General features: G+C 42.6%; 1 protein-coding gene and 1 long non-coding RNA gene across 7 annotated transcripts; one reads left to right on the top strand and one right to left on the bottom strand.

Moving 5' to 3' along the window:
* Nucleotides 1-2,095: 2,095 nt before the first annotated feature.
* Nucleotides 2,096-91,410, bottom strand: LOC133505172 (T-box transcription factor TBX2b-like). Of its 5 annotated transcripts, XM_061828171.1 has the most exons (11): nucleotides 89,978-90,565; nucleotides 88,653-88,920; nucleotides 87,551-87,697; nucleotides 86,518-86,594; nucleotides 85,220-85,374; nucleotides 82,496-82,816; nucleotides 82,236-82,400; nucleotides 65,313-65,465; nucleotides 63,468-63,537; nucleotides 4,708-4,825; nucleotides 2,096-3,635 (listed from the first exon to the last, which is right to left on the bottom strand). In XM_061828171.1, exons 1-10 carry the CDS (start codon nucleotides 90,328-90,330, stop codon nucleotides 4,723-4,725), a joined length of 1,812 nt encoding a protein of 603 aa, XP_061684155.1. In that variant the 5' UTR covers nucleotides 90,331-90,565; the 3' UTR covers nucleotides 2,096-3,635; nucleotides 4,708-4,722. The 5 variants fall into 5 exon arrangements, with proteins under 5 accessions (XP_061684155.1, XP_061684156.1, XP_061684157.1 ...); XM_061828172.1 differs by lacking the exons at nucleotides 2,096-3,635; nucleotides 4,708-4,825 and adding an exon at nucleotides 46,098-46,540; XM_061828174.1 differs by lacking the exons at nucleotides 2,096-3,635; nucleotides 4,708-4,825; nucleotides 63,468-63,537; nucleotides 65,313-65,465 and adding an exon at nucleotides 79,673-79,919.
* Nucleotides 91,411-109,501: 18,091 nt separating this feature from the next.
* On the top strand, nucleotides 109,502-111,100 carry LOC133505140 (uncharacterized). 2 transcript variants are annotated; one of them, XR_009796156.1, is made up of 3 exons: nucleotides 109,502-109,569; nucleotides 109,670-109,859; nucleotides 110,908-111,100. It is a non-coding gene; the product is annotated as an uncharacterized LOC133505140 (long non-coding RNA). The 2 variants fall into 2 exon arrangements; XR_009796155.1 differs by having other exon boundaries at nucleotides 109,508-109,692; nucleotides 109,756-109,859.
* Nucleotides 111,101-121,896: the final 10,796 nt, after the last annotated feature.

The raw sequence follows: 121,896 nt of genomic DNA, 5'->3' as shown, positions 1-121,896 counted from the left end.
ATGTATGCAAGCTACCATATGATTGCACTCATGAGGCATTGATGAACAATTTCAATTTAATAGTTGTAAGCAGTGAAAGCTTTCATTGTTTTACAAGCTGGCAGAGGAGGCAAAGATCACACCACAACAAAAATAATAAGTAGCAATTGATAAATAATTATACAATTGAAGAAATAGTTGACACAAAGCATGCGCATTAAACACAATTTCCATCCTCTCAGCATGCTTTGTGGCGCTCCCAGTATAGTTTGCAGAACTCCTGAGTTTAGCATAGTTCAAGAGAGGATGGAAATCGCGTTTATAGAGTGCATGTTTTTTCCAATTATTTCTTTAGGTTTTTTTTCATGTGCTAGTTGTACTATTGTCTTTGCTGTGGTGTGATAATTGTACTTTTGTACTTTTAGTGGAAGGGGAGAGTGTAGCTCCACAGCATTGGATGGTGGTGTGTAGGATGACTCCGGTGGTGGGGAGGAAGATTAAGAACACAAAGGTACAGCAGAGAACCATGTGGTGGAAGCTGAAAAAGGAACAAGGTTGTGTGACCTTTTGGAAAGAGGCGAGACAGGCTCTTGATGGATAGGAGGAGCTCCTAGAAGACTGGACCACTACAGCAAAGGTGATCAGAGAGACTGGCAGGAGAGTACTTGGTGTGTCTTCTGGTAGAAAATATAAGATGGAGACTTAGTGGTGGAACCCCAAAATACAGGAAGTCATACAAAGAAGGACATTAGCAAAGAAGGTGTGACACTGAGAGGACTGAGGAGAGCTGAAAGGAATACATTGAGATGCAACATAGGGCGAAGGTAGAGGTGGCGAAGGCTAAATAACAGGTATATGAAGACATGTACACCAGGTTAGACACGAAAGAAGGAGAAAAGGATTTTTACAGGTTGGTCAGACGGAGGGATAGAGATGGGAAGGATGTGGAGTAGGTAAGGGTGATTAAGGATAGAGATGGAAATGTGTTGACCGGTGTCAGTAGTGTGCTAAATACGTGGAAAGAATACTTTGAGAAGTCATGAATGAAAAAAATGAGAGAGAAGGAAGAGTAGAATTTGGCAAGTGTGAAGGACCAGGAAGTGGCAATAATGATGAAGAGGGAAGTTAGAAAGGCACTCAAGAGGATGAAAAACGGAAAGGCAGTTGGTCCTGATGACATACTGGTGGAGGTATGGAAGCAATTTGGAGAGATGGGTGTAGACTTTTGAACCAACTTATTCAACAAAAGTGTGCTTGTTCCCATCTATCTATCTACGAGCAACAGCATGGTTTCATGCCGAGAAAGAGAACCACTGATGCATTATTTGCTTTGAGGATCTTCTTCCTCTTCTTTTCCTTTCGACTTGTCCCAATTAGGGGTCGTCACAGCGTGTCTCAGTCTTCATGTCCTCCCTCACCACATCCATCAACCTTTTCTTTGGTCTTCCTCTCGCTCTTTTGCCTGGCAGCTCCAACCTCAGCACCCTACTCCCAATATACTACAATATACTCACTCTCTCGCCTCTGGACATGTCCAAACCATCAAGGTCTGCTCTCTCGAATCTTGTCTCCAAAACATCCAACTTTGGCTATCCCTCTCATAAGCTCATTTCTAATCCTATCCAACCTGCTCACACCGAGCGAGAACCTCAACATCTTCATTTCTGCTACCTTAAGTTGTGCTTCCTGTTGTTTCTTCAGTACCACCGTCTCTAGTCCGTACATCATGACTGCCTCACCACTGTTTTATAGACTTTGCCCTTCATCCAAGCGGAGACTCTTCTGTCACATAACACACCAGACACCTTCCGCCAACTATTCCACCCCGCTTGGACCCCGTTTCTTCACTTCCTCACCACACTCTCCATTGCTCTGTGTTGTTGACCCCAAGAATTTTAAGTCGTCCACCCTTGCTATCTCTTCTCCCTGGAACTTCACTCTTCCCCCACCGCCCATCTCATTCGTGCACATATACTCTGTTTTACTTCAGCTAATCTTCATTCCTCTCATTTCCAGTGCGTGCCACCATCTTTCTAATTGTTCCTCCACCTGCTCCCTGGTTTCACTGCAGATCACAATATCATCTGCGAACATCATGGTCCAAGGGGAATCCAGTCTAACCTCATCTGTCAGCCTATCCATTACTACCGCAAATAGGAAGGGGCTCAGGGCGGATCCCTGATGCAGTACAACCTTGACCTTAAATTCTTCTGACACACCTACGACACATCTCACCGCTGTTCTGGTGTCTTCATACACCTCCTGTGCTATTGTAATGTATTTCTCCGCCACACCGAACTAGTGCATGCAGTCCCACAGTTCCTCTCTTGGTACTCTGACATAGGCTTTCTCTAGGTCTACAAAGACACAATGTACCTTTCCACGAGCATCCTCAAGGCCAATAATGCATCTGTGGAAGTCCTGCTCGGCATGAAATCATACTGTAGGTCGCATATACTTACTTCTGACCTGAGTCTAGCCACCACTACTCTTTGCCATAACTTCATTGTGTGGGTCATCATATTTATTCCTCTGTAGTTTCCACAGTTCTGAACATCACCTTTGTTCTTAAAAATGGGAACTAGTACGCTTTTCCTCCATTTTTCTGGGATCTTCTCTCGCGCTAGTATTCTATTGAATAAGTTGATCAAAAACTCCACAGCCACCTCTCCAAATTGCTTCCATACCTCCACTGGTATGTCATCAAGACCAACTGTCTTTCTATTTTTTATCCTGTTCAGTGCCTTTCTAACTTCCCCCTTATTAATCATTGCCACTTTCTGGCCATTCACACTTGCCTCTTCTACTCTTTCTTCTCTCCAATTTTCTTCATTCATTAAATTCTCAAAGTACTCTTTCCATCTACTTTGCACACTGCTCGCGTCACTCAACATATTTCCACTGCTATCCTGAATAACTTTCACTAGCTCCACATCCTTCCCATCTCTATCCCTCTGTCTGGCCAACCTGTAGAGATCCTTTTCTCCTTCTTTCGTATCCAATCTGGTGTACATGTTGTCATATGCCTCATGTTTAGCCTTCGCCACCTCTACTTTTGCCCTATGACACATCTCAATGTATTCCTTTCGGCTCTCCTCAGTCCTCTCAGTGTCCCACTTCTTCTTGGCTAATCTCTTTCCTTGTATGACTTCCTGTATTTTGGTGTTCCACCACCAAATTTCCTTCTCCCCTTTCGTACCAGAAGACACCCCAAGTACTCTTCTGCCTGCCCCTCAGAAAACCTTGGCTGTAGTATTCCAGTATTCTGGGAGATCTTCTTGTTCGTCTAGGGTCTGTTTCACCTATTTCCGAAAAGCCACACAACATTCTTCCTTTCTAAACTTCCACCACCTGATTCTTTGTTCTACCTTTGCCTTCTTAATCTTCCTACCCACTACCAGAGTCATCCTACACACCACCATCCTCTGCTAGCGAGCTACACTCTCCTCCACCACTACCATACAGTCATTAACCACCTGCAAATTACATTATCTGCACAAAATATAATCCACCTGCGTGCTTCTACCTCCGCTCTTGTAGGTCACGCCATCTTCCTGTCTCTTCTGGAAACAAGTGTCACCACTGGCAATTCCATCATTTTTGCGAAGTCCACCACCATCTGACCCTCAAAGTTCCTTTGCTGGATGTCGTACTTCCTTTAGAATAACAATAATAATAATCACTCGATCTGATACTCTTTTCACATCCAAGACATTCTTAGCCAGCTCTTCTTTTAAAATAACCCCTACTCCATTTCTCTTTCCATCTACTCCATGGTAAAATAATTTAAACCCAGCTCCTAAACTTCGAGACTTACTCCCTTTCCACTGGCTCTCTTTGATGCACAATATATCAACCTTTCTCCCAATCATCATGTTAACTAACTCCTGAGCTTTTCCTGTCATAGTCCCAACATTCAACGTCCCTACACACAGCTGTAGGGTCTGTGCATTTCTTTTCTTCTGCTGACTCAGTCACTTTCCTCTTTTTTTTTTTTTTCATTTGACCTACATTATTTGAATTTCTACCTGCGCCTTGCAGAGTAACAGTGGCGGGGGCAGGATTACTTAGCCTGTGCCACGACCTATCCGTTCGGGAATTCCTTTGAATGCTCATATATGTTTGGCACAGTTTTACACCAGATGCACTTCCTGACGCAACCCTCAGCATTTATCCGGGCTTTGGACTGGACTACAGGTCCACATTATTGTGTTTCCCAAAGGGCTGCAGATAGTCAAAAAACAATCAAATAAACAAAGTCAACACATAAGGTACACAAATAGAAGCAGTCAAAAAGGATGCTTGTCGAAAAGTACAGAGAAGGTCAGAAGGAGCTACAGTAAGTCTTTGTGGATCTAGAGAAAGCCTATGACGGAGTGCCAAGAGAGGAACTGTGGTACTGCATGCGTAAGTCTGGTGTGGCGGAGAAATATGTTAGAGTAGTACAGGCCATGTTTGAGGGCAGCAGAACAGTGGTGAGGTGTGCCGTAGGTGTGACAGAAGAATTTAAAGGTCCACTGTCATGAAATTCATGATTTTTAGCATGTCATGAAAAAACGGCAGCTGGTATGGACCCATCCGTTTTTTCACCACAAAACATGATTTTGATGTATATGGCGTTTTGTAACTGGAAATCCCCTCGAGGAATTTGTTTCCGAGAAGAAGCAGGAAGTAATGTACAGGGTAGCAGCGCACTCAAGTGGTGTCGTCTGTTTATAGTAGTTTTACCTGCTCGAAGGTAGCTCATTGTTCCTTTGTGTTAGCCAAAACGCCGACTCCTTTTATTGCCGGATATTGTTCGGGAGGATGGATTCGCTCTTCATACTTTTCCAAAAGATCCGGTTCGCTGTGAAAAATGGATTGCAAGAACTTAGACAAGAACTTTGTGGGTTCTAAATGACAGGTAGGTGTGTATACAGCAACTAAAAAAAAAATAACAATAGTTGCGGGGGGGACGTAATCCATCAGGGGTGCTAAATGTGTCGATGTGCACATCGGAAGGCTTCCGTGCAGCAGCCGTTTAAGGACAGCCTCCGCTGAAATTGTGGATTGCCACCGGCCTTGTCGACATGGCCGAGACAGCCTTGTTGATCGTCACAGGACTTGTCAACACGGCTTTGGCCGGGATGGCTCATCACCGCACCGTGGCCAGTGGCTCATCGCCACCGCGGAGGTGGATACGATGGGAGGCGGTCTGGCTGTGATCCGTATATCCTCTAAATATGGGTTGAAACGCTAGGCTAATATTGCCCCGGTCACTTCACTTGGTTGGGACATGTTCTCTTCGAAAAGAGCTTCCGTGTCAGAAGGGGCGTGTTCGTCTCCCATAGTAGGGGCCACAGCATGTTTTCAATGGCGAATGTCCCAGTGTGACGTCAGGGACAGGAGATGCAGCCAATATGGCAACCACTTGAATGTCAAATGAGACTTCCCCAACTTTGTGCATGGTTGACTCGCTTTCCACTCATATTTATTTTTTCGTACAGACATTGAAGTGTATAATGTGTATTTTTCACGACAATATCTATTTTAGAATGTTTATAGGCATGACACTTGGGCTTTCAGGTGGAGGGGGGACTGCATCAGGGATCAGCTCTGAGCCCCTTCCTGTTTGCTGTGGTAATGGATAGGCTGACAGATGAGGTTAGAATGAAATTCCCTTGGACCATGATGTACACGGATGACATTGTGATCTGTTATGAAAGAAGGGAGCAGGTGAAGGAACAATTAGAAAGATGGAGGCATGCACTGGAAAGGTGGTGCTGAGGAGACGATAGGAAGCAGAACTGGAGGTGGCAGAAAATATGTTGAGGTTGTCACTAGGAGTGAGCCGGTTGGATAGAATTAGAAATGAGCTCATTAGAGGAACAGCCAAAGTTGGATGTTTTGGAGACAAGGTTCGATGGTTTGGATATGTCCAGAGGCGCGAGAGTTAGTATATTGGTGTCACGTCCCATCGGAAACGAGAGTAGGACCCAAATACAGGAACTCGGAAGACGCAAGGTAGTTCAAGAAGAGACACGTTTATTGTATGCAGAGGTCGGGGATCGAGCAGGCAGTCCGGTGCAGCAGCGGTAGTTGTGACGTCGGGCGAAGAGAACAGATGAGCGGACAGGCAGGAGTCGGTACACGGGGAAACAATCAGCGCAGGCAGAAGTATCGAAGGAGTCAGGCTTACAGGGGTTGGTCAGAGAACGGACGAAGGTCGGTACACACAGGTTCAATCAGGGAAACGAGAGTGCTGGAACGGGGCATGAAGCTCAACGAACTGGCGGAGGACCAGTCGTCACCGGGTCCTATATATACGGGGGATGATCAGCCCGCATGAGGCACAGGTGTGTGCCTCCCAATTAGCGCAGCCGCGCGGGCACCCACACAGCTCGTGTTGAAGCGGCAGGATCATGACAGTACCCCCCCCCCCAAAGGCACGGCTCCCAGACGTGCCTAAAGAAAAAAACAGACAAAAATAACACAGGCAGGGGTGGGTGGAAGGGGGTCCGGAGGAGGGCACGCCCCCCCCCCCCCTGAACCCCAGACTGGTGGCCATCCAGGCCACCAAACACGAGGCGTCCGGGCGGACAGGTCAGGAGGACGACCCGGACGCCAAGCACCAGGGTCCCCACGGGGCGATTCGGGCGGACGACCTCTGTGAGGAACCAAACAGCGAGGCAGGAACCAGAACGAGGCAGGCCACTGCTCCAGACGAGAACCTCCCACGCCGTCGTTGCAAGACGACCAGGGATTGGCCAGGTCCTGAAGCGGCTGGGCGAACTCAGGAGTGAAGTAGATGATGGAGAGCAGGACCAGAGCCATGACCGCCACCCCGAAGTCTCTCCAGCTCCTGGGTGGCTCCACAGAACTCCCCAGCTCCTGCTGGACAGGGACGTGAGAAGGTGGCGCCAGTACCGCCCCCTCCTGGACAGCAACGTGAGAAGGCGGCGCCAGTACCGCCCCCTCCTGGACAGCAACTTAAGAAGGCGGCGCCAGTACCGCCCCCTCCTGGACAGCAACGTGAGAAGGCGGCACCAGTACCGCCCCCTCCTGGACAGCAACGTGAGAAGGCGGCGCCAGTACCGCCCCCTCCTGGACAGCAACTTGAGAAGGCGGCGCCAGTACCGCCCCCGTCGCCGCCGCCTCCTGGACAGGAACGAGAGAAGGCAGCGACCCCGTCGCCGCCGCCTCCTGGACAGGAACGAGAGAAGGCAGCGACCCCGTCGCCGCCGCCTCCTGGACAGGAACGAGAGAAGGCAGCGACCCCGTCGCCGCCGCCTCCTGGACAGGAACGAGAGAAGGCAGCGACCCCGTCGCCGCCGCCTCCTGGACAGGAACGAGAGAAGGCGGCGCCAGTACCGCCCCCTCCTGGACAGCAACTTGAGAAGGCGACCCCGTCGCCGCCTCCTCCTGGACAGCAACTTGAGAAGGCGGCGCCAGTACCGCCCCCTCCTGGACAGCAACGTCAGAAGGCGGCGCCAGTAGCGCCCCCTCCTGGACAGCAACGTGAGAAGGCGGCGCCAGTAGCGCCCCCTCCTGGACAGCAACGTGAGAAGGCGGTGCCAGTACCGCCCCCACCTGGACAGCAACGTGAGAAGGCGGCGCCAGTACCGCCCCCTCCTGGACAGCAACTTGAGAAGGCGGCGCCAGTACCGCCCCCTCCTGGGCAGCAACTTGAGAAGGCAGCGACCCCGTCGCCGCCGCCTCCTGGACAGGAACGTTAGAAGGCGGCAGCAGCATCACCAACTCCACCTCCTCCTGGACGGGAGCGTGAGGCGGCTGGGCAACTGTCGCCACCTCCTGGACAGGAACGTAAGGGCGTGCCCGTCGCCGACAGAGCAGGAACGGGGAACGTCCGCGGGCCGGTCGCCACTGCCGGTCCAGAGCACGGACGAGAAGCGGCTGTGGAGACGTCGCCACCTCCTGGACAGCAACGTTAGGCGGCATCGGGTCGGTCCCCACTGCCACGTGAGCTTGCAGTGCATCCGTTGAAACAGCAACGTGGGCGTGGCGCGGTGGCGAATCTTTTTCCAGGGCCACGTGAACCTGAGTAGGCGGAGAGTCAGTCGAAACTGACACGTGGGCGTGTCTCGGGAGCGGGTCAGTTCCGACTGCCGCGTGAGCCTGCCTCAGCAGCGAGTCCGTCGCCGTTGCGACGTCAGCGTAGCTCGGCTGGTTCGGTAATCCTTGCCGGACCTGGGCCGTGAGAGCCGCCAATTCGGCGCTCTGCCTCTCTATCTGCGCCCGCATTTCGCGACAGAACGCCTCCTGGTTTGGCGGCTCCTCCTCCCTCTGGGCTGGAAGCTTTGCCACGAGCTGCGGGTCTGCCGGTCTCGCCGTTGCCGGCGAGGAGTGGGAGGACTGTGTCTTCGTTGCCGCGCAGCGAGAGACACCAGGGAGCGCCCGGCCGGCGCGTCTCCTCTGGCCGCCACGCGGAGATCCCGGGTTGATGGCCAAGCGGGTTCCCTCGTACCGATAGGTGCACTTGGATCTACTGGGCGAAGTCGCTCGGGTGCTGGAAACGCGGGAAGGCGGGGCAAACTGACTGGGATCAAAAGCTGGGCAAAGAGACTCAAAATCAAAGTCGTCGGAGTTGTACTCAGGCAGCCCGGCATACAATTCACGGTCCTCCTCATATCCCGAAAAGTCAGAGTCCAGAAGAATATGAGGAGCCGGACGGGTTGTGTTCGGGACGTATTCATACCTCGCTGGCGGAGCGTAAGACACAGAATCGGAGGACATCAGGGAGCCTACCCGGATCCGACAGGCTTGGTCCTTCGGCAGACGGTCTACTTTGCGTCGGTCCCGGCGACGCCGGGTCTTTCCTGCTGGGTCCTGTACGGGGCAGTTTGTTCTGTCACGTCCCATCGGAAACGAGAGTAGGACCCAAATGCAGGAACTCATAAGACGCAAGGTAGTTCAAGAAGAGACACGTTTATTGTATGCAGAGGTCGGGGATCGAGCAGGCAGTCCGGTGCAGCAGCGGTAGTTGTGACGTCGGGCGAAGAGAACAGATGAGCGGACAGGCAGGAGTCGGTACACGGGGAAACAATCAGCGCAGGCAGAAGTATCGAAGGAGTCAGGCTTACAGGGGTTGGTCAGAGAACGGACGAAGGTCGGTACACACAGGTTCAATCAGGGAAACGAGAGTGCTGGAACGGGGCATGAAGCTCAACGAACTGGCGGAGGACCAGTCGTCACCGGGTCCTATATATACGGGGGATGATCAGCCCGCATGAGGCACAGTGTGTGCCTCCCAATTAGCGCAGCCGCGCGGGCACCCACACAGCTCGTGTTGAAGCGGCAGGATCATGACAGTACCCCCCCCCCCCCCCAAAGGCACGGCTCCCAGACGTGCCTTTGGGGGGGGGACCAGTCGTCACCGGGTCCTATATATACGGGGGATGATCAGCCCGCATGAGGCACAGGTGTGTGCCTCCCAATTAGCGCAGCCGCACGGGCACCCGCACAGCTCGTGTTGAAGCGGCAGGATCATGACAATTGGTAGAAGGGTGCTGAGGATGGAGCTGCTCCGCAAAAGAGTGAGAGGAAGACCAAAGAGAAAGTTGATGGATGCTGTGAGGGAAGACATGAGGGCAGTTGGTGTTCGAGAGGAAGATGCAGGAGATAGGCTTAGATGGAAAAAGATGACACGCTGTGGCAACCCCTAACGGGACAAGCCGAAAGGAAAGAAAGAAGAAGGTCCATGTCGTCATGCTGAGGTGGCCCCATTATACCCTATCAATGCGGCTTCCTGCTACAGTACTGCTCTAATGTATGCTGGTGGTTTTTTTTTTTTTTTTTTTTTTTTTAAATCCATGTTTTTGCTTCATTGGTCCATGTCGTCGCACCAGGAATATGGCGCATTAATACGCACGTATGTTTTTTTTTTGTTTGTTTTATGGGGGGCGTAAATCCTCGATGCACCTAATTGTCTGTAGAGTTCATCCACGTGACGTCACAGTTTGCACGACGACATATTGCCGGTCAAACCTAGCTCCTCTGCAGTGCGGACTCGTTCAACCGGAGCAGATTTCTAAAGTTGCCCGAGACCTGTTGTGTTGTTGAGCAGCTGAAAAAATGAGAAAAGTTCAATGGATTTCAGCAATTTTCGGCAATTAAATGGGATGGAGGGTGCCAAATGAAATACACACACCTGTGTAGCGATCATTTCATTTCAGGAAGGAATTATTCATCTCAATCTGAAATTACCAAGTACTTATAATGGAAAGTTAACTCAATGTGCTTTACATGATTCAAGGCATTTGAAAACAAAGAGATAAAACATTTAAAACGGCATAAAAACTATGAAAATGACAAACAAAATATATTTAAAAAAAAGACAAAACCATTCATTCTTTATTTTTCATTATTTGTGCTGACATTTGATCTGATGGATTCTATTTTTTCACATAACAGGCAAACTCATTGCATTTGTCAGATGTTACAAGTTCTGTATCTATCTGATTCGGGGTGTGGATGGGCTGTAAGCTTGTTAGCCACAGCAAATAGAGCACGAGTATTGTTGAGGTTCTTACTGATGATTTCAGAAAAGTGTTGCCATCTAGCTCTAACTAACTTGATTAAAATTACAAAGACACTGTCTGTCGAGGTCATAGTCAATTTGGAGTTTAGTTTTTCTCCACTTGTGTTCCGCTTTCCTACACTCCAACTTAGATCTCTTCGCCTCAGGATGGTCTTAGTTTTACCACGAGTGACAGCATTTCATGGCATTTGTGATTTTCAAGGTGAAATTGTTCATCATATACACATGTATATTAAGTTCATCATATATACATGTATCTGATGAATAAATCAAGATTTACACAGAACAGTTTGAAAGCGTATAAAAATCTGGATGCATACAAATACATCGTTGTTGGATCTGTTCTCAATCAAGAATAAATCCCACATAGTGATGGACCCAGGCAGATTTGTTAAATATAAATACCAATATTTAAATAAATGACCCCTGGTTTCACACAAACTCGCATTCATTAACTATGATTGGAAAAAAATTATGACGGGAGTTGTCTCCTCCGTACACGGAAGCACCATATTACTGCCACACGCTTACTTTACGAAAGCCCCCTCCTCCATCCATGAAGGTTATCTGTAAATCTGACTGATATTTACCAGGTCTATTCCAGAATAACACAGACCCCTATGGAAATCAGGCATTTTTCATCCCTGTAATTACAAGGGACAGAAAGTTGGTCAAAAAGATATGGCACCAAAAAAGTAGAACTTCCAACTTAGTGAGGATAAAATGTGAGTCTATCAAATCACTCTCTCCAGCCATCTCTGCAAGACTAGCTCTTTTTAGTATCAGGTCACTGGGTAACAAATCAATTTTGCTGAATGACATCATAACAACCTATGGTCTCGACTTTTTGTTATTAAATGAAACGTGGTGAACAGAAAGTAGCTGTAATGGCATTTTAAATACGGCAACACCAGTGTCGAAGTGTCTAACAGTGAAAAAAGGTGGTGCTATTGCTATTTTTAAATCATGATTTCAACGTAAAGAAATTATACTGAGTGATTTTAGCTCTTTTGAATATCTGTGATTTTTAGTTAAGGGTGGCAAAAAGTTATCATTTTAACAGTTTATGGACCTCCAAGATACAATGGAAAATTTATGGAGGATTTTTCAGAACTGCTGTCAGTTATTTGTACAGAGTACAAATATTTTATCATAACGGGGGACTTTAACATTCATGTTGACAATAAAATGGAAAAAACATCCAAAGAACATTCTGGAATACTTTGACCTCTCTCACCATATTAAAAGTCCAACTCACACTCAAGATGACATTAAGGATATGGCTATTTATTTATTTGCGCTTTCCTACACTCCAATTTAGATCTCTTGACCATCATTGTGCTCCTCCACGGTGTTCTAGGTCGCCAGTGAAGACTATTTTACTTTTATTGCTCTTTCATTGTTTGCTTAAATATGACCTTTTCCATTTAATCAACAGATAAAGTGTTGCCCATTTGCTAATCAGACAAGGATGTGTTGTGGAGCTGGTGGTTGTCCTTGATCTTTGTACGCAGAAAACCGGCTGGCGCCATCCTCCTCTCCCAGGCGTTGCCGTGGAGACGAACGACACCAGATAAGAAGCGGAAAGTTACAATCCCGGCCCAGGTCCAGACTGTGGGTGGTGGTGGGGGGTGGGGCAGTCACATTTTACCATGGACCCATACATAAAAACCTTGTGTTGTCGGGCAGCTCTTGTCTTCTTCTTTGGCTATCCTGCCAGAAGACACACGTCTCGTGTGCGGAAGATACCTCAATAAGACCCGGACGTCTGTATTACACATTCCTTTGTAATAAATCCATTTCTATTAACTTTTTCTAATCATTGGTCGTATCTTCCTCGACTTGAGGGTCCAAACTCCCAAATCCCTACAACAGTTTAGGTCCACTTGCATTCCGCTTTCCTACACTCCAATTTAGATCTCTTGACCATCATTGTGCTCATCCACAGTGTTCTAGGTCACCTCAGGATGGTCTTAGTTTTAACAGGAGCGACAGCATTCGTGGCATTTGTGATTTTCTAGGTGAAATTGTCAAAGTTCATCAACTGAATTTCTTATTGCCGAAAACATCGACTTTGGCATTAAATATGGATCCTCTATGCCAATTGTCTCTAATTTTTCCACGTACCTTGCTTTATTATCACCTTCTAAATGTTTAACGTTATCGGACAAAACTCTGGGTGTTGTGCTCTAAGACATATTTTTGTTTCGGCTCAACGGTATTAACTTGCAACAATGCTTTGTTTGACCGGCAATATGGCGACATAAACAAAAATCACGTTATTTTATGATGTAGGTGCACAAGCTGTATTGGTGATCCAGGAAGTAAGGAGGGATATGCATGGAGCAGCTTACATACACGCTGAAACACATGCTAGCATTCATGCTAACAATGTAACCAGTCTGTTCAGGTGTACTCCATTGGACTAGTCTTAGAAGAACACTTAGGGATTTTGGAACTCAGCGTGCACACAAGGCGTGCCCCATGATCAGATGTCCATCTATTTAGGAGAGAATTTACACAGTTTAAGTCCACCTTATGGTCGTAAAAATACACTATATTATGAAAAAAAAATCTTTGAGGGGAAAATCTGCAAATAGGTGGGGCCACGAATGGGCAAGGGCAGACTGTATTTTGATGTAAAAGTTGAGAGCCATTAGTCGGAAGAGATTTGTTTAAATGTGTCGTGTTCCCCATTTTCCTATTACAGTAGTTGTATTATTTGGTATCAATTACCCCTTTTCTCCTTTTGTTATTTACATAGTCAAACATATTAAAACCACAGTGGCAAAATTAACTCAATTGAACAGATGTATCCAAGATTAAAGCATGCCTTCCAAATGTTAATTAAAAAAAAACAAAAAAAAACTTACATCTCTAACATTTGCCTGGCGGGTCTTTTGTTGATAGTTGTAATAGTTTGTGCCATCACAAATACTTAACTATATTTGGATATAATCATAGAGTTTAGTTCATGGAATTGTTTAGTAGTAGCCTCAATGTAATGACCATCTGGATCACAGTATGAATTTTACTAAGCCTTCCAGCGACACACACATCTCCGATCAATTTAGCTGGAAAGGTTTTAAGACAGACTTTAGGTAAGACTGCATTGTTGTTGTTGCTGATACTGTTCCATGATCGCTTTGGAATTGTTATTGGTACAATTTCCATACACCCATACCAGTGTCTGCATGGACTTACTGGAGTCAGCATTGTTGTGGAACCTGGCAAACCTTCAATTATGTGTAATGTTAAACAGGTAATCTCAATGTACCACTAATGTTATCATGCCCCCACCCTGATCTAAAACTTTATTCTCCTAAAGCATTTTTCTGTGTTCAAGTTCGAATTTGACAATGTAATACAAACATACATACACAATCATTTAATAGTCAGTAAATTGAATTCCACACATACAATACATAGGCACTGTTATAGTATTAAAAAAATTGGGAGTGGAAAACCTTAAAGTTAAAGCCAATTTCCATTAGTGAGTGGGGTTTTTAAATTGATTGTTTTCGTCAATTGTTTCTGAAACAATAATAATTATCATTGAGTGAGGTGAATAGATGCACTCAATAGTTCAGTAAAATGAGCAATTGTGTAGATTTTTTTTATTTTTCAACTGTAATAACTTTAAATGATTCATTCAATCCACCTCAGTTATCGTGTTACTCTACCCGTGTTGTAAATTAAAATTACTTGAATAATCCGTGAATTTTCAATAGATTAAAAGGATAAATGATAAATGACCACTGCATTGAGTTGGCAGTTGTTCTTGATTCAACATAATTGTGTTTGATGTCTGTAGCATCACACCTAATCAAAACTGAGTAAGATCTTCAAATTTAAAAAAAACATATATATATGTTTATATATTATGTTTATATATATATATATATATATATATATATATATATATATATATAAAATCCTGGCTGCATGGTGACCTTCGTTTGATTGAAAATGTGCAGAATTATTGAGTTTCTGAAGAAAGTAACTTTAACTTTTACATTGGTGTTTATCCTTGAGAGGAACAAAATGAAATATAAGTGTAGTCTATGGTAAAGTTGAGATAGAAATCCCATCTTCAACCTCCAAACCTCATAGTCCCAAACCCCGTTCATATGCACACACACAAACAAATGCTGCCCTTGTTGTTTCTTGTAAATTTGCAGGGGTTGTTTAACATAGAAATTAATGGGTTTTGGATAGTTCTTGTTAAGGGCAGTATTTTATCACCAAACTTGTGTTCAGATTTTGAAAGATGCATAAAGCACGGCATGCATATTAAATGTGAAGCTTTTTATTGTGATTGAGGAGAAACATCTTTTGCATGTAGTTTTTTTGCCACAGTTCCAAAGCTCATGAAATTGATTTCTTTAAGCGTATTTAACCTGTTAAGTATTGCATGATCGGATCATCTGCTCCCAAGCAATCTGTCTACCTTCACAGCTGTTAGAACTTGGCTTGAGGTATCATTTTGGAGCTTCTTGAAACAAAAACCCAGATTTATTTCAGAGGGTTAGTAGAATTAGACACTTAATCTGCCTGTGTGGTTTTATAAGTAAACTAATCTTGACATGGACATACCTTGTTTGGGCTTATCTTCTTGTGGTTACAGCCTGAGCCAGTTAATACAATACATTATTGTGACATTTGTCATCTGACAACCATTGGGTTTATACTGTTATAGGGGATTATTAAATGACCATTCAGCAGTGAACAATCATTTCAACACCAATTTTTAAAATTATATATTAAAAGATTGAAATTGAAATTTTCATGCCACAAATGTCATTCTTTTGGTACTTACAAATTTATTAGTCAATTGCATTCCAATTAGATCAAATAAATTAATTCGCTTTTGTATTATATCCTTACATTACTTGGTGCAGAATATACTACACTTTTGTGTTAAATATATATAGTCATTCCACTTAAATGTAATGGAATCCGGGAAAGAAGCCCGATTGTATCAAATAAGGTATAAGTGAAATTATACATTTATAAATGATGGCTTTACATAACATTCTCTAAAACTGTAAGGGAAAATAGGGTTAGTTTATTTTATATATATATATAAGACTTTCAAGTGGGTCTTAGGGTCACAAAAATATGGTACATATCATGCACAGGTGTTTTAATTTGTCCATTATTGATATATTTTCGGGATTCGTGGGGGGTAAGGAACATTACCCTGCGAATACTGAGGAAACCCTGTATGTATTGCCATCCATCCATTTTTTTGAGCTGCTTAGCCTCACGAAGGCCGTGGATTGCCCGGGAACGTTCACTTTTTGTTTGTTCAGTTTGACATGTTGATACAGTTTTCGTTCCTATCTGCACGGTTACACATTTTTTTCAAGCCATACCTGTCTGACACAGTTTTTTTACCCCGAGGTTTTTATCAATTTCCCTGGCACGATCATCTTTTCGCTCCAAGACTTTCACCATACTGGCAAACGTGCAGACTGCTCGAAAAACAAATGCATACGTACAGTGAAGAAAATAAGTATATGAACACCCTGCTATATTGCAAGTTCTCCCACTTAGAAATCATGGAGGGGTCTGAAATTTTCATTGTACGTGCATGTCCACTGTGAGAGAGATAATCTAAAAAGAAAAATCCAGAAATCACAGTGTGATTTTTTTTTTTTTTAATGATTTGTGTGATACAGCTGCAAATAAGTATTTGAACACCTATCAGTTAGAATTCTGACCCTCAAAGACCTGTTAGTCCATCTTTAAATGTCCACCTCCACTCCATGAATTATCCTGAATCCGATGCACCTGTGTGAGGTCTTAGCAGCATAAAGACACCTGTCAACCAAACTTGTAACATGGCCAAGAACAAAGAGCTGTCCTAAGACACCAGAGACAAAATTGGACAACTCCACACAGCTAGAAAGGGCTACAGAGAAATTGCCAAGCAGCTTGGTGAAAAAAGGTCCACTATTGGAGCAATCATTACAAAATGGAAGAAGCTAAACATGCAGTCAATCTCAATCGGAGTTGAGCTCCATGCAAAATATCACCTCGTGGGGTTTCAATGATCCTTAGAAAAGTGAGGAATCAGCCCAGGACTACACGACAGGACTTGGTCAATGACCTGAAAAGAGCTGGGTCCACCGTTTCCAAGGTTGGTAAAACACTAAGACTTCATGGTTTGAAATCATAAGTTTTCCAATGACCATTTGGATGATACAGAGCAGTCATGGGAAAAGGTTTTGTGGTCAGATGAGACCAAAATGGAACTTTTTGGTCATAATTCCACTCACCGTGTTTGGAGGAAGACGAATGATGAGCTCCATCCCAAGAACACCGTCCCTACTGTGAAGCATGGGTGTGGTCGCATCATGTTTTGGGGGTCTTTTTCTGCACATGGGATAGGACGACTGTACTGTATTAAGGAGAGGATGATTATGTCATGTCTTGTGAGATTTTGGGAACAACCTCTTTCCCTCAGTCACAGCATTGAAGATGGGTCGTGGCTAGGTCTTTCAACATGACAATGACCCGAAGCCCACTGCTAGGAAAAAGAAGGCGTGGCTCCGTAAGAAGCATATCAAAATTCTGGCATGGTCTAGCCAGTCTCCAGACCTAAACCGAATAGAAAATATTTGGAGGGAGCTGAAACTCCGTGTATCTCAGCGACAGCCCAGAAACCTGTCTGATCTAGAGAAGATCTGTGTGGAGGAGTCGGGCAAAATCTCTCTTGCAGTGTGTGCAAACCTGGTGGGAAAACTACAGGAAATATTTGACCTCTGTAATTGCAAACAAAGGCTACTTTATCAAATATTACCTTTTTTTTCAGGTGTTCAAATGCTTATTTGCAGCTTTATCACACAAATAAATCGTTTAAAAATTATACATTGAGATTTCTAGACTTTTTTTTGTAGATTAACTCTCTCACAGTGGACATCCACCTAGGATAAAAATTTCAGACCCCTCCATGATTTTTAAGTGGGAGAACTTGCAATATAGCAGTGTTCAAATACTTATTTTCACCATTGTATATATATATATATATATATATAAACGCACACACACACACTGTGATATTCAAGAATTGTGATAAGGCTGTGATATGTCTGTGATACTGAAATATCGGTGACTGATACAAAATAATTGTGATGAAGCTGTAATTCACGCCTGTGATACTGAAATATATTATCAATCATAGAAGCCTCTTATACACCTCGATTGAATACTCCAAAGAGAATAATCTGCACTGTAATGATCTATTTTCCACATTCATAATTATATTAATTAATTATGAATGTTAAATTTAGATGGAAAAAGATGACACACCATGGCGACCTCTCATGGGACAAGCCAGAAGGAAAAGAAGAATTATGAAGGTTAAACTGAAACACACTTACCCGTGAAAAGTAACTTCTTTGCAACCGCCTGCACGGTTTTGACAGCTCACAGCGCAACAAGAATTAACCATATTGACACCAAACGTCTTACAATTAAATTTGTTTCATTATGTACAATTGTAAGGATGTCAACTTTCACGTGAAATAGTACCAAAGCAATGTTTTGCCCTGACCAGAAGTTGAAGCTGAATTACCTCGTGAAAGGGGTCTTTGAGCAGTCTAGTTTTCATTCTACATAATTGGTTGGTATGCATGTCAGCATGTGTTTTAGTGTGTGTGTAAACTACCATGTGATGGCGCTCATGAGGCAGTAAAGAAAAATTGCATTTCACATCTGTAAGCAAAGAAAGCTTACATTGCCCCACCTACTTCTTGTGTAGGTAGGTCATTACTGACATGTTGTATGCACTCACGTTGTCACATAGAAACAAATTATCATTCCACAGAAAACAGAATAGCATAAATCACAAATAACAAAACAAATAAAAGAATGACACTTGAATTAATTGACACAAAACATGACCTTTAAATGCATTGCAGTATGCTTGTATGGCAATGATGATCTCCATAGTAATGTAAGTTTCTTCTGCTCACAGATGTGAAATGTAATTGTTCCTCACCTACTGCCTTATTTTGAGTGCCAAGCAATACAATGAAGTCTCTCCATCCATCCATCCATCCATCCATCCATCCATCCATCCATCCATCCATTTTATTTGCTGCTTATCCTCACAAGGGTCGCGGAGAGTGCTGGAGGCTATCCCAGCTGTCAACGGGCAGGAGGCGGGGTACACCCTGAACTGGTTGCCAGCCAATCGCAGGGCACATAGAGACAAACATTCGCACTCACAATCACACCGATGAGTAAGGGCAATTTAGAGTGTCCAATTAATGTTGCATGTTTTTGTAATGTGGGAGGAAACCAGAGTGCCTGAAGAAAACCCACACAGGCACAGGGAGAACATGCAAACTCCACACAGGGAGGGCTGGGATTGAACCCGTGACCTCAGATCTGTGAGGCCAATGCTTTACCAGCTATACCACTGTGCCGCTCTACAATAAAGTCATCAAATAAATAATGTATACAGTATGTATACAAGAAAAGAACATGATAATCTGATGTAAATTGAGGATATAAGATTAAGTTAACAAAGTTTCCAAATGCTGTTTTATTGTTAGGAGGTGATTTCAACATGATTCTTGATAGCATCATGGATGAATGGTTTCCTAGTCCATCAAAATAGAATAAACACTTACTAACTAACTGTAAGATAAGCTTAAACATTTCTCAGAGGCCTGTGAAATGTATCACCTCATGTGTCATAAATCTCTTTTAATGACTCTGTTGCTGTGCAGGGATGCGTGTGTGTGCTGTTTGTCTATGGGAAGTTTAAGAGCTCAAGGTGACTGCAAATTTATTATAGCTGCATTCTTGTGGGTTTTTGTAACAGGAAGAACTGTGTCTAATCAGAGGACACCCGGCCTTGAGAAGATTAACTGTCTCTGCAAAACAACCTTACTTGTCTTGTGAAACCTGCTCTCCCCCACCCTATGTGTGAAGCTCAATAAAATGTGTGGTTTTGGGGCGACTCGGAGAGAGTCTTATGTGCGGGCTGAAGAATATGTTCTTCTTCCCCGAGTTCTCCCCAAACTGCAGTTTGTTAAAAAATAACTCTGCCTCTGTCTCAATCATTCTATCCTGGTGCCGGAGCCTCTGGGTCTACATTGAGTGAGAAGTCCGTGCTTTGGACCTAACATTTCTCTGGTGCCGAAACGCGGGAACCCAACAGCTTGACGCCTGGAACGACGCGGGATCAACGAGACCAAGAATCTGGTACCAGTGTCCTCCATTGAAGGATCGGTCGCATCGCTGATCCAGCGCCGGACCGGACCGTCGGGTGACGGGTCCCAATGGACCAGGGCCACGGCACTGAGGTAGGATAAAACTTATTTGGTCTCATAGGATGGTTATATGGTATAACTTAACATCTAAAAATAAAATAGAGCGGAAATAAACCCAGATATAACAAGTAGTAAAATTACGTTAAAATAGGAGACTAAAAGTGGCGTGTGAGGAGCGCTCCGATACTTCCTGCCTTTTAAGACTTGTCTCTAGGTGAGACACAGACCGAATAGGTTTCTGTAAAGAGTAAAGTACGTGTAGGTCTCTAGGTGAGCCCAAGCAGAATAGGTTTCTGCATACGCGAAGTTTCTAGGTGAAACTAAAATAGAGTAAACGCTGCAGGACGCTGCACAAGTGAGCAGAGGAGGAGGAGGTTCGTGAGCCCCAACCACACCCGTCAAAATTCAGAATTTTCTAAAAAAAAAAAAAAATCTCGCCTTAGGAGCAACAAAAAAAATTTTAAAAAAATGGGACAAGCAGAGACAAAAGAGGTGGCTGAACCTCCTGATGTGAAATTTATGCAGAGACATCATCCGGGTAGTTGTGAGTATTTGAGAAAATGAGTCAATAAATATGATTTCCGACCCGATCTTAAAGATCCGGAGGAAATTAAGAGATTAAAAGCATGCATGAAAACTCGATTGGAAGACAAGGTGAGAAAGGGAAAGAAGACAGGGAAAGTTGAGATGGAATTAAGTAAGTTGAAAATTTGGGAAGACCAGTGTGTTAAAAGGCAGAGATATATATAAAAAAAAAAGAACAGAGAAAAAGAGAGACGAGAAAGACAAACAGGGGGGTTGATTGCTGCCCTTGGCATCAAGCCAGATGAAGAAACAACCGCGCCACAGAGAAGATCAGCAACAGGAAACGCACACCAGCAAGCTGCGAGCACAAGAGGAAGTGAAACCACCCGAGCAGTGGGCCAGAGCCCAGCAGAAGGCGGGGCTGAAGAGGAAGAAGAAGATTGGAGAGAGGCAACGGATCCTGCAGCCCCTGCATTCTCGACGATCACCACCAGAGGGGGACGCCGGAGGGCTGATGAGACAAAAGTGAAGATCTACCCCAGCTTATCTGATTGGCAGGAGCAGACCCCAGCAAGGAAACAACGCCACGCAGCGGGGCCAAGTGGAACTACAAGTGGAGCTGCAGAGATGTACCCACTGTATGCTGTTGCCAATCCTCATTATGGGATGGATGGAGATAACGAACCCACCATCCTAGTGCCAAGACCATGGACAGCAACTGAATGTTCTGAAGCTTGTACAGGCCTGGGGGATCCAGAGACAGACCCAGCTTTTTGGTGTTCTAATTTCTGTGAACTAAAAAGCTCTTTTCACCTTAATGGGACTGAAGTGCAGACAGCATTCAAGACAGCGCTGAAACATCGTTGGGGAAGAGTGAGAGGAAATTTTAACCCCCGTGGAGGAAACAATGGACCAATCCTATGCCCAGATGACCCCCTCCTGACTACCAGGATGGATGAAGTACTGGAGCGTGTAATGACAGCTTACCAGAAGCCACCAGATTACAGCAAAATCAGACAGTGCCGCCAGAAACCAGAAGAATCAGTCCATGATTTCAAGATCAGACTGGAAGGAATATTCAAAACCAACAGTGGGCTGCCTGAAGATGCTAACGACAATGGTCCCTACCACAGCCAGCTAAGACAATGCCTTATGGACGGTTTCCAACCACACATCAGCGGGTTCATCCAAAAACACTCTGTGACTCACAGAACTTTGAACACCAACCAATTGATGGACTGGGCCAGTCATGCAGAGGAGAACCATAGAAGAAAGAAGGGAATGGACAGCACAACAGCCATGGCAGCGCTGACTGCAGCCATAAGAGGAATGGCGACGTCTACTGAGACACACGAGTCCTCTGAGGTGTACGCTATGCAAAGAGGAGGAGAAAGGAGAGGTCAAAGAAGAGGTCAAGGTCAACAAAAAGGGGGACCAAGCCTGAAGTGCTACAACTGTGGGAAACCAGGACACCTGACTAGAGAATGCAAGAGTCCCAAGAAGTGTTTCAACTGCCAGAAAGAGGGACACATGGCACGTGAATGCCCCCTCCCGGACAGCCGGAAGGGAGGGAGCAACCGAGAACCACCAAGACACCCCCCATTCAATCCACAATATGATCAATGACTATTAGAGGGAGAAGAAGATGAGGGTGATGAGCCAGAAGAACCATGAGACCCGGAGGAAGCATCATCAATCCAAGTTTTCGACCTCTCCATCTTAAATCTGGAAGACCGCTTAAGACCCAAACCATTTCGGTGGCTCAAGTTGGGCCATTTAAAAAACCAACAAAATTTTTATGTGACACTGGAGCAGACCATTCAGTCCTGATAGATCCAGTTAAGGGAGTAAAAGCTTCCAGAAGACAAATCATAGTGATAGGAGCTGGAGGCCTAGCACAACGCGAACTATGGTCTCACCCGGTGTTGGTAGAGGATGAAGATGGCCAACAAATTGAAACCAAGTTTGTTATGAGCAACACCTGCCCTGTGAATCTAATGGGCAGAGTCCTATTGACAGCACTGAGAATAAACCTGATTGCCACGGAAGATGGGATCAAACCAATCAAATCTATGGAACAGATGGACGCCTGTGTCAGCCAAGGTAACGGACCACCGGATGAATTTTATTCAATGGACATTGACAACGTTGGTCCAACCTCAGTTGTCCGTGACCTAGAAAGAACTGCAACACAGATGCTCACGTCAAAACTGTGAATTCCACAAGTGAAATGGCCACTCCATGTTACTCTCAAGTATTTCAAGAGAAAAAAACCAAGTGCAGATTGGGTCAAGAGGTTCAACCAACTTGGACCCACCAAGATCATCATAAATCACATAGTAGCCACGGATGAAGGACAAGCATGGGCAGTAGTCTCAATTCCTCCAAAAGCTAAAAGCCTGAATCCCAGAAAGTTGTACCATGTCTCCCTATCTCGGAGTCCAGGAATGAGCTGGAAAAGCATGGCGGGACTGGCCCTCACGTTCCAATACCCAGGCCTTCAGAATTGGAAGGATCATGGAGGAGGGTATTTCACTTGCACGACCTATCCCATGGGAGAAGTGAGACTAAGAAAGCTCTACTGGCAAACCACGGCCACTCCAACCAAACATCTCAATGCATGACAGGAGGCAGTGATGGCTAATTATGCCGCAACGGACTTCCCAAGAGTGCCATCCCAATTGTGGGCCTCATCCAAAACTGATGTTGGTTTGATGACAACTGCCATACCAGCAAAGATAGAACCAAAAACGACCTACAGACCACGGGTGAGACAATATCCATTGAAACCAGATGCTAAAGAAGGAATCAGACCAGTCATTCAGAATATGCTGACAGCAGGGATCTTGATTGAAGACGACACAGCAGAGTGCAACACACCAATATTCCCTGTGAAAAAGGCTGACTCACAAACATGGAGACTGGTCCAAGATCTAAGACAAGTGAATGCGGCTGTCAAATCAAGGGCTCCTTGTGTGCCGGATCCACACAGCCTGTTAAACGAACTAAAGCCAAATCAAGAGTTCTTCACAGTTATTGACCTCAGCAATGCATTCTTCTCAATCCCACTGCATCCATCTGCTAGAGGCTGGTTTGGCTTCACTTTTGATGGGGTGAAGTACACTTACACCAGGTTGCCACAAGGATTTTGTGACAGCCCCACGATCTTCTCCACCGAAATCACCAGATGTGTCAATTTGCATCCACACGCACCAACTACTCAAATCCTTATTTATGTGGATGACATCCTCATTGCTAGCCCCACAGCGGAAGAGAACCAGCAGCAATCACTGGTATTGTTCAAACATTTAGCAACTACTGGAAACAAAGCATCGCTCCCAAAACTCCAATTCTGTCTCAAGGAAGTCACATTCCTGGGACACAGACTTTCTAAACATGGCAAGAGACTCACAGATGACAAACGAAGAACAGTTCAAGAGGCTCCAAAACCAACCACAAAGAGACAAATGATGATGTTCCTCGGTTTGACCAATTACTGTCGAAGTTGGATTCCAAACTATGCATCAATGACTCAACCACTTCAGGACCTCATCTATGCTCACGAGATGGAACTCAAAGCTCCAATAACGTGGACACCACAAGCAGAAGAAGCTTTCAGTGAACTCAAACAGCACATCACCAGTTCTGGGGTGTTAGCCCTCCCGAACTATGACAAACCACTTATCCAAACCGCAGACTGCAGAGAAGGATTCATGACCTCCGTGCTGCTACAAGATCATGGTGGGAAAACACGCCCTGTGGGATTCTATTCCAAGAGACTAGACTCCGTCGCTTCTGCACTGCCACCATGTGTTCAAGCAGTTTGTGCAGCAGCAATGGCAGTACAAGCTTCAGCGGAAATAGTCCTGTTTCATCCACTCACTTTGAAAGTCAGCCACGCGGTGGACATCCTGCTCACTCAGTCCAAGATGTCATTTCTGTCACCAGCTAGACACCTCAGCATTACTGCTACATTACTCTCACAACCACATCTGACCATACAGCGATGCAACACTCTCAACCCTGCAACCCTGTTGCCAACTCCAGAAGATGGAGACCCGCACAGCTGCACAGACAAAACTGAAGTCTGCTGCAAGCCACGCCCAGATCTCAGAGACACTGCATTGGGAGTAGGTCACGTCGTCTATGTTGATGGGTCCTCATCCAGGACACCTGATGGAAAGAACAATACAGGCTATGCAGTGGTAACAGAAGAGGCAATACTCAAAGCGGGAAAGCTCCCTGGCAACTGGTCAGCGCAGGCAGCATAAATCGTGGCACTCACAGAAGCATGCAAACTCTTCCAAGGTCAAGAGGTCACGATATATACGGACAGCCAATATGCCTATTCAACGCTCCACGTCTTTGCTGCACAATGGGCCACGAGAGGCATGCAAACATCAAGTGGAAAACCAGTCCAGCATGCTGACCTGCTCAAAGCCTTACTCCAAGCAGTTCTACTCTCAAGGAGAATTGCTGTCTGTAAGTGCAAAGCCCACACGAAAGCCACAGATCCAGTCTCCCAAGGGAATGCTAAAGCTGACCAAGCAGCAAAACAAGCAGCGATGGGAACCAGCCACACCCATGTTCAAGAAGAAGCAGACAGCACAGATGAAGATAAGTGTGAACGAATGACACATCCTTCGCAGAAGCAAGACATCATCCCTCTCCAAGTTCTGAAGGACATGCAGGACAATGCCCCGCCGAATGAAAAGCAACAGTGGACTGCAGCAGGAGCAAAAATGGACGGCCTGGGCATTTACAGAGTTTTGGACAAACCCTGCCTCCCTCGGAGTCTTTTTCAAGCAGTGGTTAAATTGAGTCATGGGCCAAGCCATGTCTCAACAGGAGGGATGGTGGGGATAGTAGAAAATAACTTCTACTGTACTAAAGGCCTCATTACCTATTTTAAATTTTTTTTGCAGATCGTGCCTCACATGCTGCAAACACAATGCTCAGGGAAATGTCAGACCTACAAGAGGGAAGTGCCCACAAGGGTCTTACCCATTTGAAATCATCCACATGGATTTCATAGAACTGAACAGATCCGGTCCACACAAATACTGCTTAGTAATAGTGGACTCATTCTCAAAATGGGTAGAAATCTTCCCAGCAAAAAAGCCAGATGCACTGACAGTAGCAAAAGCTATATGTAAAAACATCATCCCAGATCACGGTATTCCAAGAGTTATTTGGAGTGACAATGGGTCACATTTTGTTCACCAAATTATTTGAGAAATGGCCCAACATCTAGGGATCAGCCTAAAACATCACTGTGCTTATCATCCACAGAGTGCAGGACTAGTGGAGAGAACTAATGGCACTATCAAACTTAGACTCAAAAAGACCATGGAAGAAACAGGGAAACCATGGCCAGAGTGTTTGCCCTTAGTCAAAACATACATGAGAATAGTTCCAACAGTAACAGGCATCACACCTTTTGAAGCAGTAAAAGGAAGACCTTTTCATCTTCCATTATGGGAAGCGTGAGGAGTACAGGAGGAAAAAGGGGAACTTGACCCCATGACAGACTGGCTGCTTAGACTTTTCCAAAATGACAATGTGAAAAGAGCAAATGATCTACCAGGTCCTTCTCTCCCTTCCACACAGGAACCGCTGACTCCAGGAGACCAGGTCCTGATAAAGGTCATCAAGAGGAAGTGCTGGTCCAGCCTGAGGTGGGAAGGCCCATTCACAGTGCTCCTGACCACACCCACAGCTGTCAAAATCGCAGAGAGAGAGACGTGGATTCACCAGTCCCACACCAAAAAGGTCCATCCTGTCACTTAAAGCAGCTACTATGGGTTCCAGTGTGAGAGTTACAGTTGCAGCTGTAGCAACCGTCCTCCTGATCAGTGTAGGGACACTGATCTGGTTTAGTGGGGAAGGCCCCGAAGCATCGCATGACGAGACGGCCCTGGAGAAGAGGGCTCTCCACGAACCTGACGACCCAATTCACATGTTCCAACAGAACTCATGGTGGAGGTACAGTAACTTCACAGCACATGAGAAGAACATGACTAACTGCTATGTGTGTGCGCATATGCCAATGTCAACCACACACCATGGAGGCCGAGCCCACGCCCTCCACATCAATCTCACTCGCTGCCTTTTGTCAATGTCCACCCACCCAGGAATGGGTACAAAGTGTCACGTCCCATCGGAACGGGAGTAGGACCCAAATGCAGGAACTCGGAAGACGCAAGGTAGTTCAAGAAGAGACACGTTTATTGTATGCAGGGGTCGGGGATCGAGCAGGCAGTCCGGTGCAGCAGCGGTAGTTGGGACGTCGAGCAACGAGAACAGATGAGTGGGCAGGCAGTAGTCGGTGCACGGGGAAACAATCAACGCAGGCAGAAGGATCAAGGAGTCAGGCTTGCAAGGTTGGTCGGAGAACGGATGAAGGTCGGTACACACAGGATCAATCAGGAGTACGAGAGTGCTGGAACGGGACATAAAGCTCAACGAACTGGCAGCGGACCAGTCGTCACCGGGTCCTATATATACGGGGGATGATCAGTCCGCATGAGGCACAGGTGTGTGCCTCCCAATTAGCGCAGCCGCGCGGGCACCCGCACAGCTCGTGTTGAAGCGGCAGGATCATGACACAAAGATGTTAGATGCCAACTTCACCATCCCCTATAACAGGCCAGAATCCCCTCTCGTGGGGTCTAACTGTAGCCAAGTGCGTGATGTTTTACCTTGGCCCCAGGTCAAAGAACCATTGGTGATAAAGGATGTTGCACACCCCCACAACTTCTCTTACTGTTTCATGGGTAATGGTTCCACGAAAGTAGGACAATTGGATTCTCATTCTTGCTTACAGAGTCGTATCTTTTGCAGATACAAAAATGAAACTGCCTTTTTGGCCTGCTCCGCTAATATAACCTGCCAACGAAATTCCACTCTCCTCTCTGCAGCCAGGACAAAACATTTAGAGGATGAAACCTGGTGTAACGCAACGCATAGCTGCAAATGTTCTGGTATAGCTCCCACTAAATTGGGAACACGAGTTCTGGCTAACTATTATTACCTGTGTTGAGATAACATCTATACCAACCTTCCTCCCAACTGGGGCGGTTTATGTACGGTAGTTGCCTATACCGAGCCAATCATGATTATTCCTGATCTTTTCCCTGACCCGGACTATGGTGACGACCCGGTATAAATACTGACTGATTTCCTACTGTCTACGGGTGCGGTACTGAGAACCAAACCCCACCGGTGAGGACATGTGCTAGTAACCTCTGTCCTCCGCTTTCTTTCCCTCTTTATTTAGGTTTACTGTGTTCCCTGCCATTTTTTATTTGATTCCCTTCTCAGCCAGGCCATGAGGCTGTCGCTCCAAGCGGAGGGCAGGGCAGGAATTTTTCCCTATTAAGAGGGTTTTCGCCTCCCCCTGACTGGGTACCTATGTTGTGCATTATTATGATGTTGTGCTCTAAAACCTGTTATAGGACTGAGCTCAATTGATGTTCCAAAAATCCACAACAGGGGGGAAATGTAAGATAAGCTTAAACATTTCTCAGAGGCCTGTGAAATGTATCACCTCATGTGTCATAAATCTCTTTTAATGACTCTGTTGCTGTGCAGGGATGCGTGTGTGTGCTGTTTGTCTATGGGAAGTTTAAGAGCTCAAGGTGACTGCAAATTTATTATAGCTGCATTCTTGTGGGTTTTTGTAACAGGAAGAACTGTGTCTAATCAGAGGACACCCGGCCTTGAGAAGATTAACTGTCTCTGCAAAACAACCTTACTTGTCTTGTGAAACCTGCTCTCCCCCACCCTATGTGTGAAGCTCAATAAAATGTGTGGTTTTGGGGCGACTCGGAGAGAGTCTTACGTGCGGGCTGAAGAATATGTTCTTCTTCCCCGAGTTCTCCCCAAACTGCAGTTTGGTAAAAAATAACTCTGCCTCTGTCTCAATCATTCTGTCCTGGTGCTGGAGCCTCTGGGTCCACATTGAGTGAGAAGTCCGTGCTTTGGACCTAACACTAACTAACTAGCTCGCTTTAATTTACCTGGCTAATTTCCAAAAATGTCAATGACAACAATGAATTCAATATACAATAGACCCTACTCCATAGTTACATCCATTCATCCATCCATCCATCCATTTCCTGAGCCTCTTATCCTCACGAGGGTAACGGTGGTGCTGGAGCCTATCCCAGCTGTTATTGGGCAAGAGACAGGGTACACCCTGAAGTGGTTGCCTGCCATTCACAGGACACACAAACAACCAGTCACACTCACAATCATACCTCAGTGAAATTTAGTCTTCACTAAATCAAGGCCAATCAGACTCCACACAAAACGTTCACTAGCCAGTGGGATGGGCGAGTCGACAAGATAGATGTGAAAATATTTCATAAAGGAGAACACGGGCATTACCTGTGGCCTTTTAGGGAGGTAGTTATTGGTGTCTTGAGATTTTTGTGTTTTTCCTGACAATCTTAAAAGTTAGGTGTTTGAGAAATTAAATTGAAGACATCTTGCAAATGTCAGTCAGGGAATGTTCTGCCCGTTGTTTATGAGTGAAGTAAATTGACTGTAATGCAAAGTTTTCTTTTGTGAAAACTTGCTTTTTTCTTTGTGTCAGTAAATATCATTCTTGCCATTAGCGTACCTGTTTTTGTGCATGTGTTTGTGAAAAACTGTGGCTAATGATTATAAGCAGCAGCTAAGTAATTGCATCTTACACACCACAACACGGGATCTTTAAGCACAATAATTTACCACACCCCCGTGTATCATTTGGGAGCCTTGAACAATCATAATCTGTGTAACATACCCGTCAAAATGCAATGTCATTGTGTTTTGTTTTTGGCGTACAGTACTCACAAAATGTCTTTTCGTGTGAATTATATATATATATATATATATATATATATATATATATATATATGCTTGAATGGAATATGCAGACTTAAGTTGGGTAGTGACAACAATGGGTGGCAGCACCGACTGGAGACGCCACTGGGGAGCATAAAAAGGGGAATCAACCTGGCTCATAACCGAGACACTGGTTATGAGGAGCAGGTGTGCTTTTGTAAGGTCTTCTGACTTATTCCTTTTTTTCCTTTCAAGGGTTAGTGTCTCTGTTTTATTCAGTTTGCGTGAAAAGAGTGAGCATGGGTTGGCGAGGTCTGTGGTTGAGTCTAAGACGAGTGACAGCGAGAGAAAGAGTGCGGCAGAGAAAATGGTGTCGGTAGCTAGTATGACCATTGAATGGAATATGCAGACTTAAGTTGGGTAGTGAAAAAATATGGGTGGCAGCACCGACTGGAGAAAGCTAGCTAGTATGACTTATTTATTTATTTTTTTTACCTTTTTGGGCTCCTGGGCATTGAACAGTTGTATATTTTCAAAAATTAAACTGTTATGTTATTATTCGGTGTGAGCGCAAGTTTAAGCCAAAGTTGTAGCAATGGGTGAGTTGAGGGCGGCCACAATACGTCAGAACAGTGTTGGAGCACGGTGGCCATCAAATGTAACTTTTATTTGTTTGTTATCAAAGCAACTCATTGTAATCCCGTTTTGGTAAGTTATTACTGAAATATTTGTTTAAATAACAAATATAACGTGGGCTAGAGTGAGTACTGTCATTACCATGAGGCAAAAATCAATTTGATGAGGTTTATGGTTTTTGTGCTTTTGGCAAAATGGGTAATGTAAAGTGGGAAAAAAGAAAATATTTGTCAGGTTGGAACCCTAAATATATCCTTGAATGTGGGCAATGATACTGTATTTTGACAAAAAAAGAAACGAGAGAAAATACCAAATTCCATCTTTTTCTTTTCCTTTCTGATTGTCCCATTAGGGGTCACCATAGTGTGTTATCTTTTTCCATCTAAGTCTATCTCGTGCATCTTCTTCTCTAACCCCCGCAGTCCTCATGGCTTCCCTCACAACACCCATCAACTTTTCTTTGGATGATTGTAAATAAAGAGACACTGGTTATGAGCAGCAAGTGTGCTTTTGTGTAGTCTTTTTTTTTTCTTTCAAAGGCCATTACAATTAAATAAAAATTAATCTGGATGCGGGGATCAGCTGGGACCTGTTACACTTTATTTTAGGGTTGTCAGTGACACAAATTCTTTCTATTGTCTTTATAGAAGTAGACCAATATGGTGAGCTCTTATGCTGTAACCAATGTTAGCCGAGGTGTTTTACACAGGTGGTAAGTGATGTTCCACACCAGAAAATAGTTATGTTTATGCAGGAGCACTTATGCCCTTTGTCAGTATATTGTAGTTTTACATGAAAAAAGATATGATACAAATGGTGTTCAGTAAAAATAAAGGCTACAAAATCAACATTTCCCATTATTCCATCCATCCATTTTCTTCTGCTCATCCTAGGTCAGGTCAGAGGCACAATAACTCCTTCACCACAACGGACCGATACAAAGTTCACATTACTGCAGACGTTGCAGCGATCCAGTTGTCGATCTCTGGTTATATTCTACCTTCACTCCTGAACAAGACCCCAAGATATTTGAACTCGTCCACTTGGGGAATGATCTAATTCAGGACCTGAAGTGTGCAAGCCACCCTTTTCTGACTAGAAGACTATGGTGTCAGATTTAGAGGTTCTGATTCTCATCTCAGCTGCTTCACACTCAGATGCGAACCGTTCCAGTAAGAACTTTAGATTACAGCTTGATGAAGCCAAAAGAGCCACATAATCAGCTAAAAGCTGAGCTGCAATACTGAGTCCACCAAACTGGAACCCCTCTAAACCTTGGTTGCACCTACAAATTCTATCTGAGTCATGAACACAATAGTTGACAAAGGGCAGCGTTGCTGGAGTCCAACCCACACCGGAAACGAATGCGATTTACTGCCGACGATGCCGACTAAACTCTTGACACCGGTCGTACAGGTTCCAAACAGCCCGTATCAAGCGGTTTGGTTACTCATATTCCTGAAATACCCCCAACAGGACTCATCAAGGACATGGTCAAAGGCCTTCTACAAGTCCACAAAGCACATGTAGACTGCCTGGGTGAACCCCCACCTTCCCCATGAACCCCATCGAGGACCCTGTTGAGGGTGAAGAGTTGGTCTACTGTTGCATGGCCAGGACAAAAATCACAATGCTCCTCCTGAATTTGAGATTTGACTTCCCAATGGATCCTCCTCTTTTGCACCCCCAAATTAACCTTACTAGGGAGTATGAGGAGTGTGATCCCCTTGTATTTGGAACACACCATCTGGTCCCCTTTCTTAAAAAAGGGGGATCATCATCCCAGTCTGCCATTCCAGAGGCACTGTTCTGCGATGTTGCATAGGCGTGTCAACCAGGATGGCCCTACATCATCCAGAGGCTTTTGGAACTCCAGGCAAATCTCATCCAGCCCCGGGGCCTCTTTAACCACCTCAGTGACCTCAACCCTTTACATAGGAGAGCCTGCTTCAGAGACCTCAGACTCTCCTTCCTCATGGGAAGGCGTGTTGGTGGAATTGAGGTGATTTTCGAAGTATTCTCCCAAACCACTCATGACATCCAGAGTCAAATTCAGAAGCGCCCATCCTCACTATATACATTTTTCCATGTCCTGGGACTAGGGATGGTGGTCCAGAATTTCCACGTCTCACTATAATTGCCCACATAAGCATTGAATCCCCCCAGCAGAACGAAGGAATCCATATCAGGAGGGCTCTTCAGGACTCCCTCCAACCACTCCAGAAAAAGGGTGGGTGGAGAGGGGTACCCTGAATTAATATTTGGTGCATAGGCACAAACAACAATCAGTACATATTCCCCAGCCCAAAGGCATCGTGGCATTGTGACACACAGACCCCTCCAATACAATGAGGTGAGGGCTCAAGAAGGGGATATTTCCCTTTTATTGCTTGAACCATTGAGAATAGATGTTTAGCTTGCTGTGGAGGTAATACTTTACACAAAGCCAGGGGAGAGTAGATTCTCATCTCTTTATGCCAAGAAGTGTATGAGGGAGATGTTTATAATGTTTTTGTATTAAGAAATCAAAAAGAAAATCTAGGAATGAATAGGGGAGACAGAGAGAGGAACAGACAAAACTGTTTAGATTTTCATGAGAGTAGGTGAGTAAAGGCCACTTTGTATTTCTGTGGTCGTGCAGTCGATAACGCCCCCATTGTATCACGTGACCTATCCATTGCCTCGGCAGCACTTCTGTGTAGCTTGCCACACACTTCAGGAAAGTTGCTGTGTGGGTAAAGCTGTGGAGCTCCTCTCTTGTGATTGACCCGTTTTAGTGACATGCTGTGACAATATACTCACTGTTCCTCCTTGCTCCACTTACCACTTGCAGTGCCGTCTTCTCGATCAATTTTGCAGCAGAATTAAACATTTTATCTGATCATTTAGGTCCAGTTGATCAAGCAGACACTCTTCCATGGTTGCCATTTTTGTTGTCTTGTTTGTTGTTATGGAAAAGAAAGTTAGACTGGTGGAAATGACCAAAATGTGCTGAGGAAACTCCATGCTGTGCCAATACCAGCTGTAGCGACACCTCTGACTTTGCAGAACTGCAGCACATTTTCAAAGCTACGCGTGTGGGTTGCGCTGGAGTATAAAGGCAAGCGACATGTGGGAGAGCAGCAGTGATGTCAGCGCGGTCGCCAAATATGCAAATATAAAGAGGCCTTAAGGATGTGGACTTTAATGATGTCACCCTCAATTCTGTAAAACCAAACAAAATCATCACTTTGAAGTTAGGCAGTTAACTACCCCCACATTTAATTTGTAAATCCGTTTTCTTTATTCTATAGTCTACTAGTATATTTTATGACCAACCTTTGGGGGGAAAAAAACAAAGCTCCTGCCATTCCAACTCATTCTGCAGTCTGCATATTTCAGGGTGCATCTGTGTGTAGCATACAGTATATTGGTTTTGGATAAAAATGTGATTAATTTAGGAAAAGAATACATTGGGAAGTAAATGCCTGTGTTTACTTCTAGTGTAGTTAGACGTGGTGGTCACCTCTGTCAGTCATTACGTCACACACCCGTGGAACCTTTTTCCTGGGTGTGGCACTGTCACGTCCCATCGGAACGAGAGTAGGACCCAAATGCAGGACTCAGAAGATGCCAGGTAGTTCAAGGAGAAACGTTTATTATATCCAGAGGTAGGGGATCGAGCAGGCAGTCAGGTGCAGCAGCAGTAGTTGGGACGTCGGGCGAAGAGAGCAGGTGAGCGGACAGGCAGGAGTCGGTACACAGGAGAACAATCAAAGCAGGCAGAAGTAATGAAGGAGTCAGGCTTACAAGGTTGGTCGGAGAACAGGCGAAGGTCGGTACACACAGGTTCGATCAGGGATACCGGAGCACATGAACGGGACATGAAGATCAACGAACTGGCGCCGGCCAGTTGTGATCGCGGTCATATAAATCCACAGCATAATCAGGCTGCATGAGGCGCAGGTGTGCACCTCCCAGTCACCGCACCTGCGCGGGCACCCGCACAGCTCGTGCTGGAGCGCCAGGATCATGACAGGCACCACTCACATTTTGTGATAAATAACTCATGTCTATGCAAACTGCTTGGGTAACCCCTCACTCACATTCGTGTGTTTTGGGCATCCTCTCACTCACACTCTTATCCTATTGTTTATAATTTACTCAGCCACTTCCACCAGACTTCAGTTGTACAGTCGAGTTCATGACCTTTGTCCTAGATGCTTTTTCTCCTGTCCCTGTTAGGCCCTACCTTGTCCTGGGCTATCCTCACAAGGTGTAGCAAGGTGTCGTCCAACTGCTCCATACAACACTCATATCTGTCATTGTTTTTTATATATCTTGATTTACTTTCAGCATCTTATTTATAATTAGAGCTTTGTCCTTTGTCTTTGTTTCTCAAAGAAACTAAAAACTCTTCTCTTTGACTGTTCAACTATGATTCTCAATAAGTACCTAAGCAGCGGCATCTTAAAAACTCTACTGTGACACAATAAAACCAAATCCAATGACATCCCTTCCCATGAGGAAGCAGAGTCTGGGTTCTATGTGGCGGGCTGTCCAATCTCTGGGTATGGGGTCACTGAGGTGGTTAAAAGGATTCTCGGTGACGAGGTCCCAAGGGTGGATGAGATTCACCCAGAGTTCCTAAAGGCTCTGGCTGTTGTGGGGCTGTCCTGGTTGACACTCCTCTGCAACATTGCATGGAAATCAGGGACAGTGCCTCTGGATTGGAAACCTGGAGTGGTGGTCCCCCTTTTTAAGAAGGGGGAAAGGATGGTGCGTTCCAACTACAGGGGGATCACACTCCTCAGCTTCCCCAGTTGGGTGCTAGAGGGTTAGGGTTAGGTAACCAAAACCCCCTTGTTGCAATGTACGTACATATTAAGCACACACAAGATCTGCATGAATTGAAGTTGATTGTTTACAACACAATATACACCCAATCACAAATTCAACAACTGCAGTAATGTTTCAACAATCACAGTCACCTGCTCACATTGTTATTCACTCACACTCAAACACGCATGCACACAATTACACACTCAGCACTGACTACCCCCGCCCCCCCACACACACACACCAAGACACAAACAATTGTTTCCTGGGGATGGACAATCATTTTCGGGCCTGGTCAGATAGGATATTGGTAAAAAATAAAAAATGCATCACATTTAGCGGTCTAAAACTGGACCAATAGAGCTCGTGCACGTGACGTCACCATTTTCACGCCGCCATATTGCCGGTCAAAAAGAGCTGTTCAAGAGTGTGGGTGACATTGAACCGGAGAAGAATATTCACGATGCCCAAGACTTGTTGTGCTGTTGGTTGTTACGACAGACGAGACAGATATTCAAAGAGATCATTCCATGGAATACTATCTGACAAGACGAGAAAAAGATCAATGGATTTTGGCAATTAAACATGACGGATGGTTCCCATCCAAATACACGACTGTGTAGCGATCACTTCACTTAAGGGAGGAATTATTCATCTCAATCTCCAATTCCCAAGAAGTATTTATAACGCCAAGTTGGCACATTTGAGAACAATGTGTTCTCCAACGTACACAAAGCGTGTTGCGGCCACACGTTAATCTTCGGTAAACCTCTCCCTGCAGGGTTCATACTCAGTCTGACCAAAAAAAATTTAAGGGCTTTTTAGGGGCATTCTTAGGGGCTGACATGGAAAAAAATTAGGGCCGACACAAAAAATTTAGGGCCATCGTGGGAAATCAAGAGTAAGGAAAAAAGACTCACCCAGTGGTGCCATCAACCGTTCTTGGTTCATCAAATGTTCCAGTATCTCAGTACCTGTGACAGTGATCACCTGTCGCCCCTTCTGGTAGTTCTCATTGATATGACCATTGTCAACGTCTTCACATAGCAGTCTACAGAAAAACAGATTCTAACTACGATTGCAACTATATACACAAATGTCTTCTACTGAAGTCTGTCTCAGCACCCCTACTCTAGCTCCTTGAGCCTACCCAGTGCCTCCTCTATTTGTTTCTGCAGAGGTGCCAAAGTGGCTCTCTTGTCCTTTGCTCTGCCTCTGAGTGCATTGGCCTCGGTGATAAACCTCAGATTCCTCTTTTCTTCTGCCTCCTCATACAGCATGTCAGCCTTCTCAATAAGCGTTGAACTGTCAGTCTCTATTCTGGCTTTTTTGGCTTTGAGGCAGTAGAGAAGAAAAGTGGGCAGCGATGGCAAATGTAGCCAAGTACGAAGTCTTCCTTTCCCCACAGTGGTAGTTTTTAGCAATGTCACTGTCTGGGAACATGACAGCAAACACTTTCGAATTATTTTCACAAGATTTGTAACTGTAATGGCTGCAGATCACTTTTAAAGTCCACACGATCTCTGCCCTTAACGAGTCCGTCTTCGTGTATTGAGCTACGTTCATAAAGCCTGACTTCTGGCTGGTTGAAGTGGATGGCTGGACAACTGTAGGTGCGCATTAGGGATCGCAACCGGTTACAAATAACCGGTTAGAACCGGTTTTCGTTTTTTTTTTTAAAACCGAAACTGTAATCAGACTTTCGAAATCGGTTAAAATTTCCAATCATTTCTTCCGGTTCCGGTACTCCACATGGCGCTATTTTTTCAACATCATTTCCACTTTTTTCAAGTTTCGCTGTTCGAGTAAAGTTGGACTCAAAAGAACATTCAGTTAAATCAAAGAAACATCAAACGTGGCATCGAGGAAACGCTCGGTATACTTTCATGCTCTTTCTGGAAGTCCGAAAGAAGAATGTCAACATTAAAACATTTTTACAAAAAAAAATAACAAAAATCTAACTTACACGTGTGCGATGTTGAAAGCCACATTCAACAAGCTTGTTTGTCAATATTGTATGCAAACTACCCCATTACTGCGGAGTAAATTAACGATCGATGGTGTAGCGCCGGAGAAAAGGAGTGGGAGGCGGAGTGTCGGACACATGAACAAAACTTGTTTTATTGGCAGACATCAAAACACTACTCGCATAACGGGGAACTCTGTGAACTCGTCACTCCGGAAGAGCAACAACAAAAACACTCCGTGCGGAACCCCGCACCCCAACTCAAGGTCCCGCGGGTGAATTATGTAAACACCACGATGGTACCGGTTTATCGTTTTTTTGCTACAAATGTTCGGTTAAAACCGGTTATGAAAGTAAGCGTTTTTTTTTTGGGATCCCTGGTGCGCATGCACTGCTAGTACCGCTGCCTGAAGTTGATGCTTCACTATCTTGATATTTTAGGAACCGATTCATACCAACTGAAGATGAGAGAGTCTTCACCGAATCAGTGTGTCCCCTGTTTTTCCGGTGCGACTCCAGCGCTTTGACGCCTATCTTTTCAAGCTGGTAACTCTGCTTGCACAGATGGCAGTAAAACATGTGCCGATCTTTTGGATCTCGACGAACCCAGCTCCCAAACTCCTTACTTTCAACCCAACCTTCTTGAAAAATGCACTTCCCTGTGATACAAGTTGGATCGATGAAAGAACTACGCTACGTTGTAACGAAGACGAAGTGAAATGCCTACTCACGGAAATAAACAATGGAATATCGACAAGATGGCGACTAGTTGTCAACACGGTGACTTCCGTTGACAATTTCTGCCTGATTTGGACGCCAGACGGATTGCTATTTTTTTTTTTTTACATAAAAGATTAATTTATTTTTAGGGAGAATTTTGGCGGTAGAGGTCCTCCCTTTGATATTTTTTTAATTTAAGGCCTTTTTAGGGGCTTGACTGGTTTTCGCGGATTTTAAGGACTTTTAGGAGCCCCCAAATGCACCTTTGAAAATGTAGGGGTTTTTAGGGACTTTTAGGGCCGCGTGCGAACCCTCCCCTGACAGACTTTTGTTTTTTTCTAATATGCCTTGTTCTCAAATGAGTCCAATGCGGATTTAAAAAAATAAAATTAACCATCGGTCACACAGAGGTTTACTGAAGTTCGCGTGGCTGCAAAGCATTTCCGTGTACAGGGGCTTTTTCATTTTTTTAAATACGCATTGGACTCATTTGAGAACAATGCATATTAAAAAAAAAACATCTGTCATATCACTGTTGAAAACCCCACTTCAAAGCATAATCATTGAACATCTTGTTTGCAACACATTTTGCAGATTTCGTTGTTGTGCCATATGCTTGAGCAAAGCGAGTGTAGTGATCAAGTATCACCAATATGTACTCATAGCCACCTGCACACTTATCAAGAAGCAGGAAGTAAATGGAGACTACTTCAAATGGTTGTGTCGTGACAATGGGAGTGAGGGGAGCTCTTGAGAAGAAGAAACGATCATAAATGAGTGATGTTGTGTGGTCCACACCCTGATGGCCCATGTCATCATGAAGTTGTCTCAATATTATTATTTTATATTTTTCTGCACAAGGACAAGTTAAGTTCTGGTTACAGTCTTTCAGTACAGGACGCCTTCTACATCCAAACTGAGTTTATCCCACCCTATGAATAGACGTTTGCCCTTTGCACTGAGTGACTTGAGCTGCTGTCCAGCAGGTCTTTGATCTGACTGTCTGTGGTTTAATCCATGGCCAATATCTGAATTCTCCCTTTGTGCCTGGGAGATCTTCGTTCTTGAAAATGGCGTAGGTGGTTCTTCATCTGTTCTCGCACATTCAGCAGCCATGATGCACCATATTGTTTCAGAGTCTTTTGTTTCTACAGCTTGCACAGTAGCCCGAGAAGAACATGAGGAAGAAGACACAACTTTGGGGTGCCCCGATGCTAATAGTGTGCGTGGATGAGGTGGTGTCCCCCAGCCTCACCTGCTGTGTCCTGCCTGTCAGGAAGTTGTATATCCACCGGAAGAAGGGAGGCGAGACGCTGAGCTGGAGAAGTTTGGAGGAGAAGGAGTTCAGGGATGATGGTGTTAAACGCAGAGCTGAAGTCCACGAACAGGATCCTCGCATAGGTACCCTCGCTGTCAAGGATGAAGTGCAGACCCATGTTGACAGCATCATTCGCAGACCTGTTTGATCGATAGGTGAACTGCAGTGGGTCCAGTTGTAGACCTGTAATGCTCTTGAGGTGGTCCAGCACAAGGCTTTCAAAGGACTTCATGACCACAGATGTCAAGGCAAACGGCCTGTAGTCGTTAAGATCTGAGACTGCTGCTTTTTTAATTGTGGAACGTTTGATGCAGGTTGGTACTTCACACAGTTGTTGAAGATCTTTGTGAAGACAGGAGCAAGTTGGTATGCACAGATTTTGAGGCAGGATGCGGACACAAGGTCTGGCTCTGGCGTTTTGTTGATCTTTTGTTGTTTGAAGATCTGTCTAACGCCGCTTTTATCGATGTTAAACGGTGGTGCAGCTAGGTGGATGCGCGGTATGGAAGTGTCTATTACAAGTCTGCAGTCAAAGCTATTTAGGTCGTCGGGTAACCCGCTCTTGATTTCTACCAGGGGAGAACGTCGCTTGTAATAAGTGAGTGATTGTAATCCGTGCCAAACTGATTTGGAGTCATTAGCCCCAAGATGTTTTTCCAGTTTAACTGCATAGTCCCTCTTTGCAATGTTAATTTCTTTGGTCAGCTGGTTTCTTGTGCGATTGTAGAGGGACCTATCCCCACTACGATATGCAAATCTCTTTAGCCTGGCGGAGTTGCCCAAGTCTGGCTGAATACCACGGCTTGTTGTTATTGTACATGAGAAAGGTTTTTGTTGCTACACACACCTCATCACAGAAACTGACATACGCAGTAACAATATCCATGAATCCTGCCGCACTCTTTCTCTCGCTCTCACTTGTCTTACACTCACCACCTCGCTACCCATCCTCACTCTTTTCATGCAAATTGAATAAAACACAGACACTAACCCTTGAAAGAAAAAAAAAAGGAGTAAGTCAGAAGACCACATGAAATGAATCTCGTTTATTCTCAATCTCGTTTATCTGCTCGGCGACTGCTACCAGTGCTACGTTCATGCTAGTTTGAGGTGGAATGTAAAACACCGACTGGAATGAAAGATGTGAACTCGTGACGAATAAAACGGCTTGCAGTTAAAAAACAGCAACTCTAAAAGTGGGTTGCAGTGTGTGCTGAGCTGTGTAACATCCGTGCACCATTTCTCATTGATAATAGAGCATAAGAAGAAGAAGAAGATTCCATCGCCTTTTGATTTCCATGTTAGCTCAGTGACACAGTCAACACGATGAAGGTGGAAGCTGTGTGGTTCAGGTCATTGTCACGTTGAAAAAGCCAGACACGACACATCTTCAATGCAAGGGAAAAGAGGGAAAGAGGTGGTTCCCCAAAATCTCATAATACATAGCCGTGCTTATCCTCTCCATAATACAGTGCAGTCATCCTGTCCCATGTGCAGAAAAAGACCCCCAAAGCATGACGCTACCACCCCCATGCTTCACAGTAGGGATGGTGTTCTTGGGATGGCAGTCATCATTCGTGTTCCTCCAGATACGGTTAGTGGAATTATGACCAAAAAGTTTCATTTTGGTCTTATCTGACCACAAAACTTTCTCCCATGATTGCTCTGTATCATCCAAATGGTCATTGGAAAAATTAAGACAGGCCTTGACGTGCTGGTTTAAGCAGGGGAACCTCCCATACCATGCTTGATTTCAAACAATGTCGTCTTCGTGTATTACTAACAGTCACCTTGGAAACGGTGGTCCCAGCTCTTTTCAGGTCATTGAACAAGTCCTGACGTGTAGTCCTGGGCGGATTTCTCACATTTCTAAGGATGACTGAGACCCCGCGAGGTAATATCTTGCATGAGGCTCCACTCCGATTGAGATTGACCATCATGATTAGCTTCTTCTATTTTCTAATGATTGCGCCATCAGTGGATTTTTTTTTTTCACCAAGCTGCTTGGCAATTTCTCTGTAGACCTTTTCAGCTATGTGAATTTGTACAATTTTTTTTTGTCTCTCGTGTCTTTGGACAGCTCTTTGTTCTTGGCCATGTTACAAGTTTGAGTCTTACTGTTTGTATGCGGTGGAGAGCTGTCTTTATGCAGCAACTGACCTCACACAGGTGCATCTTATTCAAGATAATACATGGAGTGAAGGTGGACTTTTAAAGGTAAACCAGCCTTGGTAGACCACTACCACCACTGGTAGACCAATAGGTCTTTGAGGGTCAGAATTCTAGCTGATAGACAGGTGTTCATATACTTATTTGCAGCTGTATCACAAAAATAAATTGTTAAAAAAAATCATACATTGTGATTTCTGGATTTTTCTTTTTAGATTATCTCTCTCACAGTGGACATGCACCTACAATGAAAATTTCTAATTGGGAGAACTTTCAAAATAGCAGGGTGTTAAAATACTAATTTTCTTCATTGTATTTATTCTACCTCCAACAGGAGGGATGAGAATTTTCCGCGGATTCGCAGAATTCCGAGTTTTTTCAGCTGAAAATGTAATTTTTGTAAAACGTAAATCCGTTGAGAAACTACTACTGACACGTCAGTCATGAAATCTGTAATCACAATGCTGCTGTATCGCTACAGCTTCATTTGTAGTTGTCAGCTTTGTCCGGCTCAAGTATTTAGTTTGATAAGTACCAGATGCTGCTCATTGCAGGTTAGCCAAAGCAGGAACAATCCTTCTGAATGTGATTAAGTACCTAAATAAAGGCTGGGCGAGGGGGATAAGCCCATTTGTCTTTTACTGTACAGATCATGCTCTTGACCAGTGATTCCCAACCAGTGTGTCAGGGCACATTAGTGTACTGTCAGCGGTCTTTAGGTGTGCTGTGGGCAATTCTAAAATTCCACAATTGCTGACAAGATGTTTATTTTCAAGAAATTGTATCTCTGTTCATCTAATTATGCCGGCGATGCATAGTGACAGAGAGATCTAAGTAATTAAGGGATGCACTTTTTGTGACATTTTTGTTTGTTGGTGTGCCATGAGATTTTTTCATTTGTAAAATGTGTCTTGGCTTCATAAAGGTTGAAAAATCACTGCTTGAGACAGTTCAAAGATAAGACCACTGGACGAACACAATATACCAATGCACAGCATCAAACCTGAAAGTGGATACATGTTTAGAAATTAGGTTGGTCACATTGAAGTATGAGACATTTCGTTCAAAGTATATTATTTTTTTCTGTGTGCGTGTGTATGCGTGTGTCTGTGAATCATCTCTCCATCATGGAATTAGTCTAAATTTGAAAATAACCCCCCCAAATTTGGAGTCCGCTTTGCTTAACGTGTTATGTCATGCAAATGCATGAAAAATTCAAGTGCGGATTCCAGAAAACAGTCTCTCTGGAAAACGTTACATTAACGAAAAAAAAAAAAAACTTTCATCTTGAAGGACTGATAGGGGCTTTGAAACATTCTTTTGAAGGATGTGATTGACTATCAAACGGATTCAGTAATAGCAAAAAATAAGTGTAGATATTATTTAGCTATCCAATGCAATTTGAAGATGAACAGAACAAAAAAGTATTGTGTGGATTCATCCATTCCCACCAACAGATGTTTCATCAAGTTTATCAGGACTCATTTGCAAGCCATGCCACAAAATGTACACCACAACAGCCTTTTTGCAACATCTGTTGCATCTTAAGGATGGTGCAAACAAAAAAGTCAAAAGTTATTTTTAATGTTATGTATTATTTTGAGACAAATTTCAGTTGCTGCTTAGTTGAAAGGACCACATTCAGAGGAGCAAGGCTATGTGAACTGAAATGGGAATAAATATTGGCCATGCAATAACCCATCTATCAATTTTCTTTGCCGCTTATTCTCACGAGGGTCACGGGGAGTGCTGGAGCCTATCCCAGCTGTCAACTAACGGGCAGGAGGCGGGGTACACCCTGAACTGGTTGCCAGCCAATTGCAGGGCACATCGAAACAAACAGCCGCACTCACAATCACACCTAGGGGCAATTTAGAGTGTCCAATTAATGTAATATGTTTTTTGGGGGGGTTGGAAACCCATGTAGGCACGGGGAGAACATGCAAACTTCACAGAGGCGGATCCAGGATTGAAACAGGACCTCAGAATTGTGAGGCCAATGCTTTACCAGCTGATCCACCGTACTGCCCCATGCAATAATATAATATTCATATCATTCAATCAGAGTATAGTAGTACACATCGATGAGCAGTACTTAGAAAAAAGAAAATAGCTCGGGCTGACCTGTAGAGAAGATTAAAGTCCTAATTTTTATGGCAATTCAGGTAAAATCATATCAAGGGAAGTTAGCCTAAATGTCCATATGATGAACACTTGAGTAATTAGGACAACCACATTGGGTATAATGAAGTGCCCTTATCCTGAAATTGCGATCTTGGGTAATCTGGACACCAGGTGTCTTTACAGCAGGTGTTGGATTACTAAACAATCTTTCCTGGTACGTAACCTAGTGTCCTGCTAAAGTAGCATACAGTAAGAGGACTAGGCACAGGTAAGAAAGGTAAACTTCAGGATTAAGATCCTCAGATCTGACTGCAAAGAATCTTAGCAGGTGATTTGTACCTAATCCATTTGAGATTTAAGCTGTGACGGTCTGGCGAAAATCACTCATGAAACCAAGCGTTGGCTTAACGAGCATACCCAAGTTACTCTACAAGACAACTGGAGAACAACTCGCTAATTGGATGATGTAGTTTTTCCATTTGCATTATTAGGGTGATCCTATCATCTATGACTGAAAGATGACTAATGTGCTCCAAAAGAGGTCAAGGAAGGATTGTGAGCAGCAGTTGAAGACAATGAGAATGGACGGATACTGTAGCTATATAGAGGCTGATTTTACAGATTCTGGAGTACCTTCAAATTGGCTAAAGACCTAATCAAACACACTTTCTTTGTCATCTTCATCACTGTTAACCTCCATCTATTCATCATCTGTGCAACGCTTTGTTTGAAGTTTTTCAAGTCAAAACCAGACCCGTGTGACTTTCAAACATTTAGAATTATTGGAGGTGCTTTTTGAACTGCTGTAGAACACAATTTCAGTCGTGAATATGAGAGAAAGAGAGAGAGAGAAAGAGAGAGGGATGAGATTTGATGGCATATACAGTCAAGGCTGAAATTATTTACTTGAAGCCATGTGTGGCAACGAGCCCGGCTATATCTAGTCGGAAGTTCTCGACTTCACATACCAGCTCAGTCTCTTTCTCCCTGCCAGAGAGGTGACATTCCACATCCCTAGAGCCAGCTTCTGTAGCCGGTGATTAGATCCCCCACTGGCCAGCTCACATTGCACCCAACCTCTATGGCCCTTCCCACAGGCGGTGAGCCATGTTACCCTTTCACGCTGTGCCCAGCCGGACCCCATAGGTGCAAGCCTGCCGACCAGGTCCTCGCCTTTGAGCCCCAACTCTAGGCCTGGCTCCAGAGGGGTGGCCCCGGGGCGCTGCGTCCAGGCAAGGGAAATGTCAATTCATTTTTATTTGTCATTGTCGGGGCCTTTTTGCTGTGCTTTATCTGGTCCCTCACCTGGGACCTGTTTTACCATGGGTGACCTTACAAGGAGCGTTGTTTGGACTTATATTTTAAGTTTTCAAAATGTTATGATTGCCCTGTATTTACACTGTTAGAAGTAACCAGAGGTCACCACTTAATAGTGTGTTTTATAAAAACATTTTGTGCAATGATGGAATTAAAGGCTGAACTAAAGTCTATGAAAAGCATCCTGATTTAGTTCCCTTGGCATTCCAGGTGGCTCAGTGCAGTGTGGAGAGCTATTATTGATAGCATCCCCGGTGGACTGGTTTCCTCTGTCGGCAAACTGGTAGGGATCGAGTGAGGGAGGAAGTGAGCAACCACCCTCTCAAAGCACTTCATGATCACAGGTGTGAGTGCAACAGGGCTGTAATCATTTAGACTGTCAATGGCTGATTTTTTTGGGATGGGGATGATTGTTGCAGTTTTCAGGCAGGAGGGAATGGTTGATTGTTGCAGGGATCTATTGAAGATTTTCGTGAAAACACCCGTCAGCTGATCAGCACAGGTTTATAGTACCTTCCCCGGCACTCCGTCTGGGACAGCAGCTTTCCTGGTGTTTACAGTCCTGACCACACCTCTCACTTCATGTTCTTGAAGCGTCATTGTGCTCCTGCTGGGAGGTGGTTGAGCCTGGGTTTGATCTGTCCATCTCATAACGGGCTAGGAAATTGTTTAGTTCCTCTACCAGCGAGGCGTCTGTGTTTCTGGCACACATCTTGTTCTTACTGTTGTAGTTTGTGATGTGTTGTAATCTCTCCCACATCTTTTTTTTTGTTTTCTGTGAAGCATTCTTCAATATTTCTTTTGTAAGCCGCCTTGCCCACTCTGCTCTAGCGGAGTACTGTGCCTTGTCCTCTGACAGGAAGGCTGTGTTGCGGCGTCTCAGGCGTGGCTTCGTCTCTCGGGTTATCCAGCGTTGGGGAAAACCCGGATCAGTCTATTTACTGTAACAATGTCTATACAGTTTTTGATGTAAGACAGTAAAGTGTGTGTGTGTTCCTGGAGGTTCTGGTGTTCAAATAATTCCCAAATGGTGCATGAAAAACAGTACTGCAGATGAGATGCATTCTCAGCCCATATTGTAATTGCTTTGTTTGTTCTAAAATCTTCTAAAGTTCTGCTAAAAAGTTTCTTCTAATCTCCGAATCACACCTAAGGGCAATTTATACTCTCCAAGTAATGCATGTTGTTTGTGATGTAAGTATATCATTTAGTTTGTGGCATTTTGTAATGTGATTCAATGAGTGAGGGATAACTGGTTGTTACATCCAATGGCACAATTCACATGCATACTGTAAAAAATGAAAAAAAGCCACTTGTTTCTTTTAGGCAGTATACGGAACTATCTCTAACAGCGACCGCTGCTACGTCATACTCTCTTTTCTTAGTTTAACTTACACACACCCACCCCCCCCCCTCTTAAGGACATACACTCATAATTAGAAATGTTACAGTACTTACGCAGCCCATCAATGTGTATTATCATGGACAAGATTTTTTCTTTTCTGAGTGGAAAAGGTCTGGTCTGAAGCCCAAGGAGAAAATGCACGATGAGATGGTGTGTAATTTTAAAATTCCACGTTGGCACAGCCTGATCCAGGATAAAAGCACAGACAATACAGCACACAAAAAGCTAATTCTGTATTTTAAATATAGGAGGCAACATAACATTAATCTTAAAACAGTTTGGGAGCATCATCATTCCTCCTGTCGTCGTTGGTAGCTCGCGAGAGGCTGGCTGCTTGAAAAGTAGATCTTGGGGAAAAAAGTCTGGGCCAAGGGGTTAAGTTATTGGCTGACAACATTTTCTACTGTATGCGTCATTCACCGCCCTGTAAAGAAAATGTTTACAAAAATAAAGGACGAAAGCATCGTGTTATTCCCAAACAATCGGAGGAACAAGAGATAAGTCCACACAGATTTATTTGGGCCATTCAAACAATCAGAGGAGCAAATGACAAATGGAATGTTCCAGTACTTTAAATCTTCCACACCTCTTCCTGCCCCAGTGGAGCCATCCATACCTCAGAATCTCCCATCTATGACTACAACCATACAATCCAGAGTATCCTCTCCCAGCCTGAATGCAATGTTGGGTCTGATGGACAGGATGAAGACTATTGTCAATGATGGAGTCCAGCCCCGAACACGCCAAGATCTTCCTTCCATCCGTCCTTGCCTGAAACCACCGTCCACTAAGAAGCGAAAGGCTCCTCCTCCACCCATGAAGACTATCTGTAAATCTGACTGATATTTACCAGGTCTTTTCCAGAATAACTCAGATCCCTATGGATATCAGGCATTTTTCATCCCTGTAATTACAAGGGACAGAAAGTTGGTCAAAAAGATATGGCACCAAAAAAGTAGAACTTCCAACTTAGTGAGGATAAAATGAGTTTATCAAACCATTGTCTCCAGCTATCTCTGCGAGACTTGCTCTTTTTAATATAAGGTCACTGGGTAACAAATCAATGTTGATTCATGACATCATTACAACTTGTGATCTGGACTTTTTGTTCTTAAATGAAACGTGGTTAACTGAAAGTAGCTGTAATAGGATTTTAAATGAGGCAAACAACAGCAGATATTAATTTTATGAACAAAGGTCGAACAGGGAAAAATGGTGGTGGTATTGCTGTTATTTTTTTAAATCATTATTTCAATGTAAAGAAATTATACTTGGTGATTTCAGCTCTTTTGAATATGTGTTTTTTTTTTTTTTTAGTTAAAGGTGACCCAAAGATTATCATTTTAATAATTTATAGACCTCTAAGGTACAATGGAAAATTTATGGAGGATTTTTCGGAACAGCTTTCAGTTATTTGTACCGAGTACAACTATTTTGTCATAACAGGGGAGTTTAACATTCATGTTGACAGTAACATGGAAAAAACATCCAAATAACTTTCTACCATACTAGCCCTCTGTTAACCAAGCAGGGTTCCAGGTTATCTGAAAATGTACACCACTGGTCAATAATGCCAAATGCCAAGTCGCTAAACTGGAAAAGAGGCCCGAATGTACCATGTGCAAAAATGAAACATGGGTCAACAGAGTGCTAGACTCATTTGACCTGTCTCAACATATTAAAAGTCCAACTCACACTCAAGGTCTCATTTTAGACCTGGTCATCTCTAAGGATGTTGAAATTCTATCGGTTGACATTAAGGACATGGCTATTTCTGACCATTTTTCTGTATTTTTCGAATTACAGATTCTTCCAAAAATTCAGACCAACTTTGATCTCTATTAGGAAAAGGTACATAAATAAGAGTACTGCCACAAAGTTTATGGAGACTGTGGATGTGCCACAGACTGTGAATACTGAGACAGTTGATGAACTTTTAACCAGAACAAAGCGGTCAGAGTATCTAACTCCAAACCTAAAGTCCTTGCACTGGGTTCCAGTCAGTTTTAGAATAGATTTGAAAGTTCTGCGTCTGATTTACAAATCACTATATTTATGTCCTGTATATATGAAAGAATTGCTTACGGAATAAAAACCCAGTAGAGCTCTGAGATCGACTGAAGTCAAATAGTGGAGGCCAGAGTCCATGGTGAAGCAGCATTTAGCTATTATGGTGCACACAAATGGAATAAGTTGCCACCAGAGGTGAGGTCAGCTACAAGTGTGAATGTTTGCAAATCCCGGTTGTAAAGTTATTTTTTGTCATGCTTTTTAGAGTATTTCCACTTTTTAATCACATTTATTGCACTGTACGTGGTTTTAATTGATTATTTAAATATATATATTTTGTTGTCATTTTTTATTGTTTTTATCCTGCTTTAAATGTTTTATCTCTTTGTTTTGAAATACTTTTCATCATGTAAAGCACATTGAGTTACCTCCTTTATGAAATAAATTGTACAAATAAATTTGCTTTGCTTTTGATTGTACTGAATCAGTTCCTTTAAAACAGGCATATCCAAACTCCAACCAGGGGGCTAATTGTGGCCTGTGTTCAAACTTCTGCTGTCCCACAGCCTCTGTTAAAAAAAAAATCTGTGACTTGCGCCCCACCTGCACAGTTGACTTCTGTATAAAATACTCATGAAAAAAAAACATTTTATATTTTACCAGAAGAAGGCGGTAGTGTTGTGGCCACGTCCTTGTTGCACTTTTTTTCATTTTTTCTCTAACAGTTGCCATGTTTGAAATGGGGTGTGCTAAAATGATCACCATCTCTGGCCCGTTCTGGCGACTTCTCCATGAATCCTCTTTTTATTTCCTTTGGACAGTCCGAAACGTAACACAGCAAATGTGATAAATAAAGCAACCGTGAGTCAACAAACAAAGCAACCGTACGCAAACAAAACTAAACGCGAGTCAATTTAAGCATACTCAGCATACCAAAAGAGCATTAAAAGCAAAATCAGAGAAAATAGACAATTTTATATTCAATTAATCAATTTAATCCAACCTCATCAACACAATTGCTAAACCTGGCAGGTCGTACATATTGTCGTACTCTTTAAATTTTTCAAGATAAACTTTGCCTGCTGAAAAGATTCTTCCTCAAGGGGGTGAATCCCTCATTTCAACTTGAGGTTCATCATCACACATTTCGCTTCCTTATTAAAAAGTTATTGAAGCGGTTTTACAGATGTTTACCACATCATTCTTTATTTAGTGTGCCGCTGATTCATTCACGCAATTCTGGCACCACAAAAGCATAACTTCTGCCATCTTTGATCATATCCAAAAGTTTGACTTTTGCCGTTTTTCTGCAATCCACGGAAGCGAACGCAGCTTCCAATTTGAACAACTGTCTCATTTCGCATCATCCTCTCATGCTTGGGTGCTTCGGGAGCAGCTTAAAGATCAACCACAGTGGTTTGGAGGAACGTTGAACTCGAGTGGTTGCCACTTACACACTAACTGTAGAAAATGGTGGAGAGTGAGGGAGGGGGGAGGGAGAGAGAGGGTTGTTGGGTGGGGCTTCGATGAATCACCTCCAAAGAGCCGATCTGCTTTTTTTTTTTTTTTTTTTTTTTTTTTTTGCTTCTTAAAGTTACATAGTACGTCCAGTAAGCCAATCTGGCTTTTTTTTGGGGGGGGGGGGTTCAAAAAAACCTTGATGCACTGAAGCGACAATAGATGAAGCGTAAAGTACGGAGGGATTACTGTAAAAAGAAACAGCAATGCTGGATGTGTGTGTGTGTGCGTGTGCGTGCGTGCGTGCGTGTGCATGTGTGTGTCAGTCTCTGATCCATTGTCTAGCCCAGGGGTGTCAAACTCATTTTTGTCGTAGGTCACGCCCGGCCTCAACCTCCTCGAGTCTTGTTCAGGAGTGCTTTGTTGTCTATGAGTTGACAAGTACATTCTGCAAGCCAAGGCAATGAGGGGAGGAGGCAGTTGCTCTTGTTGTGACACAGGACCCTTTTGTCACTATTCACATCTAAATCCAACAGTCAATGATATTTCCAAACATTTAGCATTTTGGCCAAGTGGAATGCAGCTTTTTTGGTCACTGAAGCAAAAACCTGGACAACAGAATCAGAATCAGCTTCAATGGCCAATTGTACTATTTATGTTGTTATCGTACTTTTTGTGTACTTTGAAGTATTTTGGTGTTTTTTTGTATATTTTTGTTGTTTTGGTTTTATTGAACCTATTTAATTGTTTTTAAGTCATTGAAATTGTAGTACTTTGTGTACTTTGTATTAATTTACATGGTTTATGATATATTTGTAGTTTTTTAATGTTATTATGGTTTTAAATTTGTTGAACATTTGTAATTGTCCTAAAGTGATGTAAGTTGTAGAGCTATGTGTATTTTTTGTAGTACTTTGTGTACTTTGTAGTATTGATGTAGTTTTTTAGTGTTTTAATATTGTTGAAACCATTTCATTGACCTGAAGTGAGTTAGGTTATAGTACTTTGTTTACTTGGAGTACTTTGTAGTACTTTTGTGTTTTTTTTTTAAATTATTTTATAGTCTTGGTTTTATTGAACATATTTTAATGGTTTTGAATTATGTACTTTCTAGTACATGTATATATTTTTTTAGTATTTTTTATAGTTTTTAAAAAATATGTTATTTTTTTAAATTTCTTTCAATTTTTTACCTTCTAAATGTGTTTTAATTCCACTGATTAGGGTTAGGGTGGGTTGAGGGATAGGAAATAAATACATAAAAAGAAGAGGGTTATGGTTAGGATGGGATATGGTTTAAGGTGAGAGGGACTGAGCATCTCCCGGTCGAATCTGGGAGAAGAAATGCACGGTCCTTCCTTCTGAAAGTGTGAGATCAAGTGTTCAATGTCCCTTGTGTACTTTCTAATAAAGTAAAATTTTTCATGAAATTGTCTTTGTTTCCTAGTTCACTTTCCTATATATTAAAATTTTGAGTATCCAATTATGCATGCCACCTCCTTCCTTTTTAAATGCCAATTGGTTCCAAACTAACCCCAAATTAGGGTTAGGGTTAGGTTAAACCTTAACCCTGTGGGTCATGACCTAAAAAACAAGATCCTGGATACAAGCAGCCGAAAAGAGTTTCCTCCACAGGGTGTCTGGGCTCTCCCTTAGAGATAGAGCAAGAACCTCTGTCATCTGGGAGGGGCTCAGAGTAGAGCACATTGAGAAGAGCCATATGAGGTGGCTGGGGCATCTGATTCGGATGCCTCCTAGACATCTCCCTGGTGAGGTGTTCAAGGCATATCTCACCGGAAGGAGACCCAGGGGAGAACCCAGGACACGCTGGAGAAACTACGTCTCTTGGCTGGCCTGGGAATGCCTCAGGATCCCCCGGAAGAACTGGATGAAGTGGCTGGGGAAAGGGAAGTTTGTGCGTCTCTGCTAAAGCTACTGCCCCTGCAACCTAACCTAGAATAAGCGGTACAAAATGGATGGATGGGGGGATGGATGGATAGAATTTTTCTCAATTTCTTCTAAAGCATCAACTTTTTTCACTTTTTGAAACAACCCAAGTGACGTATACACCAGGAATTATTTTATTCATGTATTTATTTTACTCTTGGCACTTCCCATCTACAAATACTTGAGAAGCGCTTTTTTTTCTTTTACAATTTTCGAACATCTTTGAGATTGTAGGGGACATAAACCCCTGATAAATGGACTCAAACCTGGGGACACAAATCCCTGACTGTCGGACTCAGACCTCTAATCACATCAGACTCAAACCTGGACACTTTACATCTTGGACTTTACGGACTCAGACCTTACCAATGGAATGTGGGGAGAGCAATTATCAATACCACTTAATCCAAAGGCAATAATCTTTCAAATAGAATACACCATATGAAATGCTCTGATTTTTGAGGAATTAACTTTTTTTATTTTTTTTTTTGCTGTAATTCTTTGCTTGGGGGACAACTGGTCCATTTGGATCCCTGAGGAAATAGCTGACATCCAGAGCTACCCTGTACTTAATTCTTTGGGTGGAGGCAGGACTCATGCATTGGTCCTGGATGATCAATGACTTCTGGGGTCTCCTGGAGTGTCGAACAATCGAAGCATCCCAAGTCTGACACAAACTGTTTTGCCAATCTTTTTCTGACTGAATAAATTTGGAAGCAATTTTTTTTCTTTTTTTTTTTTTTATTGCAAGGGTAAAAAATCTTTGCAGAGAGCAAAACGTACAAATGTTACGAGTTGTCACCCCTTACTCAAGCCCAGACAAGAAATACTTTTGTAATATTGAAATCAGACGGACAGAGAGGCAATCGAAACAATTATCTTCATCCAGCTTCACTCAATTTATCTTGATCGATAAACATCTCGTAGTCACAACTACAACTACTAGGATGCAGAGCATAGTGTAATACAGCTAGTCATCACAATATGAAACAAAGCATGTGAAGCTTGTATCAATTAAAATAAGGAATATTAATATGAAACGTACATTTTCCATTTCCACACCACAAGAGTCATCTTACACACCACCATCCTATGTTGTCGAGCCACACTCTCCTCTACCACTATCTTATAGCCAGTAATTTTCTTACATTGTCTGCAAAAGACCTAATTCGCCTGCATGCTTCTTCCTCTGTTCTTGTAGGGCATCCTGGGAGCACAGGGAGTCCTTGGGTAATAACGGTCTCGACTTAAAACATTTCGACATACCGGTAGAGGTATGGAAGCAATTTGGAGAGATGGCTGTGGAGTTTTTGACCAACTTATTCAACAGAATACTAGAGGGCGAAAAGATGCCTGAAGAATGGAGGAAAAGTGTTCTACTTCTAGTTTTAAGAACAAAGGAGATGTTCAGAGCTGAGGGAATTATAGAGGAATAACGTTGATGAGCCACACAATGAAGTTATGGGAAAGACTCATGGAGGCTAGACACAGGACAGAAGTAAGTATCTGCAAGCAACAGTATGGGTTTCATGCCTAGAAAGAGTACCACAGATGCATTATTTGCCTTGAGGATGCTAGTGGAAAAGGACAGAGAAGGTCAGAAGGAACTACATTGTGTCTTTGTGGATCTAGAAAAAGCCTATGACAGAGTACCAAGAGAGGAACTGTGGTACTGCATGCGTAAGTCTGGTGTGGCAGAGAAGTATGTTAAAATAGTACAGGACATGTACGATGGCAGCAGAACAATGGTGAGGTGTGCCTTAGGTGTGACAGAAGAATTTAAGGTGGAGGTGGGACTGCATCAGGGATCAGCTCTGAGCCCCTTCCTGTTTGCAGTGGCAATGGATAGGCTGACAGATGAGGTTAGACTGGAATCCCCTTGGACCATTATGTTCGCAGATGATATTGTGATATGCAGTGAAAGCAGGGAGCATGCAGAGGAACAATTAGAAAGATGGAGACATGCACTGGAAAGGAGAGGCATGAAGATTAGCCGAAGTAAAACAGAATATATGTGCGTGAATGAGAAAAGTGGAGGGGGAAAAGTGAGGCTACAGGGAGAAGAGATAGCGAGGGTGGACGACTTCAAATATTTTGGGGTCAACAATCCAGAGGAATGGTGAGTGTGGTAAGGAAGTGAAGAAACGGGTCCAAGCAGGTTGGAACAGCTGGCGAAAGGTGTCTGGTGTGTTATGTGACAGAAGAGTCTCTGCTTGGATGAAGGGCAAAGTTTACAAAACAGTGGTGAGCCCGGCCATGATGTACGGATTAGAGACGGTGGCACTGAAGAAACAACAGGAAGCAGAACTAGAGGTGGCAGAAATGAAAATGTTGAGGTTCTCGCTCAGAGTGACCAAGTTGGATAGGATTAGAAATGAGCTCATTAGAGGGACAGCCAAAGTTGGATGTTTTGCTGACAAGGTTCGAGAGAGCAGACTTCGATGGTTTGGACATGTTCAGAGGCGAGAGAGTGAGTATATTGGTGGTAGGGTGCTGAGGATGGAGCTGCCAGGCATAAGGGCGAGAGGAAGACCAAAGAGAAGGTTTATGGATGTGGTGAGGGAAGACATGAGAGGAGTTGGGGTAAGAGAGGAACATGCAGGAGATAGGCTAAGATGGCAAAAGATGACACGCTGTGGCAACCCCTAACGGGACAAGCCGAAAGGAAAAGAAGAAGATGTCTTGTCCGCCATTTTGGCCCCAGCACAATAGTATTTCTGTTTAGCTCATGCATATTTCTTATCTGTGTTCGTGTGCTGGGAATATATTTGCCTTTTTTGCCCACCTTTTTACACATTATGGCCCAAAAGAAAAAAGCTTTTTTTTTTAACAATGCTGGTCCAGCCGAAAGAAAAGTAATGACCATGGAAACGAAGCTTAACATCATAAAAAGATCGGACAAAGGAATAACACTGACATCGGTAAACACTTGGGCTTCAGTCGGATGACTGTGGCAATTATTATTAAATACAAAGCCAATATTGTAGCGCACATGAAGGGTTTCGCCCCTACAGTGTTCATGAAGCAACTTTTTTCTGGAAGAAAAAAAAAAAAAAACACAGGCGCAACGTTCTTCGATCTTTGCAGAAATGGAAATATTACTTATGTTATGGATTGAGGATCAGAATCCATGTAGGCTTAATACCAGCCTAATGGTCATTCAGGGACAACGCACAACGTATTTTCCTAACTTTGAAAGAGCAGAATGGCAAGGACCCTGAGAAGGAATTTACCGCTAACAACGGCTACCTGCACATGCTTCCTTAGCAATAGCTAAGCGCAGCCTCTCTTCATTCTTCGACATCTACCTCTCGCAGTAATGTAAGTGAAGGATCTTATATTTTTCATTTCAATGTATTTGAGTTCTTTTATGTGAAGTACCAACACCCATCCATTTTCTGAGCTGCTTATCCTCACAAGTTTCCGAGAATGCTGAAGCCAATTCCAGTGGTCATTGTAAATTTTGACTTTCACAGTGAAATCCGATTTACGGCAAAATTCGAGTTATGTTGCTAGTGTAAAAACGGATCTCGGTTGTAGACTGAGGACTCCCTGTACTCCATCTAGCTCTGTCCAGGATTTCTCTTTCACCTCTCGGTCACACCTTACCAAGGGGCGTGGCCCCTAATGACATACATACTCTCAATTCTAAGTTTGAGCCCATTACTCAATCTGTTACTCTTTTCACATCCAAGGCTTTTTTAGCTAACTTTTCTCTTTATAATAACCCCGACTTCATTTCTCTTCTCATCTACAACATAGTAAAATTATTTAAACCCTGCCCCGTAGCTTCTAGCCTGAGTCCCTTTCCACCTGGCCTCCTGGACACCCAATAAATCAACATTTCTCCTAATCATCATGTCAAAGAATTACCGAGAGCTTCCTGTCATAGTCCCAACATTCAAAGTCCCCACATTCAATTCAAGCCTCTGTGCTTTCCTATTCTTTTCTGGCTAAGAATCTGCTTTACCGGTGCTGTTGTAGTGAAATTAGAATGTTTCTTTGTGTAAAGAATGTTTTTTTTCTCTTAATCTTTTCTGTGAAGCTAAAGTTTTGAAAAGAACTTTTTTTCTTTTTGATGATCTTTATTATTTTCTGTTATGCCAAAGAAGTGGAAATGAATATTATTTCTCTTTCATCAGTGAATCAGATGTCAACTGGTGTGACTGATGGCTTGATCATCAATTTTGCTCTCTCAGTCGTTGACAGAGCATCCGCGGGTGTCATCTCTTCAGTGCACATTGTGTTCGGAAGACTGGGACATTGCAAAGTGAACTCAATTCTCATCATTTTGCTCCTTCTGCAGGGGGCTCGTCCAGAGTATGTGCAGTGTGGATGCACCCCTTCCTGTTGAAGAAGTCACTGGCTGTCACAGGTCTCTTCTAAACTACCATCATCAGCAGCGTGGCGAACCAGCAACAGTGGTGTCCTGACTATCAGTGAACCATGGGGGAAACAAGCTGAGGTATTTCGACAAACCAGGGGAGCTGGTCTCAGGTTCCAAAGGTGAAAAGGCATCGCAGCGCACCATTCACCACCACACTGTATAAAGATGGCTTCATCATCGTCAGAGGCAGAAAAAGTACAGGTTGAGATAATAAGAGAGCTTTGTGATCTGCCTTGGGAAACATTGGCTGAAATATGTGACTTTTTTTGTCTTTGCAGGAAAAGATCTAGAACTTGTGACTGGTAAAAGTCGAAGAGCTCTCATCAAATTATTTCAGACTACATACGGTGGGAGGAACTTAAAGAGCTGGAGGATAATGGAATGGCTGATTTGATTGGACTTCAGAACAAAATAGTTAATCTTCGCAGAGCCGCTGCTCTAAAACAGAAACAAACAGGAAGGAGAGGAAAGATTACGGAAGGAGATTGAGACTTTGCAACTTCAGTTGGCTGCCAAACAGGATGACAAAGAGACCGAAAACAGAGAAATTCAAACTGCCAGCCCTAGCATGCTAACACAGAGCACACACAACAATTTCCTCCTTGTCATGTGGCACAAAGATCTTAAAATATCTGGCCAAATCGGAGAGCCGGGCAGAAAGATCCTCTGACTTTTTCAAGTTAAGCCTGTTAAATAGAACATGGCCTAAGTAAATGGGTTCCAGAACTTGAAATTGTCGATGCAATAATACGAGCAATTATTCCCAGCATGCAACTTTGTAGCTATTTAGTGGGGAAGGTCAATCTAACTCTTCCCATCCTCAGAAGACTCCTCTGATCCCATTATCAAGAGAAAAGTGCCACGGAGCTTTACAAGCAGCTGACCTCTGGAGTCTAGGGAATCACAGAAACACCAAAGAACTTTCTAATCCGAACCCTTGACCTAAGACAGAAAATCCTGTTCACTTCACAAGGGACTGAGGCAGGTTTGAAATTGAAGAAGTGTTTTAACTACCAACAATGAGGAACAGATGATTTCTGCACACATTGTTTTGGCTGTGGTATCAGTGAACACTACCTAGCAGGATGTCGCATGAGGGCACAACAGAGACAGTTTGGAGGGAACAGTAACCAAGTAATTTCCCAACACTGTCTACACTGTCAAAAACAGTTTCAGGGGTTGAGGCAATGTGCTAAATGTATAATGGCTTTTTACTCATCTAAATTTTGTCGAATTAATAATTGGAAAGTGAACAAAGATAACCGCTCTCGCCCCTCATGTATGCCTGTGCACACTGCATCACAAAGAGAAAGAAACCCCCAAGTAGCTCCGCTGGTTAGTAAAAAGTGTCTGATTTATTGTCACATTCAAGGTCAAGGGGGTCAAGCTTTGTGGGACTCTGGTTCTCAAGTGACAATTATTGATGGGGTATGGAAGGAAATGCACCTGCCAGACACAAAACTCATGGACAGAGCGGGCCCTTTAGACATTGTACCAGCCAATGGAGAGAAAATGGCGTATTTGGGCTGGGTGGAGGTAACCATTCATTAAGCTTGAGAGGAAGCTCCCACCACTTTAGTGAAAATCCTTACTCTTGTCATGAAGGGTGACAATCTTGGCCAACCAATCAATGGATCTAATGTTTTTGATCTGATCATAGACAATGAAATAAAACAATACAATGCCACTGACAATGAAAGTCAAAGATAAATGGTAAAAACAGCATTTCTCAATCTTGAACCAGACCAAGCACAACCCTTCGTACAGCAAGTTAGTGTGGAAGAGAAGCGAGTACACTGTTAGAACAAAGAAGGAACGGCTCCATTTTCCGAAACATGTCTGTCAAAGTAGAGTGCCGTGTTCAGATGCAGACCCTGCATGAAGATACCACGCTGATCTTCAAGGCTGATGTGAACCCCCGGTGGAGAGAGGCACCTGAAATCTGTGACACTGTCATCAAAGTAAATGATGACACAAGGCCCTCTATCATTGTAAGTGTACAAAATCCCACATCTCACGACATAGTGTTGGCCGGAAGAACTGTCAATGGAAGTGCCCAAAACATTTAAACTCTGTATCTTGCCTCCACATTAGCTGGTGCTTGACCTCCACCTCCCATTTCTTTGAGCTACGTTCGACTTGAGGAAAAAAAACTGACCAATGGAACCCACCAGTCACTTTGAGGCACCTCAGTGAGCCAGAGAGAGAGGTTGTTCACAAGCTGTTGAGAGAGGTGTCTGCTTCATTTTCAAAAACAGATGATGATACAGGGTGCATTGCAATGCTACAACTTAGCATTTCTTTGAAAGACACTGAACCTGTGGCAAAAACGTACCTGTCTGTGCCTAAACCGCTGTATAGAGAAATGAAAGATTACTTGCATGACCTCATTGCACAGGAGTGGGTCCAGAAGTCCAATTCACCATCAGGGCTTCATGCACAAAGAAAGCATACCTGTGACAGCTTTTGTTACACCTTGCGGTCTCTATGAATGGATCCGCATCCCGTTTGGCCTGATGAATGCTCCAGCAGCTTTCCAGCGCTGCATGGAGGAATGCCTGGAAGGATTGAGAGATGAAATATGCATCCCGTATTTAGATGATACCCTGGTTTTTAGTAGGTCATTCCAGGACCACGTGGAAGATGTGAGAGCTATGCTGCAACGAGTCCGTCAACACGGCAACAAGCTGAAGCCCAGTTTGTGCGAGATGTTTAAACGCCAGGTCTGCTACCTGGGTCAGATTGTCCCACTGATGTCAGTAAAATGGACCCTGCTGATAGTGACTGAAGTGACTGTGAGGGACCTAAAGGAGAAGTGACCAAAAACTGTGGGTGAGTGTAGAGCAGTAATCGGCCTTCTCAGTAATTACCGTCAATACAGAAGTGAGTTCTCCTGTATTCCTGGACCTCTGTATGCACTGCTTGAAGCGGAACCTGCGACACAGGAAAGTAGTAACAAAAGGAGAGACGGAAAAAATGTAAGCACAGAGGAATTCCTTCAAACAAGCCAATCACTTGGACTGGTGCCCACCAGTAGGTTTTGGAAAGATTGATTGATTGTCTGGTTGAGCCCCCCATCCTTGGATTTCCAGACCTCAACAAATCATTCATCTTGCACACAGATGCTTCCAACCAAGGACTCGGTGCAGTATTGTACCAGGAACAAGAGGGAAAGCTATGTCAGAATCAGAATCAGCTTTATTGTCCAAGTGTGTAAAAACACACAAGGAATTTTTCTGCGTCAGTCGGTGCTGCCCCGGTACTACAATAGGAACAAAGAACAAGAGACATTTCTGTTTTTCGGAACTATTCCTTATAAGAGTCGTGCAAGATGTAAAATCTTCATTTAGAACAGGCAAGACATAAGGGTGTTAACGTCCCACATTGTGTTAAGCTTGTACAGAGTGCCTTTATCCATTCGCAGTTCCCGTTATAGACCAGTGCAATAACAATTGTGCAAAGGGAGTAGTTTAAAGTGACAAATCGTGCAACAGTCCACAAAATATATTACTAATACTAATACTGATTAGACCAACAGGATATGAGTGAGTGTCCTAACAATGGCACAAGGGAGAAAAATAGTAGGTTCGCTGATCAAGAATTTAATGACTTAATTGCCAGACGGAAAAAATAGTTTGAATGCCTGCTAGTTTTGACTTTCATACATCTGTAGAGCTTTCCCGACGGAAGGACCTGGAAGAGCTGGTGGCCAGGATCTGGAGGATTGAAAAGGATCCTGCCTGCTCTGGACGTTGTTCACGTTGGCTGCAAGTCCTCAATAGTGGGTAGAGTGGTGCCGACACTCTGTTCAGTGGTTTTGATGGTCCGTTCCAGTCCGAGTTTGTCTTTTTTTGTAGTGGCCCCAAACCAGACTGTGATGGAGGTACACAGTACTGATTGGATGATTGTTGTGTAGAACCGTCTCATTCGCTCTTGTGACAGGCCATGCTTCCTCAAATGCTGCAAGAGGTACATCCTTTTCTGGTCTTTTTTGAGGATGGAATTGATCTTCGTCTCCCACTTCAGGTCCTCTGAAACTGTAATTCCCAAGAACTTGAAGGTCTCGATGGTTGACACAAGACCATTTGGCCAGGGGCAGCTGAGGTGAAGGATGCCTCCTGAAGTCCATAATCATCTCTACAGTCTTTTAGAGTGTTCAACGCCCGCCACACCAAAGCTCCAGTCTCGCCACTTCCTGTTGATATGCAGACATGTTGCAGTCTTTGATGAGGCCGGTGACCGTGGTGTCATCTGTGAACTTCAGGAGTTTGATAGTTGGATGCCATGAGGTGCAGTCATTCGTGTAGAGCGAGAAGTGCAGAGGGAAGAGGACACAATCCTGGGGTGCCCGGGTGCTAATGTGGATGAGGTGGTGTCCCCCAGACTCACCTGCTGTGTCCTGCCTGTCAGGAAGTTGTCGCTCCCTTGGGAGATGGGAACAAAGACTGGAGAATTTTGGAGGAGAAGGAGTTCAGGGATGATGGTGTTAAACGCAGAGCTGAAGTCCACGAATAGGATCCTTGCATAGGTACCCTCGCTGACAAGATGTTCAAGGATGAAGTGCAGACCCATGTTGACGGCATCATCCGCAGACCTCCTAGCTCGATAGGCAAACTGCATTGGGTCCAGTTGGGGACCTGTGATGCTCTTGAGGTGGTCCAGCACAAGGTGTTCAAAGGACTTCATGACCACAGATGTCAAGGCAACAGCCCTGTAGTCATTAAGACCTGTGACTGCTGTGTTTTTGGGGGACTGGGATAATGGTGGAACGTTTGAAACAAGTACTTCACACAATTGTAGAGATCTGTTGAAGATCTTTGTGAAGATGTAATATGTCATAGCCTATGCATCTCGAACGTTGTTAAAGGCAGAAAAGAATTACCATCTTCACTCTGGAAAAATAGTTTCTGGCCTTAAAGTGGGCTCTGACCGAGCGATTCCGTTATTATTTGATGAATTCCACCAGCTCAGTATACACCGATGACAACCCACTCACCGATGCATTATCCACAGCCAAGCTGAATGCCACAGTCACGAGGTGGGTTGCTGAGCTGGCAGACTTCCACCTGACCATTAAATATTGCTAAGCCAAAGAGAATGGTGATGCTGATGGTCTGTCATGAATACCTTGTGAGGTAGAGGAAATGATGAAGTACTGAACAGAGGAATACCCCCCCGGTCCAAGCTACCGTGCAAGCTGTAGAAACAAAAGACTCTGAAAGAACATGGTGCGTGATTGCTCCTGAATGTGCAAGAACAGATGAAGAACCACCTATGGCATTTTCAAGAACTGAGATCTGCCAGGCACAAAGGGAGGTTCCAAATATTGGCCCTGTATTAAACCACACAAACAGTCAGATCAAAGACCGGCTGGACATTAGCTGAAGTCAATCAGCGCAAAGAGCAAACGTCTCCCACTCATACAGTGGGACAAACTCCGTTTGGATGTAGCCGGCATACTGTACCAAAAGACTGTCACCAGAACACAACTTGTCCTCCCAGAAAAATATAAAATAACAGTACTGAGACAACTTCATGATGACATGGGCCTTCAGGGTGTGGAACGCTCATCATCACTCATTCGCGATCTCTGGCCGTAAATGCAGCAATAAGTTAAGATCTATATGTCTCGATGCAGTGCCTGCTTTAAACAGAAAAACCCTGCAGAAAAACAAGAGCTCCCCTCATTCCCATTGTCACAACACAGCCAATTGAAGGAACAACACCGTATCACCCTCAGGGAAATGTGCAAGTTGAGAGGATGAATAGAATCTTTCTACAATTGCTGAAAACTCACTGACAAACAAAAGTCCAACTGGAAAAAAATCACTGAATAAACTCATGTTTGCATATAATTGCACGAGAAGTGAAGTTACCAGATTTTCACCTTTTTATCTCCTATTTGGAATGTTGACCTGCTGTTTGGCTTGACCCCTGAAACAGGGACTGCTGATCACAAGGAATACATGAAAACATGGAAAGCACAGATGCATAAGGCAGATGACATAACATTTAAGAATACAAAGAAAAGTGCAGAGAGAAACAAACAAAACTATGACAACAAAGTGGGAGGTTCTGTGGTGTACAAGGGTGACAGAACCCTTGTAAGGAATTTGACCCCCAGAGGAGGAACTGGGAAACTGTGAAACCACTGGGAAGATTGTATATACAAAGTTATCCACCAAGTGGGAGAGGACATGCCGATATATGAGGTACTGCCAGAGCAAGGTAAAGGAGAACAAGTAGGGTTCTACACCGTAATGTTCTGTTGCCATGTGATAACTTAACTGATAACATGTGATAACTTGCCCTTGGAAACCCAGCTAACCCTGACTAAACGTAAAAAGAAGACTAAGGCTCAGGCAAGTAGTGACACAACAGCAAATAAAGAGGATGAGGAGAGCGATGATGACAACTATGGATACCACTGTGTGCCAACAGACCCAGTCGTTTCTTGTGCTGTAACCTGTCGACGAACAGAATGTCAATGATGCTGAACCTCAACAGCAAGACCTACCTCAGCAGCAGGAGACTGAGATCTAGAACATGCTCAATGGAGGTATGAGATCATATCAGGAGGAGATGCAGATTAAAGATGAGCCAGTCAACGAATAAAGAATGCTGGTGATGCCATGATCTCTTCCAAGCGACAACAACGAAGCAGCACAGCACTACCAGCAACTAGTCAGAAAGAGATGACCTTCGAGGGTCTTCACAAACAAAAGGCAGGGCCAGCCAGCCTGTTGTAGTGCTGGACATCCAGGTAACATCATGTACTGTTACCGTCCAGTGGCTCTGCCCTATGGAGTGATGCCGACGAGTACGTGGATACCTGCACAGCATACCTTCAACTACCAGTCTGCCATCCCCGGGTTCTGAATGGAGAATACCCCCAAACTCCTTGCCCCTATTCCCCTGTACATATATATACACTGTTTACATACACACACTACACACAACATTCATGGACTGTGGCTGATACATACACACACTCCCTACATACAGGCATTCCCCACTCATGGACTCTATGATGAGTTGAGTGCAACCACACACTTCAATTCTCTTTGACTTTACGTTGACCTGAGTACAACACACAACATTCATGGGTACAGGATACATACATAAACTATACACCGACACTTCACGATCCTGGACTCTGTGATGTGTCCAATGCCACAACATGCTTCTGTACTCAGGGACTTTGTGTCAAGCTAAGAACTATGGAGAACATGTATGGACTGTTTAACAAGTTGACTTGTTTCATACATGTACACCTTGCATACAGTCTGGACTGTTAATGAAACAATTGAGTGCTTTAGCCTTGATTGTACGTGGTCCATATGATATATGTATATGTAAAAAAAAATGTGAATGATTGAAGGATATTTTTTAGTTCAATGTCCGGGACGACATCTGTTCTGAAGGGGAGTGAGTAGTAAAATTAGAAAATGTTTCTTTGTTAAAAGCTCATATTTTCTGTGAAGCGTAAGTATTGAAAAATACCTCTTTCTTTTTGCTGATCTTTATTATTATCTGTTTTGCCAAAGAAGTGTAAAATAATATTATTTCTCTTTAATCAGCGAATCAGATGTTGATTGGTGTGACTGACGTCAAAGTCTGCGCAGACCAACTTGCTCCTATCTTCACAAAGATCTTCAACAGATCTCTACAAAAGTGTGAAGTACCAACCTGCTTAAAATGTTCCACCATTATACTGCTACCCCAAAAAGCCATAGTCTCAGGTCTTAATGACTGCAGGCCTGTTGCCTTAACATCTGTGGTCATGAAGTTCTTTGCACACCTTGTGCTGGAGCACCTCAAGAGCGTCCCAGGTACCCAACTGAACCCACTGTAGTTTGCCTATCGAACTAGCAGGTCTGCGGATGATACCGTCAACGTGGGTCTGCACTTCATCCTTGAACATTTTTTCAGCGAGGTTACCTATGCAAGGATCCTGTTCGTGGACTTCAGCTCAACAGTTCAACTCAATCATCCCTGAACACCTCTCCTCCAAACTTCTCCAACTCACCGTCTCTCTTGCCATCTCCTGGTAGATCTACACCTTCTTGACAGGCAGGACACAGCAGGTGAGGCACACACTGGAAAGGAGAGGAATTAAGATTAGCTGAAGTAAAACAGAGTATATGTGCATGAATGAGAGGGGCGGTGGGGGAAGAGTGAAGCTTCAGGGAGAAGCCATAGCAAGGGTGGACGACTTCAGATACTTATGGTCAACAATACAGAGCAAAGGAGAGTGTGGTAAGGAAGTGAAGAAACGGGTCCAAGCGGGGTGGAACCGTTGGTGGAAGGTGTCTGGTGTTCTATGTGACAGCTCCAAAGAGCCAATGTGGCTTTTTAAATTTTATTATTTTTTGGATGTACTTTAAGCCGATCTGGCTTCCCACAAAAATATGCGACCTCTTGAGCCTGGTGAAGTTGTTTAAGTCGGGCCGTGAACCACGGTTTATTGTTATTGAATATGCAAAATCACTTTGTTGGAGTGGTATGGTGGAGTAGTTGTGGAGCGTTGGCCTCGCAGTTCTGAGGACCGAGGTTCAATACCCGGCCGCACCTGTTTGGACTTTGCATATTCACCCCGTGCATGGATGGGTGTTCTCCTGTGTTGGAGGATGCTTTTTTCCTCCGTGTGCTCGTTTAATTTCTGATACTGAGAATATTGGTTATCCAAATAAAGGCTGGAGATGATGAACAGTTTCTTCGAAGAATTTACTTACATAATATTCTGGGCTCTGATGAGTTACAGACAATGGCTGTAGAGAGCAGATCAGAAGTGCGAAGGTACAGAGAAAGCACACATCCTTTATCATGTCAGAAGGGCGGACCATTGGTGGTATCAAACCTGTGGCGTGAGTTCAGGGCTTTCCACGTAAACAAAGAGTTTCTGTCTCAACCGGTTCGAGCTGGCAATGGATTATTACAAAGTGTCCAGTATGCAGTTCATCAAGGTTAGCCTACGTGCAGAGATGCGCTCAAGGACACATCTAGCTAGAGCTGAGGACATGAGGAAATATGTAGTCAAGACTAAATATGGGCATAAGACATACTTCACCTGGCACTCTGGTTTCCTCCCACATCCCAGAAACATGCATTAATTGAAGACTATAAATTGCCCATAATTACGATTGTAAGTGCCACTGTTGTCTGTGTCCATATGCTCTGCAATTGGCTAGCAACCAGGTCAGGGTATACCCTGCCTCCTGCCCGATGACAGCTGGGATTGGCTCCAGCACTCCTGCATCCCTCATGAGGCTAAGAAGCTCAGAAAATGGATGGATGGAAAGATGGACTTTGTTGGTACATAGACCTCTTCACACAAATTGATATAGGATGTACCGTTGTCTGTGTATTCCAGCCTGAAGATACTCCAGTGTGTGCAGGCTAAACAGCTTTGAAGTTCTATTTTTGCTTTGTTGGTTCACTTTTTCCCTAATTTATCCAAAGGCTTTGCACATTTAAGTACTTGCCTGTATGTAGGTGTTAAGTAGAAGAAGCAATGATCAGAGGAGCCCAGGGCTGCATGTGGTATGGCAAGGTATACATGATTTACTGTCATCCAGCAGTCGTCTAAAATGTTATTTTTACACGACAGTAGATGTGCTGTTTGTATTTACTGAGTTTGTGGTTAAATTTAGCTTTGTTATAGTCTCTCAGATTAATGAGGGGGTTGGTCTGGGTGTTTTTCTTTTTTCCCAATTTGTTTGCTTGTTTGGCGAGCACTAGCTGTGGTGTGGTTGTGTTAATTTGCCAAAGAATGGAAACACCCACAAGTAAAAGCACAAACTCACACGGTGAGTGGAATGGCTTACAGTTTAAAACCATGCACAATTTTCTGTGATATAAAAGCATATCCCACCCTTTGTTTTTCCTGATAACTCCACGACACAGTCCACGAGGTGTAGATCAAAGCCAGGTAGTGTTATGGCTCCGTCAGGGACAGCATCACAAAGCCAAGTCCCTTTCCTTTGCCTGTGATGGAGCCTCCACTTGTATGCGCCAAAGACGCTGCCTTAGCAAAGCAAAACCAAATTTACTTGTATAGCACACTTCATACATGAGGTAACTCAATGTGCTTTACATGATTAAAGGCATTTGAAAACAAAGGGATAAAACATTTAAAATGGGATAAAAACAATAAAAATGACAAACAAAACATGAAAAAAAGTTAAACCGCATACAGTGCAAGTGATGATCAAAAAGTGTATATGTTCTAAAAAGCATGAGAAAAAAAGAAGAGCCTGGATTTAAAAACATTTACACTTGGGGCTGACCTCAGCTCTTGTTGCAACTTATTACATTTGTGTGCAGCATAATAGTGAAATGCTGCTTCACAATGTTTGCTTTGGACTCTTTGCTCCACTATTTGACCTGAATCACTCGATCTCAGAGCTCTACTGGGTTTGTATTCCATTAGCATCACTTTCCTGTATTCAGGACCTAAATCATTTAGTGATTTCTAGACCAGTAGGAGAACTTTAAAAATCTATTCCAAAGCTGACTGGAAGCCAGTGGAAGGACTCTAGGATTGAAGTTATATGGCCTGACCACTTTGTTTTGGTCAGAATGCAAGCTGCAGCTGTTTAACACTCTTTTTTGGGAGTCCAGTTCGAAGACCATTCCAGTAGTCAAGTCTACTTGAGATAAAAGCATGGATGACCTTTTCCTGGTCTGCTTGACACATACAAGACTTCATTCTAGATATGTTCTTCAGATGGTACAAGGTAGTTTTTGTGATTGGTTTTATTTGAATGTTGAAAGTCATGTCGGAATCAATCAGAACATCAAGGTTTCGAACTTGGTCTTTGGTTTTTAAAGATAGAGAGTCCAGGTGTTTACTAATAGCTATTCTCTTTTCTTTATTGCCAAAAACAATTCTCTCAGTTTTGTTGTGATTTAGTTGAAGAACATTTTGGCTCATCCAGTTATTTATCTGATTTAGACAGTGGCACAATACCTCAATTGAAGTGTAGTAATCCGGAGACACTGCTAAATATCTGTGTCATCTGCATAGAAATGGAGAACAGGAGAGGTCCAAGAACTGACCCTTGAGGGACACCATAGGTCATTGCCATTTGCTGAGACCGAGCACCCCAATGTTCACAAAGTAGCTCTTTTCCACCAAGTACGACCTAAGACATTTAAGGACCGTTCCATTCAGTCCTACCCACGTTTCCAACCTGTTTAGCAGTATATTGTGATCTCCCATATCAATAGCCGCGCTGAGATCCAACAAGACCAAAATTGACATCTTTCAACCTTATATCATTTAGCACTTTGACAAAGGTAGATTCTGTACGGTGATAAATTCGGAAACCTGATTGAAATCTGTCAAAAAGTCAGTTTAAATACAAGAAATTGCTGAGTTGATTAAAAATAACTTTCTCAAGAATCTTGGCTATGAACAGGAGATTTGAGATGGGTCTATAGCTAGCTTGAATCGTCCAGTGCTCTGTTTTCTCGAAGAGGCTTAACAGCAGCTACTTTAAGAGCTTTGGGAAACTCAGCAGACTGAAGTGAGCAATTGATTATTTGGTGCAAATCAGGTAGCACTGACTTCAAAACAGTTTTGAAAGAGTCAGATGGTATTGAGTCGAGACAACTCGTTGATGGTTTCAATTGCTGAACAGTTTTTTGGTGAACTGTATCAAATTTTGACAAGTTAATAGAGTTTTCTCTGGGTGGCTTCATATGTGAGATCATTCTGTATTTTGATTTATGCTGACATTTGATCTCATGAATTGCATTTTTTCACTAAAATAACAGGCAAACTCATTGCATTTGTCAGCTGTTATGAGTTCTGGATCTATCTGATTGGGGTCTGGAGGTGTAAGCTTGTCAACAACAGCAAAGAGCACGAGTGTTGTTGAGGTTCTTACTGATGATTTCAGAAAAGTGTTGCTGTCTAGCTCTCACTAACTCTTGGTTAAAATTACAAAGACACTGTTTGTAGAGGTCATAGTCAATTTGGAGTTTAGTTTTTCTCCACTTGCGTTCCGCTTTCCTAAACTGCGATTTCGATGTCTTGATCATCATTGTGCTCCTCCACAGTGTTCTAGGTCGCCTCAGGGTGGTCTTAGTTTTAACAGGAGCGACAACATTCATGGCATTTGTGATTTTCGAGGGGAAATTATAAAAAAGTTCATCAACTGTCTCAGCATTCACAGTCTGTGGCATAGCCACAGTCTCCATAAACCTAGTGGCAATACTCTCATTTATGTAGCTTTTCTTAATAGAGATAGAGGTTGTCTGAACTTTTGGAAGATTCTGTAATTCAAAAAATACAAAAAAATGGTCAGAAACAGCCATATCCTTAATGTCAATCGATAGAATTTCAACATTCCTAGAGATGATCAGGTCTAAGATGTGACCTTGAGTGTGAGTTGGACTCTTAATATGTTGAGAGGTAAAAATTGTATAGAATTCCAGAAAGTTCTTTGGATGTTTTTTCCATGTTATTGTCAACATGAATCTTAAAGTCCCTGTTATGACAAAATAGTTGTAACTCAGTACAAATAACTGATAGCAGTTCTGAAAAATCCTCCATAAATTTTCCATTGTATTTTGGTCTATAAATGATTAAAATGATAACCTTTGGGTCACCCTTAATTAAAAAACACAGACATTCAAAAGAGCTAAAATCACCAATTATAATTTCTTTACATTGAAATAATGATTTAAAAAATAACAGCAGTACCACCACCATTTTTCCCTGTTTGACCTTTGTTCATAAAATTAATATCTGCTGTTGTTTGCCTCATTTAAAATCCTATTACAGCTACTTTCAGTTAACCACGTTTTATTTAAGAACAAAAAGTCCAGATCACAAGTTGTAATGATGTCATGAATCAACATTGACTTATATTAAAAAGAGCAAGTCTCGCAGAGATAGCTGGAGACAATGGTTTGATAAACTCATTTTATCCTCACTAAATTGGAAGTTCTACTTTTTTGGTGCCATATCTTTTTGACCAACTTTCTGTCCCTTGTAATTACAGGGATGAAAAATGCCTGATATCCATAGGGATCTGAGTTATTCTGGAAAAGACCTGGTAAATATCAGTCAGATTTACAGATAGTCTTCATGGGTGGAGGAGGAGCCTTACGCTTCTTAGTGGACGGTGGTTTCAGGCAAGGACGGATGGAAGGAAGATCTTGGTGTGTTAGGGGCTGGACTCCATCATTGACAGTAGTCTTCATCCTATCCATCAGACCCAACATTGCATTCAGGCTGGGAGAGGATACTCTGGATTGTATGGTTGTTGTAGTCATAGATGGGAGATTCTGAGGTGTGGATGGCTCCAATGGGGCAGGAAGAGGTGTGGGAGATTTAAAGTGCTGGCACATTCCATTTGTCATTTGCTCATCAGATTGTTTGGATGACGCAAATGAATCTCTGTGAACCTTGTCTCGCCTAATCTCTCATTCCTCTGATTGTTTGGGAACAACTGGATCCTTTTGTCCTTGATTTTTGGAAACATTTTCTTTACAGGGCGGTGAATGACTCACACAGTCGAAAATTTTGGTAGCTAATAACTTAACCCCTTGTGTATTTAGATAGAATCCGTCTGCTTTGTGAAGATTTTTATGCTCCCAAAACAGGCAGAAATTGTCAATGAAACTCATGGATAGTGCAGTGCACACTTTGCCTCACCACCTATCCAATTGACAGAGCCCTGAGAAACGTTCATCTGCAGATCGTACAAGTGGGAGAGGTCCCCTTATAAAAACCTCAGCATCCATCTCTTGCACTTTTGTTAAGAGATCAATGAAATCTCGCTTCAGTACCTCTGATTGCTGCTTGAGAACATCAAGGGCGACTGTGTGTATAGTGACAGATTTCACAGTTGGGTGCTGATCAGTTATCTCTAGGTTTTTTTTTTTAAATAGATATCATACACCTTGTCATTAGTAAAACACAGCACTTTGGAATTCTTCTCTCTGAAAAAGCGTTTCACATCCTTGATGGGTCCATCACCAATTATTAATGTTTGTGGTCCCAATTTTTTCTTAGATGATTTCATTTCATACCTTTCAGTGGCAGTGGAGGATAAGCATTCTTGGCCTGGGTCTTGTAAGAGTGCCTCAAATAGTGGAGGATAAGCATTCTTGGCCTGGGTCTTGTAAGAGTGCCTCAAATCTATTTGAAGTCTGACAATATTTTGCACTGACTCGCATTATTTTTTCCTTGCTCTTCGCTGTAACGACTGTCCATGGCTGCTCACTCGGTGTTGAGACACCCTCAACGCAGGCCAGCCAGATTCTTTGGTAATCTCCTGGTGCTGTTGTCTTCCTTTTCAAATGTCCCATATGTTTGGGCTTTGCTTCCAGTAAATTCCAGGGAGTACTGCTGGGGTGTCCGTTATCCTTTCCACAGTTCACTTTAGTCCTCATTGTTGAGCTAGGTGGCTGTCTGTTAGCACACCTCTGCTCACCATTTTGAGACATCTGTAGAGTGGTTTCATTCCCCGACTGTCCATTTACATCAACACAGACTTCAAGACTGCAGATTTTCGATTACAGAATTGACACCCTCTGCAGGATTCCATGATAGACCACAGTAGAGAAGGGAAGTGTCAACAGAGGCAAATCAAGTAGAGGAAGAGCAAAGAAAATAGCGAGTAACTCTGGGAGAAAACTGAGCAGATCTTCAAAATTTGGTAAACGAAAGTCCGGAGGAGACTCCCTGATGGTTAACAAGTATTTCCTTGTTTAACTGAGTCTCCTAAAAGGAACGAAAAGTACAAAAACAAAGACAGTACTGGAGAGCACACGACCAAGGTGTCCACATGAATAGGCGGAATCTTTTTCTGTCCTTCTCCTCTTCTATCTCACCCTGTTCTTTCCTCACAGAGTGTAGCACTATAGCTGCATGCAACACTCATACCCAATGTTTCATTGTTGTAGATCTGGAATGATTTGTTTCTTGTTTACAATTTTTACTTTGTCTTTGTTTCTCACTCCCCTCTAGAAAGTTTGTTCTGTTCGACTGATAGTTTGATTATCAATAAACATAAATTGTAAGACTAAGAAAGCACAGCAGAAACATAAAGGGTAAACAATGTATCCAATTGGTCACGTAATATGTACTTTATCTTGACAATGTGATGTTAAATCCTTTCTCATTTAATAGTGTTTTGAGAAGATTTTTATCGAATTTTCAGGGGCGCTGCCATTTTTGTGAGTCACATGACCTACGTGGGCATATGTGGCGTGTTACGTGCCGTTCCAAGTGCTCGATTACATGGGACATCATTATGCCAAGCGCTGATTTCTCTAATTTATCCTCATCTGATGAAGAAATAGCAGGATTGGTTGATCGGGAAGACTGAGGCATACTTCCATACAGATTTTGACCTGAGCTGTGAGCTGACCCCTGCCAAGCATCGTCCTGCCAAGCATCGTTCATGTAGGTCATGTGACTCGCGAAAATGGAAGTACCCTTGAAAATTTGTAATTGTTGATAAAAATCTTGTCAAAACACTATTTAATGAGAGAGGATTTAACATCACATTATCAAGATAGAGGACATGACCTATTGGATACATTGTGAATACAAACCACTGGATTTCCCCTTTAAAAACTCTACTGTGACACAGTAAAACTGTTTTGGAATAAAAAGGATAAAAACCCTCCATTTTTCTTGACCTAATAGTCAAACAGGACAAATAATTAAAACAAATAAAAAACACAGTGACACTGTAGGCCCATGTTTTCCTCAAAAAGCACAATACTTTATTCCTGAAAAAGTAATTTAATATTATTGTAGATGACTGAAACATGATGCACTGCCTTTGAATGCAGAGGAGAAAAAAAACGGCATTTAGTGATTCCATTAAAATGTATACCACAAAAGTTAAACAACGCCTGAATAAATCTCTGAAAACACATTTTACAAATGACTAAACACAATTTAACTGTGCTGAACAAAATTACTGTACTGGATTTAAAAAAAAAAAGTTTCAGCCACCGCGACATACACAATTTGAACGTTTAATTCAGTGATTCATTCATGTATCACTAGAGAGAGCATGCACCTGATCACATTTTGGGGAACCACCTGGCTGTTTTCATGTATAAACATTTATGTAATTGTTCTCCATATGACACTCAAAGAAAGATTGATTCATTTAAAATTTAAACAAAAATAACAAATATTTGTGCACTCCACATTTCACATCAAATTTATGCCACTTCTTCTTTTCCTTTCGGCTATTCCCATCAGGGGTCGCCACAGCCTATCATCTTTTTCCATGTAAGCCTATCTCCTGCATCTACCTCTCTAACACCCACTGCCCTCATATCTTCCCTCACAACATCCATCAACCTTCTCTTTGGTCTTCCTCTCACTCTTTTGCTTGGCAGCTCGATGCTCAGTACACTTCTCCCAATATACTCACTCTCTTACCTTTGGACATGTCCTAACCATCTAAGTCTGCTCTCTCGAACCTTGTCTCCAAAACATCCAACTTTAGCTGTCCTTCTAATGAGCTCATTTATAATCCTTTCCAACCTGCTCACTCCAAGAGAGAACCTCAACATTTTTATTTCTGCCACCTCCAGCTCTACTTCCTGTTTTTTTCTTGAGTGGCACTCTCTCTAATCTGTACATCATGGCTGACCTCACCAATGTTTTATAATCTTTGCCCAGAATCCGAGCAGAGACTCTTCTGCCACATAACACACCAGACATCTGCAAGCTGTTCCAACCTGCTTGGACCCGTTTTCTTCACTTCCTTACCACACTCACCATTGCTGGTGATCCCATGTATTTGAAGTCATCCACCCTCACTATTTCTTCTCCCTGGAGCCTCACACTTCCCCCTCCACCCCTCTCATTCACACACATATATTCTGTTTTACTTCAACGAATCTTCATTCCTATCCTTTCCAGTGCATGCCTCCATCTTTCTAATTGTTCCTCGACCTCCTCCCTGGTTTCACTGCATATCACAATATCATCTGCGAACATCATGTTCCTAGGGGATTCTGGTGTAACCTCATGTCTCAGCCTATCCATTACCAAAGTAAACAGGAGGAAGGGTCTCAGAGCTGATCCCAGATGCAGTCCCACCTCCACCTGAAATTCTTGTCTCACACCTACAGGGTTCATACTCAGTCTGACCAAAAAAAATTAAGGGCTTTTTAGGGGCATTCTTAGGGGCTGACACGAAAAATTTAGGGCTGACGCAGAAAAAATTTAGGGCCGACACGAAAAATTTAGGGCCATCGTGGGAAATCAAGAGTAAGGAAAAAAGACTCACGGAATGGTGCTATCAACTGTTCTTGGTTCATCAAATGTTACAGTATCTCAGTACCTGTGACAGTGATCACCTGTCGCCCCTTGTGGTAGTTCTCATTGATATGACCATTGTCAACGTCGTCACATAACAGTCTACAGAAAAAACAGATTCTAACTACAATTGCAACTATATACACAAATGTCTTCTACTGATGTCTGTCTCAGCACCCCTACTCTAGCTCCTTGAGCCTACCCAGTGCCTCCTCTATTTGTTGCTGCAGAGGTGCCAAAGTGGCTCTCTTGTCCTTTGCTCTGCCTCTGAGTGCATTGGCCTCGGTGATAAACCTCAGATTCCTCTTTTGATCTGCCTCCTCACACAGCCTGTCAGCCTTCTCAATAAGCGTTGAACTGTCAGTCTCTATTCTGGCTTTTTTGGCTTTGAGGCAGTAGAGATGAAAAGTGGGCAGCGATGGCAAATGTAGCCAAGTACGAAGTCTTCCTTTCCCCACAGTGGTAGTTTTTAGCAATGTCACTGTCTGGGAACATGACAGCAAACACTTTCGAATTATTTTCACAAGATTTGTAACTGTAATGGCTGCAGATCACTTTTAAAGTCCACACGATCTCTGCCCTTAACGAGTCCGTCTTCGTGTATTGAGCTACGTTCATAAAGCCTGACTTCTGGCTGGTTGAAGTGGATGGCTGGACAACTGTAGGTGCGCATTAGGGATCGCAACTGGTTACAAATAACCTCTCTTGGTACTTTGTCATAGGTTTTCTCTAGATCCACAAAGACACATGTAGCTCCTTCTGACTTTGTCTCTACTTTTCAAGGCAAATAATGCATCTGTGGTGCATTATTACTATAATATTATAATATTTTAGGCATGAAACCATACTGTTGCTTGCAGATAATGACTTCTGTCCTGAGTCCCACCTCCACTACTCTTCCCATAACTTCATTGTGTAGCAACTTTATTCCTCTATTGTTCCCACAGCTCTGCAAATCACCTTTGTTCTTAAAAATGGGAGCTAGCACACTTTTCCTCCATTCTACAGACTAGGGATCGCAACCGGTTACAAATAACCGGTTTTCGTTTTGTTTTTTTTTCAACCCGAAACCGTAATCAGACTTTCGAAATCGGTTAAAATTTCCAATCATTTCTTCCGGTTCCGGTACTCCACATGGCGCTATTTTTTCAACATCATTTCCACTTTTTTCAAGTTTCGCTGTTCGAGTAAAGTTGGACTCAAAAGAACATTCAGTTAAATCAAAGAAACATCAAACATGGCATCATTTTATTTTTTAGGGAGAATTTTGGCGGTAGAGGTCCTCCCTTTGATATTTTTTTAATTTGAGGCCTTTTTAGGGGCTTGACCGGTTTTCGCGGATTTTAAGGACTTTTAGGAGACCCTAAATGCACCTTCGAAAATTTAGGGGTTTTTAAGGACTTTTAGGGCCGCGAGCGAACCCTGCACCTACAGCACATTTGACCACTGTTCTGCTCTCTTCATACATGCCCTGCACTAGTTTAACAGATTTCTCCGCCACACCAGACTTACGCATGCACTGCCACGGTTCCTCTCTTGGTACTTTGTCATAGGTTTTCTCTAGATCCACAAAGACACAATGTAGCTCCTTCTGACTTTGTCTCTACTTTTCAAGGCAAATAATGCATCTGTGGTGCATTATTACTATAATATTATAATATTTTAGGCATGAAACCATACTGTTGCTTGCAGATAATGACTTCTGTCCTGAGTCCCACCTCCACTACTCTTTCCCATAACTTCATTGTGTAGCAACTTTATTCCTCTATTGTTCCCACAGCTCTGCAAATCACCTTTGTTCTTAAAAATGGGAGCTAGCACACTTTTCCTCCATTCTACAGACTAGGGATCGCAACCGGTTACAAATAACCGGTTTTCGTTTTGTTTTTTTTTCAACCCGAAACCGTAATCAGACTTTCGAAATCGGTTAAAATTTCCAATCATTTCTCCCGGTTCCGGTACTCCACATTGCGCTATTTTTTCAACATCATTTCCACTTTTTTCAAGTTTCGCTGTTCGAGTAAAGTTGGACTCAAAAGAACATTCAGTTAAATCAAAGAAACATCAAACATGGCATCGAGGAAACGCTCGGTATACTTTCATGCCCTTTCTGAAAGTCCGAAAGAAGAATGTTAACATTAAAATATTTTTACAAAAAAAAAAAAAAAAAATTTAACTTACACGAGTGCGTTGTTGAAAGCCACATTCAACAAGCTTGTTTGTCAATATTGTATTCAAAGTAGCCCATTACCGCGGAGTAAATTGTGTCAGACACAGGAACAAAACTTTTTTTATTGGCAGAAATCCGAACACTACGCACATAATGGGGGGAACTCTGTGAACTCGTCACTCAGGAAGAGCAACAACAAAAACAGTCCGTGTGGAACCCCGCACCCCAACTCGAGGTCCCGCGGGTGAATTATGTAAACGCCACAATGGTACCGGTTTTAAAAACCGGTTAATCGTTTTATTGCTACAGCTGTTCGGTTAAAACCGGTTATGAAAGTAAGCGGTTTTTTGTGATCCTACTTCAGACCTCTTCTCACCCGCGAGTATTATGTTGAAAAAGTTAGTCAAAAACTCCACAGCCACTTCTCCAAATTGCTTCCATACCTCCCCATGTATGTCAGGACCAAATAATTTTTCATTTTTCATCCTCGTTAGTGCCTTTCTAACTTCCACTTTACTGATTATTTTCACTTCCTAATCCATCACACTTGCCTCTTCTATTCCTCCTTCATTCTCATTTTCTTCATTCATCAACTTCTCAAAGTATTCTTTCCATCTATTTAGCACACTACTGGCACCAGTCAACACATTTCCATCTCTATCCTTAATCACCCTTACCTGCTGCACATCTTCCCATCTCTATCCCTTTGTCTGGCCAACCTGTAGAGATCCTTTTCTCCTTCTTTTGTGTCCAACCTGGTGTACATGTCTTCATATGCCTCTTGTTTAGCCTTTGCCACCTCTACCTTTGTCCTACGTCGCATCTCGATGTACTCCTTTCGCCTCTCCTCAGTCCTCTCAGTATCCCACTTCTTCTTCGCTAATCTCTTTCTTTGTATGACTCCTTGTATTTTGGGGTTCCACCACCAAGTCTCTTTCTCCCCTTTCCTACCAAAAGACACACCAAGTACTCTCCTGCCAGTCTCTCTGATTACCTTGGCTGTCCTAGTCCAGTCTTCCGGGAGCTTCTGCTGTCCATCGAGAGCCTGTCTCATCTCTTTCTGAAAGGCCGCACAACATTCTTCCTTTCTCAGCTTCCACCACATGGTTCTCTGCTCTACCTTTGTCTTCTTAATCTTCCTACCCACCACCAGAGTCATCCTACACACTACCATCCTATGCTGTCGAGCTACACTCTCCCCTACCACTACTTTACAGTCAGTAACCTCCTTTAGATTACATTGTCTGCACAAAATATAATCTTGCAGAACATTGCATCAAAGGAGCAACCAGAAAAGGACATTGTTGTTCAAAAATATTTGTCCCGGTTCACAGATGTCAACTGACAAAAAACAGGAAATAATGGAACGAGCTTCTAGTATTCTTTTCTTTCTTGTACTGTAACACAATAAAGTGGTTGTGACAAGTAGGGGTTGTTCCAACACAGACTTTATTCTGCTTTTTTTTTCACATTCATGTACAATCTCAAATTTTAAAATGAAAAATGTTGTCCAGATAATGTGTCAAATTATTTCTGAAGTGGTAATGTGGTTAAAGAAGTGTTGAAATGTTGGCCTATATGTCTTTATGTTGCCTGTGTACTTGTTTTGCAACAAACCAGCAAAGTAGTCATGTATATCGAAGTCTCCTTCTCTCCTTTCCTACCGGAATACACACCATGTACCCTCCTGCCTGTCTCTCTGATCACCTTGTCTGGAGTAGTCCAGTCTTCTGAAAGCTTCTCCTGTCCATTGAAAGCCTGTCTCACCTGTTTCTGAAAGGCCGCACAACATTCTTCTCCTAGATTCCACCACATGGTTCTCTGCTCTATCTTTGTCTTCCATGCAGGTCACCCTTTGTTCCTGCCTCTTCTGGAAAAAGTTTTCACAGCCACCATTTCTTTCCTTTTTGCAAAGTCCACCACTATCTATCCCTATAATTTCCTTTCCTTAGTGCTGTACTTACTCATCACTTCTTCATCGCTCCTGTTTCCTTCACCAACATGTCAATTACAATCTGCACCAATCACAACTCTCTCTGTGTCTGGGATGCTCAGAACCCCTTCATCAGGTTCCTTCCAGAATTTCTCTTTCAACTCTAGGTCACATCCTACCTGTGGGGCATAGTGGCTAATCACATTATACATAACACCCTCAATTTCAAATTTCAGCCTCAACACTCGATCTGATACTTTTTTCACCTCCAAGACATTCTTAGCCATCTCTTTCTTTAAACTAACCCCTACTCCATTTTATTTTCCCATCGGCTCCATGGTAAAATAATTTGTCATCGCCCCAACATTTAAAGTCCCTACACTTAGTTGTACGCTCTGTGGATTCCTCTTCTTCTTCTTTCTTTCCTCCTTTTCTTTGTCTTTGACTCACTCATTCTCCATTTGAGCAAATAAGAACATCCATCCATCCATTTTCTTAGTCTAGATTGAACTCGGGACCTCAGAACTGTGAGGCCAACGCTTTCCAGCTGAACCACCGTGCCGCCCCAAATAAGAACAGACTGTATTCAAATATTTGCAGTTTGCCACATCAATAGTAGTGATTGCAAATGCTCCACGTGTTTATGTCTGTCTCCTAAAAGAACTTTTGACTAATTTTTGATTAATTAAACCAGGCTGTCACCAGATGTTAGTTAACTCGATCGATCAACCACTCACTGACTGATCCAGACAAATACTTTTCCTACACATGTGCAGGTCACTTTCTATTCATTGACCATAATGCAGTGACCATGTATCCGTAATTGAATGAGAGAAAACTGCAGAAAGAAAAGAAAATGAAGGAGGGTGGGAGGGTAGAGTAGGACATTGTCTCATTAATTGCTCTGGCTGGCAGGCAGGCGACAGGCGCCAGGTCATGGACAAAGAGCTGTCTGCAGCTCTTAGCGCCCACTGTTTAACCCTCTGAAAACACATAAGCTATTTCATCCAACTCCAGGAACCAAAACTGACACTTGACATTGGAAGGAAAAATTTTTGCACTAAGAAAAAAACACAAACATCAATAAGCACTCTGGACCAAACCAAAATATACCTGGAACACTGTATTGGTGTTCAGTTGGATTTATTTAATGCGTAACTGTGGGGAATGTTGTTCTATTATCTGTTGTGAATTACCATTCATCCATTTTCTGAGCCACTTCTCCTCACAAGGGTTGCGGGAGTGCTTGGACCCTATCCCAGTTTTCATTGGGCAGGAGGCAGGGTACACCCTGAACTGGTTTCAGCCAATCAGAGGGCACATGGAGACACAGCCGTTGCACTCACAATCACACTTCAGAACCATTTAGAGTGTCCTGTGTGGGGTTTGCATGTTGTCTCTGTGTCTGTGGTGGTTTTCCTCACGTAGTCTGGTCTCTTCTCACATTGCAAACATTTCAAGACTTGAAATTGTCCATATTTAGTTTTGCTGTATTAGGAAAACAAGTATTTCACCAACACAATTATAAATCACACAGAAGTACTAAGTTTGAGTTGGATCTGCATGAATAACATGGGTTACAAACCTGTCCAAAATTTTGTTAATCTATCAAGAAATTTTTGAGTGTATGTGGTTTAAATAAATATTGTAATAGGACATTATTTTACTGAGTTTTGAAAAAGAAATATTGTGTATATGTACAACAGAGGGCGCCAGACGGTTGTTCATGTCCAAGCTGGATAACTTTAAGTGACCAGTCTCTCCTATCATATGTCAGCATTATTACGTAATAAAGATACGTTTTCATCGCAACATTTTTATTGAAAATTGTGAGACAATCTGGAAAACAAATGACAACCAGGATGAAGAAGCATATTTACCGCTTGAATATATCAATCAATTGGAACGACGCACCCTTAAATAGGGACATTTTTGATCATAGCCCATCTGGAGTGAATTAACCTGAGGTTTTTTAATCACGTGGAGTTGCCTCTCTTTTGCGCTAACACATCATTTCATATACCTACTGTGAATCAAATATGACGGACGCTCCATAATCAGCGACACTCATAACACATTGTTAAATATCTGACCAGGCTTCACAGGTGGGGTTAGATAGCAAAGTGTTATATTTGAAATATATACACACTAGTATACAGACTTAAATAAATTAATACCGAGTGCATATTATTTGAAGTTAGTTATTTACAGATTTGTATTTATTTAGGTTTACATTATATAAATAGATCAGAAACCCATTTCTCTTGAATACAAATTCCCCTTGAATACAATGAAATGACTGTGGCCATGAACTGCATCCAGTTTAGGGTGATTTTTTTTTCATTACTTCTGTTTTGTTGATATTTTATTAACTATTAGGCCACTTATCCAAAATTACATGTTATGTTCAAGTATGTGGAGCTGCCTGTCAGTCAGATTTAGTTTGGGCATATAAATTGATCGTATATGGTTCAGTTCCATTTCTTCATCAGAGGTTTCTGATTTGGCTTCTTGTGATTGTAGAATTTATCAGCCTTAACCAACTTCAATTTACCAAACCATCACCCTAGTTTTCGTGGTGTGCTGCAAAACGAACAGAATAGTCCTCAGTCTGGAAGCCAAGAAAGTGAGTTGTGTATCACTTCGGAGAATATTCATCCGGGGATGGCTCTCTCTGTCTCTCTAGGCCACTCACCAGTCTCTGAATATTCTTTAGTTCATTCTGAGAGTCTTTTGTTTTGGGAGATGTGCCCCTCCCATAAGATCCCCCATTCTTGTTGTAGCGTTCGAGGACTGGGCTGGTCTCCCTACTGCATGGTTTGGATGATCCAGACCCTGGGTTGAGGCTACATTGCAGGTTGGTTGTAAGGAGGCTCGAACTTGAAGACAAAGACACAGGGAGCTGGTAGGGATTGAGGCGGAGCCGTGGTCGAGATGTAGCAAGAAAAGGGTTTCTGGAGAGTGGGCTAGAGGTGCTGGTTGCTGGCAGAGCAGAGGCTGCAGCTGCAGCTGCTGCCATGTAGGTGTAGGGATACGGAAAGAGACCCCCAAAATGAGGCATGGGGATGCCCTGAAATACAACAGGGTAAAGTGGATATTTATTTTTAAACTATACATTCTTTTAAATGGGTCAAATAATTATAACCATATAGATCTTAAATGTAAACAATTGTTGAAAGTAGGGAACACTTTCATTACTGTTTCACATTTTCTTGTACGTCTAACATTTGATGTCTGTAATCATTTACAAATTGTGTTGTCATGCACTTTGCTGTGCAATATTATGTCATCTTACATTACTATTTTAAAAAATATATATTTTTCTTTTAAATGGATGAATCTTGTCCCATAATACAGCCAGATTATTGGTATGAGTATAGGAGTAAAGTAAACATCTCACAGTTATAGCCTTTGAGCTCATAATAAACCTTGTCCAAGAGTAGAAGAGTCATTTCCATATAATTTGAACAATAATGGTAAAGACATGGTCCACTGAGTTATTTTGAAAATTATTCATGCACCCACTTTCAACACTGCGCATCCTGGTTAGGGTCATGGAGCGCTGGAGCCTATCCGAGCTGACCTCAGGTAAAAGTCCTTCTACACCCTGGATGATTGCCAGCCACTTGCAGGGCACATATACATGTAGACATGGACAACCATTTGCACTCACATTCACACTGTCACTAAGTGGGAATTGAACCCATGCTGCCTGCACCAAAGTCAGGCAAGTGTACTACACCATCAGTGACCACTTTTGAAAATTACGTAATATCATTTGTACGAGCATTTGAATTATTGACACCTGTTATTAATCAAAGGGTCACTATTCTCTATCAATTTTCTTTACTGCTTATACTCAATACGGTCATGGGCGTGCTGGAGAACTTTCCCAGCAATCTTTGGGTGAGAGACAAAGTACATCCTGAAGTGGTTGCCAGCCAATCACAGGGCACATATAGATAAACAACCATTTACACTTAAGGGAAATTTACAGTTTCCAATTAACCTACCACCCATATTTTTGGACTGGGGAAAGAAAGTGGAGTTTGTGGAAAAAAACCCACACAGACAGGAGAACATCCAAACTCCACACAGGCGGGGCCAGGATTTGAGCTCCCAGTCCTCAGAACTTGGAGGCATAAATGCTCACAAGTCGCCCACTATGATGCCAAGATCTTGAATGTTTTGAAGAAAAAAAATATTCTAAAGTAATATTTTCAAAACTGTCTACTGTTAGTTTTCCTAAATGAAGTTTTGTAATTTGCAATTTGTTTTCTGAGGATTCTCATTGCAGTTTTGTACATCAAGAATTTTTCTTCTATTGCCTACTAGGCTGTTTCTATGAAAACTAACACTGATGCATCTTAGTGTCAGCATTCTTATTTTTTTTTGTTTCACTTAAAAACGTCCTTCTGTGTCATTCATGCTGTCTTTACCATACATGCCACTGTCGAGAACCTCATTATGTTGTTGCAATGCATCTAATGGATCTGTGAGCTGAAGTGCCAACTATTTTGTAGTCACACAATAAACAACAGCAAGATAAATGTTAGTGATTATTCATGATATGAACAAATGTGTAGGCGGCACGGTGGATCAGATGGAAAGCATTGTTCTGAGGTCCCGGGTTGAATCCTGGACCCGCCTGTGTGGAATTTGCATGTTCTCCCCCTGCCTGTGTGGGTCTTCTCCGGGCACACCAATGTCCTCCCACGTCCCAAAGCATGCTACTTTAATTGGACACTATAAATTGCCCCTAGATGTGATTGTCAGTGCGGCTGTTTGTCGCGATGTGCCCTGCGATTGGCTGGCAACCAGTTGAGGGTGAACCCTGCCTCCTGCCCATTGACAGTTGGCATGGGCTTCAGCACTCCCCCTGACCCTTGTGAGGATAAGCGGCTAAGAAGATGGATGGATTTGTGAAAGTCAGAACTTTTGCACATCTTTAACGTTTTTATGATTATATAAAGAAAAAACTGTCATGATTAGTTGAGATAATTTTGTCACTGTATAAGCAGAGTTTGAAGGGCAACACTTGTAAATTGTGAAACTCACACACTTTATAAGAAGCTGTTTGTCCATTCCATTATGGCACCTTTGTCTTTACCATTTTAGAGAGGTGTGTTTTAATGGGCAACCACCATTTTCTGTGTCAATAAGAACAGCATTTACAATGACTCCCTCACATTTTTTTAAATCACATTTTCAAAACAGTACTTAAAGTGTGGTTGTTTCAGCATTTACCCTTAAAAAAACAAGACATAAAAAATGTTTTTTTTTGCAAACATCTTTACCATAAAAAAAACAATCAAATTACAGTATATGAAAATAGAAACCTATAGCAGTGTGTCACATCATTTACAAAGTGAATGGTCAACCTTACCTGAGAAGCAAGCATATGCTGAGACAAATGGAAGGGGAAGGAACTGTGGGTTCCTCCTGTTCCTTGAGTAGAGAGGCTTGTATTTTCCAAACCACTTGCTCCAGACACAGAGGCTAATATATGGCCCATTCCCACAGCAGAAAGCGTTGCAGGGGTCATGGCAAACTGCCCGGGGTGAAACAAAAGTGGTGATCCGGTGTTTAGAGGGTTGAAAAACCGTTGGCTGTGTAGGCCAGACAGTGCCAAGCTTTGTAAATGACCTGGGTTGAAGTGTGAAGGGCTTTCGGTCTGGACCATGAGTGGGGAGTAGATGTCCTTCATAGCACTGATGGTCCCAGCCTCAGAGTCCTTTATCAATATGTCTGTGGTGTCCTTCCGATGCCTGTTCTCCGCTTTGTCTTTTTCAAGTCTCCTTACACTGAATGTGGAGTCACTCTTGTCCATATCAGGCCTTTCACCAATCCGCTCCTCACACTGAGAGCTATAGGGGGATACAGGTTCAGTCCCCAGGCTGTTGGCGCTTGTGCAGCGCTCACCAAAATTTTCAAGCTCCTGCTCACTGTCAGTGCAGGTTTTCTCATCTAAAAGAGCAAATATTACAAAAAGGCAAGTGAGCGATGACAAGGTGATGGCATGTGATATCCACTATAAAAACTGTATACAGATACAATCAGCATTGATTCATCAAATTTTGTTCTCTGAAAAAAGTCCACAAAATGACTTGATTCCAACGTTGGTTGCATTTGATTAACATGCATTTGAAGGATGTATGCCATAAGATTTTCAAAAAGAGGAAAATTACGTCCATTTAATAAGGAGGACTTTTTCAGTGTTAGGATAGCTTTATAATTAGCTTTACTTTGTTCTTAGAAAGGTTATAAATTGATTCATGAATGTCAACGAAGTAACGGTGACACAATGCTGTACATGTAAATGTTCTTTGATGAATGGGACGTCTTTCATGACGCCACTAGAATTAAAGATAAATGAATGAATGGCACGTCTTAAAAAGTGGACAATTGGGACTTTTTTTTCTCTCAAGAACATTGGTGAATGAGATCATATGGAGTTTTACTGTGCTTAAGTATTTTCGTCATTGACATGATTCAAAAACCATAGGGATGAACGTGAAATCTAAATTACATTCTACATCTTACCTATATATAATTTTTTAAAAAATGTTTTCTTTTAGTTTACGTTATTTAAATATGTTGCTTGAAGGCGTATTGTTGACTTCTTTTTTGACCACACTCATATTGTTAGACTTCTGAATTGTAATTGTTTTTATCCACATTTATTTATTTACATTGATGTTTATTTCTTTCCACCAAAGAATAGATCTTCAATTACACACACACACACACACACACACCCTTAAAATGTAACAATGGTTCAAATGGATTTGTGAAATATCACACAACACTACACTCAAAGCCGAAGACGAACACTTCGCTCCTGGGCGGGGTGGCAATTGGGAATTTCCGGACACCTCGCTACGGGCCGATCCATTCCAGGCCGATCTGGCCAAGCGTATTTTCTTTGGTTGTTTGCTGAATAGGGTCATCCATCCATTTTCTGAGCCGCTTATCCTCACAAGGGTCGCAGGAGTGCTGGAGCCTATCCCAGCTATCTCTGGCAGGGGGAGGGGGACACCTGGAACTGGCTGCCAGCCAATCGCAGGCAACATTGCAACAAACACGCATTCCCCACTCACAAGCACACTTCAGGAGAATTTAGAGACTCCAGTGCATGTTTTTGGGATATGGGACGAAACCGGAGTCCCCGAAGAAAACCCGCGCTAGCAGCCACGGGTAGAACATACAAAGTCCACAGAGACGGCGCCGGGATTTGAACTCTGATCGTGAGAACTTTGAGGCTAACGTACTAACCAGCCTTTCCACCGTGTTGCCTGAATAGGATAGCTTCTATATTATTCCCAATACACAGCCATATTCAAAACAAACGATTACAAAGTAATCGAGTACTAATCAACAAATACAAGACGTCGAACGCCAACCAAGCCGTGCACGAACACATCGGTCGCTTGTGCTGATGCTAAATTCATTGTCCCGCCACTGGCCTGAGTACAGTAAAGATTATAGTCTGCAGTCTGCAGCACGTGTATCTGATTTGTGACTTCGTCGGACCCTTTCTGTTGCGCCATGCGTGGTGCGACCAGTACTTGTTTTTCAGCAGCAGACGAACTTAAACGTCTCCAACACCCTACGCCCACACCACACGCGAACCGAAATCTGCGCAGCTGACAGGTCCTTTTAGTGGAAGTAGGATACAGCAGCACGACTACAGGTGGGCACAGTGGGGAAAATGGCAGAATAATAAACCTAGCAGACCATTGTGATGCAAATTATTTATTGTAAAAACTCGTCAAATGGGCCTACTTTAGTCTTTGTGTATTGCAAACCTCAATAATTATTGCTGTTGCTCTGTGACCTGACATTGTGGTTTAAACTTTAAGCAATTAACTGCGTGCATGTGTGATTTATGGCACACATTTTTTACGTCGGTGCCTTTGTATATTAAGAAGATAACATAATTTATCCATCCGTCCATTCATGACCTAAGCCACTTATCCTCACAAAGGTCGCGGAGTACTGGAGCCCATTCAATCTATCTCGGGCAGAAGGCGGGGTTCACCCTGAATTGGTTGCCAGCCAATCGTAGGGCACATTTTTGGGATGTGGAAGGAAACCGGAACATACAAACCCAACACAGGCAGGGGCGGGGATTTGAACCCCCGACCTCAGGACCTTTAGCCACATACACAAGGTCAACGCTCATGTAGTATGTAGAGTTCGTTGCAAGGCAAGAGGAACAACAACAAAAAATGGCCATTGGTTGTGTGCACAGGGGTGGGGTGGGCGGTGGGGGGGGGGGCTTTAAATTCTCCCACCTCCTTCCGTCTCCAGTGTATTGCTCGAAAAAAATATTTATTGATGACGAAAATATTACACGCAAGCCATCACCTTGACAAGGCCTGTTGCATCGTGGCGGACTTGCACTCTTTCCTAGTGGATATTGAATGACGTCTCGAGCTGTGGGAGTTTCACTGGAACCATCTGAGTCAACGCCGTCTCTACCGTGGTCCTCGTACATTTGAAGTGATGGCATAGTTAGTTTCCTGCCAATAATAATAATAATAATAATATTACTACTACTACTACTACTACTACTACTACTACTACTACTACTACTAGTACTACTACTACTACTACTACTACTACTACTAATAATAATAATAACGTTTCTGTCGCCACGGTGGCTAAACTGGTAAAGCGTTGGCCTCACAGTTCTGTCGCCTGTGTGGATTTTGCATGTTCTCTCCGTGCCTGCGTGGGTTTTCTCCGGGCACTCCGGTTCCCTTCCACATCTCAAAAACATGCAGCATTTATTGGATACTCTAAATTACCCCGAGGTGTGATTGTGAGTGTGGCTTTCAACCACTTCAGGGTGTACCCCGCGTCCTGCTCGTTGACAGCTGGGATAGGCTCCACCTCCCCCCGACCATGGTGATCCATCCATCCTTTTTCTTAGCCGCTTAAAAAAAAAACCTGGAGTGCCCGGAGAATCCCCATGCAGGCACGGGGAGAACACGCAAACTCCACTCAGGCGGGGCCGGGATGGAACGCGGGAGCTCAGAACTTTCCAGCTGATCCACCGTGCCGCATAATAATAATCACATTATTATTATTAAAATATAATAAGAAGCCATTATTAAAGTATAATAATAATAATAATCTGGGAAAGTTGAGCCACAGTGAAAGAGTAATGACTTTGCGTTATAAACAAAGTTGCCTTGACCCTACTCATTTCTGTGTGTACAAGACATTTTGATACAGCAACACGCCCTCTACACGCACAGTAAAGCCAATGTGAGTACGAAAATATAAACAGATGGAAACTGCTGTAGTTTTGCTGGAGTAATTTTGATTCAACCAAGTACAATATGGTGGTCTAGTCTGTTTAAAAAGGAACATACGGAAATTAATTAAAATATTAGTATTACAAATATTCCAGGTGTTATCGAAATTACATCTTCAATTTACTCAATTGAAACGTAGGCCTACATTGGTTGATTAAATTGTGTTAAACCAATAAAAAAAGGATTATTTTAAAAGAGAGGGAAAGTTATGTCAGTTTACCACATTTTAATCATGTAAAACTGAAAATCAAGCAATTTTTTTCAGCGGGATTCAATTTGGGGGTTCTTAAGCACGCCCCAAAATGGGTTAGAAACGCCAATAATAATAATAATAATAATTACCTTTTCTCCCTTCTTCCATTCCCAGTATCTCTAAATCCTTTGGCAAATGGATTGTTGTCAATTTTAAGTTGTGTTATCTGTTCAGTGACAGGAAGAGAAATAAAAAATAAATAATTACAAATAAAGATAAAGGCAATTGCCTCGTTCAAACTTGAATTTCACCTAAATGCATGTGTTATGACAGTTTTACAATTTAACCCTCTCTGGACCAAATAAAATTTTGCAGAGAGAAAAATCTGATACTTTCAGAAAATGATACTCTGCACTTAAAATTTTCGATTATATGAAACTTGTTGCAAATTTGCAACCCCTGCCCGGAAAGGGTTTAAAATGTCTATCCAAGGCCAGGGTTCGGATTTGTAACGTCAAAAAAATACTAATAATAATATCGTAATGAGGCGTTATTCTCATTGGGCCTCTGAAACATTAATCACAAAACTACATTCCGTGGAAAAAAACACACGCGCACAAGATGGAATTCGTGAATAGATGACTATGACATCAATAATGACGTTTTCCGCAGGGATTACGAATTCTGGGGTATTATAGACTTGAAAAGGCCAGTGTGTATATGATCATTTCTGGCGTTTGTCATTTCAGCGGGGGGAGATTTAACATCTGTCTACATTAACTCCGTGGTGTCCTTATGAATTACCTTCTGTAATCGATCGTGACGCTTATCCATAAACTTTAAAAGACCCTCCCAAATGCCAACAGATGCTGACACGCCGAGTCCGATGAGCATTAGTGAAATGAAAAGGCTACAATATTAATCCCATTTTAATTGACAACTGAACTTTCAATCATTATACACTGTTTATTTTGAAAATAGGTCATTTATTGGAAGCTGGGGATTTTTCAAGAATAATAAATCAGATATGATTCCCACCATTATACCTGCCTATATTTGACACATATTTCAGACCATGGACAAATGGAAAATGAAAACGGTGAACTACAAACCACAATCAAGAATAACTCATGGATGATATCAAATTATAGCACCACTAATAGAATTTGTATACCGACTCACCTTGTCATTCTGATATGCTGTCACAGCCACAAACTCGGTTTCCGGAAAGACGTATGTCCTAAACGTGCTGTAAGGCAACTTCAATATGTCGTTGGCCCGCACGATGTGAAATCTGGGCTGATACTTATGCATTGAATTGAGGATTGTCTGCAGGGACAAGAAAACACAACACAAATACAATTTTCAATCCAATTTGATTATTCCAACTATCAATCGATCTGATAGATAGATAGATAGATAGATAGATAGATAGATAGATAGATAGATAGATAGATAGAGATAGATAGATAGATAGATAGATAGATAGATAGATAGATAGATAGATAGATAGATAGATAGATAGATAGATAGATAGATAGATAGATAGATAGATAGATAGATAGATAGATAGATAGATAGATAGATAGATAGATAGATAGATAGATAGATAGATAGATAGATAGATAGATAGATAGATAGATAGATGCAACAATGCATGTGATAGTAAGCTCAGAATGCAATTTATCCATCCATCCATTATCTTTTGCCCCCAATCCTCACGAGGGTCTCGCGGAGTGCTGGATCCTATCCCAGCTGTCAACGGCCAGGAAGCGGGGTACACCTGAACTGGTTGCTAGCCAATCGCAGGGTACATGGAGACAAACAGCTGCACTCACAATCACACCTAGGGGCAATTTATAGTGTCCAATTAATGTTGCATGTTTTTGGGATGTGGGAGGAAACCGGAGTGGCCGGAGAATACCCATGCAGGCATGGGGTCAACATGCAAAGTCCACTCAGGCGGTCCGGGATTGAACTGAGAGGCCAGCGCTTTACTATCTGATCCACCGTGCCGCCCGAATGCACTTCAAATGCTCTCTATTTCTGAAATATATTTGTACCACCAGATTCCCATTTTGATTCTGATTTACTGATAGTGTGTCTTCAACGCAATTTTTTTTTAACATTTAACATTTTCGAAAGCTTCCATATTTTCTGGACGCATTCGTGTTTTTTTTTTTTTCATCCACACGCTCTTTCTTTGCAAGTGCTTCATCACAGGTGTCATAAAAACAACCCAGCAATAAACAAAATTAAAACCAAACTGACTCGATGCACTCACAAATCCGTGTTTATCTGATATGTTATTGGTGAGCTTGAGTTTATGGAAAGCAACAGGCTTGGCCATCCACTGCTCGCCGGTGGCTGGACTGTCCGGATGAATGTACATTCTCTTGGGCATCTCCGGGTCCGCCTTGCCCGCGACCATCCATCGGGAGTTGTGGAACTTGTAGCGGCAGTCATCCGCTGCGACGATATCCATCAGCAAAATATATTTGGCTTTCTTATCAAGCCCGTTTATTCGTACTTTGAACGGTGGAAACATCCTCCTACGAAGAAAAACACATGTCAGATGCGCCCAACACGTCTGACATTTTAATCTTTTGGTTTGCTACTGTTGAAAATTCCCGCGTTCGTGTTCGGTTGTCTCTTCTTCAGCCTGACGGCATCGCAATCATTCGAACTTATTTCATGGAACTTTATTTCCAGGTGGAATCGATTCCTTGCTGCTGTTTAATTTAGTACCAGGAAAAGTCCGGCTTTTATTCTTACGATCAACTACATTTCGTTTCAATCAATATGTTCTCAGCCATATTTCAAATGGAAAGACATTTTATTTTCCTTCAAATTTTACAACTATTTAACTCCCCAAATTACTCTCGCGCGCTCACATAAAAATATGTAAGCAAGCAGTTTAAAGAGTTTAAGGCCAAAAGAGCAGATTGGGGAGTTAAAAATGTATAACTATCGATCGATCTACTACATATGTGTGTGTGTGTGTGTGTGTGTGAGTGAGAGAGAGAAATTTGAAAATTAAAAAAGGGGAATATTTTTACTTTATCATAGTTTAATAATATGTAACCGTGTGTGTATATGTATGTATGTATGTATAGATAGATAGATATAGATAGATAGATAGATAGATAGATAGATAGATAGATAGATAGATAGATAGATAGATAGATAGATAGATAGATAGATAGATAGATAGATAGATAGATAGATAGATAGATAGATAGATAGATAGATAGATAGAATTTTTAGTACAGAATTTTTGATGGCACATTAAAACTTTTGGACACGTAATTTTCCATTCTTTTCTCAAAAAAAAATCTAATAATATAATATAGTTTCACACATTTTTATCATTTCCAACCAATGGAGATTCTCGAATTCAATAAATTCAAAGGACTTTAATTCAGAGTAATAATAACATAATAATATTACAAACTGAAAAGAAATGTATGGAAAGATTTTCAAACAATCGTCTTTTTAGCTACAAACACGTTGCTCCAAATCAAATAGAGATTAACCAATCTTTTTTTTTTTAAATCAAGTAAAAAAATATCAGTATAATCCAGCATCTTTTATCGGTTTAATTCCTACCTTCCAGACTTTGTAATAACCATTTCTGTTCCTAGTTCATGAAACTGGTCCCAAAGATCCTTGGCTTCCAATGTAACTTTGGGATCATCGTCGACTTGTTCTTCGGGCTCCAGGCTTGTAAGAGTGCGGAGTTGAGCAGCTTGGTGACTCAGCACCGGGAGGACACCGGTTTCCGCCCCAGCCAAATTGTGTTCTGAGATTGACTTGGTGAGGGCCCCGGGGGGTAGACTGAGCGCTGGGAAGAAAGAGGGTTGAGCGGCAGCTAGGAAGGCGGACATTGGGAAGTCGGTTGGCCGGTGCGCGTGGAAAGGATGATAAGCCATTGCAATCCCTGGAAAAACTGTCTCTCTCATCGGTGCCTCAAGAGAAATCGAAATGAAACAATGGACAATTCTGCCTTGTCAAGTTCAGTCATGTGGCCTCGTCAGTTACACTGCATGTTAGTTCTGCGAATGAAGTCCTCTCGCGTCGCCACGTCCCAGTTGCGCACTTTTTCTCTTAGTCAACCGTTGCTTTGCCTCAGTCATCCCACACTGACAGAAGAGAGACGTGTCCCCCTTCACTGCGGGGCTGGGACTAGGTCACATATCCACGATACCTCAACCCCCACTCTAATGAAGGCCATTTGATTGCTGATTTTACGTTTTTTTTTTTTTTTTGACCAATTGTGAGCCTCTATAGGCGTGGCTCTGACAGCTCTGCTCAGACTAGCAGAAGAGTAGAGACGAGGTGTCGGAAGCATTATTTGTAAGAAAATGTCAACAGAACATAATATTAGCCAATGACAGGAAAGATCAGAAAATCCCACCCCCATCTTCAGCCTAATCGGGTCAGTACGTTCGAGGCTGCTTTGACTGTAGTACTTTACTCAACTTCCGTCCTGCTCGGAGGAAGCACTCGTTCGGTGTTTAATAAATACTTTTAGAAAGTGTTAAATATTATATTAATATTGATACGCTGCTACTGGCTCCGGCTCATCTGGGAATCCTCATACTGTTATAGAAAATGAATGAATAGATAAACTGCACATTTGCGTCTACTCTTGATTTGCGACGTAACTGTGATAATGATCTTTGTTTAAGCTCGGGTCTTGTGACACTGGTCCATATAGGTTTGTCTTCACTTCACAGGGACCAGGTCGAACCGTGATCATGGTCGAACAACGGCCACGGCAGCAACCGAAGCTTTATTGATACTGGAAATACAAATCCAGATATTGCATCCATGGAAATTAAGAAAAATAGAATGTTTTTGCGAGAGAACAGAAGATAGTTAGCCGGCTCAAAGTCAAAATCTTCAACATACTAAAATATCGTTTAATATAATGTAGCTATTTGAATGTTTTAAATCGCTGTTATCCAATTATATGCAAATCGTGTTGCAAAAAAGGTCTTCAAAGGAGGTCGCTCACCTAGTTATAGCTTAAGTGGGGCCAGTCAGCTCAAGGTTCGAACAATTGCTTGTCTCTTCATATTTAGCCTGGGGTCTCGCCTTCGTGTGTGTGCGTCTGTGCGCGCGCTCGCGTGCGTGTATGGGCGTGTGTGTGTGTGTCTCCGTGCAATCATCAACAGCCGAATCTCCGGTTCCATTCTCCTCCCTCGGCAATCAATGAGTTCGGAAACATTTGGCGATTATTTTAAATGATAGTACAAGTGCATTAGATATCACGAAACGCGTGGTAAGCCAGATAAGCCACAAGTAGCCATTAGAGCGCGAAGTTCCGTTCATTGTTTGTTGAGGCTTTATTGAAAATAAACATGGTAACTACAACCCCACTCAACGTGATGCTGTTTACGAAACACAAATGCGAATGACAAAAAAATTAACAGCTGGCAAGACAAAGTTTACAATCCTGTCAATGCACAACACTCGTTGCAGTGCTTCCATGGTGCCAATCATAAATAACTCCAGACAATGTAAAAGCAGCTATAGTTAAACTCAATACATTACGCTGTATATAAGATTTGCATAAAGAATTTGTGCAATGACCGAACCCGACATTATTATGATACATCTGACTAAAATGACTGTAATGGCATGCAGATTAACCAGACAATCTCAAGGGATTGAATTTGCTACTGAACTACACTTGAAGCTCCTGCTTTAGATGGTGTATTTACATTGTGAAGTACTGTGTACGAAATATGCTGTAATTTACACTTTAAAGAGAGTTCTTGCAGGTCCAGAGGATCATCTTTTTCCTGCCATTGACGTTTTTTTTTTTTTTTTGCTTGTATTTCTTCATATTCTTCCATATCCTTTAGTGCTACACCAAAGTATTGGTGCCAGTCCATTTAAGACCTGTCAAAGTCCCTCATATTTCCCCTTGTGTCACACCCACCTACTAGCAGCTCTCACCCCCTCCTTTTCTGTCATTTCTCCTCCCGCTACTAGCAGACAATCATCATCACGCACATACACGTATGACTAATTGAAATCAAACATACACTGAAAAATAAACAAGTGCTTTCAATGTGCAGTACATACTCGCACATGATTAAATGTGTGAACAAACATTTATTTTCTGGGAAAACAAGGGAACATTACGACATTTTACTACATATTAATTATGTGCAATCAAAAATTATTATTTTTTCACTCCGCATTACTATATTGCATCACTCCGTGGCCACGTGCAACAAGCCATAGGCCAAAATGTGGACATTTGACCTGCAGTCCTGGTTCTGAATGACCTAGCTCCCAGGGCACCATAAGGCGGTGGTGTAAATAGGCAAACATTTCCCCTTAGTGTCACTTATGGCTCCAGTATGCTCATGTATAACAGAATTACCAATTTACCAAAATGTCATGAAATTCTCAAGTCTTGTGTTAATCTAGTAAATATTTAAACCACATAACAGTTCCCCGTGCACATAAATGAGGATGGATAAATGTGACGGAGATGTCTTTAAGTAGTCTATTAAACTGTGGAAGATGACATTAAATATTACAGGAACTTGTTACAGAAGCTGTCATCATGAACACATATTTTTAGTGTTTGTCTTTTTCGTGAAGCATTCCTTTGGTCATACCTAAACTACTCCCAAATATATTACTCTAAAATCAATGAACAATTGATGAGTGTAGGTACTGTTGAAAACAGCATATGGCAAAAACATACAAACAAACCCTCTTGTCAACGTCATGAGCAAGGCCTGGCCACTGCCATGAGGGGCGTGGCCTCTGACACCTGTCACCTGTCACAGCTGTCTCGCATTAGGCACTCCGAAGACTATGCCATTGTCCGGATGTCCTGCGTTTGGGTTTGCGCCCGTACTTGCTGGTTCATGACAGTCAATGGACTTTTAAAAGGTTTTCTGTCCTACAATATGTATTCATGGTGGGATTTAAAATAAAATAAAATGTAGTCAGCCCATATGTATGTGTTATTTTCCAATAGTGAATGGGAAATATTAAAAATTCTTGACAGATTCCATTCCACAAAAAGTAAAGCAAGCAAATTTATTTACATTGTTCATTTCATACACAAGGTAACTCAATGTGCTTTCCACGATTAATAGGATTTGAGAGGAAACATTTAAAACGGGGGTAAAAATAAAAATAACTATATATATATATATTAAAAAATACAAATAAAAGGACAATTTAAAAACAGCATAATTGTACACATTTAAATAAAAAAAGCATGGACATCTTAGGGCCATCATTCTGTGATTTATTTGCATGCAAATTCAATATAATTATTTAGCAAACAGAATTTGATTAAAAAACCACATTTTGTGACAGTTTTTTTTTTAATGACAGAATTGTAAATGTCTGCAGTGGGGGGGAGAGGCTCAGTAAAAGGAGAAACAATCTGTTCTTTAATTGCATTAATCGGATATTTTTAATAGAATATTTCCATTATTCATAACATCCAATAATTATAGACATTTGTATGATTTGACCATTTAATTAGACGTTTAAAAAGGGTTAATTCATGCCAGCGTACCTTGTGCTTCTTTGAGATGCACGCCAGAATGCGCCAAGACGCTTTGACGCTCATTTAAAGGGATTAAATCATGGGTCGGAAACCCGCGGCTCTGGAGCTGCATGTGGCTCTTTCATCCTTATGTTGCAGTTCTGCGTGACTTGGGAAAATAAACAAGGCGTAAAAAAAATAAAGCTTATGTTTTCAATTTCCCGACCGACCCTAAAATTTCCTGTCGACCCTAACATTTTTGCAGCATGTAATAAATATGTGAGAGGCGTGGTTGTCCAAGGGCCACGCGCGCGCATACACGAAAGCAGAGCGTTCTGTCGGGTGTTTACTAGCAGCTGCGGTGGGCGGCGGAGTGGCCATGTGCCACTTCGTAGTGCTCGCTGCTGCACATTATTCCCTATGATTACGTTGTATATTTAAGCCTTGTTTTGTTGGACCAAGCCTTCATGGATTTTGATCTCGTTATGCACTAGAGAGCCTGAATTAACAAAAACTGACAAGAAAATGGCGCCACCATGTGCTGGAGACGGAGGAAAAATATATATATATATAAAAACTTGACCTAGGGCCCTAATTCTGAAATGGTAAAATAAATATTCAGGCAGTTATTTTGCAAATATATATTTTCATTGTTCAGTGAAAGAGTTCCCCTCCCTATTATAATACCTTCGGCAATTAGTAACGAGGAACAGGAGTCACCGCTTGGTTAGTTTTTTAAAGTAACACTCCAACTACAACGACCTGCTCGGTTATACTCACTCTTCCCCTTGTCTACCTTACTCCGCCCCTCTGTACTCTGATAGGGGTACATTCATGAATACATATTTCAGTATTATGAAATTCACGTTAAGGCTCCGCTTCAACGAAAGCCCAAAGGATGATGGCTGGATGCGAGATCGATAATTTAAGTTCAGCTTTTTAATTCATTTTAAAGAGACCTTCAACCCTAATTTTTTTTGGAAGAGTTAAAAATGTGTTTAATGTGTTTAAAGAAAAAAATTAAAATTTCTGAAACATGGATAACTGCATGGATTCCAGAAGCAACACAGTAAAGAGATACAGTATATAGATATATAAATACATTCTTTCGAGTGTGTATGGACACAATGATGTATATCTAAGATAACATCTTAATTTAAAGGGGACGTCTGGGGATTGAATTAACAATGTATACGATAGGTCATATCATATGCACTGTACCAAGAAATCCGATATCATTTAAGGTTGTTTTGACAATATTTTTATCGGCATTTTTGAATATTCCCTGTCGCCACCATTTTGACGAGTCACATGACCTACGTGCGCAGATGTGACGTGGCATGTGCGCAAACAAAGGCTCGGTTACGTTCCTACACAATCATGGCCAGCACTGATTTCTCGGATTTATCCTCATCTGATGAAGAAATAGCAGTATCGGTTGCTCAGGAAGACAGAGGAATATGTCCATGCAGATTTTGAATCTGTGACTGTAGATAATGTTGAATATTCAGATGGTTCTTTGGAAGGGAATGACACTAGTCTGATGACACCATTCATCTGTCCTATCGAATTTGGGGTGCGTTTAGGCCAGCCAGCGAAGGATTGCACTGAGGACAGCACTCGTGGCCATGAAGGATGGTAGAACCCATCAGTGAAAGGTAGGCTTTATATTGTGGGAAAGGTTGTTTTAGCCAACAGGTTGGCTGGAGTCCACGTAATAATGAGATGATCTTTGGCTTGGTGGAACACAACACAACAGCATATTCTCCCCGTTCCTGCGTAGGTTTTCTCCCGGCACTCCGGTTTCCGCTCCTTAAATGATTCTTTTTCTTACTGGCAGAATATGGCACCGAATATTCCGCGGATTATTTCTATCAGAATTATGGCAAAATTTCGTGATACAGTTGGGTATTTTACCGTGTCCGATCGTGGTGGGACTGGATATGAAGACTCTACAAACTGGCGATGATTTCTTTGTTTGTGCACTTGACATGTCACATCTGTGCACATAGGTCATGTGGCTCACCAAATTGAAGGCGACGGGAACATTTAAAATTGGCGATAAAAATCTTATCCAAACAACCTTAAATGACATCGGATAAAGCTCAAAATTTCTAGGTACAGTACATATGATCGGATACTTTGTTAATTCAATCCCCAAACTTCACCTTTAAGATGTCAAGAAATGCTTGCGGCTCCCAGTGTTGTCTTTTCAGTAGAAAATTGTTCAAAATGGCTCTTTGAGTGTTAAAGGTTGATTATTGAAAGATTGGTTATTAGACCAATCAAAAATTTCAGACATAAATAACGTCGCTGTGATCTATCAATGTCAATTTTAAAAGTCACAACTTCGAGCCGTCACAAACTAATATGCGTCTCGGACCACATTTTCTTCATTTAGAGCTATAGAGCAGAGCAAGTAGAGTGCTCATTTTGATATTTTATTATTTCATATTTAGATAGTTTCATGCAATTGTTTAAACTGTTTAAATGCAGCATATATGAAACACACGACAAAAACTCGGGAATTTAAAATGACGCAGCTTTAACCGTGAAGACAATGTTTGAAGTTAGGATAGGAGCTTATTTACATTATCCAGAGAAGAATGATGCACCTCTTTGAGGTCGTTAGGTGCATAAAGACAACTGTCCACCCTATACAATCAGTAAGACTAATTCTTGTAACATGGCCAAGACCAAAGAGCTGTCCAAAGATACCAGAGACTAAATTGTACAACTCCACATGGATGGAAAGTGCGAAGGAAAAATTGCCAAGCAGCTTGATGAAAAAAGGTCCACTGTTGGAGCAATCATTAAAAAATGGAAGAAGCTAAACATCATAGTCAATCTCAATCGGAGTGGAGCCACATGTAAGATATCACCTCATGGGGTCTCACTGATCCTTAGAAAGGTGAGGAATCAGACCAGGACTACACGACAGGACTTGGTCAACAACCTGAAAAGAGCTGGAGCCACCGTTTCCAAGGTGACTGTTGATAGTACGCGGAAGGTTCCCCTGCTTAAACCAGCACATGTCAAGGCCCATCTTAAGTTTGCCAATGACCATTTGGATGATACAGAGGAGTCATGGGAGAACGTTTTGTGTTCAGATGAAACCAAAATTGAACTTTTTGGTTATAATTCCACTAACCGTGTTTGGAGGAAGATGAATGATGAGTTCCATCCCAAGAACACCATCCCTACTGTGAAACATTGGGGTGGTAACATCATGCTTTGGGAGTGTTTTTCTGCACATGGGACAGGATGATTGCACTGTATTAAGAGAAGATGACCGCGGCCTTGCATTGTAAGATTTTGGGGAACAACCCACAGTCAGAGCATTGAAGATGGGCTGTGGCTAAGTCTTTCATCATGACAATGACCCAAAGTACACAGCCAAGAAAAGCAAGGCGTGGCTCCATAAGAAAGATATCAAGGTTCTGGGATGGTCTAGCCAGTGTCCAGACCTAAACCCAATAGAAAATCTTTGGAGGGAGCTCAAACTCTGTGTTTCTCAGCGACAGACCAGAAACCCGTCTGATCTACTGAAGATCTGTGTGGAGGAGTGGGCCAAAATCCCTCCTGCAGTGTGTGCAAACCTGGTGAACAACTACAGGAAATGTTTGACCTCTGTAATTGCAAACAAAGGCTACTGTACAAAATATTAACATTGGTTTTATCAGGTGTTCAAATACTTATTTGCAGTTGTATCACACAAATAAATCATTAAAAAAGCATACATTGTGATTTCTGGATTTTTCTTTTTAGATTATCTCTCTCACAGTGGACATGCACCTACGATGACAATTTCAGAGCCCTCCATGATTTCCAAGTGGGAGAACTTTCACTATAGCAGGGTGTTCAAGTACTTGTTCTCTTCACTGTCACTGCACTGTATATTTTGATCATTATTTGCAAGGACACGTAAAAAAATCAATATTTTTTTTTTAATGCTGCCTTTGTTTTATATGGGAAAATGTCTTCCATGCTGAAACAGCCACATTTTAAGTCACATTTTCAGAAAGTTATTGATGATTTAAAATGATAGGCATTCATAGAAAAGGCAATGCTTACTAACAGAGCAATTTGTGGGACACATTGAAATTAACTTATTTTCATAAAGGTTGAGATAAAAGTATTGTGCAAAAAAAGTCAGCCTCACAAATATCAATGTCTGTCAATCTCAGCGTCTAGAAGTGCATAAATGATCCTAACTACTCATTAAACCCTTTACATTTGTCTTTTTACAATCGTATTAACGTTAAAGATATGCAATAGTTCTGACGAACTCCAACTTCTAGAACGAATATCTGATATACAGTACATGTAAAACTTAAATCTTCCAACACAGTTCCCCATTTTGATTAATCCAATCTAATCAATCCACTACCACCACACAGACCACGAAACACTACTGGAAAAAAAACTAAACATAAAAAACAATGAAAATCATTAAAACACTAAAAACTCAACTATGCAAGACACCAAACATCACCACTAAGTATCCATCCATCCATCCATCCATCCATCCATCCATCCATCCATCCATCCATCCATCCATCCATCCATCCATCCATCCATCCATCCATCCATCCATCCATCCATCCATCCATCCATCCATCCATCCATCCAATTTTCTTGCTGGAGCCTATCCAAGCTGTCATCAGCCAGGAGGCAAGGTAGATCCTGAACTGGTTGCCAGCGTATCACAGGGCACATTGACACAGAGAAGTCACACTCAATTACAATTAGTGGTAATTTAGAGTCTCCAAATTAATGCATGTTTTTGGGACGTGGGAGTCCCCAGAGAAAACCCACGCAGAACATGCAAACTCCACACATGTGGGGGCAGGATTGAGCCTTGGTCCTCAGAACTGTGAGGTCAACGCTTTCATAGCTGTTCCACTGTGGTGCCACTAAATATTAATGACTCAGAAAAAAAAGTAAAAGTAAAGTTAAAACATGATGAAATGAAACAGCAAAAAATTATGTATCAACAAAACAATCCCACAGTCATGAATAAATTCAAAGAGGCAGATTAAAAAAAAATCTATCATAAGCGGGTCATTGTCGCTTCTGGAGTAGACTCAGGAGGAGGAACATGAATAATGCTCAATTTCTTCCAGGCAGTTCGACTGACAGAAGAGGTAAGGAAAATTTTCATCAGAGACTGAATAGTGAAATTGTAAATCATGAACAAATGCAGTGTCAATCATGGGAGAAATCAGAGATTTTGCCAAATTGACAAAACAGCACAACATGAAAAAGAGAACAAGCAACACGATGTAAACCACAAAACCAAAGCGACATAAACATACCAGTAAATCAAGTGAACCATGAGAAGTGTGAAACTGTACTGCTTGGAAGTTCCTTGTAGGGTGCATGTGATGGTCAGAGGAAACATCCCTCGGAGATAACCGCTGCTACCAATCCTTGTTGCAAACCATAAGACAAAAATGTTGAGACAGCCTCTGTCACTAATGGCTGATATCATGGGAACTGTTATCATTCTGCATAGAAACGACAACGTTAATGGAGCCTCGACCGACCAGATGAAGGCAACGTCACACTTTTGCTTTGAAAAATTGTACAAGACTGGATCAGGAACATATAGTTTTTGTCTGGTCTACGCCATACCTGTTTAGGCTAAGATGGGCATAGAGTGGACCCAGAACTCTGAAGTATATATAGACTCCTCTGTCAGAAATAAATTGATTGGCTTTTACACATCGCTGTAATCGTAATTCTTGCCAGAACCTTGATATGCTTCTTATGGAGACACTCTTTGGTTTTCTTGGCTGTTTGCTTCGGGTGATTGTCATTATGAAAGACTTAGCCACAGCCCATCTTCAATGCTCAGACTGAGGGAAAGAGGTTGTTCCCCAAAATCTTACAATACCGTGGTCATCCTCTCCTTAATACAGTGCAGTCGTCCTGTCCCATGTGCAGAAAAACAAAACAAAAAACAAAGCATGACATTACCAACCCCACGCTTCACAGTAGGGGATGGAGTTCTTGGGATGGAACTCATCATTCGTCTTCCTCCAAACACGGTTAGTGGAATTATGACCAGAAAGTTCAATTTTGGTCTCATCTGACCACAAAACATTCTCTCATGACTCCTCTATATCATCCAAATGGTTACTGGCAAACTTAAGACGGGCCTTGACATGCTGGTTTAAGCAGAAACCTTCCGTGCCATGCATGATTTCAAACCATGACGTCTTAGTGTATTACCAACAGTCACCTTGGAAATGGAGGTCCCAGCTCTTTTCAGGTTATTGACCAAGTCCCGTCGTGTGGTTCTGGGCTGATTCCTTACCTTTCTAAGGATCATTGAGACCCCATGAGGTGATATCTTGCATGGGGCTCCACTCCGATTGAGATTGACCGTCATATTTAGCTTCTTCCATTTTCTAATGATTGCTCCAGCGGTGGACCTTTTTTCAATTGGCAATTTCTCCGTAGCCCTTTCCAGTTGTGTGGACTTGTACAATTTTGTCTCTGATGTTTTTGGAGAACTCTTTGGTCTTGGCCATGTTACAAGAATTAGTCTTACTGATTGTATGGGGTGGACAGTTAACCCCTAATGACCTCACACAGGTGCATCTGATTCAGGATAATACATGGAGTGGAGGTGGACTTTTAAAGGTGGACTAACAGGTTTTTACTTATTTGCTGCTGTATCTCACAAATAAATCATTAAAAAAATCATACATTGTGATTTCTGGATTTTTCTTTTTAGATTATTTCTCTCACAGTGGACATGCACCTACGATGAAAATTTCAGACCCCTTCATGATTTCTAAGTGGGAGAACTTGCAATATAGCAGGGTGTTCAAATAGTTGTTTTCTTCACTGTATCTCAGAAATTTGTTGACTTGATGATTAGGAGAAGGTTGCTCAGTGGTTACAGTGGTACTTCCACTTACGAGCGTCTCTAGTAATGAACAATTTAGGTTACGACATGCCTCCTGGGTAAAACACTATCTCTAGTTACGATGGAAATTCAGGATACAAAAGGGAAAAATGGGTGCTATACAGGGAGTCCTTGGTCTGCGACTGAGATCTGTTCCCACAGTAGCGACTGAACTCGAATTTCGACTCAAGTCGGATTTCACCGTTAAAGTCAAAATTTACGATGCCCTCGTGCAGATAAGCGGCTCAGAAAATGGGTGGGTATGGGTACATACGTCTAAAAACTAAAATATATTAAAGTAAAAAATATCATATCCTTCACTTACTATTAGGGAAGGGAGGCAAAATTGTGAAGAATGAAGGGAGGATGCACTCTATTGCTCAGGAAGCAAATGCAGGTAGCCGTTGCTAATCGTAAATTCCTACTCGGCGTCCTCTCTTTTCTGCTCTTTCAAAGTTTTCCCTCACTGAACATGAGGCCGAAATTAAACCTACTTTGATTCGGATCCTCGATCCATCACGTAAGTAAGTAATCTTTCCATCTCGGCAACAATCGAAGAACGTTCCTTTGTTTTTTTTCTTCACAAAAAAATTGCTTTGTGATCACTGTATCCCTCATTTGGGTTAAACCCTTCACTTTTTCTTTCGGCTTGTCGCATTAGGGGTTGCCACAGCGTGTCATCTTTTTCCATCTAAGCCTATCTCGTGCATCTCCTCTCCAACACCCACTGTCCTCATGTCCTCCCTCACATCATCCATCAACATTTCTTTGGTCTTCCTCCTGCTCTTTTGCTTTGGAAGCTCCATCCTCACTACCCTTCTACCAATATACTCACTCTCTTGCTGTCTGCTCTTTCTCACCTTGCCTCCAAATGATCCAAATTTGGCTGCCCCTCTAATGAGCTCATTTCTAATCCTATCCAACCTGTTCACACCAAGCGAGAACCTCAGCATCTTCATTTCTGCTACCTCAACTTCTGCCTCCTGTTGTTTCTTCAGAGCCACAATCTCTTATCCCTACATCATGAGGCCTCACCACTGTTTTATACCCTTTGCCTTTCATCCTAGCGGATACTCTTCTGTCATATAGAACACCAGACACCGTTCGCCAACTGTTCCGTCCCACTTGGACCCGTTTCAGTCCACCTCCCCTCCATGTATTATCCTGAATCAGATGCAGCTGTGTGAGGTCATTAGCTGCATAAAGACAACTGTCCATGCCATATACGATCAGTAAGACTCAAACTTGTAACATGGCCAAGACCAAAGACACCAGAGACAAAATTGTACAAATCCACATTGCTGGAAAGTGCTAAGGAGAAATTGCCAAGCAGCTCGATGAAAAAAGGCCCACTGTTGGAGCAATTATTAGAAAATGGAAGAAGCTAAACATCATGATCAATCTCAATCCAAGTAGAGCTCCATGCAACATATCACTTCATGGGGTCTCAATGATCATTAGAAAGATAAGGAATCAGCCCAGGACCACACGACAGGACTTGGTCAATGACCTAAAAAGAGCTGGGACCTCCATTTCCAAGGTGACTGTTGGTAATACACTAAGACGTCATGGTTTGAAATCATGCATGGCAACGAAGGTTCCCCTGCTTAAACCAGCACGTCAAGGCCCGTCTTGTGGGAGAACTTGCAATATAACAGGGTGTTCAAATACTTATTTTCGTCACTGTAGATACAAATAAGCAGTATCATGTAATGTAAACATGGCTTCTTTTCCCTACTTTTTGATGGTAGAAACCTGGCACCTCTTCTTCTCACATCGCCGAGCCACATTTGGCTTGAGGAAGGAAGCAGTTGAGACCCTCAGTAGGTCTTGAAGATACTCATCTTTAAGTGTGGACCTGTACTTGGATTTCTTGAAGTTCAAGGTGAAGAGCTTTTTGCAGAAGTTTGTGCTTCTAAAACGGCACATGGTCCACTTGAACATTCGGGAAAGTTCAGGGAAGCTGAGGGTCAATTCTCTCAAAAATTGCCCAAGCTTGTCTGCCTCTCCACTCACCTCCCCTAGCTTGGCTTCGAGTTCAGAGTTGCACTGCAATTCAATGAGCTCCATTTGAAGCGCAGGAGGGGCATCTTGCACATCCAAGGAGAAGGGCTCTGCAAAAATTTGAAATGTGGCTCTGTACGTCTTGAAGTCTACAAATTCTGTAAAAAGTCTGTAATCAAATTTCTCCTGCAGCTTCAAAATGGCCTCAACATACTTCTCAGTACTGAATGGTGTGCCTCCATCCAAAAGTGGCTTGCATGCTGGGAAATGGCAAATGTCTGAGAGAGCTGGGCTTTTCATAACACAAGTTTTGTCCAGAATGCCCTAACATTGTCGTCGGCAGCACTGACAAGTTTCCCCTGGCCTTGTAACTTCTTGTTCAGTACATCATGTTTGGTGTCAACAAGAAAATCTAAGTCCATGTGCCATTTGCAGTCACTGTGATTTGATCAACGCTTGCACGCCATCATGCTTGCGAATCTGCACAGTCGAGCAGAAAAAAATCACGCACGTAAAATTTGTTAAAAGTAGAAAAAATAGATATTGAAAGACATCGCTTATTTTGACATTAGTTTATGTGTTTATTTCATAAACGTTAACTAAACAAGCCTGCTCCTAAACAATTAGTGTTCACCCGGAAACAGGAAATGCAAGTTAACCGTACTGAGCGTGTTCGGAAGTTACAGGGCCCTCGCCATATGCGAACACCTACTGAGTCTGGTGAGTAAAGTTTTAAATGGCGAAAAAAATTGGCGGACATGTAAATTGCCAGTTTATCCTAGAATACGATTCTGTATTGTTATAGACTTTTATGTATATTACAAAAATTCGTATTTGATTCCTGGCTTTAGCGTGACGAAAGTTTCATCAGAAGCTATACTGGAAGTTGAGCGAATAATTCTTTACATCGGAGACAACTGCATCCGAGTTCCGCGTCTAAACCAACACTTTCTCGCCATCGGTTCTGCTACCTGTGGATGCTACAGAAAATTTATCAGCTTTTGGGATTATTTTCCAAAAAATAATGCATGGCAGTGGTATAAGTGCAGCTTGTCAGTTGCCAACTTTGACGGATGCCCATTATGCGGGAAAGATGCCCAACACAAATTTGTCTCCTGTCAGAAAATCTTCTCCCAATGGAAGGCAGAAGATTTGCCAGGAATGGTTTTCTAAATTCAAGTGGCTCAAATTGAGGGACTCAATTTTTTATGCCAATTGTAGTGTATTGACAGTGGAAGAAAAACATTTCTGACACGCTGAAAATCATCGGTGGCGCCGAAGTTGGATGACTTCGTGAAGCATCAGGAGACAGCTGACCACAAGTTTGCTGCAACTGCAAAGACGTAGTTGATGTAGAACGTGGATTCAGCAGGCATAATGTTGTAAAGACGTCCTTAAGGAACTGTCTCAAAACAGAAATTGGAAATGTACTGTTAATCGTTAAAATTGAAGGCCCTGAAGAAAAATTGTTTGGTTTTGACTAAAGTTTCTTTAAATGGGTGAGGAGTAAAAAGAGGAAAATCTTTATGGCAGGAATCATACAACAACGGTGTTGAACAGTGATGTTATTTTCTTCAGTCAGGAGTACAGAAGAGGATTGAGAAACTTTTTTTTGAATTTTTATGACACATCGCTGTCATTCTTCATGTTTATTAATTCAGTTACCAATAAAAATATAATTCATTGTATCAGATTTACATCTGAAAGTTATTTGTAAGCATGTAACCTGAAGAACAAGAAAGAATATTCGTCATGTTAGTAGACCGCAGTTTGACCGGCATGAGATTGGCTTTTTTTGGATGTGATTATAGAACAGTGGCTAATGAAAATGTATTTTGGCTAAAAAAAATTGCTAATCATAAAAAAAAAAAGGCTAGCCAGGGCCCTGAGTTATGCCAAAAGCCCATGTTCAGAGCTTCTTCACATACGGCGAGCGCATTTACATCGAAAGTCATCAACATCATGAGCCATGTCAAAGGAAATTCAGTTACACTGAAAACATTTCTGGGATATAACAGAGGTAATTTTTCAGTACCTAACTATAATAAGTATGAGATTCCGATTTCCTTTGACTTGATCTAAGTTTAACGTTAGACTAGTCTGTCCATATATCTAAATGCGAACGGTCATTTTCCCTGTGGTACGTGTTATCTTGATATTGAAAACGTTTCCAAAACATGCTTGAGGAAGATATAGATCATCTACTGCTCGCTTTCATTAATGGAATGAAAATACATACCGCCGTAAATTACGGTAGATTATAACAATACATCATGATTGCCGACAGGATTGTTTGTTACAATGTATCGCAAGCTTGTTGCCACTAATGGCGATTATGTTGAACTAAATTTTCAGCATTTTTAAAACATTGTGAGTATAGACCGTTCGTGTTTATCCCTTGACAGGCCAGTGCATTTGAGTTTTCTTCAGATAAAGTTTGTCAGATCAAGAATTTTTATTGATGAAACATTTTAAATACAATAAATATATCATGTTCTACGAATATCAGTTGAAATAGGAAATTAACATTTCTGAATTTGAATTTTTTGTTTTCTATTTTAGTTATGTATTTGTTTATTTTATTTTTAGTTTACAGTTATGTTTTATTAATCCAGTAAGTTATTTTAAGGTCTCACACCCGCAACTTTATCTGCGGGCATGACTGGCGGACCACACCCTTAACTTTACATCTGCGAGCATGACTGACCACACCCATATATTTTTCAGATGTGGCTGACTGCATTTGGCATCACTTAGCACAGGAACACCCACCACATCCTTCTCCGAGAAGGCTTTCACTTCTGCTCTCAACTCATAAAAATCTATTTAATACAGTATGTTTCCCCTGCTTAGCTTCAAAATTGTCATCAGCACCACGGACATATATCGCGAGCTGGGCTGGGTCTGTGATTTCATCAAGAGCGACTGAATGTACAATGAAACATTTTGCTTTCTCACACTATTCATCATAAATGTCACTTGACATGTCAGAAATACACTATGCCACAATGTTGGCAGAAAGGCTGATGTTACTAAACAGACCTTTCTTGTCTGGACAGACAATATGTGCAGCCTGTAACATGCACTTTTTTGACAAATTCAACTTCTGTGAATGACTTTCCTGCTTTAGCAATCATCTTACTGACCATGTAGCTAGCTTCAACTGCTGCATTATTCTCTTAAGTTGCTTTTGTTGGAGGACGCTTTTTTCCTCCGCGTGTTCGTTTAATTTCGGGTAGTGAGAATGTTGGTTATCCAAATAAAGGTTGGAGATGATAAACAGTTTCTTTGAAGAATTTACTTACAGAATATTCCGGGCACTTATGAGTTACAGATAACGGCTGTAGAGAGCAGATCATAAGTGCAAAGAAACAGAGAAAGCACACATCCTTTATCTTGTCAGAAGGGCGTACTATGGGTGGTATCAAACCTGTGGCGTGAGCTATCCACTTAGACAAAGGGTTTCTGTCTCAACCGGTTTTGGATTATTACAAAGTGTCCAGTATGCAGTTCATCAAGGTTAGCCTACATCCAGAGATGCGCTCAAGGACACATCTGCCTTCAGCTGATGAGATGAAGAATTTATGGAGTCATGACTAAATATGGGCATAAGACATACTTCACTTTCTTAAAAAAATATATTGTTGCCTCAGTAGACCTGTTTTAAGATTGGCAACCTGGTTGGCTCGCTCATCTCCCTGGTATTTGTCATACTCCTCAGCATGTCTAGTTGTGTAATGACGTTTCAAATTGTATTTCTTGTGCACCACAACTTTTTCAGTGCAAATATGACACGTAAGGGTGCCCCTGGGCTCAACAAAGAAATATTGCACTCTCCACTTTTCCTGAAATTATCTGTGCTCATTGTTGGATTAGTTGTACATAGTTTTCATCTTTACTCTCGTTTGCTTTTTAATGCTCTTCTTCTCAATAGTGCATAGCTATCTCTCGTTTTTCCTTTCATAGTTCTTCTTGAATGCTTGAATAATCTGATCCAAAGGAGAAATACGTAGGAACATTACGTCCGGGAAAGTGCTTGACTGGAGAGACGAAGTCGTCGTCACGACGATGTAACGAAGATAACATCATAATACTGAGATGAGGAGAGGACGTTACCGAGATGCGACTCAAGCGCTGGAGGCGCAATGGAGAAAGCCCCCTGACTCGCTGTGATGCGACACAAACGATTGGCGCTTTATGGAGGACACGCCCGATTCATTTCTTTCTTTGCCTCACTTACTTTGTTTATTGACTTACGTTTGCATTGCTTGGCACACACCTGCTTACAGTTACGTAGTCTACTACGTTTGCTGTGTTTGTTACATTTCGGACTGCCCTAACTAAAAAAAAGAGGAGATGTGAATAGAACGGGTTGGAGATGGTGAAAGAGACACATTCTCCTCGTGAGCAAAATTTCCTGTCTTCCTTTCTGGCACACTGATGACATAATCGCTAATATTGTTCTTCAACTGTCACTGGTTGTGTAAACTTAACACTCATCCGACCTTTCTCTTCACTGCGGGCTTTGAAAAAGACATATTTATGGATGTGTAATAATTCCACTTGGAGTCAGTGTCGCATTCAAGTTTCAGTCTTCACAGGCATCCACACGGATGTTCAGAGTCAGCAGCTTCACAGCTCGTCCTCCACCCAGTTGATTGGAGGAATGATTGAGCGCGCAAGCGAGTAAAGCCGGTGAGGTGTTGGACGTACTGAGCGAGCGAGTGAATGGTGTGAGGCATTGGACGTACTGATCTTGACTGTATCTCGAGCTCTCGTCTAATATGGCGAATACGCAAAAAGCTTGGTCGATGTCTCGCTCTCGAGAGCCATATACCTCACAGTGATTGGTTTGTTCAGCTCCGCATACATGTGTCATTCATATTAAACTTGCGGGCTGCACTAAAATTAATCTTTCATATTAAGATGGGGGCAGCAAATGTCCCGGGGTCACCGTTGGCCCGCGGGCCAAGAGTCTGAGACCCCTGCTGTAGAGCTTTCCCTGGGGGGCTTCAGATGTAGAATTGTTGTATCATTTTGCTGATTTGTGCTGATAATTAACCTGAAGGATTGTATTTTTCCACAAAATTAACATGTAAACTCATTTGATTTTTCTGCTGTTTCAAGTTCTGGAGCTATCCGATTCAAGAGGGCTGTGAGCTTGTCAACCACAGCCAACAGAGTGCTAGTATTGTTGAGATTCTTACTGATAATTTCAGAAAAGTGTTGCTGTGTAGCTCTAGGTCTTGGTTAAAATTACAAAGACATTGTCTGGAGAGTCCATAGTCAATTTGGAGTTTTGTTTTTCTCCAATTGCATTCTTTGATTTAGAGCTCCTGACCATCATTGTTCTCCTCCACTGTGTTTTAGGTCACATCAAGATGGTTGAGGTTTTAACAAAAGTGACAGCAGTCATGGGAGATTTTCGAGGTGAAATTATCCTAAAGTTTATTAATTGTCTCAGCATTCACAGTTTGTGGCACAGCTGCAGTCCAGTATGGCAAATAGTTCTTTGGATTCTTTTCCATGTTGTTGTCAACAAGAATGTTAAAGTCTCCTGTATTTAGCTGTAGTCAGTAAAAATAACAGCAGTTCTTAAAAATATTCCATAAATTTTGCGTTATATCTTGGAGGTCTATAAATTATCACAATATTATTGGAGTCACCTTTAAATAAAAAACACAGATTTTCAAAGGAGCTAAAATCACCCACTATAATTCCTTTACACTGCAATAATGACTCAAAAATAAGAGCAATACCACCTTTTTTCCCCCCATTTGACAGTTGTTCATAAAATTAAAAGTTGCTGTTGTTACCCCATTTAAAATGCTACGACAGCTTCTTTCTGTTAATCTTGTTTCTTTTAATAACAAAAGTCCAGCTCATATGTTTTAATGATGTCATTAATCAACATTGATTTATTACTTAGTGACATTAAAAAGATAAGATGCTTAATGGGTGGAGGAGAGCTCTTTCGCATCTCAGTTTCAGGCAAGGGGGGATGGGAGGAGGATCTTGGCGAACTGTGGCCTGGAGTCAATCATTGACAATAGTCTTCACCCTATCCATCAGACTTAACATTGCATTTAGGCTAGTAGAGGGAGAGGATGGGGCAGGGAGAGGTTTAGAAAATTAAAAGTGCTGGCTCATCTCATCTGTCATTTGCTTCTCCGATTGTTTGTATGACCGTAATGAGTCGGTCTGCCCCTTGTCTCGCCTTATCGCCTTAGCTTTGATTGTTTAGGAACAACTTTACAGTTTTGCTTTTTAGTTGTGTGCACATTTCTCCCGTTTTCTTTTCAGGACTTTGAATGACGTACACAATCAAACATGTTGACAGCCAATACGTTAACTCTTTGTCTTTTTAGACATAAACCATTTTCCTTGTAAAGATGTCTGCGCTTCCAAAAAGTGGAGAAATTGTCAATGAAACTCACAGCTAGTGCAGTGCACACTTCGCTTTACCACTTATTTAAAGAGATTTTAATGTATATTTTCTAATGCAAGTTATCTTATCTAGATGAAAATATATGTTCAACTGTATAATAAAATAGGTATCTTGTTAAATGTTTTTTCCAAAAAATATGTTTTTGAATTAAAGTCAGATAACTTTGACCCAGTTTCCATCACCTGAAAAACGACTCATTTTGGGGGCGGAGCCTGTGACGTCACTCAAGGTGGACTGGCTATTGTGCAACTTACATGAGCGCATGGAGACTTGCTGGTTTCGAGAATTCCTCAGTTATTGTAAGCTAAAACCAATCCATAACAACGGTGAACACGTATGTGGTTCAGTTTTGTAGCAATTTGAATAATCCTGGTCACAGTGTGCATTATTTTCCCAAAGGCCCAAGCCGCAGAGGACAGAGGGTAAGGTTTGTCCAAACAAAGAGGGCTAATTTTTCCAAATATGGTCAACACTGTCACTTGCAGTGAACATTTCACCTGAACCTGGACAAGCTTCGACAAGCTTAGCACCCCCCACACAAAGGACCAAAACTGCAAAGAGCGCTTTTGTTAAAAGACAAGTTGCGGAGGTATGTTGATAAACTTTTATTTCCTGAAAACGTTCAACACTGTTTACATGGTTGAATGATAGAAGCACACGTTAAGCTTAACAAAAAATATTTTACCACCACAAATACTTCGACCATTCGCAACTAGAAAAACAGATATGTACAAATGGCAGCACGATGAAGCAGCTGGAAAGCGTTGCTCTCACAGTACTGAGAACCCATGTTCAGTCTTAGCCCTCCATGTATGGAGTTTGCATGTTTTCTACGTGCCTGCCTGGGCTTCCTCCCACGTCCAAAAACATTAATTGGAGACTCTAAATTGCCCCTATATGAGATTTTGAGTGCGGCTGTTTGTCTTGATGTGCCCTGTAATTGGATGGCAACCAGCTCTGGGAGTGGCTTGCCTGTTGCCCGTTGAAAACTGGGATAGAGTCCAGCACTCCCGCGACCCTCGTGAGAATAAGTGGCTAAGAAAATGGATATTGGATAAAAACCTTTTGTTTTTTTATTTATTTATTTTGTTGCATTTTTTAAAATATTTATACAATATTACATGACATTAAAACAAGCAGTATTACATACTAGTCTCTCACAGGACACCTGTTTGCAACTTATCAAAAACAATTTGTGAAACATTGAATAGAGTGAAATAAACCTGTGCTTCATCCATCCATCCATCAATCCATCCATTTTCTTTGCCGCTTATCCTCACGAGGGTTGCGGGGAGTGCTGGAGCCTATCCCAGCTGTCAACGGGCAGGAGACAGGGGTACACCCTCAACTGGTCGCCAGCTAATCTCATGGCACATGAAGACAGACAACAGTCGCACTCACAATCACACCTCAGGGCAGTTTAGAGTCACCAATTAATGCATGTTTATGGGATGTGTCAGGACACCGGAGTGCTCGGAGAAAACCCATGCAGGCACGGGGAGAACATGCAAACAGACAGGGATCGAACTGGGTACTAAGAACTGTGAGGCCAACGCTTTATCAGCTGGGCCGACGTTTTATCAATACATTTTTTCTCATGTTATAAACTTTGAACCTTATTTTTCCATTAATTACAGATGTTCCAGGAAACATCTTCAGCTCAATAGGTTGACATCAAACCAGCAGATGTTGAATCGCTATCACACATCTTTCCGACAGCAGAGAGAATACTGCAACATGTATTTCAACCTCATGTATTCTCAAAGACCAAATTATTTTGTGCTAATGTTATGTAACATATTTATACAAAATATAAGCATACAGTTCAATAAAAATGCCATGATTCTACTTCTGTGGTGTGTTTACTTCATATACAAACATATACATCAACAATCACGAATCTTTGACACACCGCAGGATGGAAGTAGCACGTGGTTATTTCTGCCAAAAATTTCCCAACATCATCTCACAAGTTGTTTATAAGCAGTATGTCACATTAACCTGAGAATAAGAAAATATGACAATTTTCCAGAATGGGACTTTGACTGAACAAGCATTGATTGGACAAACGCTGCTTTTAGTTGAGCGACATGGAGGAGCAGCTGTAAAGCGTTGGCATCACAATTATGAGGACTCGGGTTCAATCCTGGCCAACCTGTGTGGAGTTTTCATGTTCTCCCCGTGCCTGCGTGCGTTTTCTCCGGGATTTCCAGTCCGGATCTCCACTTCCTTCTGCTTGATGACAGCTGGGATAGGCTCCACCACTCCCGTGACCCTTGTGAGGATAAGCGATGAAGAACATGGATGGATGAATGTAAATGGCAAAAAGCTGGGCTGATTAGGAGAATATTTTTTTCAATAATATTTTTTTCAAAACTAGTTCTTCTTGTGTTGTGGAAAATTCTGTCACTGCCGATACTGTTCTTGGAATTGTAAGTAGGCAACCTACATTACCCACAGGTTCAGACTGGCAATAAATCCTGGGTCCTCCATCATGCACTGTAGTTTGTTTGGATAATCTGCCATTTTCTGGTGAATATGTTGACTCTCATGGCAACAAAAACTCCTCTGTTGTTTGCATAGGAATGCACCATTTACAACAAACAAACAAAGAAACAAATAAATAAATAAATATTTGTTCACATTCACAAACGTCTGCATGCTCAAACACACATATCAGTCCAGTAAACAGAACCACCCACCCCTTTTGCTTTTGTATTTGGAGCATTTAGTGCCCAAACAAAACCACAAGGCACCGGTTTACTATGTTCATTAAAAAGTTTTGCGGTTTTGCTCATGACATCTTGTTGTCACCTTTTGTGACGTATCACATCTAATCGTCTAATTCCGCTGTGCTGTCGTCATTTTCCGGTGGATCAACCCACGTGCAATCATTTGTTGCTGATAATCGGAAAATAAAATAGTTTCCTTCATAGTGGATTTCAGATTTTAATTCTGAATAAAAAACTGTATAATGTTACCAAAAAGGTGTAATGGGTGCTGACATACACTTTAATTGATGGAGCCTCAAGAAACGTTCACCTGAAAATCTTACAAGTGTGAGAGGTCTGCTTATAAAAAAAAGTCATATTAGGATGTTATGTGCTGTGGCATTTATTTCTTTTATTCTGAATCGGGGGGCTTATGTTCATCATTCACCATTTCCTATCTTAGGAAATAAATCCTCTCCACAATATTTTGGTCAATTCAGTGCACCCATATTTTTACTGAACTCAAAGAGATGACTATATCCTACTTAAATGTCTAATTTTCAAGTTATGACTTGTTAATTCTGATTAGTATGAACTTTTTCATGCGCTTTCTTATTGTAATTGTTTTTATGTCCACTCAAATTTTCAAACTCAAGCCAGGTGTTTGTATGACTAATGACCCAATGTTACTTGTGAAATTTGAGCAAATAGTGCCTTAGAATTTCCTTTATTTAAATCATGTATTTGAGCTCAAATAACAGACTAGATCAACTTTTCCCAACTATTTGAAACTTGGCTACGCCCATACACAGCACCGCTAGATCTCTATCGTAGTTTAGGCCAGTTTTGACGAAGGTAAATCGTGAAATTGATTCATGAGGTGATTTAGAACTCAGTTCGACAAAGCAGAGAGACACAGAAGGATTGCTATATGCTAAACCGAAAACTGTCAACACAAATCTGAGACACGAACCGAACTGTGCATTTTCTGAACCGTTCCACCTGTCCTCCAACTACATTAACTTTATCTGTTACTCAGTTTTGGGCCACTTTCCATGAACATGCATGACCCTGTGTGTTTGTATATCTTCATTGAAGGATGTCTGAAGAGTGATCCAAAGAAACGCAAAACCATGGTCCACAAGAGACACATACTTAAGCTTACAGAGTAATGATGCTAACATGTGAAGACGTATAAACGCAACTTCCTTATGTATCCAGACAATACACACACTCTCTCTGTGTCCCTCTCTTACATTCTCTCTCTCTAACCCCCTTTCTCCCTCTCTGCCACACATGTATCCACATGCACGCATCCAGTCACAGACATACACACACATGCACGCATACACAAATGCACACACAATCTTCATATTACCCTCTAGGCAAAACAGGCAGAGTGGTAGAATGGAGTCTTGGATAAATGATACAATGATATCCAGGCTTGACTTTTCTGCAGAGTTGAATAGATATAGGGGAGGAGGGGTAAGTGGTCGTGACTCTGGATTCAAGTGAACACAGGAGTTATTCATTGTCTTACACTGTCGCAACATATTATAGTCAAACTCTTGCCTTGGAGAGAAGAACAAAAACTGAGAGCGAACAAGAGCAGGGTAGGGGGTCATGAAGGTGAAGTGTTTTGCTGAGGGTCAGATAACATGGCCACACTCTGCTTTAACACCCGTTGTATAGAGATATTCCTTCTATACCCTTTTCTGTTCATTTGCTTTGTTCTTTGATTCATTTCCTTAGTCTACTCTTCTGGTTTCTTTTATCAGTGTCACGACAGTGTTGAAGGGCTTTCATGAAGTGCACTCATTTTGTCTGACTTCTCTCTTTGGTGAAAGCAAAGGGACACCACGGCCCTCTGGGTATCAAATGAAGCACTAATAGTTTGAAGTTTGTCAAATGTGTTTGTGTGCATGCGTGTGCATTAACAAACGTAACTCGGACAGCAAGGTTATGGGACACCACGTGAAAAAGTCTTATCTTCAATGAGCAGTCAAGCTATTTTGGCGTATGCTTTCCATACATTGATACATTTTCCAAACACTTCTATACCTCAATACAGTTGCAGATGGGGATGGGAATTGATGAAATTCTCAGTTTTGATAATGCTTAACAATTCAATTCTCAATAACACTCAAATTTGTAATGGGGGGGATCACGGTAATTTATCCATCCTTTGTCAATACCACTTATCCTGTGCAGGGTCGTGGGATGCAGCCGAATGTGGGTGAGAAGCATTGAAGTGCAAGAGCAGTGATTTGCAAAGTGAGGTACAGGTACTCAGTCACTCATATTTGAAAAATGTACGGGTGTGGTCAGTCATTAGGTGATTAGGGATGCAATCTCAAAACCTTAAAAGAATTTACTGAGTTGTTATACCCGAAGTATGTTGTTGTTACCTAATACCATAATCATAATTTATTGACATTGCACTGAGACAGACATTTTTAAAGAGGTCAATAGACATTCAATTTCAAAACTAAATATTCATATATCGAATCATTTTATTTCATCATGATGTATTGCTATAATCTATCATAATTTACGGTGGTATCTATTGTCAATCCATTAATGAAAGCTAGCAGTAGATGATCTATATCTTCCTAAAGCATGGGAAAAGTTTTCAACTTCAAGATAACACGGTACCACGTGAGAAAAGGACCATTCGCATTTAGATATATGGACAGACTAGTCTAATGTTAGAACTTAGATCAAGACAAAGTAAATCACAATCTCTTATTATAGTTAGATAGTGAAACATTACCTGTGTTATATCCCTGAAATGTTTTCAGTGTAACTGAATTTTCTTTGACATGGCTCATGATGCTGATAACGTTCTACGTAAATGCGCTTGCAGTACGTGAAGAAGCTCAGAACATGTGCTTTTTGCATAAATTTGGAACATGCTCTGTACGTTTAACTTGCATTTCCTGTTTCCAGGTGACTACTGACTGTTTAGGATCAGGCTTCTTTTGTTACCAACATTTATAAAATAAACACATGAATAAATGACAAGACTGTGTCTGAGCCAACACACCCTTTTTTTGAGTGCCCCTTTTGACCACAGTGAGCGACATCAGACGTATGCACTGTGGTCAGATCGGTGTCATCCATTGAAGTTACAAGTCTCATTCCAAGATTCAGATTTCAGCATTTACATTACAATCAGAATTTTTTAAGAATAATTTTATTTGTGTTTTTGCAAACTTACAATGAAAATCTCAACAACAAAAAAATACATTGCTAACTAAGCCAAGCCTGGTATTAACTACAAATTTGAAAGGTCCCTTGCAACTTTGTTTCAATTTTTTAACCCACAATGATAATCCCTGTCTGTTTTTCTTAATGTAAAACTGAATTATTGCTTGCAGAATATCTTTAGCAATGCATCTTAAAAGCTGAATGATGCTCCCAAACAGTTTTAACCTTGTTGTTATGTTGCCTCCTGTATTTAAAATACAGAATTAGCTTTATGTGCACTCTATTGTCTGTGCTTTCATCCTCGATCAGGCTGTCCCAAGGCGGAATTTTAACATGAGACGCCATCTCATCCTGTACTTTGGCTTCAGACCAAACCATTTTTACTCAAAAAAAAGAGAAAATCACATCCAGTTTCACCTCTTTTTCTTCTATTATTCACATACGCTGACATTCATTAAAGCAACAGCCCTTTTTTTTTAACTTTAACCATTATGATCGAGAGTAAACACAAGCAGCATGTCTAACTCTCTTTTCTCTATGTTGCCCAGACTGTGTGGGTGGATGGTGTTTGTACTTATGAGTGTACCACTTTAAGAGCCAAAGGGGGGCAGAGTCAGATAAACTAGCAGGAGACCTGTGCGTCCATGTAAAAAAAAAAAAAAGAGCCAGGCTGGAGTTTACTTTGCTGGATTGGTTTTCATGTGTGCTGAGAATGTCAATGTATTTCTGCTCATAACAAATTCTACGAGCGTGATTTTTTGTGCTCGACTGTGCAGATTTGCGAGTGGGATGGTGCGCGGGCACGATTGCGCCCGTCAAATCACAGTGACTGGGTACTACTAGGGTTATTTGGGTGCCCGCTAATGGTACATAAATTAATCTCTGAATATTTTAGTGGATGAGCGCATATAAAACAGGAGCATCTGTTCTCCTGTAGACATGATCAAAGACAACTTCGGTAATGTCTGATCATGGTGGCTCCTCTCATTCTCTAGAAGCCAGCCAACAAAGTTTGATATGAGGGAAGAAGAAACTGATTTGCTTGAATCCAGGAGATTGAAACATCCGAAGAACTTTTGCATGGCATTGCAGAGATTGCATAGTGCTCCTATACTGTGTTCTAAGGCTAGAGCACCCGAAGAGTGTTTTAGTTTAAATCCTATTCATGACATTGGACATTTTACAGTTTAATTCATTCAAAGGTTTATCAATTGTGTCAGTGTTCATTGTTTGTGAAAACACTAGGGTCTCCATAAACTTAAAACTGATACTATCATTTATATACCTTTTCTCAATCAACATAGAGGTTGTGTGAAATTTTGGGATAATCTGAAACTCAAAGAACAAACACAAAAATGGTCATAAATAGCTATATCATGAATGGCAACATTCCAGACCAGACCAGGTCTCAGATGTAACCAAGAGTGTGGGTTTGATTTTATATATTGAGAGAAGCCAAATATGTTCAGTATATCAGAGAGTTCTTTAATATGTTTTTTTCCTTATGTTCTTGTCAACAAGGATGTTAAAGTCCCCAGTTATGACCAAATAGCTAGTAATATTAAGAGTCAGTACGAGTAACTAACAGGAGTCCTGAAAAATCCTGCATACAATTTCATTTTGTCTCAGAGGATAAATTATTAAAACAATACAATTTGGATCAGATTTACCCCCCCTAAAAAAAAACAAACCAAAAAAAAAAAACAGATATTGAACTGGTAAAATCACCCAGAGTAATTTCTTTTCAATTAAATAATGTTTTCTGAATAGGAGCAAGATCACTGCCCTTTTCAGCATCTGGGAAAAAAGTTAAAATTTGTTCATGATCTTCTTTTCCTTTCGGTGTTTCCCGTTAGGGGTCGCCACAGCGTGTCATCTTTTTCCATCTAAGCTTATCTCCTGCATCTTCCTCTCTAACACCCACTGCCCCCATGTCTTTCCACACAACATCCATCAACCTTCTCTCTAGTCTTCCGCTTGCTCTTTTCCCTGGCAGCTCCATCCTCAGCACCCCTCTACAAATATACTCACTCTTTCACCTCTGGACATGTCGAAACCATCGAAGTCTGCTCTCTCGAACCTTGTCTCCAAAACATCCAACTTTGCTGTCCCTGAAATGAGCTCATTCCTAATCCTATCCAACCTGCTCACTACTAGCGAGAACCTCAACATCTTCATTTCTGCCACCTCCAGTTCTGCTTCGTGTTGTCTCAGTACCATGTGTTGTGTATGTGTATTTTTATTCTTTATTTTCCTTTCATACTTTTATGGCACTATGATGCGGTTCTTTTCTGATCCGGAATTCTTAAATGTATATAAGTGTCATGATCCTGGATTCCAGCCAGGGCTGGGCGTGGCCGTCTAATCGGAAGGGTCACACCTGCGCCTCATGACCTCCGATTAGACCTAGTACCTATAGGACCCGGGGGACGACAGAGACTCTGCTAGATCGTTGCCTCTCATGCCTCGTTCCCGCACTACCGTACTCCTGACGTCTACCTCCCGTGTACCGACCAACGCCTGTCTCCCGACCTACCCCGTAAGCCTGCCGTTACTGATCTTGCTGCTTGTTTGGACTGACTCCCTGGTAACCGACATTGGAACGAATAAAGGCTTATTCCGCACTGCTTACCTCTCACCTGAGTCGTGCATTTGGGTCCACCCCCGAGTCTCGTCCGTGACAAAATAAGGCTGAGCGGCGAAGGGGTCGGCTGCAGCAGGAACAAAAACAGGACGCTTGAAAAGGCTTGACGTCTTGTCTTGCCTTTTTTCGACTAATGGCCAATCCAGGTTTGCGTTGACTGTCCACGTAGCGAAAGCAAATTTACACCTTTGACCTTATAGATGTAAATTAGTAGAATGAGGTCAACTAGTCGAGACTTTCAATTCATGCTGCTCAGGATGGAAGGCGTCTTCAAACCCCTTCGGTTTGCTCGAAGTCAAAGGCAGGGCTTCATAACGTCCGGCACAATTTCGATGTTTCTTGCTGACACAAATTTCGGATGTCATCCAAACCGGATTCAAGCATAAAATTGCCCCGTCTTATTGCTGCTCGTACAAGCGCTTTGCCGCACGAGGCCCGAGTCGGGTGGCTTTCATGTGTGCAACTCACCTCGAAAGGCTCCATGTGCCCCTGGCATTCAATGTCACGGTCCGTCAAGATAAACCGCCATTACGTTTCCCCCCGTGTACACACAAATTCGGGAAGTTCAACGCGGCTATGATTTCCGTTTAAAACGTTATATAACTCAGTTGGAGCCGTAACTCGGAGACCTGCCGCTCATGGGCGAGCTTCGTCTGCGCGCTCACCCAGGTGTTCCAGTATGCGGCTCCGGAACGCCAGGCGGCGTCGTCACGCATGACAATTCGCCAGGGGCGTCGCCGCGGGTCCGACTACGCCATCGAGTTCCGGATTCGGGCTGCCGAGAGCCGCTGGAATGAGGAAGCCCTCCATGACGCGTTTTACGAGGGACTGTCCCCACAGATCCGTGGTCACCTCGTGGCCATGGATCTTCCGCCTTCGCTTAAGTCCCTCATCGCATTGGCCCTCAAGGTGGACCAGCGCCTCACCGTGCAGAGACAGATGGAGGGCCTGAGGGAGGAGGAGAGGGAGAGTCGCAGTCCGGTTGTTTCCGCTTCCCGGCCACCCGTGTTGTCAGCTTCACCGGAAGCCATGCAAGTGGAGGGGCTTGGCAGCTCAGCGGAGGAGCGCTTACGTCGGCGACGAGAGGGACGCTGTTTTTACTGCGGGCGTTTGGGACACTTGATCGCCCGTTGCCCGACTCGACCAGGGCATTCTGACATCTGGATCGCTACTCCGGTGAGTGTGCGGTACACCGCGACAGGGTCAGGGAGGTCCCTTCTTCACCTCACCTTGGGAACGGACTCCCGTTCATGCTCTGTGACGGCTTTCATAGATTCTGGGTCGGAAGCAAACCTGATAAATCCCCGCGTGGTCGAGGAGCTGGGGGCGGCAACCTTCCCCACGCAACGGTTTCGTCACGCCTATGCCGCCAACGGCAAGTTCCTTTGTCGGGTTACACATCGTACTCAGACGCTACGTACGAGCTTTCCGGATGCTCACTTGGAGCGAATTAGCTTTTATGTCTTCGACGCACGTAGTAGCGACATCATCTTGGGCAGTCCGTGGCTCAAAGAACATAATCCGCACATAGATTGGACCACGGGTCGGATCAAGACTTGGGGTGAGGACTGTCTCAGTCATTGTTTCGCTGTCCGGAGAGACAGGGGTATTCAAGTCGCGCCGGTTCGGCTAACAGAACCTGGTACCGCCCTGGACCTGACCGCAGTGCCCTCCTGCTATCATGACCTACGGGAGGTCTTCTCTGAATCTAAGGCAAAGTCTCTACCGCCACATCGGTCATACGACTGCGCGATTGAACTCCTGCCAGGCACCTTTCCTACCAGGGGGAAACTGTTCTCTTTAACAGGACCAGAGCATCAAGCCATGAGGGACTACATCGAGGACTCGCTGGCAGCCGGACTCATTCGCCCCTCATCTTCACCAGCCGGTGCGTGGTTTTTTTTTTTATTAGTCAAGAAGAAGGACTCCACGCTGCGACCCTGCATCGACTACCGAGGACTGAACGACATCACAGTCAAGAACAGGTACCCTTTGCCGCTTATCTCTACAGCATTCGAACTCCTCCAGGGAGCCCGGATCTTCACCAAGCTCGACTTGCGCAGCGCTTACCATCTGGTGCGGATTCGGGAAGGGGATGAGTGGAAGACGGTGTTCAACACCCCCACAGGGCACTATGAGAATCTTGTGATGCCCTTTGGACTGACAAACGCTCCGGCCGTCTTTCAGAACTTCATTAACGACGTGCTCCGGGAGTTCCTGAACAGATCTGTCTTTGTTTACCTGGATGACATTCTCATCTTTTCAGCAGACCTAGCCTCTCACATTCAACAAGTCCGAGAGGTGCTCCGGCGTCTGCAGCAGCACCAATTATACGTGAATATGGATAAGTGTGAGTTCCATCAGGCATCCGTGTCCTTCCTGGGCTTCGTCCTGGCTGAGGGAGAGATACGGATGGATCCCGGGAAGGTCGACGCGGTGCTGCGGTGGCCTACCCCCACCAACAGGAGGGACGTGCAGAGGTTCTTGGGATTTGCAAATTTCTATAGGAAATTCATAAGGAACTTCAGTTCCGTGGCCGCTCCTCTGCATTCGCTCACTTCGCCAAATACCACCTTCGACTGGTCCGGGACCTGCCAGGAGGCCTTCGGCAGGCTCAAGGCAAGTTTCACTACTGCGGCCGTTCTCATTATTCCGGATCCCGATAACCAGTTTGTGGTGGAGGTGGATGCTTCGAATTCAGGAATCGGAGCAGTCTTGTCGCAGAGGAGTCCCAGGGATGGAAGGATTCACCCGTGCGCGTTCCTGTCTAGAAAGTTGACCCCGGCAGAGAGGAACTACGACGTGGGAGATAAGGAACTGCTGGCGGTCAAGAGCGCGTTGGAGGAGTGGCGGCACTGGCTGGAGCGCTCGCAAGTACCGTTCGTTGTCTTCACGGACCATAAGAACCTTGAATACCTGAAGTCCGCGAAGAGGTTGAACGCCCGTCAGGCCAGGTGGGCTCTATTTTTCACCCGCTTCCACTTTAAGGTGTTTTACCGCCCAGGCTCCAAAAACGGCAAGCCGGATGCACTCTCGCGGATCCACGAGGGAGGGCGCACTGATTCAGACGCCGCTACTATCCTGCCAGCGGGGTGCTTCGTGTCCGGGTTCACCTGGTCGATCGAGTCGCGGGTGAAGGAGGCCCTGGAAGAGACACCGCCACCCGCGGATTGTCCGTCGGGCCGTGTTTTCGTCATCCCATCTCTGCGGGGAGACGTCATCAACTGGGCCCATACCAACAAGACGGTCTGCCACCCGGGTATGGCGAAGACACGGTCAGTGGTCGAACAAAGGTTCTGGTGGCCTAACCTCAGCAAGGATGTAAGGGAGTTCGTCAACGCCTGCCCGGTGTGTGCTGCCAATAAAACTTCCCGCCTACGGCCCGTTGGTGAGTTGCAACCCCTGTCCATCCCCTTTCGTCCGTGGTCGCACATCGCGATGGACTTCGTTACCGGCCTGCCGCCTTCACAAGGGAACACAGTGGTGCTGTCCATAGTGGACCGTTTCTCCAAGATGGTCCACTTCGTGCCGCTCCCGAAGATCCCATCGGCCAAGCAGACAGCCCAGTTGGTATTAGACGAGGTCGTCCGATACCACGGTCTACCCCAGGACATCGTTTCGGACAGGGGTCCGCAATTCAGCGCCCGTTTCTGGAAGGAGTTCTGCAACCTCATCGGCGCTTCAGCAAGTCGGACATCGGGTCATCACCCAGAGGAGGGCCGCACTAGAGCTCAGAGTGGGACAGCGAGTGTGGCTCTCCACCAAAGATCTCCCGCTGTGGACGGAATCCCGCAAACTTGCTCCCAGGTTCGTTGGCCCGTTCCCTGTTTCCAAGGTTATTAACCCGGTCGCCGTCTCGTTGAAACTGCCCAGGTCGATGAGGGTGCACCCTACGTTCCACGTCAGCAGACTTCGCCCGAATCGCACGTCGTCGCTGGCTCCTCCGCTCAAGTCCCCCCCGCCCTCCCGCATGGTCGACGGTGGGATGGTGTACACCGTGTGCCGGTTGCTGTCTTCCCGCCGCAGAGGGAGGGGGGTTCAGTACCTGGTGGACTGGGAGG

This window comes from Syngnathoides biaculeatus, chromosome 8 (genome assembly GCF_019802595.1).
Source record: "Syngnathoides biaculeatus isolate LvHL_M chromosome 8, ASM1980259v1, whole genome shotgun sequence".
NCBI lineage: Eukaryota > Metazoa > Chordata > Actinopteri > Syngnathiformes > Syngnathidae > Syngnathoides > Syngnathoides biaculeatus.
Note: the sequence above shows the minus strand (reverse complement) of the source record. Positions and strands in the feature narration are given on the sequence as shown.

What these genes read in the sequence shown, in the direction of transcription:
- LOC133505172 (XM_061828170.1), bottom strand. Translation starts at nt 90,330, where the DNA reads ATGAGAGAGACAGTTTTTCCAGGGATTGCAATGGCTTATCATCCTTTC. An exon ending in TATCAGATAAACACGGATTT is followed by an intron (nt 87,698 to 88,652) that starts GTGAGTGCATCG and finishes TTGTCCCTGCAG; the next exon opens with ACAATCCTCAATTCAATGCA. An exon ending in CAGCATATCAGAATGACAAG is followed by an intron (nt 86,595 to 87,550) that starts GTGAGTCGGTAT and finishes GTCACTGAACAG; the next exon opens with ATAACACAACTTAAAATTGA.